The following is a 117,357-nucleotide window of genomic DNA, read 5'->3' as shown; positions in this document are numbered from 1 at the left end:
CTGTAATCCTGTTACCTGCCACTCAGACTGAGAGGCATGCTGTAAAAAAGGGAAAAATAAAGAGACATCGCCGAAGGGAGGGAATCGATGCAGTCCCTCATAGTCTTTGTGAGGTCACTAAAGGACACAAGACTCAACACAGGATCTCCAAAAGCTCCTCTGTAAGTCAAACATGGGTCCTGTGAAGGCTCACAGCCCAACTTTCCAACCCCTTGGCTGGCTGCCCTTGCCACTTTGTGGTCTCTACTGCTTCGTCTTCCATCATTTTTTCTTGTGACAGAGGTGACCTTAGCCAAAGATTCTGGGACTGATTCTCAGCTCATGTAAATGAGTGTAGCTCCACTGATTTCAGTGAAGAGATACAGATTTACATCAGCTCACAATCTGGCTCTCTGTCTCCATGCAAATATTCTTTGCCATAAAGAGTGACAACAACAAAATGGAGAAAATACAGGGCACATAAAAATAAAACTCTGCACATCTCTAGTGCCTGATGTACAGGGCTCTCAGAATGCTGAATTTAAGCATCACAACACCCTATCGGAAAGACAACTATTATCCCCATTTTACAGATGGGGAAACTGAGATACAAAAAGGCAAAGTTTCAGAGTAGCAGCCATGTTAGTCTGTATCCGCAAAAAGAAAAGGAGTACTTGTGGCACCTTAGAGACTAACAAATTTATCTGACATAAGCTTTCGTGAGCTACAGCTCACAAAAGCTTATGCTCAAATAAATTTGTTAGTCTCTAAGGTGCCACAAGTACTCCTTTTTTTAAAAAGGGGAAGTGACTTTCCATGTGGTCAGACAGCGAGTCAGAAGACTGGGGAAAAGCTACGAGTCCTGATTGCCAATTCCCTGCATTAAGCACTAGATAAACCATCCCTCTAAAGGAGCTGGATATCCCAGCCTCTCACCTAATCTCTTCTATCCTATTCTCAGCTAAGTCAACACTTACTGCAGTGCCACTGACCTGCCCCAATCAAGAAGAATGGGCTGGGTACAAGTAGAATCCTAAGTACACACAGGTCTCTGAACATCACTGTGGCAGCAACACATGCTTTTCAGATAATGCAGCTGCCCGTTTTAATACAGTTGCCAGTTTGCAAAGAACTCCAGGGAACTACAGCCCACAAAGGTGGCATGCTCTTAACTTCACACTGGGCAGCATGACAAAACACAAAGAACTGAATCCTTCTCTCGTTTACGATGGTGCAACCTCCCATGATTAGGGTGACCAGACAGCAAATGTGAAAAATCGGGACAGGGGTGGGGTGTAATAGGAGCCTATGTAAGAAAAAGACCCAAAAATCAGGACTGTCCCTATAAAATCGGGACATCTGGTCACCCTACCCATGATGCCAATGGGGTTGGGCCAACCTAAGGAAGAGGAGCATTTGGCCTGAGAGGAGGAAGTGCTCAGGACAGAGTCCTCACTCTGACCACTGGGCAGCAGGCAGAGGTAGCTGGCAGTCAACAGTGGCGGGTCAAGCCCCAAGAGGCACATTAATATCTCTTTTTAATTATCAAGATGGGCTGGCAGCAGGATCCTGATGGGCTATCGGGGAGGCACAAGACTCAGCACGGGGAGCTCTATGTTAGGGGAAAGATGTAGATCGAAAAAACCGGTGCCCTAAACACATGTAAAGACCAGCTCTGAACAGACTGGTCTTTTGCAGTTTGGCCTCTCTGGCCACTGAAAACTCAATCTCAAACCCCCAAGGGGCATGCTCATCTCTGTCCCAAGACTGCAAGGTTCCTACATCCTCCTGTAGTTATGCAGAACAACCTCAGAGATTAAAGACACTGGGTGAGCAAAATAGTCATTGCCCAGAGAGGAAATGTAGCCCTCAAGGAGCAGCTGGAGCAATGGGGCTGCAGCCATCAGAAAGGCCTGGGCTCTCAGGTCTCCAGGTGAGAAATCAGCAATGGAAGAGACCTATTGGCATGACTGTTCTTTATGGGACTGACACTTGTGGGACACCTTCTAGCTCCCTCCCCACCTCTGGCAAGGCACTTCTTTCCCACCCCTTCCAGATATCCATGTCGTCTCCTCCTTGTGATGAACACTCAGGACATGGTGACCCCTCCCTTATCTACCCATGGGTCACCACAGTCTCTGGTGACTTCCCCTATGGCCAGAAAACCAAGAAGTGGAGGAATACAATTAAAGAATTAATTCTCCAGCGTCAGAGTGGACTACAGTTGGGCAATGGCACGCTGGCTTGCAGATCAGGGGTGGGGGGCAGAGATGACCTACTGCAGTCCCTGGAACACTATGGCTCTACAAGACCACAAAAACTGCCTGCCTTTAGACTACTTAGTCCATACTCTGGAAGCTAGTGCAGCATTGTGTCCTTACACCAGATTTCTAGTGCTGTATACAACATTGTTTCAAATGCCCCAGTGTGGATTCCTGTAGAGGGCACATCGACCCTTTCAGATCACATATTTTCTCAGTTCTGCCTCAATGTGACTAGACCTGCTGTGATCATTCCATGCACATGGTTTAGGAATAGAAAGATAGCCAGACTTCCTTGGCAGGCTCTGTCATAGAATCATAGAAGATTAGGGTTGGAAGAGACCTCAGGAGGTCATCTAGTCCAACCCCCCCCTGCTCAAAGCAGGACCAACACCAACTAAATCATCCCAGGCAGTGCTTGTCAAGCCGGGCCTTAAAAACCTTTAAGGATGGAGATTCCACCCCCTCTCTAGGTAACCCACTCCAGTGCTTCACCACCCTCCTAGTGAAATAGTGTTTCCTAATATCTAACCTAGACCTCCCCCACTGCAACTTGAGACCATCTGCCATCTGCCACCACTGAGAACAACTGAGCTCCATCCTCTTTGGAACCCTCCTTCAGGTAGTTGAAGGCTGCTATCAAATCCCCCCTTACTCTTCTCTTCTGCAGACTAAACAAGCCCAGTTCCCTCAGCCTCTCCTTGTAAGTCATGTGCCCCAGCCCCCTGATCATTTTTGTTGCCCTCCGCTGGACTCTCTCCAATTTGTCCACATCCCTTCTGTAGTGGGGGGACCAAAACGGGATGCTGTATCCAGATGTTGCCTCACCAATGCCTAATAGAGAGGAATAATCACTTCCCTCAATCTGCTGGCAATGCTCCTACTAATGCAGCCCAATATGCCAGCAACAAGGGCACACTGCTGACTCATATCCAGCTTCTCATCCATCCAGGTCCTTTTCTGAAGAACTGCTGCTTAGCCAATCGGTCCCCAGCCTGTAGGAGTGCATAGGATTTTTCCGTCCTAAGTGCAGGAATCTGCACTTGTCCTTGTTAAATCTCATCAGATTTCTTTTGGCCCAATCCTCCAATTTGTCTAGGTCACTCCAGACCCTAATCCCTACCCTCCAGTGTATCTACCTCTCCCCCCAGTTTAGTATCATCCGCAAACTTGCTGAGGGTGCAATCTATCCCATCATCCAAATCATTAATAAAGATGTTGAACAAAACTGGCCCAGGACCGACCCCTGGGGCACGCCACTCGATACCGGCTGCCAATTAGACATAGAGCTGTTGATCACTACTCACTGAGCCCAACAATCTAGCTAGCTTTCTATCTACGTTATAGTCCATTCATCCAATGCATACTTTTTTAACTTGCTGGCAAGAATACTGTGGGACACCGTATCAAAAGCTTTGCTAAAGTCAAGATATATCACGACCACTGCTTTCCTCATATCCACAGAGCCAGTTATCTCATCACAGAAGGCAACCAGGTTGGTCAGGCATGACTTGCCCTTGGTGAATTCATGTTAACTGTTCCTGATCTCCTTCCTCTCCTCTAAGTGCTTCAGAACGGTTTCCTTGAGGACCATTTTTTCCAGGGACTGAGGTGAGGCTGACTGGTCTGTAGTTCCAGTTGTGTTTTGGCCTTCCTGATTACACCCCTGCATGTTTTTATACTCTTTTCTAGTCATCTGACCAAATTTCCACTTCTTGTAAGCATCTTTTTTGTGTTTAAGTTCACTGTTAAGCCAAGCTGGTCGCCTGCCGTAGTTGCTATTCTTTCTGTACATCAGGATTGTTTGTTCCTGTGCCCTCAGTAAGGCTTCTTTAAAATAGAGCCAGCTTTCCTGGACTCCTTTCCCCTTCATATTAGCCTCCCAGGGGATCCTGCCCATCAGTTCCCTAAGGGAGTCAAAGTCTGCTTTTCTGAAGTCCAAGGTCTGTATTTTGCTATTCTCCTTTCTTGCTTTTGTGAGGATCTTGAACTCAACCATCTCATGGTCACTTTGTAGCAGATACAGTCTCATCTCATGGAATGGTCATGAGAGGGGTTTTGGAACAAATTGATAAATTAAACAGTAATAAGTCACCAGGACCAGATGGTATTCCCCCAAGAATACCAGGAACTCAAATGTGAAATTGAAGAACTACTAAGTGTGGTATGTAATCTATCATTCAAATCAGCTTCTGTACCAGATGACTGAAGGATAGCTAATGTGACATCTATTTTTTTAAAAGGCTCCAGAGGCAATCCTGGTGGTTACAGGCTGGTAAGCCTAATTTCAGTACCCAGAAAACTGGTTGACATTATAATAAAGAATAGAATTACTAGACACATAGATGAACACGATTTGTTGGGGAAGAGTCATCATGTTTTTTGTAAAGGGAAATCATGCCTCACCTGTCTACTAGAATTTTTTGAGAGGGTCAATAAGCATGTAGACAAGGGTGATCTAGTGGATATAGTGTACTTAGATTTTCAGAAAGCCTTTGACAAGGTCCCTCACCAAAGGCTCTTAAGCACAGTAAACTGTCATGGGATAAGAGGGAAGGTCCTCTCATAAATCAGTAATTGGTTAAAAGGAAACATAGGATAGGAATAAATGGTCAGTTTTCAGAATGGAGAGAGGTAAATAATGGGGTCCCTCAGGGGTTTGTACCAGGACCAGTGCTGTTCAACATATTCATAAATGATCTGGAAAAAGGGGTAAACAGTGAGGCGGCAAAATTTGCAGATGATACAAAATTACTCAGGCTAGTTAAGTCCAAAGCAGACTGTGAAGAATTACAAAGTGATCTCAGAAAACTGAGTGACTGGGCAACAAAACGGCAGATGAAATTCAGCGGTGATAAATGCAAAGTCATGCACATTGGAAAACATAATCCCAACTATACATATAAAATGATTGGGTCTAAATTAGCTGTTACCACTCAAGAAAGAGATCTTGGAGTCATTGTGGATAGTTCTCTGAAAACATCCACTCAATGTGCAGCGGCAGTCAAAAAAGCGAACAGAATGTTGGGAATCATTAAGGAAGGGATAGATAATAAGACAGAAAATATCATATTGCTTCTGTAGAAATTCATGGTACACCCACCTCTGGAATACTGCGTGCAGATGTGGTCTCCCCATCTCAAAAAAGATACATTGGAATTGGAAAAGGTTCAGAAAAGGGCAACAAAAATTATTAGGTGTATGGAAGAGCTTCCACATTGAGAAGAGATTTATAAGACTGGGACTTTTCAGCTTGGAAAAGAGACGACTAAGGAGGTATAAGATAGAGGTCCATAAAATCATGATTGGTGTGGAGAAAGTGAATAAGGAAGTATTACTTACTCCTCATAATACAAGAACTAGGGGGTCACCAAATGAAATTAATAGGCAACAGATTTAAAACACACAAAAAGAAGTATTTCTTCACACAACGCACAGTCAACCTATGGAACTCTTTGCCAGAGGATGTTGTGAAGGCCAAGCCTATAACAGGGTTCAAAAAAGAACTAGATACATTCATGGAGGATAGGTCCATCAATGGCTATTAGCCAGTTCTTATATCAGCACCTGAAATGGTCACTTTAAAATGATGCTATACAGCTGATTATATTATAGGGTCTGTGAGGAAATGTTTTGACTGTAAATTCTGTGGGGAGGGGGACCTGTATGGAAAGAACCAAGCCCATTATGGAAATAACACAAAAATGGAGTTTGCTGGGCTCAGATGGTAAGCATGTAGGAGTTACACTGCTTAGCTCACTCTCTCATTCGCTCTTCTTCCTGCATCCTTCACTCCCTTCCACACCTCCTCTTTCTAATCCCTGCTCTGTTCCCTCACCTCTCCCAGCTGCCCATTCTACTGTACAGAGCACTGATGCACAGATTGTGCAATGACATTTTTAAAAATCGCCCTGTTGTTTGTTTGGATCATATGCAAAGCAAGTACATTTGAACAAAAGATAAACCCTCCAGATGGAGCCAAGAAGTCAAACCCAGTTGGCCAGCAGCTGGTGCCCCAATGGCATTTCCAGTGGCTTGGACATGCTGTACAGGAGTAGCAATTACTGGGGAATAGGCATTCAGAGGGAGAGAGTGCAGTCGTGCTCTGTACTCCCCACCTAATTCTGGGCTGATTTACAACAAACATGGGGCCCAAACACCGGTACCTGCTGCTGTTGGTGCCTGACAGAAAAATTTTATTCCCTATATGCTGTCCAGTGCCATTTTAACTTGTTTTAGGGCCTAGATCTATTTAGGAAGATTTGTAAGGAACTAGTTTTTCCCCTCTGCATGGGGAATCCCCGGGGCAGGGAACAGTGTGTGCAGTTGCTTAGTATTTTCATCCTCCTATTGCAGTCTCACACCAGTCAGTCACCATGATCAGCTCCAGTTGAGTAGAGATGTCTCAAATAAGCTGCAAAAAGGTAAAGCCATCTCAACTACACCTTGGACAGTACTGACCTGCTGCTCATCAGGCTCAGCCACTAAACTTAAGGTGATCACCTGCTCAGCCAGTCCCTCTCTGTTGTAGAACCTATGCACCCTTCTGATATTGAAGAAAAGGAAAGCAGCCACCACAACAGTGAGAGAGCCAGCTCTCGTGAAGTTTGACTGCTCTGCAGGGTTCTTTTAACAGATTCTCTCAATTGCTGTTTTAATACTGCTCTGCCTTTCACTGATTTTTCTGCATGGCATGACAAATATATCTAGCCCTGCTGTTGAAGCTAGTCCACTTCAGCCAGGCCTTAGGGAGCCATTGAACCATGGACTGGAGTGAACAGCCACTGTGCCCCAGGAAGAAAGGGGTGCTCAAATAGTAGCTGGAAAAAAAAATCCGTTCCTTTTTTTCCTTGGAAATTTCCTGCTTGTTTCTTTCTCTCAGTTGGGCATTTTCTTTCTGGGCAGTGGGGTGCTGTGGGGTAGGGGTAGCTATTTTATATAAGTCTAATGCTTTAAGTTGAAATCCGGCCCATAGCTGGATCTCCAAATCCTGAAGCCCTGGAAGAAAGTGAACAGGAGATGAGAGCATCCCTGAGGGAGCAAGATTTCCCCAGAGGAGCTGCTGCAGCAGCAAAGCTATTAATAAATGTTTGCAATCATTTAATTGCTCTGCTAAATTGCCATCATGCTCCTGCAGTCTCATAGTGTCAGTGCAGCTGCCTCCCGCCACCCAACCTCCCCGTGTTCATGCATGTGAGTGAGGGGGCACATCAGGAAGATGCTAATCTCTGAGGGCTGCTGCAGAGTTAGAGGGAAACCAATTCTGACAGGTGACTTTCAAAATCTCTCCTATTCAGAAGTAATCAACCTATTAGTTACATCCATTAACCATACTTTCTCCTGGCTCTCATTTACCAGTAGGTACTGCTTCTTCAAACCCAGTCACATAGCCTCTTCCAGGAGAAATATCTGCAAGTCTCTCACATCTGATCTAAGTTACAATTTTGGAGCTGGATACCTGAGCAGCCATTTCTCTTGCCAAGCAATAGCAGTGCAGCTGCAATCAGATGGAACACGCCAACTGGCAGTCACCCTAATTTAAATGTGGAAACATGAGGGAGTTCTCAACACTGGAACAATTTCCCCTGCTTTATCCAACAGAGTCCTGATCTGATGGCCTTCAGGGCACATCATGAGGCCTATGTATCTTCTCAGGCTTCTTCTAATGGGGTGAACTAATTGAGGTATAAATGGGCTAGAGAGGTATAAGTGGGTAATGTTATTTATGATGGTCAACATTGCTTCATCAAAACAAACAGAATTAATAATTTAATTATCTACTTCCTCCTTACACATCAGATTGCATCCCTGACAGGTATCACATACAGAGCAACCCACTCACATCATGGTGGGGTTCCGCTTAAAGCTTCATCCACTCCCTCCCTCAGCCCAACTCTTCATCTTTGTCCTAATTATAAGAGCATTTGATATGATCATGCTTTTTAGAAAAGATGCTACCACTTATATAATGTTCTTATTGCTTATTAATGATTTCAGCAAGGAGAGCGAGTTGCCTTGCATTGTGGGAATTATGCAAACTAAGGATGAGCCATAGATTGCTGGGCTCCACTGATTCCTTACATGGAAGCCGGATGCATGAGGATTACCATGTAATAACAGATGTAAAGGCTTTTAGTGAATGACAGGTCTGCCTCACCTACTTGAGCAAGAAGACATGACAGGCATCACATTTTGTGGTGATTAGTCTCGGGCGCTTGTCACAGACAGAGGACTTGAGGTGGAGCAACTTTAAACACCCAGCAAGAGTGATAATCCCCAGAACATCACAGCCTGAAGAGTCTGATTGCTGTTAAAAGAAAAGGAGGACTTGTGGCACCTTAGAGACTAACAAATTTATTTGAGCATAAGCTTTTGTGAGCTACAGCTCACTTCATCGGATGCATTCAGTGGAAAATACAGTGGGGAGATTTATATACACACACAGAGAACATGAAACAACATTGCCACAAGGTGCCACAAGTACTCCTTTTCTTTTTGCGAATACAGACTAACACGGCTGCTACTTTGAAACATGATTGCTGTTAGGAAAGGAATTATTATTAATTATTATTATTATTATTTAATTATTTATTATTTATTATATAAACATGATTGCTGTTAGGAAAGGAATTGTTATTATTTATTATTAATTATTTATTATTATTATTATTATCATTATGCATAATAATAAAGGAAACATCAGGCTGGATATTAGAGACATGGTATCAAGCACTGACAGCCAGAAAGTGAGCCCCATTTACATCCAGAGCCTTAAGTCCATTGTTTAATCCAAAATTACGTGTGCTCTAGCCTCTAAACACATTCACCTGTAGAAGAACAGATTATGATAAGACCATTACTAAAAAACTGATTTTGAACTTTAAAATATCCTTCGACTGGAGGATATTTTACACGTAGGACACTGTGGTACCTGTGTGGAAAGGTATAATATTCACTATCTGGAGAGTAATGTGATATTCAGTCTTGCCAGCTCTTGTGAGTTTATTGCTAGTCATGCAAAATTGGTTTTTCTTTTCCTTGAAGCCCCAGGTCCCGTCATAATGTGATTTCATGAGTTTCTTGACTTTCATTTAAAAGAAAAAGTAAGCCTTTAACCCTTATGTTTGTGGAGAAATGCTTGAAGTTGTGCCCTATATGCACCCTAAAGTTTCAGAAACCAGAAGACAAATAAAGAAACCCCCAAATTTTAAAAGTCTCATGATTTTTAAGCCAATCACATTCATTTTTATTCCCTAATTCATGAATTGTTAATGCTTGGGGCTGGCAATACTGAGTATCTTTATATAATAAAGTATAGGTGCTCACCCAGGGATCAGGGTTTTATACAGAGTAATGTGACAGCTTTTTTCAAACAAGTTAAGGGACTGTTGAGCTTGACAGTGTTTCAGTGGAGGCCAGCTAATGCTCAAAACCATCATATTATACTTTCCTACCAAAAATCCTACACTTCAAAAAAACATTAAAAATGGCACCTAGTGTAGCTACTCCAACTTCTGCCATGAGCAACACACAACTGAGGGAGTTTTGTGTTGGGATGGGGAGTGAGTTGGAGGGAACAATCAATCTGCATCTGGAGGTAAGTCTCTAGTGTAGAAAAACTCAATGTCAGCATGTCTGGAAATAATCAGTTATTTGAGCCAACCAATTCCTCACTCCCATATAAACCTTCAACATTCATTACCACCCTGCCAAAATAGGGTCACCCCTATGTGTTTTAGAAGAGGTTTGGCATTTGGTACTGGGAAGCTGAGGTATTGGGGACCATATAAGTAGACAGAATGAGATGGACAAGTCTTTTGCTAACCCTGTTATTGCACCAGCAAGTGCCTACTGTATAATTCACCCTGCCAAATTCTCAAGAGACTGAGATAACAGTGTAAGAGGAGCCACACTGTGTGTACTGCCAGCTCCTGTGGCAGTGCTGGGTGGAAACTTTGCCACCTGGGTGATTCACAGACAGAGAAAAACCTTCATTGGCTCTGGGTTAGATTCTTGACCCACCTGTGTATACTGGGTTTGAAATGAATCTGATCCACAAAATAGACTCTTGATTTGGATTTCCCATCTTAACTGTAGAGTCTGGGTTGTACTGTGAGCACGGAGTCCCTTGCAGAAGATGGTTCTCTTTGGTTGCTTGAATTTAGACACAGCCAGCCACTAGTGCTGATGTACAAAAAGCACATGCTGAAACGTGGAAAAGTGAGCTCTGCCAGGACATTTGGAAAGTAAAATCAGATTGCCCCTGTGGTGTAAGAGAGAAGAAACTGGATCTGAGGCGTAAGTTGACTTAATGGAAACTGGTTATGTCTGGAGATATTAGAGGCAAATTCATCTCTGGTGAAGGCATTGGATTTATACCAAGGATGAATATGGCCCTTCAAGCAACACAAGTGTGGGGACGGGGTTGGAACTCCTCAATCACGTAGCACCAACTATTGGGTTTCACAAGATACTCTGGAGGCTCCAGCTTAGGTGGCATGGGATAGATGACTTGGATCTATCACCCCCCAATTACTTCTCTGTGGGAGAGGGCATCTAGCTCTCCAAGGAGGCTGCTGTGTCCATCATTGGAGACCCTGGTGTAGGACCAGCCAGCAGCAGCAGGAGTCATCCCAAGTGCCATTCAAACTTCATCCCCTTGGGGCGGCTGGTTGAATCAGTCAAGCAAAGGCAACAAGACTTTTTTAGTTTGTTCCTATCCTTGTGAAGTGCAAAGCTAGAAAAGCGACAGCTATTTCCAACCCCTTTGACTCAAGTGTACACATCTTGAAAAAACTGATAATATTAAACACACAAAAAACCCACAAGCCCTCAAAAATGGGTCAGATGTCTCTGGAGCTCTCTGTCTCCAAGCTAATTACAGCAGATGCCCCCAGAAAATTGTTTCCTCTGTACTGGACCCATTGGGTTCTGGCATGTGTCCCCATGAGCTACCCAATCAGCTCAGCAGTAAGGAAAAATATGTGCTGATGTCCTCTCTTGAAGCTTCATTCACATACTGCACCTCACTCTCCTTCCCAGCGGCTCTCATTTGTTGTGGTCAGTGGGATGTTGCAACTAGAATTTGATCAAAGCTGAAACAGACAGATGGGCAGCTCTCTGTCGGAGAGGGTCAGCCATGAAATTCAGATCTGTGCACCCCAACTAGTCAGTGAATGGCATACTCTTGGCACCAACCTGACACCAGCACAAGCTGAGACCCTCCAGCTGCCAATCAGAGTCCCATCCCTACACAGCCAATCCACTGCAGCTCCCCTCCTCCCCGTCAAAGGCTGCTGCTGCTGCTGCCCTGTCAAATCCCATGTAGCAAGCACAGATTATATAAAGTCATCCCCGGATGCCTGTCCTTGTGCCATCACTCCCTGAGCTGCCTGAATGACGGATGCACAGGCAAATGGTTTTCATTGCCTTCCTCATTAGGGAAAGAAGCACTGTTGTGTGGAAGATATCACTGACTCTGGGTTGCAGAGGCTTGACAAAGAGCTGCTAAGAGAGGATTGCCCAGCTTTCAGTGATACCAGCGGAACCATTCTGCAATACGTTAGGACCCCTTACTAATACCCATATGGGAGTTTGTGGGGGGAAAGCAGAGGGCAAGAATCTGTGCATTCCCTGCTACAGAAGACTGAGCCCCTTAACTCCAACCCAAACGTGATGGGGAAGGGACAGGGCAATCTATCTATATATGTTAGGTACTTAATTATATGGGCCACATTAGCACAATACCCAAGCACCTCACAATCTGAGTATTTTTTATTTACCCTCACAACATCCTGTGAGGTATGGAAGTGCTATTATCCCCATTTTACATATGGGGAACTGAGGCAGAGACACTAAGGGCAACACCTAACTTCTAGGTGCCCTGCCACCCAGTGGAATTCACAGCCCTGAGTTAGGCAGCCAGGCTCCCTGTGCTTTGTATGGGAAGAGGTAGGAGCTTAAGAAAGGCAGTCTCAGAAGCCAACAAGCTGAGCAGGGAGCCACCTAAGCTAGCCTGGAGTGAAATGCAGAGGAAAGGGGTACAACATAGAGTCCAGATCCACAAGGTATTTAGACACCTAACTCATCTTGATCTGGGCCTTTGGTGCCTGACAGGCTGGAGGGAGCTGTCTATCTCCATTTGGAATTCTCTCCCACGAATCCTCTCCTGAAGTAGTGGTTCTCTGAATATCAGTGCCATCGAAATATTGGATTTAGTTGCCTAAAGAGGCAGTTAGGCACCGAAGACCCTTTTTGAATCTAGCCTTAAGTGATTTGCCCAGGGTCACACAGAAAGTCTGTGGTAAAGCAGGGAACTGAATCCCAGGCTCCCAGGCTAGCTCCCAAACACCATCCTTCCTTTCTAGGTTGGGTGCCTTCCCAAAAATAATCAGTAACTTAAAAATTGCCCTTGATTCAAGAAATTCAACCCGTTACCATGGCTGATATCTCTGTTTTCTGTCCTGAACCAATGGGTGATACATTGATACCAAGGAGTTCTACATCAGGGGACCTCGTACAAAAGCGGTCTTCCTGGACAGGCAGCCAGAGCGTCTTTGGAATTTATCCCCATGAGTTGTCCTTTGAAGTAAAGCCTGGAGGCTCCTTTGTTGGACACTTAATCAACGTTAGCAATTGCATCTGGACTGCCCTGGTATCCACTTGGCACTGACTAAGGTCTCAGGGTCCTGTCCCACCAGCAGGCATTGAGCCCAGTGCTATCTGAGGAGCTTGTTCTAAAAGGGAATTTGTAAGGACATTACAGCATATTGGGTATGTGGGAGTTCTCCCCATAGCATCACTGAAGTGCTCTACTCCAGCCTTACAGATGGCAAGTGGTTAAAGGGCTGCCTATTGCTGATGGGGGCTGTGTGAAGAGGAACAATTTTGGAATTCCACATAATTAATTAATAACTTGCATTTATCTTCAGAGCCATGAACAAAGATCAACTAACTAGCCCTTCTAACACCCCTCTGAGGCAGGTATTAAATATGTATTTTATACAGTGTATGTACATAGACTAAATTTGGATCAGATAAGTTGCAAAGGTCCCATACTGGGAACCGTGAACAATCCTACACTACGGCAACTAGTATCCTATCCTTCTCCCTAAGTGAATTAACTAGTTTGGAATCAGCTATGCAGAAGAGCAGCTTGAGGGCTGCTAATGAGAAGTGTGCTGCCCCTCCATTCCTGCTTAAACCTCTCACTCTGAAACAGCTTTTCTATGTTTAATAGAAGTTAAGGCTATCCAAGAGGGTGCTTTATATGGTTACCCCTTCGATATATACCAGTGAGTAAAGTATTACTATTATTCCTATTTTACATACAGACAAACATGGGACTCAACAGTTTAGGCTCAAATCATCAAGGTGGTCTCTAATTTTAGATGTCTCAATTATTGAAAGCCTAGCTTTAAACACCTTGAACCTGATTTTCAGACATGCTGAGCCTACCTCCCATTCACTTGAACTGGCATTTAGGATGCTCAGCCCTGTGAAAACATTTTTGCCAAAGTGATGAGCCCAAGACCACGTTTTCAGTCAGCGAAACAGAGCCCAGGAGTCCTGACTCCCAGCCCCCTGCTCTAACCACTAGACCATGGCCTCTCAAACAAACTTTCCACATGGCAGGATAAAAAGGAAAGGCTTTGAAGATGCTCTGAGCAACGTCTCTGGCAGTTCCAGCAGATAACCCAACAAGTACAGGCCCTCAGCAGCCTAGGCAGATACTCTCTCAGCTCTGCCACTATAACAGAAAGGGGACAAAGGAAAAATGGGTGTTGTGCCCGTTTTAAAAAAAGAAATCATAAGACATCACATCCTCTTTCACTTGAAGAAGCTTCCTGTTAATTAGTGACTAGCTTGAAAGGCTAATGAGCAGCAGTGACATGTGAGCTACTAAGCAGGATCTGCTTTTATTCTGAAGTGTAAAGGTCAGGACAGACTTGTTATTGATCTGAGGGCCCTGAGCTCAAGGGGAAAGGGTGGGAGGGGAGAGATGGGGAATGAGGAATGAAAGAAAGGGACCAGAAGCTTCAGAGTAGCCGCCGTGTTAGTCTGTATTTGCAAAAAGAAAAGGAGTATTTGTGGCATCCGATGAAGTGAGCTGTAGCTTATGCTCAAATAAATTTGTTAGTCTCTAAGGTGCCACAAGTACTCCTTTTCTTTTTGGACCAGAAGCTGAGAGTGGACTTCCCAGCCCTTAAAATGAAAGTCTGTGCAGAAGCCAATGTGCCTGAAGAATGTGCTCTTCTGTCTCAGTGACCTTGCAAAATGAGAAACAGAACAAAAAGCTTCAGGCAACAGCAGACGGAGGCTTTAAAAGGCAGTTTTAATTTTAGACAGATTGTTTTGTATGTTCAATCATGGGGTTATTTTGGGATAAAATGTACTTACACTGGAACAAGATTAAAGAGTTATTTTTAGCCCCCCAATATACCTGGGACTTAAAATAATAACAAGGCCTCTAAATCCAAACCAATTCTTCCCACCCTGGAAGCACACCCTCAGCCCACCGAGGTGACTATGCACAAGAAAAAAATTCCATTCTCCACCTTCTGCTCTCTCAGTGTTAATACTACTAGTGCACTGCACTCAGAGCACACCCTTGATTCAAGGATCTCAAAGCCCTTGACAATCTTTAATTAAGTCTCACAACACCCCAGTGAGGCGGACAAGTATTCTTAGCTCTGCATGGAAAATGGAGACACAAAGCTGTGTGTACCAGAAAGACAGTGGTAGAGTGAGGAGCAGAACTTAGATCGCCAGTTCCTAGTCCTGAGCGGTAACCACTACACTTGCTAGCAGTACCCTTTTCAGCCTTAACTTGCAGTTATGAGGAAGACATTTGCATTATGTCATATCACACTGCAGTCCTTCTGGGATTCCTCTCTCCTTGAGCTGCCAGCCCATCAGATGCTGATGAGTGCTCCCTCTGATCTTTTTGGGCTGGTCTGCTCAAAAGGATCCAGGTATCAGATGCCAAGGACACCACCCAGTTGTGGAATCTGGTATCTGATCCCCAAGCTGATCTTCCCACACACACACACAATGATCAGAAGCAATTGACTGGAGATAGAGAGGGATGGATGCACAGCAGGATGGGCAAACTGATTGGAAGGACAGATGGATTAGAAACACCAATCTAAAAATCCCAGACAGAGCCTTACTGCTATTTTCAACAGCTGTCCTGGGCCAGTCAGTTACCTGACACTGGTCTGGTCTACACTATAGAGCAGGGATTGGCAACCTTTGGCATGCGGCCTGTCAGGGTAAGCCCCTGGCGGGCTGGGCTGGTTTGCTACATGCCGTGTCCGCAGGTTCAGCCAATCGTGGCTCCCACTGGCCGTGGTTCGCTGTCGCAGGCCAATGGAGGCTGTGGGAAGGGCAGCCAGCACATCCCTCAGCCTGCGCCACTTCCCACAGCCCCCATTGGCCTGGGACAGCAAACCACGGCCAGTAGGAGCCGCAATCGGCCAAATTGGCCCGTCCCGTCAGGGACTTACCCTGATGGGCCATGTGCCAAAGGTTGCCGATCCCTGCTCTAGAGTCAGGTCTACACTAAAATGTCGTTCCCACTGATGTAACTCGCCCACTACACCCACTGAATAACTCCACCTGCACAACGGGGTATAATCAATGTCGATATAGTGAGGTCGACACAGTGTCAGTAGACACTGCGTTCCTTACATCGACTGTTGCTGCCTTTCAGAAGCCGTCCCATAATGCCTCACACTGACAGTTAAATCTTGTTCCTGGTGAGGACATGCACTGCTGACACAAGGAGTGTAGTGTGGACATGCAAAAGTGATTTAATTACTGCAGTGGCTGTATGTCGAAGTAACTTAGCTTGACATAATTTTTACTGTAGGCATACCCTTACACTTTGTCTACACTAGAACTTCCTTCGGTATAACCTACATCACTCAAGGGTGTGAATAATCCAGAGAAGCTCTCCCACCAACATAGCTACCACCTCTTGTGGGAGGTGGAATAATTAAGCCGATGGGAGATCTCTCTCCTGTCAGCTTGGACCATATTCACCAGAAGTACTACAGAAACACAGCAGCGCTTTTGGTGTAGATGTAGCCTTAATCTAGAGCCAAACTGGCTATATCAGGAGATCATGTTTTAACATCATTAGATCTTACATTATGACCAAATAGTGTTATATGCATGTTACAGACTCATATTAAAAAACAAAGCTCTAATATGGCTTGGTGACATGGTTATTACCTGGTTTAGTTGTAGCTATACAGGAAAGATCAAACTGCATTATAACAAGGATAGAGCACTATTATATTACAATCTGACTCTTAAACCCATTACTTTAGCTGCATTGATTGGGGCCAGGAGGTATTATGAGGGATGCACAGAACAGATATTCCCATCACAAAGTTGCTCCAGTTCTGCCTTCTTCCTCTCACTGGGTTCCATCTGCTATATTCCCAGCTCTGTCACTAACTCACTGAGAGCAAGTCACTTAACCTCTTTGTGCCTTTGACCCTTTCTGGGACTTGAACAAGTCACTTAGTGTCTATGTATCTCAGTTTCTCCTTCTGTAAATGAGGATAAGAATAATAGAGATAAGCCAATAATGAGGAAAACATTCACAAATATTCATTCAAACTTGAAAGTTAATTTTGATTTAACCATGTTCACATCCCTTTACATTCACTGCCCATGAATACTTAACTGCCACAAATCCTCATGAAAAATTAATTTTAATAGTATATTCACTTGTAAATATCACATTTTGCACTGGTTTGGTTAGTTACATAAGTCATCCAGTCTGGGAATAGAAACAATACCACACTACTTATAGAAACAGACCACACAGCATAAATTGCAAATTTTGAATGGAAAGTATTTCACAATTCACAAACTACCCTCAGACCAGGAATTTTTCCAATGAAGACATTTGTCAGTAATTTCAAATAGCAAATACATTTGCTAATTCTGAGATATGTTTGCAGATAGAGAACAACAACATTATGTAAATTGTTCATTGCAGTTTATTCACCCAGCTCTTCCTGATACAAATCCAATCCAACCCCTTACCTCCTAAACAAGGAGGAGTAATTAGGTACTATTTATAAAGCCTCTTGAAGATGAAAAGTGATTTATATACCAGGGATCAGGTTCTAGATTTTGAAGTCAGCTATGAAAGGTTAGACCATGAATGGAACTGGTAACACCACACTCAGAACCAGTTGGGGCTGTTTGGAGATGAGCTTTTCTTGAGACCCCCCCTGGAATGAAGTTGGTGAGATAAGAGAGACTTCAGCTTCCCCTATTCACTTTTCCAACATCCAGGCTAATGCCATAAAGACTCATTTTTAATGTCCCTAAATGCTGGCAGATATGGAATTGAGTCAGAGGAAGGTCAGAGCCAGTTTGTGTCAACCCATCCTCCTGAGGCCCTGAGCAGACACAGTGGAAAGGTGAAGCACATTATGTCAGGTCCTGCAGGCCTGGCTGAGGGCTTAGGCTGCTGAGCAACAGTGTTCTGGCCAGTTGTCTCTGAAGTGGAACTGCTTAAAGGTCAAGGATGACAGAGGATGCTAGAGCTCCATCTCACAAGCAGACTCTTCCTCTGCCTGCTTCCATCCCCATGCTGCATTTTAGGAAGTTTTAGAATAAGGTACGTCTACAGTATGAAATTATTTCAAAATTATTCTATTTGAATTTTCAGAAGCTATTTTATACATTCGGTCTTCTGTGTCCCCACTAAAGCACATGAATTCGGCGAAGTGTGTCCACAGTACCAAAGCTAGCATCGAATGTTGGAGCGGTGCACTGTGGGTAGCTATTCCACAGTTCCTGCAGTCCCCACCGCCCATTGAAATTCTGGGTTAAGCTCCAAGTGCATGATGGGGCAAAAACATTCTCTCGTGTGTTTCTGGGTACATGTCATCCGTCACTCCTCCCTTCATGAAAGCTACAGCAGACAATCGTTTCGCACCTTTTTGGCATGCAGACGCCATACTGCTTTCAGCAGACAGTGCACCGCTGCTCTCCTGCTACTATGAATCCACCTCTCATTTCCTCTCATCTTCCTATGTAATCTCTACTATCTACTCTTTCTCTTCCTCATCGAATGCTTCCGCTGCCAACTCTGCTCAGCCATCATGAACCAAGCAGCACAGCTTGGCCATAGCATCCTGCCTGCTCTCATCGTGCACGTCCCTCCTCTCTTCGTATTCATGTAACACTTTACACGATTCCGCAATTGTTTGCCTCCACGCATTCAACTGGGCCCTATTAGTGCGGGAGGACTGCATGAGCTCGGCAAACATGTCGTCCCAAATTCGTTTTTTCCGCCTTCTAATCTGGACCAGCCTCTGGGATGGAATAGATAGGGGCCACATTGAAACATTTGCATCTGCTGCGGGAGGAGAAAAAGGGAGGGTAGTATTTTAAAAGATACATTTTAGAGAACAAAGAGGACACTCTTTCTCAGTGAAACAGGCAATTCATAGTACACAGCACATGTTCTTTCTGTACAAGGTCTCATTTTGCCTCTTATACTGAAGTGCCTGCCACTTTGGTGTGAGTAAGCCATCACGTGCAGCCAGGCAACAGAATTCAGCTTGCAGGCAGCCATGGTAAGCCCTAGGGGCACGCGGGGTCCTGCTTCTTTCGCATTCATATCAATGCTTTCAAACTGCCAGGCCCCCTTTCCCATAGCAAGCAATGCCTTGTGAGTTTGCCATATAAAAGGAGGGCCTGCGGGATCTCTGGGATGATCGCTTCACACAGCACCCCCACAAATCGCGTGGCTCCGATGAGGCTCTGAGTAGGGATGAGCCCTTTAAACTAAACGCGAACATCCCAGTGCGGCTGGGTTTCCCCCCCACCCCCCGGCTCCAATCAAGCTCTCACTCACCAGAAGTGCCCTCTCCAGGGTCATGGTCCGGGAGCATGCCTTGGGAGTGGGGGGAAGCTATTCGCGCCAGCGTTAAGAATTGTTCCTGGCTAGGAGGGAAAACAGATTCCCCACTTACTGCCTGGGCACTATCCTCCTCCTCCTCTTTGTCCTCCAAAAACTCATCCTCCTCGCTCCGTGCTACTCCCCCTTTGCAGGTGTCCATGGACAGTGGTGGGGTACTGGTGGCGTCACCCCCCATAATTGCATGCAGCTCACGGTAGAAGCAGCATGTATGGGCTGTGACCCAGAGAGCCTGTTTGCCTCCCTGGCTTTTTGGTACGCTTGCCTGAGCTCCTTGATTTTTGTATGACACTGCTCTGTGTCCCTGGAGTAGCCTCTTTCCGTCACGGCCCTGGAGACTTTAACATACGTATTTGCGTTTCTTTTTTTGGAACGTAGTTCTGCCATAACAGATTCATCTCCCCAAAATGCAATGAGATCCAGTACCTCCCGTTCGGACCATGCTGGAGCTCGTCTGCAAATCCGGGACTGCATGGTCTCTTGTAATGATGGACTCTGCATGGTCGCCTGTGATGGTGGACTGTGCTGATGGTCACCTGTGCTGATGGTGACCAAACAGGAAATTCAAAAGTTCCCGGGGCTTTTACTGCCTACTTGGCTAGTGCATCAGAATTCAGAGTGTTGCCCAGAGTAGTCACAAGGGAGCATTCTGGGACAGCTCCCGGAGGCCAATATCGTCGAATTGCGTCCACAGTACGTATAACCCGGAACTGAGATCACAATTTTAGCACTACTCCACTTGCCGAGGTGGAGTACAGAAATCGGATTAAAGAGCCCTTTAAATTGAAAAAACTGGTTTGGTCGTGTGGACAGAATCAGTTTTATTTCGAAGTAACTAATTCCGAAACAACCGTGTACGGCAGACCAGGCCTAAGAAAGAGAAGGCCAATGAGGTCAAGGATACTTTGAGATGTTTCCAATAGACTTAGACATTCTGGGGGAAGATCATTGGGCGTTAGCTAGAATATATCTAACTGCAGTCCTGGTAGAAGCCTGACACTCACTTATGGGTAACAGCTCTGGACCTGCTATGGCAACTCTGAAACACAGTTTCTTCAACTCCTCAGAGCATGTGGATTTATATCAGCCACTTCTTGCACACTCTGTATTATTGATGAGATGGAATCAATATATAGATTACAACTGAAGACATGCAGCCTGGTGACCTTTCCCAATTAACCAGTTTATTCTCTAACAGTCCAAGATAAAGATTTATGTTTATAGACTGTCTTTAATCCAAAGTTCTCAAAGTGTTTTACAAACTATTTACAATGTGCTTAATATGCAGTACAGAGAGGGGATACTGTCACCCCCCACCCTCCTTAACACTGGGTGACTCCATTTTGAGAAGACACCCGAATCAAGAACAGCTTGTCTCCTAAATCATCTGTTAAAGTCTCCCGCAGCAAGGCAACCCCTACCCACTGACACAGAAACTCTCTCAATTTAGTCTTTATCCTGAATCGCTCACCTGCTGAACTTCTCTATCTTTAACACACACACCCCCACCCTTTCTCAGCAGACACCTCTCTCTCCTCATGGCTGTTTAGCCCATCCTTCATCTGTGTCCACACTGGTGCATGAATTCAGGCTTTAACAGTTAGTGAAGTGGGTTTGTTGAACTCAGCTTTGAAAAGCAAACAGTGGTGACCAACACTATCTTCAGGGTCAACATGCCCAGTTATACTGGGTCCTGGATCTAGAAGCCATACAGAAAACATAGCAAATGTAAATGTTCCTGAGAAGAAAGGGAGCAGATGTTGTCATAGCACAGATATACCAAGTCCAGGAGGATCCATCTTAGTCCTGTCAGCAGGTTCAGTGAAGATTTGCAGCTCAGCAGAGATCAGATGCTTTGGACATCTTCACACACACACAAAGAGGAATCATCACATCAAGGCCTACAAGGAGCATTCTCTCATGGTTAGAAGTGAACTGGAAGTTAGGACTTCTTTCTTCTATTTCTGGCTATCTTACAGGCTTGTATGCAAGTTATTTAGTTTTTCTCTGACTCAGTTTCCCTCCCCGCAAAATGGCGATCACACCTACCTCACAAAGATGTTAAGAGGCTTCCTAATTCATTACTTCTTGTAAAGTGCTTTGAGAGTCTCACATAAATGACACTATAGGAGGACATTTCATTACCAGAAAAAGTTTGATACTCAAAAAATTTTTCTACTCAAAGCTGTAGGGTGAAAGGGTGTAAACCGGATTAATAAAGGAAGCCTGGTTACAACCTAAACTATGAAGAGATTATCAGTCTCTTCATAATCATTACAAGGTGATGAAGAAATCACCAGAACAGAGCCCAGTGCAGCTAGGCCAGGGTTGTCCTGCCAGTTACTTTTTCTTGGATCATCGATGCTGTCACAATGTTATGTTGATGAGGGTGCTGTGCAGTGAATATACCGAGTTCCTCTTTTCCAAGCAAGATAAGTGCCCTGTCGAGCCTGGTCAGAATCAGGAAGCATGTTCTAACATGGGCATTAATTGCAGATGGAACAGGGATGGCTCAGGGCTGCTCTGCATCTCTACCACGTCAGCAACAGTGAAGCACAAGTGACATTCTGCAGGAAATGAAGCAGGACAGGACTCTCTCTAAACACTGTTTCCCCCTTGCTTTCTGTGTCTCTCCTAATCAGCCTCCTGGACTGAAAACAGAAGCATTCGCTGTGCACAGGGCCAAGCCCTGAGCATGCACAGTGCACATGTCCTATTGGATTACAGGGCAGAGCACACTCACATGGCCCAGTTTGTCAGAGACTCAGCTGTGTCTCTGCAGAAAGTAAAAGGAATGAGGGGGGTATATGTGAAAACAACCTGCGTCTGCATATTACAGTCAGAAGGCTGGAAACAAGGTTCCACCTGGGGCTGTATAAGCAAGCAGATGTAACTTGAGACTTTCTGCATGGGGGAGGGGCACCTCAGGGTGATAACTCAGGACCCCAGCCTACAGTCAGAAAACTTGGTGTATCTAAAACAGGAGACCTAAAAGTGGAGAGGACAGATCAATATCACTTGGGGGCTCACTGCATCTATAAGTGGGATGAGTTGCAGACATCGTGAATTTCCCTGAGAGCCCAGGGGATGGGAAGACAAGGTGAAATCATCTGGATACTGAAACACAAGGTAATGCAGTAGAGACCTGCTCAACACATTCCATCACATGGATGATTTAGTTGGTGTTGGTCCTACTTTGAGAGGGGATTGGACTAGATAACCCCCTGAGGTCTCTTCCAATCCCAATATTCTATGATTCTATTATTCAAGAGGGAAGCAGGCTTGATCCATGATATTGTCAGGGCAAGATGATACCCTCTTATCATCAGTCCCATCACCTGTAGAGGGCAAAGGTGAAGGGCTCTCAACAAACCCATTTTGGACTCCATGCTCCTTTCACAGCTATTCACATCACAATCTATAACTGCCATAAAAGCTTGGCAGAAAAACATGTGATCCCAGTGGAGGGGAGAGGAGTGAAGAAAGAAAAACCTGATCAAGGGAGTTGGAATCCATTTCAGAGGGCAGGAGTTTATCATCCAGGACAGTATTTCCATTTTATCGCTGTTCTCTCTGTCTAGAATTCAGGTCATGAACGGAGATGTTTCCACACTGAATTAACAATGAGCTTCCATTTTCCTCTAAATCCTTCCTTTATAGCATGCCAATCATGCCACATGATTTCATTCCAAGGACCACTCTGTGAGAGGGAGTCCATCCCATGAATCACATGCCAGACCAATCAGCTCCTCCTCCTCCCCACTACAATGCTCTACCCTCCCAATCTCTCATACCTAAATACTCTACCGGGTCTCCCATTTCACACCTTCTCTTTCAGCCTCCCCAAGGATGACCAGATGTTCCGATTTTACAGGGACAATCCCAATTTTTGGGTCTTTTTCTTATATAGACTCCTATTACCCCCCACCCCCATCCCGATTTTTCACATTTGCTGTCTGGTCACCTTAGCATCTCCATACCTCTCCCAATACCAAGGCTTCACAACCTCCCAAGCAACATTTTCTGCTTTCTCAGGTGGTCTATCAGGACCAGAGTCAGACTGAAAACCACTACATTAGTGCAGTAGGAAAGAGGAGCTCTGCCACTTGGATTTCTGTGGCTATTTTTACCTGGTTGGACAAAGAGAGATACAAACACAGTCCCAAAATTCACAGGCTTCTATGCCTTCTCTAAGGAGAATCTCCAATAGCTACTAGTAATATGTTTTTTATCCTGGGGGCTACCAGAGGAACCCACATTCTAACATTCCATCCAGCAGGGGCAGTGCTGAGCACACACACCAGTCAGTACAAGACTACAGGCATGTTCCACAAGGCGTGTTGGAGACAACATTGATACTCTGTGTCACTGGCTCTGGATCTCCCCACATTACAGCTAGCACTGGGCTGGAAGTGGAAAGATCCAATCATGGATGTAGTGGTATCAAAATCCCCTTCTAGTTATAACAAAATGTTCTCCACAGCATCTGGCCCTGTGGAGGACTTTCTCAGGCAACGGTCTGTGACCAACAGAGGCAGGCCCTGTGAGAAGGTATGACATTACTGACATAACCTGTAACCATACAGATCATTGTTGCAACCTCTGTTATATATTTGCAGAAAATATTGTACAAAAGTTGTCGTGTAAGGTGTCTATGGAAGGTTATGATTTGCTGATTATGATTATGCTATCTGTATATGTGTATCATTTTTGTAGTTGAAGTTAGGAATATTGGCTATGTACTTGTATATCAATGTGTTTTGATTCTAAGTAGCCTCAGTGAAGCATTTGGTCAGCTTCTTGAGAAGAGACTATTCTCAGTAAGTGCCCAGTCAAGAAACACTTAGCTGACAACGAATTTTGGGAAACGCCAATCCACATCTGAGCTTTTCTGGGAACGTTCAAACTAACATGTAAACAATGGCATTGGCCTGTAAAGTACTGAGTCATGCATGGATATGTGGCTTCCCCGTGTAACTCCAGGCTCCATCTTGCTGCTGTGATTGTCCACAGGGCAGAGGATATAAAAGGCTGCTGCATCTCCTCCATTTTGTCTTCAATACTGCTTCTCACTTCTGGAGGAACATTGCTACAAACTGAAGCTCTGAACAAAGGACTGAATGACCCATCCCAGCTGTGGATGTGCTCCAGAGACTTAATTTGAATCTGTAGTTTATTGCATCACAGCTACAAGCCTGAACCAAGAACTTTGCCATTACTGTATGTAATTGATTCCATTTAACCAATTCTACCTCTCATCTATATCTTTTCCCTTTTATGAATAAACCTTTAGATTTTAGATTCTAAAGGATTAGCAACAGCATGATTTGTGGGTAAGATCTAACTTATATATTGACCAGTGTCTGGGGCTTGGTCCTTTGGGAATCAAGAGAAGCTTTTTTCTTTTACTGGGGTATTGGTTTTCATAACCATTCATCCCCATAATGAATGGCACTGGTGGTGATACTGGGAAACTGGAGTGTCTAAGGAAATTGCTTGTGTGACTTATGGTTAGCCAGGGGGGTAAAACCGAAGTTTCTCTGTTTGGCAGGTTTGGTTTGCCTTGATGTGCAAAAGAACCCCAGCCTTGGGCTGTAACTGCCGTGCTTTAAGCAATTTGTCCTGAATTGGTACTCTGAGCTGGGTCCCACCAAAGCCAGCATTGTTACAGAAGGCCAAAGTACATCAGCCCTACCAGAGTCTCCATGTGTGAGATGGATGACAACCTGGTAAGCAAAAGATGCTGATTATTGTTTTTATGATTGGTTCTCTCTTAAATTCTTTTGTTCTGAATAAACAGTACTTTGCTTCTCGAGAGCTGGTTGGTCACTAAATAAACCCTGTTATTGTCCCTGAAAGAGCAAAACTGCAGGTGCTGAGCTGAAGTCAGATTGGCTGAGGTGATCACTGTGAATTACAGGAGTTTGAAGCCTAAGTCCCTCGTCTGGAGGAAGATGATTGCAAAATCCCACCTGGAGAAAGAAAAGGAGTACTTGTGGCACCTTAGAGACTAACAAATTTATTAGAGCATAAGCTTTCGTGAGCTACAGCTCACTTCATCGGATGCATCCGATCCGAGTCTCTAAGGTGCCACCAGTACTCCTTTTCTTTTTGCGAATACAGACTAACACGGCTACTACTCTGAAACCTGGAGAAAGGTGACAGCTGGAGGCCTGAGGCCTAAGTTCTGTGCCCTCAAGAAGGCCATGATGGGGTCAGAGGCAGAGTTAACATCGGAAATATGACACACTCCCATTAGCTTTAATAGGTGACAAGATAAAGCTTGCAGGATCCATCATTCACTGCCTACAGTACCTGCTCAAACTAGTTATGTTTGTATTAATCATTAAGAGAGGAGTGTTTGATGGTAGCAGCAAAAGGACAGAGGCCCAAAGGCTGCATACAGGGGAGGGCAATGGATACGGGTGACTCATGTGCAATGTCCTGTGGAGCCATCCCACTCCTCGGTCTTTTATGAAACTTCCAGGCTTTGTGCAGCCCAATCTGGCCTTAGTGAAGAGGGGGTGAATGGCAGAGTATCATCTTTTTGTGACTGCAGATCAGTAGCACAAGCACAGACAAGCAGATTTTGAAGTGTAAATAAGGTTCCCCACAGGCTGAGGCAGGCAGGGAAATAGAAGCCACAGGACACTGCCTTCCTTCCACTCTACTTGCGCAGCCAATTGTCTCTCTCAGGAGGAAGCAGTAAGCTTCTCTTGTATGAACCCACCAGGATGCACAGCAGGCAGCCTAGGGAGCAGAGGAAACAGGAGAGAAATGGGAATTATTTTGCTGTATTACCAGATGTGCTGCCCTGCTGCCATTGACTGTCAAACTGAAGACTGAAATCTAGGGCTGAAAAGTCTTGTGTATCTGAGTTCCAAAGACTAGTCACAGAGTTTAAGGGGAGAAGGGACCACCAAATCATTGAGGCCAGTGGTTCTCAACCCAGCGTACGTGTACCCCTGGGGGTATGCAGAGGTCTCCCAGGGGCTACATCAACTCATCTAGATGATATCTGCCTAGTTTTAATACAGGCTACATAAAAAGCACTAGCAAAGTCAATACAAACTAAAATTGACAATTACTTGTTTATACTGCTCTACATACTATACACTGAAGTGTAGGTATAATATTTATATTTCAATTGATTTATTTTATAATTATATGGTAAAAATGAGAAAGCAAGCAATTAGTCAGTAATAGCGTGCTGTGTCTTTTGTATTTTATGTCTGATTTTGTAAGCAAGTAGTTTTTAAGTCAGGTGAGACTTGGAGGTGTGGAAGATAAATCAGACTCCTGAAAGGGGTACAGTAATTGGGAAAGGTTGAAAGCCACTGATCTAGGCCAACCGCCTGTATATACCACAGGCTACAAACACCACCCAGCCACACCCACACCAAGTCCAACAATCAGAATTAAACCAAAGTATTACAGCTCTCAGAAGACAAACTACTATGTGCCACAGGCAGAGAACACAAGGGACCAAGGTGTTGGCAGCATTTGGAAATGGAATTGGTTGGAGATGGAACCTGAAAATGGAGTGGGGCTGGATGTAGTTTATGAATAAAGGACCCTCTTGCTCACTGTGCTAACTTGAGAGTCTTGTTGTTACTGTATGTTCTTGTTCCCATTCCGTTAAATTCAAAGGACAATTGGATTGTGGGAAGCGTAACAGGTAGGATCTTGAGTTGGAGCTTGGCAGCTCTACAGGCACAAACCAGTATAAGCTGGGGAGCTGGCTGGGATCCCTTCAAAGCCAAACCCTCCCCATCACCGCAACAGGAATTGCAACCAGAAGGCACATGTCTGTTCATTTCTTTATCAGTATAACTTGCAGTGACTATGTCTCCTCCTCTGCACCAGCAAATTGCTGACAGTGCCAGAGCAACGCCTGGCTCCTGCAGTAAAAGCATGGTACCCCTCAATCTCCTTTGAATAATGAAACCTTTAGTGGGTTTAATACAAAACAGTGCAAAACAAAGGAAAGCCACAGAGAAGCCAGCCACACTTCACCCATCAATAGAGCCATGGAATTCCCTGTCCAATACCATCCACATCCACCCACTGCTCAATGCCATGGAGTGCCCCATTCAGTGATTATCACTTAGGACTGTAGAACACTCCACTCAGTGCCATTCACACTACAGCTTTCCCGGAGCCACAGAGCAACCTGTCCAATGCAATCCATGCCCAGTGCCCATCACTCAGGGTCACAGAGCTCCCTATCCAACACCATTTATACCCAGTGCCTATTGCTTGGGGCCACTGACCTCCTTACCCTATGCCACCCATACATGCCTGTGACTTGGAACTACCAAGCTTCCTGCCCAGTACCACCCATACTGCATTGGTTGCCACAGTGCTCACTGCCTGGCCCCATCCACTTCACACATCACAGTAGAGCTGACACTAAGGCTTTCCCTGACAGTGGGTTCAGTTTCAATGCCTTGGACATGTCTTCATTTGAGACCCCTTTGGCTTTTCACTATCTTCATTCCAAACTGGTATCAGCACTATGGCTGAAAGGGGAATGAGGTTCCCATCATACAGTGACACAGCAGAAGCTTCTTCACTCCCTCAAATCCAAACTGCTCTACATCCCAGGCTTCTACTCTTTCAGAAATCCTTTCAGTAACCACCCACCATGCATTTGGAACTTTACTTACATATTGGACAAACTGGGATTAGGAAACTTGATTTACATAAATCCCTGTAGTTTCCCAGAGTGAGGGCACAAAGTCCTAAAGTTCCAAGGACCAGTTCTTACTGGGAGACCATGTGTTTGTGACCCCCCACTGGCTGCCCAAACTCCATTACCAAGAAAAGAGCTGAGGGCTGCCTTAACTTTATCAGAAAGTAAGTGGATAGGGTGAGAAATCCATGCCAATCCAAGGGTGGGATCAGATCTAAGGAAGTGGGGGCCAACCCTTCCCCATCCAAAACCAGAAACATTTTCAGCTTTTATTTTTTGCACTAGAACCAGACAAGCCACCATGAAATCACTTATCGAAAATAAAACTAACTTCTCTAGAGGAAAGAACTTACTTGCTAAGGGCTTGCTCATTCTTTCCTTCCTGCTTCTCAATTTTTCCTTCATTTATCCTGATGCTTTTCTTCGAGCTTTTCCCAGCCAAGTGTTTCCTCTACACGCACCCTTCTTTCCATTTTCATGTCTTTTTCTTCAGAACATTTTTCCTTCCAGATTTGTCCTCTCTCCCTACCTTTTTTCCCCTTCAGTCTTTCCTTCTCCCCTCTCTGCCCCAGCCCCCCATCAGCATCGTTCACACCCCTGTGCTCCTACCCCTTTGCTCCTCTCTACTTCATTTTTCAATCAAGGTCCTCTCGCCCACACCAGGCTGGGCGGGGGAGGGGGTGCACTCACCCCCCCCCCACACATGGGAATGGCACGAGTCTTTCGGAAGGTGAATGGGTCACAGTGGCTGGGTATCAGAATAGCAGCCGTGTTAGTCTGTATTCCCAAAAAGAAAAGGAGGACTTGTGGCACCTTAGAGACTAACAAATTTATTAGAGCATAAGCTTTCGTGAGCTACAGCTCACTTCATCGGATGCATCAGTGAGCTGTAGCTCACGAAAGCTTATGCTCTAATAAATTTGTTAGTCTCTAAGGTGCCACAAGTCCTCCTTTTCTAGTGGCTGGGTAGGGTTCCATGGGCGAGCGGAGAGCGCTATATCCCTGGAGGGGACCTAGTGCAGATCCAAGCCTCTCACCGTGGAGGAGGGCCTGTGACTGGGTGGAGGGGGGGGGCAGAGCTCGGAGGGCCCCGCCCCGGCGTGGCAGGGGTCATTGCTTGGCAAAGCGCCTCCACAAAGAAGATGGGAGAGAAAGAGGGTCAGGGGCTGGGGGGGGCAGATGAGGACAGAGGGGCCAAGGGCGGGGCGGGGCCAGGGACCTTAGTCAAGCCAGCCAACCAGCCCGCCTTGCCCCGGCTCGCACCGGCCGGAGGAGGCGGGGCAGATGCGGGGACGCGGGAGGCGCTGAGCGATGCTCTGCTGCCACCGCGTGGGGCTAACGCCGGGGGTGGGGCCTGGGGCGGGAGCGGGAAGGGAGGCGCCGCGCCGCGCCGCGCCGCGAGGCGCTGCCCGGGCTGCCGCAGGGACCCCGCCGTGAAGGGGGGAGGGGCGGTTATCCGCGGGCTAGTGCCCCTGCGCTACCAGCCAGCCGCGTGCCGCCAGCGGTCTGGCGCCGCGCACGCGCCGCTCAAAGCCTTGCGCCCGAGGACGTGATGCGCGCGCGCGCGACGCTCCCTCGCGGTGTTTCCTGCCCCTCCGGCTCCGCCCCTGCTGAATGTCGATTGGCTGTAGCGCCCAGAGACGACACTCCCATTGGCTGAGCTGAGTGTCTGTCTGGTTCGGCCTTTCGGGGAGGCCGGCGCGCGGCCGGAGGACAAGGAGATGGTGCGCTTCAAGCACAGGTGGGGCTGAGGTCTCTGCTTCGCTCGGCGCGGTCCCTCTCCGCCCCCCACTAACGCGGTGCCTTGCGCTGTAGGTACCTGCTGTGTGAGATCGTCTCCGAAGACCCCCGCTGCCGGCAGTGCATCGACGAGCGGGCGGTGAGCGCTGCGGCGAAGGATGCGGTTGCCCGGACCCACGGGGACTACGGGCTCGCCTGCTGCTCCATCTCCTTCACAGGTCTCCGGCTGCCCCTGCTCTCGGACCCCCTTTCTCGGGGTCCTGCGCGCACCCCAGAGATGGGGTCGGGGGTTGCCCAGCCATCACTGGACGTAGAGCGCGGGGTGTTTGTTTCAGTGTCGCAAGGGGTGGGTGAGTCTTGAAAAATCACCAACAAATGCGTGTCATTTCTGTGCTAAGCGGAGTCTCCGACCGATCCGGAATGGGCCTTTCGCCCCCACTTCCCAAAGCACTGCCCGGGGCTAAAAGGAGATTAAAGTGCAGTCCCTTGGCTCGTGGCAATTTTTCTGTTTTAGCAGCCCTTGATGAAAGGGCAGTGCGTTGTCGTACCCATCCTCCTGACTGGAGGCGAGTGGCTGCCAGGTAATGAGGCTTGGGAAAAATCAGCATAGGCCCTTGCTGTGTCTAGTCTCCTACCGCCTTTCATGCTGTGGCTGCACAGCCAGCAAATATGTAGAATTAGTTCTGGAAAGCATGTGGGTCTTTGCTTCAGTATAAGCTACTTGGAACCTCAGGTTCTGTAAATAAACCAGAATTTCTGAAATAGGATATAATGTTCAAGTGAGTAATGAAAGATCAATTGTTCTAATCAGCTGTTTTGTGTGCCCAGTGAAATATCTCAATGCCTATACAGGCATAGTTCTCTTACGTTGCCGAAAGGACTTCTACAGGCTCCTGTGGTCAGCTCTTCCCTTTGTCACTTACTTAGAGAACAGGAATCAGCGTTATTCCTGTTTCTTCAACACACTACATGTTGGAGGTAAGACTTTCAATAGGTTTTCTTTGGTGACCTGTCTTACTAATTCCTCCTAGTGCAGCAAGATCTCAGAACTTTGAGATCTTGAGTTTCTTATTACTCTTGTAATGATTAGGAGGGAAAGAGCCCTCAGTTATTTAATGTTTTTCCAGTTATATGACAGATGAAGCCCATGTAATGCCTCACTGAGGCTAGCATAAACTCACTTTTAATAGGTCATCCAAAAGCAAAGACATTCTTCATTCTGTTATGGACTCTAGAAGCTCTGCTGTTTTTTTCATTATGCTGAGTTATTCACTTATCTGTTCTCCATTACTGTTACTGCTTTCAAAACAAAGGCCCTCCTACTTTGCAGATGTGACTTTATTCTCTCAACTTCTCTATTTACAGCAAAAAGCTAGCTACCCCGATCACATTTTGGTAATCTGCCACCAGGGAGCTGTTTTGATCAACTCTCAAGTGGAGCAAAGTGGTAACTGAGTTCCTGTCAAGAAGTTTCAAAACAGGGAAGGAAGGCTGGAGGGATAATAAGAGTTCTTTCATTATGTAGCACTATTTCTGTAGTGGATTAATATTATAGCCTGTGCTGTTCTTGCTGTTTGATCCACTGCAGTCTTTCTTCCAGCATGGGCAGGGAGACTACATTGTAGCAGCATTTAAATGGACTCTTGTGCTACTTTGTGGCATTTAATTTGCTTCAGCCCTCTGCTAACATACAGAACTTTTTCCCTTGTTTCCTCTAACAGGGACAATAAGAACATGTCAGAAGTTCCTCATTCAGTACAATAGGAAACAACTGCTGCTACTATTGCACAACTGCACCAGTGAAGGTAAGCAGCTGCTCCATTCATACATTCTAAAAGGGGCCTTGTTACACATGGACTTTGTTGTATGATGCATTTGTTATTTCGCTCCTGTCAGTCTCGTTATTTGGTAGAGCTGGGCTCCTCAATTGGTCAGTGTAACTATTTGAACTTCTTGTACTTCCCTCTATATGAAGACATGTTAAATAGTGACATTTTTCATTGTGTACCTCACCCTCATTGTTGCAGAGGAAAGACAGTCCATCCAGAAGTCAGTGTTAAGCTGTTGCCTTAAGGAAGTGGAGGAGGAGCATTCTCAAAGTGGGGACGAAGATGACTGTGCAGAGACAGACTGAACATAAACCTAAAACTAGTGCAGTGCCTTCTGTGAGACAATCTGATAACTTCCAGTTAAAAGATGTCCTGAGCTTTCTGCCCTATACTGAGCTGATAAGGATTAAGGCATCTCTTACCCAACTTTTTTTAAACATTTGATTTTTTGGAAATAAAGCAAAGGGTAAAATAGGTTGCTTTCTTGTGAAATCACTGTGTAGCAGCCTTAAAACAACTACAGCACGCTTTAGGTTAAATTATTTAAGCAAGAGTTTGAATCTTTTCAAGCCATGAGGGGGAAAATAGAGTGGTGGCTTTCCCCAGGTTATATAGCAGAGGAATGGTAGTAGGTTGGCTGTTTTTTTAATGGCATGGGAGATGTAAGCAAGCTATTATCCATAGGATTTATTTGAAGAATGGAGCAGTGTTTGTTTTTTTAAAGAAGTCTAAGGACTTTTAAGTTAACCTCCAATTACACCTATCTTTGGGAATCTTAGTACTGGATCAGGCTTGCTTTTTATCGTAGAGATTAAACTGACTTAGTATCCTATAGAGGATATTTCTTTGAGTATGGTTAAATATATTGCCTGCTTTTGTAGTCTATGGTTAACCTGTTTCTAATTGTCAAAGAATAAATTTGAGCAACTGCTCTACTACCTTAAATAAAACACTAATAGTTACCTGTGGTTTTTGATTGAAGGGAGCTTATAGTGTATGTATTCACACTGCTGAGGAAAGGTGCACCATTGCTACTAGGAGAAGGTGAGGCCACCCCAAAAAATGTTTTTTCCAGGATCTGTGGAATCCTAACATTAGTAAGATTTAGACTGCAAAACACCTAGGGTAGAGGGCATCACAAATCAAGGTTAAGATATTCATAGCACTCAGGGAAGAACAGGAGTTGAAGTGTAAAAGGAAAGTTCCCATCACTGAACTAATTCAGCTTACGTAGAAGAGCTAGTATAGACAAGGCTTCAATAAGCTGCCAGCACCGTCTCTAGGCCAAAACTATTCCATGCAACCTGGCTGTTGAAGTTTCTCTAGTGCAAGAGCAAGTAGTGGGATGTTTTCAGTTGAGTCCTAGTGTAAACAAAGCAGTTTGCTCTGTCAGAGACAGAGTTAATGTTATATAAAATGGTTTGCAAAGGAATGGGTATGTTGGACGTTGGCTACTTTATGAAGGCTGAAAGGTTAAGTTTACTTTTAGCCCCATCTAAAAAAAAATTGGAATGGGTTCAGAAAATGGAACAGCTTCCATATGAAGAGAGATTAACATGGGGACTTTTCAGCTTGGGAAAGAGACAAAATAGGCAACATATGACAGGCCTATAAAATCATGACTTGGAGAAAGTAATAAGTGTTATTTATGCTCTCTAACATAAGAGCTACAGGGCCACTAAATGAAAATAGGCAGCAGGTTTAAAAAAAAAAACACAGCAAGTATTGCTGCACACAACACCTAGTCAACCTATGGAACTCTTTGACAGAGAATGTTGTGAAGGCCAAACCTATAACAGGGTTCAAAAAAAAAAAAAAAAAAAAAAAAAAAGAGGATGGTGTCTATCAATGGCTCTTAGGCAGGATGGGCAGGCATGATAGCCCTAGCTTCTGTTTGCCAGAAGCTGGGAATGGGCAACAGGGGATGGATCACTTGATTACCTGTTCTGTTCATTCCCTCTGAGGGCATGTGGCATTAGCTACTGTTAGAAGACAGAATAGTGGGCTAAAGGGGCTTTTGGTCTGACCCTGAATGGCCATTCTTATGTTTAGAAAAACAAGTCTGGCAGAGAGCTATTGGTGATACCAAGGAAGAACTAAAGGGGGACAAGGTGTAGTTCTTATTCAGACTGTTTGATAAATGTGCCAGAACTTCTCTCTAGTATATTAAGAATCTATCGTCATCTCCTTTTCTTAGGATGAGAGCTTAGTGCATAGTAAGTCTGTCAGCATATCCAAATGAAAGATGATGACTTGACATGTTATAGTTAAGGAACTTAAAGGTGCTGTTTTATAAGGAAGGCCTGCAAGCTAAAGGGCACAATCACATTCTTCCCTTTTACCAACTGGCTATAAAGGAAGTCTTTCAGGTAGTGGCTGCTCAGCCTAACTTCATTTCCAAATCAAGTCTCAACAAATGGGGTAGAGTACTGCAGAGGAAGGACTCCTGCTCCCCACAGCACTAGAATTCTAATTGTGCATATGATTTATTGCAACTGTTTGCTTTTGCTGGTACATTACACCTACTGTTCCTTTTATTTAATGAAAATCCACACCATTTAATGCATTAGCTTCAAATTAAACCACAGGCAGTGCAGAATGAGACTGCTCCAAGAAAAAAAAAAAAAAACGTGGGAAGAGGGGGGAAAAGGAGAAAAAGGTTTGTTTATAGTAAGATGAGCCTAGTACAATCCAACTTGTATCCCTGCACAAAGCACAATGAGGCCCATGCCCCCTCTGGACAGGACAGCCCTGCTCCCTGCTGTAGGGTTAATAATTCTGCAGATTTTAGACATCATATTCCTCTGATTCAAATGCAGCTGATCTCAAAAAAACACCCCACCTAGCCTAGTTATCAAGAGACTCTAGGGTGGAATGTTTGCTCCAGATCATGGAGGCAAAGAAATTCTTTGTAACCTACATCTTACCACATTCATGTTAACACAGTAACATACAACACTAAGTCATTCCCTGACATTCATTCTGAAATGTAGAGTCCAGTATGTATTGTAACTTGAGCTTGGTAACAAGGATCTACTTTATTCCCACCCTAGATTTAATCCTTAGGCACCAGAAGTAGTTAGTCTTTAAAATGACAGGAACAGCAATTACTAAGAACCCTCCTTCCTACTATGATCTAGAAACAGGAACCTCTTCAATATTGCCTCTTTCCAGGGGAAGGCAAACTGCACTTGCTAAGAAAAAGGATTCTGCTTTACAGCAAACTGCACCTACTGCCAGATATTGGGTACTGTTTCCTCTCTATACATACACTGATAGGGAGAGTAGAGGTTCTCTGCCTTTTGAGTGACACCACATTGCAACAAACTGGCAGTGCAACAGAAAGCAGTAAAACACATTCAAACTGCTGATGGGCCAAAAGAGCTGACTTGGCACAGACTGGAAACCTTGGCTAAAGGTTTCCAGGTTCAGTTTCTCTTAATACTTTGATTTTGTATAAACCAATTGAAGATGCTAGAATAAAAAAAGTGGATATCTATGCGCACGCCCCCCTGGCCTAGAAACATGGATTTAGTCTGTTCAAGCTTAAATACTTAAACTATAGCAGCAAAACAAAAAGCAAATGAAAACCAGGAGACAGAACTTTCTTGGACAGCAGCATCACTTTGTGTGGACAACTGAGGTGCTAAATAGCAGCTTCTGCTTCTGTTTCCTTCTTTTCTTGCCTGCCTTTTCCTCTGTAAAAAAAAAAGTATACATTTATTTATTTATTTTTGGCTTAGACGAAGCCATATTTCTTCCCAGCTACAGTGATCTTCCCGGTTAATAGGTTGGGGAGGAGGGTTAGTTTCAATGTAGGTACCTAGGACCTTGTCGTCTACTGCTGTGGAATTTTTGCCACACAATGCTATAGAATTTTAGGACTTGTTTTAAAACTACATTACCATCCTTTATGGTGGCTACAGAAGAAGCGGTCCAAAGGTGAAACGTTAAATCTGATGGGGTTTTTCTTGAGTCTTTAGAATTTGAAATAGTCAAGCAGTATGAACTGTTCTTATTGCTGTCATTTTAGTAGCTCTGAACTAGGCATGCTTACCCATCACATGGCTGGATGCAGGCAAATACTGAGTAGCAAGTCACAGTAGCTCACCTCCAAAGAGGAGGTCACTTCAATCCCATTCATAAAGGTTAGAAATAAAAAAATGCATCTCCTTCCCACTGCCAAAAACAGTTCAACAATTATGGATCATCAATATTGAGTCTGCAATACACTGCAAACTTTTGTGGCAGCATGAAACTGAGCAGAAGAACAAGGACTAGTGTATCAATTGATGCCCGATTCATTTAAATGGAAGTCTAGATATAAAATTAGTTTGAAACTTATATGGCTGCAGAATTCCTCACTGGAGTGCCAGAGGCACAAAAAACTTTGGTGTGAGCTAGGCCCACCTTACCACAGAACACCAATCCTTGCACAGAAGGTGGCACATGATGAATACCCAAGATATATTTGTGTGCTGTGCTTCTGAGGTCCTACTTGGGTGCAGTCCAGGGAGAGAGGGGGCAAAGGTGGGATTTAAGCCACCTCTGTGCCTATATGATTCTGGGCTTGTTGGAGGCTGGTGCAACTCCCACTGTAACTTAGAGCAGTTCCCTCTTAAGGCTGCCTCTGAGCAGCTCCACAACTTGGGAACTGTTCAGAATGGTTCTCATATTGTACGTTACAGTTCCATCCCCAGCATACCACCACTGCTACACCTGGACTGGGGCAGGACCCCATAAGCAGTGGTGAGCTGGAGCGGGTTCCACACAAACTGGTTGTTAAATTTTGTAGCAGTTTTAGAACCTGTTGTTAACCCACTTCCCTGCAGGGGGCACTGAGGCTTTGATGGACTCTGGCCAAGAAGCAACGTAATTCCTCCTCTGGCTGCCAGGGGTGCTGCGCTGCATGAGCCATGCAGGCTGCCACCTGGCCCTGGGCATGAGCCCTAGTGCTGCTGCTGCTCCCCTGACCCCAGGGCTCCCACTGCTGCCTGGTGGGTCCCTGGCAGCTCTGCTGGGCCTGGGCTGTGTCCTGCTACTCTGGCTGCTCTCCCCACGAGTACTCACCACCCTGCCCGCAGCCAGCCTGTCTCCAGCCACACCCCCTGCCCTGCCCGCAGCCAACTCCTGCCGCACACCCCCTGCCCTGCCCCGCACACCGCCAGCCCCTGCCGCATGCACCCCCTGTCCAAAGCTAGCCAGCCCCTGCCACCCCCATCTCCAGCCAACCCCTGCTGCACCCCACTGCAGCCCTGCTTGAAGCCAGCCAACCCTGCACCCTCCTGCCCTGCCCGCAGCCAGCCCCTCACCCCCTGCCTCCAGCTAGCCCTGCCCCACGCCCCTGTCTGCAGCTGGCCCTATGTCCACTGGTGCCCTGCAGTTCCCATGGCAGTAACCCTGCACACCTGCTTCAATGAGGGGGGCAGGGAGCAGCTGGGACCCACACATGTGCACACCCTAGGGTGACCAGACAGCATGTGGGGGGGGGGGTAAACAGAAGCCTATATAAGAAAGACACCAAAATCAGGACATCTGGTCACCCTATCAGACCCCCAGGGAGTGGCGGGGACCCACACATGTGAAACAGAGCTCATTTCTAGTTCAGGCCCATTTAAAAAAAAAAAAAAAAAAAAGACAAAAACCACACACCACGAACTTTAGGCAGGGTTAACATACGTCTATATTTTCCCAAACATGTCATACTTTTTGGTTCTTAAATTGCCGTCTGGGAGGAATTTTTAAATTAAAAATTTCTCCCGGGAAAATATGGACATATGGTAACCCTACTGGTACAAAAAAAAAAAACCATACTGTGGCACATCCCTTAAATCAGAACTTTTTATAGGGAACCAGTTAAGATTTTGGCAGCTCATCACTGCCCAAAAGCCTTATGCAGTGCCAGCACTGGGGGAAACTTGCCCAGCCAGCCAGTGATGGGGCTTATGGCCCCTGTACACTGGGAGGCAGGACTCCCAGTGTCAGGGAGCTGGGCATGTTAGACTTTTTAGGTGACAAACTGCTTTGTTCTTACCAGAGAGGGGGTCAGATGTGGACGGCTTATCCAACTTCAGGAAGGCTGCTTCAATAGCTTGGCTAAAGGAATTCTGGAAGCTGGGCACAGGCATACGGTCAGAGTTGTCACTCTCTCCATCACTATCCACTGGAACAGGAGGTGCCAGGGTATTCTGATCTGGAAGAAAGGAGATTTCTAGAAAGGCCACAGATGATGGAAGAGTTGTGTTGCTGAGCTTGTACAAGAGTGCTTTCATTCAGTAGCCATTACACCTGAAATTATGCAAGATAATCACTGGAGGTAAGGTTTCCTTACCTCTTGTGTTTGAGGCAGCTTTGGGCCACATTTCTGGCTTTGCTTTTCCAACTCTCAACATCTAACAAGGGAGGAGGAAAAAAAAGCATGCATAAGAAAGCAGACTAAGTCTTGTCTGTCAGCATCCCCTCCCATACCTCCAGGAAGTTGTAAGGAAATCCAGGTAGTTTGTACAATACAACTTTCAAGCCAGAAAACAGGACTTTGCCTAGTATTATGGGTCTTTTGCCAAACATTAGCACTGATCAACTGAAGAGTGGAGGGACCATCCCATCTTTGCAGCCACTAGGACTGTGCTTGGAGGTCTTAAAATTCAGACCAGTGAGGAAACAGCAAGTAGGATAGTCAGCTGGGTGTTCTGTTGCATATGCAACTTTAAGGGAAGAGGATTTACCTGGGCAAAGGAGGGTAAGGGAGACTCTTCTTCCAGGCTCCCAATACAGAGTGATGGGCTAGCCAGGCTGGCAGCAGTTGACAATGGAGTTGAGACAGACTCTGCAGAGACAAGATTCAGTCAAACAGGAAAGCTAAATTACATTAGCAAAATCCCATATTTGTGCAATGGAGGAGAAAGAAGCTGGTGCCAGCCAAGTCAAACAAACAATGTGTTATAGCCCATAATTTCCAGCTTTCATCTCAAAGCATCTTGTTGATACTTCAGTTTCCCCCTCTGCTATTTAGCCTCTTATACAGATTGTCCCAACATGTTTTTATACAGGGACACTTTTACTAGAGAGCAAGTGACCAAGAACCGTCTCAGAATGCTGGAAAGGAAACCCAAGGTGAGATACAATTAAGGTGGAGTTACTGAACTTGATCCTTCTCAGGACTAACCCAGGAAAAAACATATCCTATATTCAGTGCTAAGTTTAGCATGTTTCAGGTTACATTACACAAGAAAAATAAACGGTGGTTCACCCAAGGCAGAACTGTAGAGTTACTTACAAACTCTCCCAGCTCCCCTTGGGAGTAGGGGTCCATTTCTTGGAAGTAGCTATTCCTTTTCCTACAATACAAGGCTTCTTGTAAGTGGTGGCTGCAGTGCAATGCTCAGACCCAGGATATAGACAAGACGTAGTGGAAGGTAGGCAACACTTATGGAGATATACTTTAGTCCTCTATTTCTGGGTGCTGAACTTTTGGATTTTGTCACCAATACAAAAGGGTTCTGTGGTCAGCAGTGAAAGTCTAGCTTGGTGTTCTGAGTCAGAAAGCCCAAGGGAGGGACTGCATCAATCCATCTGTGCATTCTTCCAGCTGCTCACCTGTGAGAGAGACAGAGCTTCTGCCAAGAAGGGACAAAGAGGAGCTCTGGTCATCACTGCTGATGAGTTCTCCTGAACAGGCGCTGAAAGCAGGAAACTGCTGCAGGTTCTCTAAAGCAATGTGGACCTCGGGATCTAGAGAGAAAGCCAGAAAAGTTTTTAATAAGAACATTGCTTAATATTGGTAATGGGTCACTGGTGTGCAAGTGTCAAGTTGTTTCAGGGGCTTTGGGAGTGGTCTCTTCCTTGAAGGAAAAGCAACAATACTGCTACTGTCACCTTCAGAAAAAAAAACCTAAATAGAAGATGTTTGTTCCTCCTCCACCTTTCCAGCTGAAGGGATTAATTTGGATTGAGAGAGAGAATCCGGGGAGAGTTACATGAATACAGTATATCCTTTCCATGGCAGCCCCCACACCACATTCTTAAGCTTCAATGTGTTGGGCATGGTAAAGTAGTATGTTAGTTGTGCAGTTTCTGTTAAATGCTTCTTTGATCCAACTAATGCAACTCATGATCTCACCATATAAGGAAAGGGTGCTAGAGTTCTAGAGCAAGCCCAATTTATGGCAAGGTTAATAGGTACCTGTATCATGGCAGGCCCCCAACCTTATCCCTAATGTATTAACCCCTAATCCTCAAACCTTCCCAGCATTTGAAGAGAAGCAGAAACCCACCAGTTGTGGTTAAGTGAGACTTACACTTGCCCTGCTTCTTATTCTCCTCCATCTCAATTCTGCGTTCCCGACGCCGCTCATCACGAGCTTTCTTCTGCCGCAGGCGTTTCCTCTTTTCAATGTCATCTAAGTGTCACACAAATCATAGGAGACCAGGTAAAAGCTAATACTTGGTAAAACTTTTCAGTTTTGGAGACACTTACTAGTGGATTATTAATTTATGCATAAGCAAGCTAGTGCAGTGTCCACATTCTTCTGGAGATTGATCCTTCCCAACCTTGTCCATAGTCTTCTCTCAAACATTTGTCTAATCCACACGAATAAAACAGTCACCTGTTTCAGACAAATCAGAGGAGTTCCTTAACCTGAACAAGGCAATCCCTAATTCTAGCTAGGATCATCATGAACTAGTGTGACTGAGGAGCAAGCCAGCCTTTTACATTCTTGTTATCCATTTGTCCTCCCAGCCACAGGAACAAACATCCCTTCCTCCAAAAACTCTATGGTTACAGGGCATCATCCCTACTGGGAAAAGGAACAAAAGCACTAACCAGAAAATGTCTCTAGGGTCTCTTTTGATATGACAGGTGGCTTCAGAGCCAGTTCACAGATGCTGAACTCGCAGGTGAGAGGCAAGTGACATAGGTAACGATGGCGCTGTCGCATATCCTGAAAGGAGAAGTTATCAGATCTCCAAGTCTCTCCCTTTGCAACCATGTACATCACCGGCTTTTTAGGAGGTGACATTACTCTCACCCACTAAAACATTTGAAATTCTAGGAACCTGTCTTGGAAACACAGTTATGCCAAGTACTCCCCATTAATCTATTCTCAGGAAGAGGAAACAGAAGGAACCCCAACGAAGCCAGTCAATTCATGTGAATTACAGGCATTGCTGCTTCCAAAGATGCCTTAAGTGGATCCCAACCCTACTCCCAGCCTGGAAAAAAGTGCTTCAGTGAGTATTGGAAAATGCTCGACAACCACTGTAAGTTACCATTTCTTTGTAGTATCATACCCACCATCAGCTCTCAACTGCCCTCCTTAAGAAAAAGGCCATGATTGATAAACACAAGAGAAAGCTACAGCAATTACCTCAGTCATAGAGTAGCCAGTTATCTCCACCACAGCTGCAGTGAGCTTCTCTGGACTGTTTTCCAGGCTGCCATACTCACGAACAAGACAACGAACATTCACAGGGTGAAGGTACATACACTGTCCATCCTCCGCTACAAGGGAAGAAATTCATTTGTCACTTCTGTACTTCCCACCTCATCCTTAACTCCCCTGTAACTACCGATTTCTCAAAGCCATACCCCCCCACCCGACTGTCAAACATTAATGGCAAGAAGTGTTAGACTTTCTTCTCTGAAGTTCTGTTTCATAGTGGTTAATTAACAAGCTCATGAATCCACCATTCTACAAATGCTTCCCCTGATGCACTTTTTGGTGAACATTTACCTCTCCCTCCACAAACAGACCCCATTCCACTAACCTTGATAGAAATAGTAAAAAGGAGAGTTGTTGCACAAACGTTCACTGTTGGCTGTGACTTTAGATTCCTGGTAGTTACTTTCTGATGGACTAGTTTCTTTTGTAGCATTCACAGCTGGTACCTCCTCAGTGTCCACCTCAAGTACCTCCTTCTCTTCTGCTTCCAGGGGAAGAGGAAAGGAGCTTCCAGAATCAGAGTGGGCTTCCACCATCTCTTCATCAAATGCAGAAAGATATTCCAGAACACTTTGCTACAGAAAAAACAAAAACACCACAACCCAAACACACAGTGTAGAGTCAGTATCCAGCTCACATCATCCCATTCAGAAGAACTATAATCTCTGGTACACAAATGCTCTGAGAAGGGTAGATATCCTCAGTACCTGCTCACCTTACACTAGAGTGAGGAGGTGGAGTTAGATCCTAACTGTGCTTGTCCTGGGGGAAGAAAGGGAGACCAAAAAACCCACCTTTTTCTCCTGGGAAGCTGCAGGCACCCTGGCCATAGAGGGCTCCATTAGGGCCAATTCTTCTACAGCTGCTGTGATATCGCTGTCACTACTCTGGTCCAATGAAGCTAGAGCCTTCTCTCGATACTACAGGCCACCCCAAAGAGAACACATTTCAGTTTTGTATTTATTCCAGGAGACTGACATTATAAACATCAGTATTCCCTCCCCTTGTGTCTCACACCTGTCACAGATCAAGATTCTCCCTCACCCAGTGGCCACTTCTGAAATAGGAGACACCAGCTTACTTAGAAATGACCTCTGCAGGCCATCTTCCACATACTGGCTTTGAAACAAGCAATAACCTACAGGTTTGGTTAAAGAGGTTTTATAGACAAAAGAATCATTATCCCAAGAATTAGCTATTCCTGACACAAGGAGAGCCTGGCTTCACCAACAGCAAGCTTCTGCAACTACCTCTGCAGTTAAGACACTATTCAGAGGCTGGTGGCATTCAGGTGACAGTTCTGTCACTGATGATGATTGGGGTGCATATAGTTCTTATTCCCTTTCAGTATTTATATTGCTGCTTTTGATCAGGTGTTACCAAAAGCAAGCTACCTTGCTAGTATTCTGTGCCCCAAAAGGAAGAATATTTGAGATTTTAACTATTTCTTTTGTTACTACTGCAGATACTGAATCACACATTTCCAAAAATAATCTCTATATTGAGACTTCTCATCTCGCTCCCCCACCCCCAAACCAAAAAACCAAACCTGCTGTGGATACTTAGCTTCCATTAAAAACAAAGTAAGCATCAAGTACCATTAACATCCACCACAACTGGGGATCCTCACCTTCAGTTCCTGGATAGCTGCCTCAATAAAGCAAGCCTCAGGGGTGTGCCTTTCCTCCTCGTACTGTTGTAGCAATGCTGTTTTCTCTTCCAAAATCACCCACTGCAGCACCTGCTTCCTTGATGCCAGCAACAGCTTAGAGAATTGGCTGTGCTGCTCATCTGGCCAGGAAAAGAGTATCAGTAAGATATCCAATGTGCAGCAAGGTCCAAATTCCACTCGGCCATTCCTATTAAAATCTCATCTACTCTCTTTGTGGGCAAGTCTTCTAGGAAGACTAAATATGTGCATAAGCAATGTTGTTGGCAAGAAGTTACTATGATAGATCAGTTTATTGTAAATCCCAATAGCAAGCTATGAAATGAAGTCTCCATAAACATTCAGCAAGAATTTCTGCACTAGATATGCATTTTAGTGACTTGGTCACATCAAACATTTGTAAGGTGGGATTCTGCACATTTAGAGAACCCATAAAGGGCTTTAAAAAAAAAAAATGGGCTTTGGTCTCTATGAAATAAGCAGTGCCTGGAAGGTATTTCCTGCCTTAACCCCCTAACAGCATCAGGAATGGCAAGTCTGGTCTTCCCTCATTTTGATGGCGGGCCTCAGAGGATGCTGGCTCTCACTCCGAGGGTGGGGAACTCTATCTCAGTTTGGTATTAAACCCAAAGTTTAAACAGTGACAAAAATATTCCTTTTCCTCTCTGCCCCCAAATTAATAAGAGCAATTTCAGTGTTTGAAATCCCAGGATTAGACATCTTCATTCCTCCAAATCCAACCCTCAACTCAATTTCATAGTGTCACTACAGGACAAAAATTAAGGAGAGGAGGAGGTTGAGAGAATCTTGTTTGTGCATTTTGCATCTCTTACCATATTTGGATTTCTTTTAAGTGCAAGCTTAATGCTGAAATTTTCTGGGTTTGCAGTTATCTGGATCCCAAGTCTTACAATATCCCTGTAGTGCTGTATGTTTTGTTTCTTAACCAAAAAGAAACTGATGTATACTCAATCTTAACTTTTAAATATCCAAGGCAAACATCTGAAATGAGTTCTATGCTCCAGGATCCTATATTGGGAGACTGTGACCTTTATAGCTAAATTTAAACTATTTCCTCCCTCATAGGATTGGTTGAAAGACCACAGGTGAAAATAACCCATAAAGCAGCAGTGATAAGAACATTGACATGAATTTTATCATTATCTTATTTGTTAGTGCTTTAAATGTATGACACTGTATAAATAACTGTATGAAGCTCGGTGGCACCTTAGAGACTAACAAATTTATTAGAGCATAAGCTTTCGTGAGCTACAGCTCACTTGTAGCTCACGAAAGCTTATGCTCTAATAAATTTGTTAGTCTCTAAGGTGCCACAAGTACTCCTTTTCTTTTTGCGAATACAGACTAACACGGCTGCTACTCTGAAACTAATAGTTATGAAATACTGAATGTAGGCTTGTTGTGTAAATTATTCTGGGATGGCAGGACCTTGCAGCACAGAAACTAGAAAAGAATACAATGCATGATGCAAGCTTATGGAAGGGAGTTATGGGGTAGGAGACTGCAGGTCAATCATTTAAGAGGTGATAGTTAACTTGATCAGTATTTAAAAGCAACGTTTTGTAATCTGCCATATATAAATCCACCTAGAGTGAGAGAAGTGAGGTTTCCCCATAGCAATCAGCTTCCACATCTAAGTTTTAGTCATACATGCAGCCAACATTCCAGGAGAGTGTTCACAAGTACTCACCTCCAAGGTAAATGGGCTGCTCTACATTCATCCACTTGGATTTGGGCAATGCTACCAAAACACTTTTCTCCCTTCTCATTAGCTGCATTGTAATGGTGTCACCAATTGCATACTGGCGTGTTTCCATAGCAACAACACTGCAATACAGGAATAGACTAAGTAGCAAGAATTAACTTTACAGAAAGATGAAGGTATTTGAATTCCCTGCAAGTCTTACCTCTTGAGATCCTTCTTATGAATAGACCCATAACAGATGGGACATTTGCTCCAGGTTTTCTCACTCAGGGAGAGATAGTGCAGAATGCATGCCCAGCAGAAGATATGCCCACAACGGGTAATCTTGGCTGCAGTAGGTGGATACAGGCATATTGGGCAGGAGGGCACTTCATGGCTACAAATTCGCTGGATGGCCATAAGAGAAGCATAATAAAGAAATTACTAAAGCTAGAGATTATAAATTGAGATATCTGTTTGGGAATTTATTGCAAAGTTGTCACTTTCTCTAGAGGGTGGAAATATCTGGCCCAAGACAGACTGGAACCTTTCCAAGAAAGCAAGGAGAGTATATTCCTTCAGTCACCAAGAAATTGATCATATGGTTTAGCAGGACCAATGTTTTTAAAATGCACATAGGGAAGTCTGTAAAACCATCTACAGGGTATTGTCGACAGACTCTTCAATGTACAAGGGGGCTTGGTGTCATAGTCACATTAGTTTCCCTTTTCATGTGTTCACTGACCCTAATCTCCAGGATTACTAGCAGTCATCTGAAAGCAACTAATCTTGCAGACAGCAGTGGACTTCTTGGTGTCACCTTGACTTCACAACATAATTACACAACTAAACTTCTCTGCATCTCCCTGATTAGAAATTTAGGGCACATTGATTTCTTTAAACATACATATTAGAAGTTTAGACAGATGCTTCTTAAATAACGTACATGTAATCGGTTTAAGACTACTGGGGGAAGTGTGCACATGCATCAGCTCCCAATGAAGCATCAAGCTCAGGATAACAGCAAACACACTCCCTCTCAAATGCATGCTCTGCATCATAGACTAAGTATTGAGAGAGAGACAGACACACACAGACAAACACGCTATTTTCTAGATCTGGTTGGAATCCTGGCGTGCTTCAAGTAGTTACAGGTTTTTGTTGTGAGGCAAAAGAGGCTTCCCCATGCACAGAATAAGAGTCTGTAAAAGCAAAACCCGGACCCTGTCTTACAGTATACTTCCATCAACTCCATCCCTGTGACCTTGTCAGAAGGCTGACATTTCTCCATATACTATGGGGAAAAAAGTGCATCAGAAACACTTATTCCTATAAAATGTCCATCTATAAAGCAAGGAGAAAGATCTTTTTCCTCATAAGAGTGTTTGGCAGTCTTAAGCTCCTATCATGTACGGAATCTTTCAAAAGTAATTCCCTATCAGATTCTCCTCTGTCACTCATGCAATACTAGGAGGAAAGAGACTTGATGGCAACTGAAGATACATTATGTCAAAACCAACTAGAGCAACAGGTAGGCCCTTTTTTTTTTTTTTTTTTAATATTAGATAGGTAGATAGAGAAATAAGTTTTAAACACCCATCCCATCACTACTGACCACTTGCTCCACAAAGTCCCAGTTGACCAAAGTATCTGGGTCAGCAAAGTTCACTGTGTAGTCCTGCTCCTCAGACACCACAAACTGGCAGCTGGACAGAAGACATAAAGGCATCATAGTTGATCAGTCACCTATTTCAACTGTGTCCAGGTAACAGCAGAAGCGGTCTTTGGATTAAGATCCTCAAGAGACCAAGTCAGTCCTGTCCTTAAAGACAGTACCCAAGAATGCCTAGCACAGCCATACGCTGGGTACGTGAAAAGACTTGGCATCTAGGCTGACCATGGCCAGCAGTTACCATCAGTGAACCTAACAGGGCTAAGTTCAGAGCCAGCACATCTTTGGACATGGTTCTTCTCCCTGCACTTTGGCTATCCTGCCTGGAGTTCTTGTCCGAATACAGACTAAATAAAAGGGAATTTATGCAGAGGAAACAGCTTTCCATAAAGGAAACTACTGAACTAGGTAGAACACAAGGCAGGAAACCACATACTATTCAGACAAGGGCTGTAATAAGTCTCTATACAAATAAAGTATATTCACATTTTACCATAGTATACAAAAATGTAAATGACCACAATTTTAGCAGTACTTTTCATGGTCTTAAAGATGGTGATCAGATACAGAAAAATGTTCAACCTGCCACATATGAGAGAAAGCCATTCGTATATTAGCTTAAAAAAAAAAAAGGAGTTCATCTGCTAAACTGACTAACTACATTGATTACTGATGCATTCAGTACATTTCTAAGCACAAGTTAAAATTATTCAAGTCATCTTTAAAGATACAGATGAGTAACTATTACAATGTTAATGTTTAAAAACAAAGACCTATGCACATGAGGACTTAAAAATTGAGTCTTGCTTTGATCCCAAAAGAAGCACCTTTTAACATCTCATTGTACTAAAATGGATTGAGGTTTTTTGTTTACACCACATTACTTAAGTTAGAAAGGAAATGTGAACTACTTAAGTGGGAAAGGGACCACAGGTCTTCCCAGACCCAAACAGGGTACATTAAATTTTACAGGTGGTGCTCGAGTATTTGGGCAGAAGGTGTTACCCTTTCTATCCTTCACAGTAAGTCCCTTTAACTGCATTTCCTTTGTTTTCTCTCAGATACAAATATCTCCTTTTATAATCAGGAAAAGAACAGTTCACCCTTCTGTGTACACACATGGTAACCCTTGCACCAAACACTGAGGCAGAACCAGTGGGGCAGAACAAACAAACAAAACACCACTCACTACAAACATTCGGTATAATTAAACACATAATTCCCTGACTCAGTCACCTACAAAGTGACTACATATTCCCTTAGAGCTCATTTGTATGAATGTCTAGGAGCCCTGCTGATCTTCCACTCACTTGGCCTGTAGGAAGAGCTCTTTGTTGAAGGGTTTGTGTCCCCATTTGTTCCTTTTTCCCCAGTTGCTGTGTCCATTCCCATCAAAATGACTTGCTTGGCCCCGGGGTTCAAAGGTGAAGTTCAATAAGTGGTTCAGACTAATCTTCTTTGGACCAGAGAACTGGGCAGGGCTAAACTCTGCCCGTTGAACCTCTGCTACCTAAAAAACACAAAAAGCCAGTTCTGGTTAGAATTTACTGGAAGCTGGTACACTGCAACCTATTAGCACAAGCACAGATCCATTCCCTTCAATGATATACAGGGAAATGCACTACCCTTGCCTACTCACCTTCTCCCACTCCAGGTCTGAAGATCAAACACTGCAGCATTAGAAATGCAAAGGAACTTAAAAGTTAAGATTGAGTAATCTTTTTCCATTGTATAAATGGAAGTGTAAAGCAACCTTTGTAGTGAAAAGTGAAAGCTTTTTTAATTTTTAAAAACTAGTTGTTTACGATTAGAGACATGGGTAACAAGCTATTTTTAAAATGACAATATCCCTTTAAAGAGCCAGTATTGCAAGCTTTAGGATCATTCCAGGGATCTCATGATTTTAGATTAGTTTCCATATAGTTGAAATGGACAGAATTAGGACTCAGAAAATATAGTAAGTGAATACGTGATACCTGTAGACTAAATTGCTAATTTAAAAAAAATGGGTGCAACATGGTTATAAATGCCAAGTGGGGGGAGGCAGACCACACATAGTATACATCAGCATGAAAGGATTCCTGGTCTGCCTTTATTCCTCACTAGATCACATCAAGACTAGTCAGATTACTTTGCTAAATATTCCATAATGTGGGATTCAGAATACACAAGTGGTTGGACATAAATGTGTCACAGATTTAAGAACTGAAAGCTGTATTACTAAGAGATCATTTTCATAAAGGACCTGTGTTTCACAGTATGTATGTGGCCTGTCTATACACCCATTCCTCAGACTGTACTTCTGTTAGTTTCACTGGTCTTGTTATTGAAGAAATCTCAGACCAAAGAGCATCCTCTTCTCAGATGTTGCAAAGTTGTTCTGAACTCACACAATCTGGCATCTCAGCGATGTTACCACCTCAGGGTTCTTGCCCTTCCTAGCCCAGAAAGGGAACACAGGAGACCTAATTGCAGGTCAGAGTGATCCTCTCGTCCCACAAAAAGAGGCCTTGCAGACATAGCATTACAATTCTCACCTCATCTCGTCTTCCACCATTACAAGAGTTAAAAAGTTTGCCACTGCCCCCAGTGCCCCCTCTCTGAGGGGGCATCTTGTTAAAAGCTTTGCTTTTCTGTGAATTGGAGCGACGGGACTGGCTGGAAAAGTTCTCATTTTTTGAATATGAAGTTTCTCTTTTACGATTGTAACGTTGTTTGGATCCACTTGCATTCTTACCATCTGGGGGGGAAAAAAAAAAAAAATATCAGACTCAAGCTCAGCAAGGTACTTCCACTGCTTTTCTAGTGGCTGACAAGTAATTTATGCTTTTAAGACAGGACCGCATTTGGCCTGGATCATTTTTATACTTGTCTACAGCAAGACAATACTGACTCTTATCCAGAGCTCCAAGGCTTCTCCAACTACACCACCAAACTCACAGCAAAGTACTTTTCAGGCACATTAGTATCCAGGAACCTATGCATCCAACAAAGACAGATGTCTTAGCTGCCTTGAAATAAGGTGCATCTAAGTTAGCTTCTATTGTCCAGGTTCTTCCTACCATGGATAGTTTCTATGCAGAATCAGCTCCGTAATCAGCATTTACTGAAACGTACACCAAAATCCACCACTACTTAGAGCTTATACCAAGCAAAGGACTGGAGACGTAAAGCAGGTGTTTAGCTGAACTGAAGACAGTATTACACTACACTGGATTCATTCACAAACTAGTTTAATGCTAGAACCAGGAACAGCCACTAGCAGGGTGTGTTTAATTAGAACACTTTGACACCAAGTAATCAAGATTGAATTTTCTAGCTTCTGGTGTTTTTCCAAAAACACTCACTAGCCATCAGTTAGTTTTTTATTCTGGAAACACATAGGCCTGGTCTATGCTACAGAGTTAGGTCAATGCAAGGCAGCTTACATAGACCTAAACATGCAAGTGTCTACACTAAAATTTTGCTCCTGCCAACGTGACTGCCCCGCTATGCTGACTTAACTCCACCTCCATGAGAGGCATAGAGTCAATATAATTAGGTCAACGCAGCATCAGCTTAGACACTGATGCTTACATCAACTGTTATTGAATTTCAGAAGCCATCGCACAATGCCCTGCACTGATAGTACAAGGGCTCCTGGTGAGGACTTGCACTGTGAACACAAGAAGCATAGTGTGGACACACAAAGCGATTTAATTACTGCAGCAGCTGTATGCGGACGTAACTTCAGTTGACAATTTTGTATTGTAGACATGCCCTTAGTTGATTACATGAGTTTTCAGGTCTAGAATGTGTAAAGATACCATCCTGCCTGCATTTGTCTGTCTCTAGATCTCCCACATTGCTCTATTATGTGGACTTCTCTTTTTAATCACTATTCTGTTTACTTCCTTTTCTCCTTTGTGCCTTCTTTCATCCTAGGCCCTATGCTTAGGGCAGTACAATGCATCAGGCTCTTAAAAACCACACTTCTTCCACAATACCCACAAAATGTCAGTCCACCTCAACACAGCACCACCACCTTTGGTCTCCCAGTGCAGTTATCTAATCTGTGTTTTAATGAGTAAATCCCCAAATCCTGGATGCAGGGATTGTTTGCCTGGTGAGAGTGCTGAGCACACTGTTGGCATTTTAACACAGAAAGCACTAGCAGCAAGCACAAAGTGGTGGCTTTAATTCAAAGGCTCACAAGAATGGAAGAGCAGTCAGACATTAGTTGGGTATTCTAAATGTGTACAAGAGTTGCTAATGCCTCCTAGACTACTGCAGAGGATCTTTCCATAACATTAGAAAGCACTTCCCCCTAAAGTTCCAGTAAGTTCTTAAATGTAAAGTCAGGTTGAGTCCAAACATGGTAATCCATTTCCCTGTGTATCTAGTGGCATTACCAGGTTAATACATTTGTTTCCTGAAACAGTAGAATCAAATTAGAGCTTAATTTTCAGTGTCATCAGCCCACAGATATGCCAATATACCCTTCCCTCCCAGAAATGTTAATTAACATTGCATCAGGTCTATTGTGACATATCAAATCTAATGCCTCACAATAGCAGCACCAGAATACGAGGTGCATCTAGACCCACATACTGGGAAGTAGCAGGCTTCTGCCCCTTTTTCATCACCCAGGATTCTGCACAAGTCTTTTGCAGCTAACAGCTTCCCTATTTTAAGATCATATTAATTACTGTTCCACTAACCTTGGTAACTATCTTCCACTATTACTCCCGAGCTACAGGCATCAGGAGCAACCAACTGCACATTTATAGCGACCAAATGATCTCATTCATGTCTATTCTCCATGCTTTTCACTGCAAAAGTTTCATTTCTCCCTCCTGAACCTCCCCCCCCCTCAAAAAAAAGTGTGTTTAGGGAGCCGTAAGGGCTGTGCATACCTCTACATGACTGAGCATCCAAATGCTTTTAAAATACAACACATTAAAAAAAAAAAGTGTATCTTATGACCAATTAAAGCTTTCACTTCTTAGTAGAAAGGAAATGCACAGGGATGGAAAGGTGTGGCCACCACATTTTAGAGTTGTGGGGGAACACCAGTTCAAGAGGCCTACTGCACCAGTTTTCACAGTTCAGCTTCCAATGGAGTCACAGCTAAAACCCTACACAATTCGGAATATTACTTGTCAGATGTGCCTGTGATTTCCAAAGAGTGATAATCTTGCAGTAGAAGATCTTCAAAATTAAGATGAAAGCCAAACAAACTTTCAGATTACATAGAGAAAGAAGGGCAGTAATTTATTAATCATTAGTTAAAAAGTGACAGGGAAGCTTTTAAGAGGCATTATGCAACCACTCTGCCACTCTACTGACAAAACTAGTGATGTACATGGCCTAATGGCAGAGCCAAATTCAGAATTGAGAACTCAAACAGTTCCTGCTATTGTATCACAGCATGTATCTTTGAGTTGTGCAGCAGTTACAGTGCACATGGGAGAGACTGTAAGTCAGCCTGACACCTTAGGTGCAGAGTGTTATCTGGAGAAGCACACCAGTTGCAGCTAAATATTCAGGGTGTAACCAGGCCTGTACTATGATGATTTAGACAGACTTTTCTGAGTGTAGCGAAGCTGTAATTTACACCACTGAGCGTATGATATTGTCTCTGGTAGAATTAAAATTCATTCCAAAAACAAGGAATGGCTATTGGATTAGGATTAGCTATTTTCATAAATTAACTAAGAATGTCTATATGGAAAAGCCAACAGAGCTGAAGTTCATCATTGAACAGCCTTCTTACATCTACAATCACAGTGCATATTCTATACCGGCCACAGCAACTTTGAACTTTCTCAATCCACGAGCACAAGGGGACAGAAAAATGTATCTGCAAGCAAGGGGTCAAGGTAACTTTATTGCCTCAATTTCTTTAAATTGGGTCAGATTACTTCTTGTCAGGTGTAGCAATAATCTTCCCCTGCAGTTGACAGCAAGGAAATTTCCCACCTTAGTATAGCTAACACAAAATTACAGCCATTATGAACATTAATTTGTCAGTCAACTCTTACCAGAACATTCCTATCACATTACATCCTTTCAACCCAACTCCATGGCTTTTAGGAGTTTCCCTTTCATCATTATGACTACTTTACTGCATCACACTTTATGGTCAAGGAATCCCTAGTCTGTGCCTTTTGATCAAGAATCCAGAGTGGTATAGACTCCAGACATCTTTTCTTCACAACTTTACTGGCTGAAGGCAGTATCCCCTCTTCAGGATGGTCTGCATGAAAATTCCCAAGAATTTTAAGAACCACCACGGTTGTAGTAAAACAAGATTGAAAGGAGAGAAGAGTCAGATGTAAAGCCAGAGAAACCATATGAATGTCTGGTCTTGCTGCAAAAGCTCATCTTACATAGGATTGCCTATTTCCCTACAACTACAGGAAAAGGGCTTTCCTTCCTTTTGATTGTTTTGGCAGGCAGCATGTCAGAAAAAAGCTTCTACTGTCCACTGTCATCTTTCTTCCCTGATATGCCTCAGTTATAGATTTCAGGTTACTATGAACTGCCTCCAGTGACCTCTCCTACCAAAAGGTACTTATCCAGCTGTCTTCTGTATTTAGCCCAATGTAATTCAGAATTTTATTCCTTGGCCTAGAAAAAGCTTTCAGTTCCTGTCCCTACCTGCATTTCCCAAAAAATCATTTTAATGGACTTTGTATGTACATGCTTTAAAAAAAAAAAAAAAAACACATTTCCAAATAGACTTTCGCTACTGGTTGCCAACAAACAAACACACTCACTTCAGAGGCCCTGCAGTTTGTTCCAATCTAATGATGAATACTTTTGAAAGCATTAATCTTCTCTAGAAGCGTTAATCCAGAAACAGCTCATTTTAATGAAGCAGGGCTCATTTCTAATAGTTATTTCAACTATATGAACTCTAGGTAGAACACATCACATTTCTTATCTTTAATTGTGAGAGGAGGGAGCCCCTCAGACCCGGGAGCATTGTGTTTAAATTTTCAAAGTTTGAATTCACATTTAGACCATTGTAGTTCTATAAACTGTTTCAAGACGCACCCTAAGTGGGAGCACAAGGTGCCTTATCCACAAGTCAGAAGCTGTGATAAAGTACTCTTTCACCAGTCTCTATTCCAGTTTCTCAACTGTTCACACCAAGTGACATTCAGAAGTGCCTAGATGACTTAAGAGCTTAATTTCCACTGAAAGTCAATGGGATCTAAGATTCTAAATCACTTCATTTTCAAATGCACCTACTCGGCATCCCTCCTCTTTCAGAGGGAATCTCAGAGCTATTTGCTGCTATATACAAAAGCAAGCGAGCAAGTTGATCATTACTCTATTGTATCAATACCTTTGAGGCACTAGAATAGTACCTGAGTGGATATACATTCAGAAGTCATACAAGATTAAGAAGTTAACATTTTGAATAAATAAATACTAAGTCTCAAGTCAGGCATTAACACAATTTTTAAAACAATCCAATTAAAACAGCTCAGTTTACAGCTTTTTGCTATATAATTGACATTAGCTCTCCAATCTGAGTATTCCAGTCTACGCCTGAATTACAAGAATTAAAAAAAAGTTAATTTTAATGAAGAATCCTTTCAGGCAACCTTTATACCTCAAAAAAACATATTAAAAACCCAATTTTTTCCACTGGGCAGTTCTATAGGAAACAGCTTAGAAAACCAAGCGTGAAACATTTAAACATGAAAACAGCCCATGTCCTAGATTTCATACTTTTGATATGAAGTAGGAATCTTTGAGGCTCTGTTGCCTCCTTACTGCTTCTTGTAAAAGATAGGTCTCTGACTTGTAATTCTTCACTCAGTCATCTCCAGAATCAAGATTTAACATATGATCTGCATTTCAGTTACATTAGCCTCCCTCTTCTGTAGCACTGCCAAGTTGGTGGATGTTCTGCTGGGGGATGGGAAAAACTTTCACTTCAGCTTCCATGACCACTGCACCTTTCTCTAGGGTAAAGGGTATCAAAAAACCACGAGTTACCACCCATGGCTGTTTATATTTCTCTGGACTGACATTGAGCAAAGCACCATATCCCTACCACAGGAAGCAGGCAAACATCACCACTGTGCCCCATTTTACAAATAGAAAGTTTTACAAGAGTATTTTTGGCAGAACTAGAATGGAATCTAGTTCTTCAATGACAGACCCACATTTAATCCGTTCAGCCACAGTGCCTTTCAGAATAAATGTACTATACTTGCTATTCTATGTAATAAACCACCCTGTTCCCCTTCCATGGCTAGAATCCCAGAACTGTTCAGTATCCTCCTCTTCCTCCCTTCTAGTAGCTGGCCCACTGAGGATAACATTTATTCCTTTATCTCAAGTGGAAGAGATCTGTGTGGGGAGTCTAAAGGGCCCAGCTTCAAATCCAGCTATTGACTCATAAAGGGGATCTTTGTAGAACTTAGTTTCAGTTTTGTTTTGTTTTTTTTATTAAAAGAACCCATGTATTTGACTCACAATGACAAAACATCTTTAAAAACAGGTTTGAAGTTTAAATTAAAAACATCAGTTATGGTGCAGCCTAAAAAGACATTGGTGTTCCACATTCAAATAATCTGTCACACACTCCAGTTGCTTAAAGTATATCATGTATTTCCAGCCCTTCAATTTGACATATGCAGTGAAGTCTTGGGGAGAAGTTAACACCTTAAGAGTTAGAGCCACATATTTCATCAGTCTATAGTTACTCTTTGAAGCTTATTTCATTTCACTGGTAGACTCGCCAAGGTATACATTGTCATTATGCCAATATTTTTTATAATACAATTGAGACATCAAAACACCCAAGAGGAAGGAAATGGAGTACAAGCCATCCCAGCACCATTCCAATTAGACTGTATTGTGAATAGTTCTGTGTCAAAGGGTCCAGCAATATCAAGTATTATTGCAAATTTCAATACTAAGAAACAGGATCGAACTGTCAAGAGCGTCAAGCTCCAGGAACTCCAACTACCTCAGGATGGAACTGCTACTGCTCAGCACTTCTGACAATCAGACCCTTAGCTTAAAATATCGTAGTGCAACTGTACAAGTGATACACAAGATGGTTTATAAACCATCGGTGAGAAGCTATGTGCAATAATAATCTAAACTGAAATGTTATAGTTAACTACTATAGGTTCATACAAGATCCCTTTAATACTAGAGTGCAAGGGTATCAAACATACAGCCTGCAAGATGGATCCAGCCTCCCTGATGTATCTTTATGGCCTGCATGACAAATTATGCAGAAAATATTCATGTTAAGAGTTTTTAGTACTCACAGTTGCAAAGAAAGCCTTCAAAATGTGATCCAAGTGTAAACTAATATGGGTGGTCTTCCCAAAGTCTGCAGGCAGCCTGAAACAACAGCTCTAGAAGTATGGATGTTCCACCTCCTATCTCAAAGACAGTTAACTCTAAAGCTCAGTTAGAAGGTTACTTCACTTGCTAAAAAAGATGAGCAGTAAAATGGGAAAAGGAATGGAAATGTTCCCCTTGGAAGAGAGAACTAGGCATTGCTGCAGCTGAGGGAAAGAACACACACAGGGACGAGGGAGAAAAAAAAAAACACACAGAAGAATGGAGAAAAACAAAAGGCTAGAAATAATGGTCCTAATGATAAGCATGTTCTCCCTCTAAGTGGTACTGAATAAGTAATAGTGATAACCAGATGTTCAATTGCCACTTCTAATTTTGATCCTAGTATAAGCCTCCTGCCAAAAGTAAGCAGTCTGGTGTGGACTGAGTAATGTGTGTAATTCTAGATTTATAATCTGTCCCATTGTACATATGAGTAGAATTCAGCCCTCTCCACCAAGCAAGTTTAACATCACTTACCTTGTAATTAGACCAAGGGATAAGGATTTTTTATTCCTGGATTTTGGAAGAGCTAGGAACAAAGCTTTCTAATATTTAACTTTGTGCAAGTCCCAGCCTTTCCATCTGTAGTTAAGATATTGCCCCTACCTCAAGGGGGAAGGGGGTGTCAAGCTGTAACTTGCTTAGACATCCTAGGCAGGAAACCACCATTCAAGAGACAAAGTACTACTTCAGGTCACATCATCTTGGCATATACCACACTTCTATTAACACCAGAAAGGAACCATACTCAGGAGGTAATATTGCTGCTGAAAGCTCAAGCTGACCAAGATATAGGAAGACCAGAAACTGATAGCATGTTTGTTTATCAATAGCGAGCTTACTGCTTACAAGCGGCTCAAATGACAGCATGGGCAAAGTGACTGTCCATTCATATACTGCATAAATGGACGTGAGCAAGAAAGTTTCCTTACACATCATCTCCTCTCCCTCAAGTGTGTCTCAGCGCTGACCTAAAGAACACCTACAAGGAAGAGATGATCAAGTTTCCAAGCTCCATTCAGTGATAATACAGTGGCAATGCATGCCAGGCATACAATTATTGGCCTCTCCAAAACTACCAGACACGCCCAGTATGTTAAGGGCTGGAAACTTGCAAGTTCACCAACTCGTTTCACAGTATCCCTGTATCCTGCCAGAGGATAACAACAGTGGATCTATACCACCTGGGCTGCGGACCAGCCTCATTTCCCAGAAGCATGGAGCCCTCCGACTGTTACACAGCCTGACGGCCCATCCCACCCCTGCCCCTCTTAGTGCAACACACTTGCCAGCACCTCGTCTGGAAGCTACGCTACCGCCTCAGCGCCCCTTCCCCCCGGGGCCGGCTCTTACCGCCTTTGGGCTTAGATTCCCCCGCGGCCGGCCCGGCCGAGGCGGAGCGGGTCTGCTGCCCTTTGCTGCCGGCCGAGGAGCCGGGGATCCCGGAGCCGCAGGGGCTGCTCTTGTCCATGTCGGAGGCTGAGGAGGGGGCCGCGCTGGGCGAGCTCTGCGGCATCAACGGGCGCCCCGACGGCGCTGAGGAGCGGACGGCAGCGGCTCTGAGCTGGGGGGCAGGACGGGCACTGGGGGAGGCGATGGGGGCCCAGGCTCATGGCCCGCGAAGGGGACCGACAGGGGCGGCGCAGCGCTGACTCGGCCTCCTTCATGGCGACATCTTCTCGCTGCTCCGCTTAAACAGGGAGAGAGCCGGGAGGAGGCCGGGCCGGGCCTGCGGGGCTCCGGGGGGGAGGGGGTGGCAACAGGACGGGGAGCCCCGCGGGGCCCGGCACTGGCTGCGGTGGGGGTGGTCGGCGCCGCCCAGGCAGCGCAGGCCCCTCAGCGCCGCTTCTACAGCTACCGCCTACTGTAGCTGTTCCCCTGTAATGGCGACGAGTCGCCAACAGCAAGGCAAGAACCCGGATAGAACTCATTATATAGGAGCCGGCTGTCCCAATGTATGCTGGGAGTTGTAGTTCTCCGATGGGTCTGGGTGGACTTGGTTTGCATTCACTATCGTAAGGCCTTATGGGAGGTGTCGTTCTTAGTGTTTCCTGCTATTAGTTCTCTGCGTTGTTTTGTATTATCCGGAGCAGAGCATTGTGGGAGTTGTCATTCTTTTCACATCTGAGTTGGTTTTGAGACTACTTCATAGAATCACCTAAATCTGCAACCCCAGAATATTGTAAAGCAATTTTATGGTCCTTCACGTATAGATGAGACCAACCTATGTTATGTGCATGTTAAAGAATCATAACATCATAGAAAAATACTAGAGAGACAAGGTGGATGACTAAGATAATATCTTTTATTGTACCAACTTTGGTTGGTGAAGGAGACAGGCTTTCCAGCTACACAGAGCTCTTATATCTTTTATTAGACTAACTTCTATTGTGAAGCAAGACAAGCTTTTGAGCTTACATAGAGTTCTTCCTCAGGTGGCCTGAGCTCTGTGTAAGCTCAAAAGCTTGTTTTCCTCATCAACAAAAGTTAGTCTTTTATGATACCTTTATCACAGGCCTCTTGCTTTCTCTCAAAAGTAAACTATACCAATCTTTTCAATCTCTTGTCATAAAAGAGTTTTTCCATCCCCCAATCATGATCATCACTTGTTTCTACACTCCCTCTAATTCTACAATATCTTTTTTGAGATGGAATGAATATTGAGTACTGTGAGCAGTACTGAACATTGTATTCCAGGTGTGGGTGAAGCACTAGTTTATACAATGACATAATACTTTCTGTATCATTCCCCATCCCATTCCTTATACATTCTACATTTTGTTTGCATTTTTTAACCACAGCTGTACATTGACCAGAGATCTCTGTTGAACTTCCCACACCAATACCCAGATCCTTTTCCTGACCTCATCCATTTAATTTAAACCCTTTTAAGGTGTATGGGTAGTTCCAATTTTTCCCTCCAATGTACATTATTTTATATTTATCAACATGAATTTCATCTGTCATCATGTTGCCCTTTCACTTAGCTCATTAAGGTCTTTCTACCATTCCTCATAGTCCTCATTGGACACCATACAATAATTTTGTGCCATCTAAAAATTTTGCCACCTCACTGTTCACCCCCTTTTCCAATTTATGTGCCTGTACTAGTATTTTAAAACCGGGTGGAAAATCAAGGTATAAAGCAAAATATCAATACAGGCTGTAGTTGTTTCCATCTTGCTAATGGGTTACATATGCAGAAGGATTGCAGGTCATGACAGAGACTCAATAAAATGCTGCCTCCCTTGAAGGATCCAGTATCTCATAAATCTGAGGCAACATGCCCCATAATAACCCTGAGGGTTGGGGAGTGTCAGCTACTGTCCCACATTTCTTGGAATCTAGAAGAACTTCTGCTTCATTTTAGCATTTTCTGCCCAAAAAAAAGTATGAAAAGTTTTGTATGAGTCAACAAATTCTCTAGACAGTCTGTTGACCAAGAGGTGGATACCTAAATACTAAGGTGATGAATCCATCAGAAATGTACCACTAGCTATCTAGATGCTTAGAAAGATAAAACAAACTTAGTACATTACCCTTATTTAGTAGATTAATGTGTCTGCTCAAGGACCACGAGGTCCAGAGGAAGAAGTACATTTGTACTTTAGGTTTCAGAGTAGCAGCCGTGTTAGTCTGTATTCGCAAAAAGAAAAGGAGTACTTGTGGCACCTTAGAGACTAACAAATTTATTAGAGCATAAGCTTTTGTGAGCTACAGCTCACTTCATCGGATGCATTTGGTGGAAAAAAGAGGGGAGATTGATATACACACATGGAGAACATGAAACAATGGGGTTTATCATACACACTGTAAGGAGAGTGATCACTTAAGATAAGCCATCACCAGCAGCGGGGGGGGGGGGAAAGGAGGAAAACCTTTCATGGTGACAAGCAAGGTAGGCTATTTCCAGCAGTTAACAAGAATATCTGAGGAACAGTGTAAGTAAAAGTAAAACTATTTCCCCATGTTATTTCTCCCCCCACCCCCCACTGTTCCTCAGATATTCTTGTTAACTGCTGGAAATAGCCTACCTTGCTTGTCACCATGAAAGGTTTTCCTCCTTCCCCCCCCCTGCTGCTGGTGATGGCTCATCTTAAGTGATCATTCTCCTTACAGTGTGTATGATAAACCCATTGTTTCATGTTCTCCGTGTGTGTATATCAATCTCCCCTCTGTTTTTTCCACCAAATGCATCCAATGAAGTGAGCTGTAGCTCACGAAAGCTTATGCTCTAATAAATTTGTTAGTCTCTAAGGTGCCACAAGAACTCCTTTTCTATTTGTACTTTAGTATCTCCTTATCTTCATATTTATGAAGATACCAGTTTTAACCTTCATATCTACATATCTGCTTCTCCCTCAAGTCTCTTCACTTTCTTCCTCATTGCCCCGTATACATGGAATGCCCTCCCCATGCTCGTCCAGTCCATCTAGCCCAGTATCCTGTCTTCCAACAGTGGCCAATGCCAGCTTCCCCAGAGGGAATGAACAGAACAGGTAATCATCAACCATCAACCACAGGTTGACTGTGCAAAAAACTGTGTGAAAAAATACTTCCTTTTGTTTGTTTTAAACCTGCTGCCTATTAATTTCATACGGTGGCCCCTAGTTCTTATGTTATGAGAAGACCCATTACTTCTGCATAGCCATGTAAACTTAGCTAAATCATCAAGTTATTTATTTCATGAGTGAACTACTCATTTAAGAGAAGGGGTTGATAAGGAGTAAACTAATCAGTTGTGAACATGACTCACTAGGGCCCTAAGCCTACAATTTTCTGCATGGGCAGAGCAATTTGCTCTCATGGAGCCCCAGTGAAGTTAAAGGGGCTCCAAAATCAAAAAGGAAGGGCTACGCAAAATTAATTGCAGGATTGGCGCTTAGACAAAGGGATACAGCTTATAAGACTATCTTTTTCGGTTGTGATCCTGCAAGTTGTTCTACACGAGTGGATCCCTGAGTCAAACTGTGTCTTTCTCTTGTTTGGGGAAGCGTGTAACACATTATTTTGGGTGCTACCACAATCTAAATAATAATGTACAAAGCTTTGGGTATTTGATATGTTCTGTTCTAAGCTACACACACTTGAGTACCTACAAAAAAAATCAATAAACAGATCAGACCACAATGGAGTTATAACATGTACATGAAATTTGTAATAGCATATTTAAATTTTAAATGCAGTAATGGGGAATGGCTAGCTCTATGTTTCTGCTTAGCCAGGGCTTTCAGTCACGTTCAAACATGTTTTAAAAGCAGGTGTGGTTAAACTGGTTTATAAAGTTGTTTGACTTACATGTGAACATGACTATGGGCCAGATCCTCAAATGTATTTAGGTGCATAACTTCCATTGAAATCAATAGGAGTTAGGTTCCTAAATGCATTCATGGATTTGGGCCTTTATAACCATGCATATTATGGTGTCTATACATTGATACAAATGCCCATATTTGAGAAAAAAATCAGTCCTAAATGAGGACAACTAAACTTAACTAAGACTTGTCACCTGCTAGAGGTTCTTAGCTGAAGAGTGGTATGTGAGTTATTGGAAAGCAGTACCCTAAGTGCTGCTTTGCCTATATTTATTGTGCAGCTCTTACTCACATGCTTGGTTCACTGATGTGGCAACTGAATGAGGGTTGTGGGCTCAGATGTTACATTAGAAATGAACGCCTGAGAGAATGGCGTTGATTTCAGGATTTCCTCAGAGCACAGGACCAGGGATGCGGGGGATGGAGGTCGCAGTGCAGGGTCAAGGCGAAGGGCGGTGGGATAGGGGTCATGGTGCATGCAGGGCCACTAGGGTGACCAGATGTCCCAATTTTATAGGGACAGTCCCGCTATTAAGGGCTTTCTCTTATGTAAAGGCTTATTACCCCCCACTCCGTCCTGATTTTTCACACTTGCTACTGTGTGATGACCCTAGGAGCCGCAGGGAGAGACACGAAAGGCAGTGGAGGTTGGGGGTCGCGGTGTGGGGTGCCAGGGCAGATGCGAGGGTGGTAGATCCGGGGTCGCGGTATTAAGCCAGGGGGAGAGATGCGAAAGGCAGTGAGGATTGGGGGTCGCGGTGCGGGGTCCTGGGGCAGACGCGAGTGGTGGTAGATACGGGGTTTCAGCGCGGAGCTGTGGGGGAAACAGAGATGTGAAAGGTGGTGGGTTGGGGGTCAGGGTGCGGGGTCCCAGGGCAGACGCGAGAGGCGGTACATCCGGGGTCGCGCTGCAGAGCTGGCGGGAGAGACGCGAAAGGCGGGGAGGTTGGGGGTCACCGTGCAGGGTCCCGGGGCAGATGTGAGGGGCAGTAGGTCCGGGGTCACGGGGCAGAGCCGGTGGGAGAGATGCGAGAGGCGGGGTCGCGGTGCGGGATCCCGGGGCAGACGCGAGGGCCGATAGGTCCGGGGTCAGGGGACGGAGCCGGGGGGCGGCGGGGGAGACGCGAGAGGCGGTGGGGGGGGTCGCGGGGCGGGGTCCCGGGGCAGACGCGAGGGCCGGTAGGTCCGGGGTGGGGGGGCGGAGCCGGGGGGCGGCGGGGGAGACGCGAGAGGCGGTGGGGGGGGGGTCGCGGGGCGGGTTCCCGGGGCAGACGCGAGGGCCGGTAGGTCCGGGGTCGGGGGGCGGAGCCGGGGGGCGGCGGGGGAGACGCGAGAGGCGGTGGGGGGGGGTCGCGGGGCGGGGTCCCGGGGCAGACGCGAGGGCTGGTAGGTCGGGGGGCGGAGCCGGGGGGCGGCGGGGGAGACGCGAGAGGCGGTGGGGGGGTCGCGGGGCGGGGTCCCGGGGCAGACGCGAGGGCCGGTAGGTCCGGGGTCGCGGGGCGGAGCCGGGGGGCGGCGGGGGAGACGCGAGAGGCGGTGGGGGGGTCGCGGGGCGGGTTCCCGGGGCAGACGCGAGGGCCGGTAGGTCCGGGGTCGGGGGGCGGAGCCGGGGGGCGGCGGGGGAGACGCGAGAGGCGGTGGGGGGGGGGGTCGCGGGGCGGGGTCCCGGGGCAGACGCGAGGGCTGGTAGGTCGGGGGGCGGAGCCGGGGGGCGGCGGGGGAGACGCGAGAGGCGGTGGGGGGGTCGCGGGGCGGGGTCCCGGGGCAGACGCGAGGGCCGGTAGGTCCGGGGTCGCGGGGCGGAGCCGGGGGGCGGCGGGGGAGACGCGAGAGGCGGTGGGGGGGTCGCGGGGCGGGGTCCCGGGGCAGACGCGAGGGCCGGTAGGTCCGGGGTCGCGGGGCGGAGCCCATTTCTCTGGGGGGGGAGGCGAACATGCCCCAGCACCAGAGATCCGAGGTTCCTGTTTCCTCGGGAATCGCTCGCCCCTCCCCTCAGCAGCACGTTCCTTGGTCCCAGCTTCAGGTTGGCTGTTACCTAATAAAACCCGCCCTCCCTACCGTATGGCCAGTGAGAATCATGCGCTTTATTTACTCCTCTCCAGACGGGCTTCCTATTGGCGGGGAAGGAAGTGTCACGTGACTCGGAGCCGCGTTATGCCAGTGCAAAGTTCACGCCGCTACCAAAGATGGCGGCTTCTATTAGAGCGGCGGCCGGTCGGGCTCTGCACAGCCGCTGCCATGAGAAGTTGCTGTCTATAGGTCGGGGGCTCTTCAGTGGGGCGCGGTGCCTTGTCGCGGAGGGGGAGACGAACTTCGGATTCCAGACTGTGCCGGAGGCGGAGAAAGGGGAGAAAGGTGAGGGGGGCAGGAGCAAGGCGGGGCGACTGGGACGGGGATCTAGCGGGCGAACTGGGAGACTCTGGGGAGGGAGGAGGACGAGATGGGAAGAGATTGCTGGACTGTCCAATACCCAAGTGACTGGTGTACTGTACGAGGTAGTGTGGTCCAGTTATTGTGAAACAAAATGGACCGAGGAGACCTGGGTTCTGTTTTCAGCTGTGTCGCTGATCTCATGGTGAGGAACGCCCCCCCCCCACCCCGGCAAGTGACTTGCTCTCTCCATATAAAAAGAAAAGGAGTACTTGTGGCATCTTAGAGACTAACAAATTTATTAGAGCATAAGCTTTCGTGAGCTACAGCTCACTTCATCGGATGCTGTAGCTCACGAAAGCTTATGCTCTAATAAATTTGTTAGTCTCTAAGGTGCCACAAGTACTCCTTTTCTTTTTGTGAATACAGACTAACACGGCTGCTACTCTGAAATCTCTCCATATATTCTTTCTTCTCCCTGTGTCTCGTCATATTGAGAGCTCTTTGTGCTATGAAGTGTTTTTTGCTTTGTATCTGAACAGTGCCTTGCACAACGGATCTCTGATCTTGGTGGGAACTTGTTAGAGCTACCCTAATATGAATATTTAAACCTTTTCAACAGGTGTGTTGTGTAGCTCAAGGATTAGCTGTCTGAGGGATGAGAATGTTCTAGCAAGTTGATGCTTATTTGAATGCTGTCATAATTATAAAGGGAAGGGTAAACATCTTTAAAATCCCTGCTGGCCAGAGGAAAAACCCTTTCACCTGTAAAGGGTTAAGAAGCTAGGATAACCTCACTGGCACCTGATCACAATGACCAATGAGGAGACAAGATACTTTCAAAGCTGGAGTGGGGGAGAAACAAAGGGTCTGAGTCTGTCTGTGTGATGCTTTTGCCGGGAACAGAACAAGAATGGAGTCTTAGAACGTAGTAAGTAATCTAACTAGATATGCGTTAGATTATGATTTCTTTAAATGGCTGAGAAAATAAACTGTGTTGAATGGAATGGATATTCCTGTCTTTGTGTCTTTTTGTAACTTAAGGTTTTGCCTAGAGGGATTCTCTGTGTTTTGAATCTAATTACCCTGTAAGGTATTTACCATCCTGATTTTACAGAGGTGATTTTTTTTACTTCTATTAAAATCTTTCTTGTAAGAAACTGAATGTTTTTTTCATCGTTCTTAAGATCCAAGGGTTTGGGTCTGTGGTCACCTATGCAAATTGGTGAGGATTTTTATCAAACCTTCCCCAGGAAGGGGAGTGCTAGATTTTGGTGAGGATTTTGGGGGGAAAGACGTTTCCAAACGATTCTTTCCCAATAATAAACCCAGTTAGACATTTGGTGGTGGTGGCAGCGAAAGTCCAATGGCAAAAGGTAAACTAGTTTGTACCTTGCGGAAGTTTTAACCTAAGCTGGTAAAAGTAAGCTTAGGAGGTTTTCATGCAGGTCTCCACATCTGTACCCTAGAGTTCAGAGTGGGGAAGGAACCTTGACAAATGCTTTCACGTAATCCAAATGTAAATAACTTTTCAAACAAATTGCACTTCGTTCACATGGAGTTTTCTAGATTGGGACTGTGGTGAAACATAGGAATGTGTTGAAAGTAAATGCATGTAACAAAATATAAATTTTGTGAAGTATGATAATCTATCTAATGAGATTAAAAAAATAGGATTCTTGCCTGAGACTTTATGTGGCCATGTGTTAGTATAGACTAGGAAGAGGACAGTGAATACATAGAAATGAACTTGGGTAACATGCTTCGCCCTGCTACCTCAAAGTGATATATATTGCATTATAATGTAATTTTATTTCAGTTTACCGTGTATTTGAAAGTGTAGCCAAGAAGTATGATATAATGAATGATTCAATGAGTCTGGGGATTCATCGGCTCTGGAAGGATATCCTGCTGCATCAAATGAACCCTTACCCAGGAACTCAGCTGTTAGATGTTGCTGGAGGGACAGGTACACTCCATTTTATTTCTCGTACTTTTAAGGAATACTATTTGCTGGAGTACTGATTCCTTAATGGAGAGCAGAAATTAATCTACCTATGTATGAAAATGGAAAATAAGTACCGTATAGACAATAGAAATCATAGCTGCACTTATTACAACATTTACATGACTTTATAGAGAATGCTGTGTAGTGCAGTAGTCTCCAAACTGTGGGGCCTGCCCCCTAGGGAGGCATGGAGGAACGTTCAGGGGAACCCTCAGAGAGGGAGTGCCACCCAGCCCTGCTCTGCCCTGGCCCCAGTCCCAACCTTGGCTTCAGTCCCTGGGCTCCATGGGGTGTGACCAGATTACATTCCGGGGTAAGTGGGGACACAACATAAAAAGTTTGGGGACAACTGGTCTGGTGGTTAAATAATGGGCCTGAAGTCAGGAATACTGGGTTGTATTATTTGCTCTGTCACACACACTATGACCTTAAGCAAGTAATTAACTGCTCTGTCCCTCAGTTTCCCTCTCTGGAGAATGAGGATAACTTCTACTCTTCAAGGGGAAGGGTTAAATCTTAGGCCTTGTCTACACTGCCACTTTACAGCGCTGAAACTTTCCTGCTCAGGGGTGTGAAAAAACACACCCCTGAGCAATGCAAGTTTCAGTGCTGTAAAGTGGTGGCGTAGACAGTATGCTAGCACTGGGAGCAACTCCCCTCATGGGGGTGGGGTTTTTTTTTTTTTTTATAGCGCTGGGAGAGCTCAGCCAGCAGCGCCTTAATGTTGGTAGCGAAGACATACCCTTAGTTTTCTAATGTTTTGAAGCACTTGAGATCCTTGGATAAAGCTGCTCTAGAAGTGCAAAGTTTTTCCCTCAGTGGTATCCATAAGGACTGGCCCTGGAGCCCCCAGGAGTGGCATGCGTATTCACCAATATAAGGGTGCCACTGGCCCCCTCCCTCAGTTCCTTCTTGCCACCAGTGACAGTGCTGGAAACGTTTTCTTTACCCAGTGTTTTTTTTCACTATCACATTGTGTAAATAGTTCTAGATAAGTAGTTTCTTTTGGGGGGAGGGATAGCTCAGTGGTTTGAGCATGGGCCTGCTAAACCCAGGGTTGTGAGTTCAACCTTGAGGTTGTGGCCTTGAGGGGGCCATTTAGGGAATCTGGGGCAAAAATTGGGGATTGGCCCTGCTTTGAGCAGGGGGTTGGACTAGGTGACCTCCTGAGGTCCCTTCTAACCCTGATATTCTATGATTCTCTTAATGACTAGCAAATTGTATTGTTAAGTTAGTCACCTCTAGGACTTAGCCCAGGGAGGAGGCATGCTCTGTCCCTGGGCTTCTAGTCTTGTGATCGCTGTAAAAAGCCCATGTGGATCAACGACCTGACCTGTATCAAAGTTGCCTGAAGTGTTTGGGAGAAGCCCTCATTAATGCTAAGTGTCCCAGCATCTGTAAGAGCTTCCAGCCAAGAACTAAAAAGGAGCAGGACATAAGTGCTCCTCATGGAGTCGGCCCTCGTGCCAGTCTTTGAGCTGCCGAGATCAGACTCTGCAGCGAGCGCAGCGGCATGGGTGCAAAGTGCGCCACCGCCACTTGTCTCCCGGCACCGGTCCCAATCCCTGGTACCTGCTAAGAAGCAGGGGAAGCACACCGGGAGAGGGCATTCTCCAACATCCTGTACGGGAAAGGGAAAGTCCAGAGAGGAGCAGGGCAGCAAGACTCCAGAGCCCGGCCAGGCACCTGCATCGCCAGCTAAACTATCTAGTCCTTCTAGGGATCCACCAGCCGCCTCTTACACTTACAGAAACTCTGTTTCAACTAACAATAATGGGGGAAACAGACTTGTTAATGTTTAATCTAAAAAAATAAAGCTAGGGAGCATGTTTGTTCCAGTTTACCTAAATATTAAAAGTCCTAACTTCCTGATGAATATTTAATTTTTATAATATCAGAAAATATTCCACATTTTGCATCTTCCTTTCAAAACTAATACAGGTGACATCGCCTTTCGGTTTATCAATTATGTTCGTTCCCAGTGGGAGCACCAGATGAGACAGAAACTGAAATCCCATCAGAATTTATCATGGCAGGAAATCTCCAAGAGTTACCAGGAAGAGGAACTTAAATTGGCAGGAGGGTCCCAAGTGGTGGTCTGTGACATTAACAAGGAAATGCTAAAGGTTGGAAAGCAGAAAGCACAACATCTTGGCTACTCTGAAGGTAAGTCCTGCATTATATTGCTTCTGTAGTAGGTCTCTGAGTGATAGAAACTTAGATTTCAAAAATCCTTATGTAACGGTAGTCCAAAATTCTAGTCAAAATTGCTTATTTGCCTGGAGCAGTAACATTTCTGATGGGCAAATATCAGGTGTAGGATTTTTATCAACAGTATGGAAAGAGAAGGTAAGTAAGATGTACATGAGCTGTCCAATTGTCATGACAATTCAGCAACTAGGAGTTATGCGCTCTATAGAGGCACAGTGAGTCTCTTTAATACTTGTATCCCTTTGAAAATACAAATCTGAGGATTAATCGGCAGCCCAGTGTTTGATTCTCCTTCAGAATCAGCCAATGAGCAAAATACTGCTCTGTTACGCCAGTGCAATTCCCCTGAATTTAGTCAAGCTGAGTAGGTATGAAACAGGATAGTTTGGCCCCAAGAATCTGACTACACCACAGATCTCAGAAGCGATACTGTAAAAATCAAGGCTGCAAATTAAAAATGTCATGAGTCCAAAAAAAAAAAAAACCCCAAGAAACAAACATATAGAGATGATAATACCTGCCCCAGAGAATGGGTTATAGTGCTTTTGGAATCTGAATCATATTAAATATTTAGTTTGCAGGTCAATGGGGTAATCCATGTTGGTCCTTTCAATCAGGATTAATTTAAGAAGTAAGTAATAAATTGTGCTTAATACACAGTATTTGTAGAATAGTTGTTTGCCCTCTCCCACTTTAATTAGAGAAACATTCCTTAAATAAGATTTACTATATGTATTTAAATGTGGTATATTTTATGAAAGACTTTCAGTTTTAAATTGGCTTTAAAAACACTCAAAAAGAAAAGGAGTACTTGTGGCACCTTAGAGACTAGCAAATTTATTAGAGCATAAGCTTTCGTGAGCTACAGCTCACTTTATCGGATGCATTTGGTGGAAAAAACAGAGGAGAGATTTACACACACACACAAAAACATGAAACAATGGGTTTATCATACACACTGTAAGGACTCTCCTTACAGTGTGTATGATAAACCCATTGTTTCATGTTGTCTGTGTGTGTGTATATAAATCTCTCCTCTGTTTTTTCCACCAAATGCATCCGATGAAGTGAGCTGTAGCTCACGAAAGCTTATGCTCTAATAAATTTGTTAGTCTCTAAGGTGCCACAAGTACTCCTTTTCTTTTTGCGAATACAGACTAACACGGCTGCTACTCTGAAACCTTTAAAAACACTGTTTTTAATACCGGCCCTTGTTTCAAATTAAACTAAAGATTTATCAACAGTAACTGGAAGATACAGTCAATCTCAACATTTGAAGTACCCTTGAAACTTTTAAAACTTGACTGAAAACGTCAACAGAATTTCAACTCCCTCATTTCCTCTTGATGAACTTTTTGGGGAGCAGGTAAAATTTTTAGTGTTACATACCCCAAAACAATTACTACATCCCGCTCTGTCTGCATTCCTGATTACCTCATTGGTGCAAGTAGTGCATAGAGAAATAACTATTGGAGAAACAGATCAATGTTTCCCAATCAGAGAAAAAATTAGTGAGGTAAAAATCTTTTTTTTTTTCCACCAGGCTTAATCAAAAGAATTGCAAATGTTGGTAAGCACCTAAAGATAATTAATTCTTTCTCCTTTTTTAAGAAGTGGAGAAGAAAATGTGCTATACGTAGGCCAAATGACTTAAAGGAATCCTGTAGAGGGCTCATATTGTATTGTGTTGATGCAACACTGAATGACTTTAATAATGTCTGTGATTTCCTGCCCTCACCCCTGTCTTAGTAGTTGCTTAAGTAAGCTGATGATTTCTCGTAGAATTAACTTGGTCATCTAGGCTAGTGTGTGCAAGAGAAATACTTGGAAACTAGATAAGATCATTTTGCTTTCAAATGCCTATTCTCTCATTTCAGTTCCAGCTTCTTGATTTCTTCTCCTTTACCCCCTGACTTCATGCCTTCTTCCAGAAGGGGGAGCTCAAAGGTCAAACAGTGGGTTGTCTGGCCTCTTGAATTGTAGCCCATCTCTGTTACTATAATAATTTTTTGTTGCTCTCCAGTGCTGATAAATAGAGAAACGATAACTAGTGTGTTCAAACAAAGAAATATTGTTTTGGGGCAACTTTTTATGAAATGTCTGTATTTCATAAAATCCATATAAAGCTCAGGAACTCCCATCTGTGGATGGAACCCGACATTTGCTCCTACCAGTATTCATCTGTTTTTTTTTATTTTAAATGTATACGACTCCAAAATTATTTAATTCCACCCTATGATTCTTCCTTCTGTAGGTGAATAGGATCCATGGCCACAGTTTACCTTCTGTCATGAAGGTCATTCTGACATCAATACAGATGGGTACATTTTCAGTGTTTTGTGGGCTTTATACAACTCATTACAAAAACTATCTCCAAGAGTGATTGTAATAGTGAGAACGTTGCAGAAGGGAATCCTTACACTAAAACACAAGGGCAGCCAAATAGCTGTTGCTTTCTTCTGCCACGCAAAAGATATAGGTTCAGTATTATTCGCCCAATCTGGAGTACTGCGGGTACAGCGTGCCTAGCTCCAGTGGGGAGGAGGAAGTCTTTGATTTAGGAACAAGTTTTTTAGACTTCTTCCTTGTCTAATGAGGAATTGCCATGATGCAGGACCTTGAAAGGTAGCAGGTATAAACTTGAGGTGTCCTCCCCCACTAAAAAGAAGAATCACAGTATGATTTAAAAATTATATATTAGGGCAGCTGATTAATTGCAGTTAACTCAGGTGATTAACTCAAAAAAATTAATCGCAGTTTTAATCACACTGTCAAACAATAGAATAGAATAGAATAGTTTTCTGGGATGAGCAACACCTAGTATCTGTGTACATTTTTTTGTTGTTTTTTTTAAGGCTTGTCCTGGGTGGTTGGGAATGCTGAAGAGCTGCCCTTCAATGACAACAAGTTTGATGTTTACACAATTGCCTTTGGAATACGGAATGTAACTCATATTGACCAGGTAAGCAGGGGCAACATGTCCTGGGATATATAGTTCTCCTGGGCTTTCTGGGCGCCAAGAAAAGAAGACTCACTCCTGTATGAGGAAACCTCTGTTTCAACTTCTTACATGTAAAAGAAAGTGGGATGTAGCCCTACAGTTTGCTTGAATGAAAAGAAATTGAGGTTAATAAATATCCTGCCCTTCTAGGAGCATCATAGGGTTCAGATTTTTATCATGGAGATAAGCATGGTATAAATAAATACATTTTTCTGGAAAGCTCTGAGTTGTCCTTTATTAAAAATTAGAAAATATTTCTAAACACTTTAGGAAGTAATGTCACCTGTTCTAATTGGGACCTGGTATTTTGAGATTGATTGGTTATAACTGTTCTGCCTGAAAGGATATCTTTGATCACTTTTTTTTTTTTTTTAGGGGGGAATCTCTTCACAAACTGGTAACTGCATGTAATGTTTCATGCTCTGAGATGTGCTTTGACTCCCTTAAAGTGTCATTACTTGTTTACACAACTGATGAAAGTCTTTCTGCTTGTCAGTTTCTTTTTGCTTTTGGTTTTATAGCGTTATTTCCCCATCTTCAGGAAGAAGATGGATGTAGCTTGAAATCTTATTATGAATCTTTGGATACTTAATGTTTAATACCATCCTAAAGCAGGCCAATCTCTTCCCAAAAGCAGATATAATTTAAAAATATAATAATGTGCAGCCATATTGAGCCTCTCTGACCTGAGTGGGTTGAGTTTAGCCTGACAGAAAGGGACTTGAGTGAAAATGTTACCTAATTTAAAGCATACTTACCGTTTTAGGCCCACAATAGATAGATGGGTGGTATTATTGTCCAAGTGTAAATATTTAAAGTTTCCAGGACACTTGGGTGACTTTAACCAGAACAATCTTTCTTCTGCTCGGACTGTGCCCAACCGAAGGAGGTGGAGCATCCATGTTTCACATCCTCATGAGATGTTAATAGGGAGGGTGCTTTCCTTCAGTATGTTCATCCACTTTTGATCTCTCTCAGGCACTTCAGGAGGCGTATCGTGTGCTGAAACCAGGAGGGAGATTTCTGTGTCTGGAATTTAGTCAAGTCAACAACCCCCTTATTTCCAGGTTAGAATATGACCATTTTTTTCTTTATTTTTATCCCACACATGAGAGGTTTTTCTTGAGCTGGGACAAAAACACATGAAAAAGTCCTAATCCCTTGAAACACAATCACACACTTAAATCCAAACTGTCAAAGTCTACAGCAAAGGTGATATACAGAGACTAATTCCTCTTTAGGAAAAAGTTAATCCTAGTAGGTTTTATTTTGGTGTCTGCATGTTAATCTGCGCTTCTTGTCTCTTTGGGCAGGTTCTATGACTTGTACAGTTTCCAGGTTATCCCTGTTCTGGGCGAGATTATTGCTGGAGATTGGAAGTCCTACCAGTACCTTGTGGAAAGCATTCGACGCTTTCCAGCCCAGGTAACAAGGTGCTCTGCTTGAATATTTAGCATACAGATTGTCACCATGGGGGCAGCTGGGTTAGGGGTAAGGAGACTAGGCCTTTAAGAAGACATATGCTAGTTTACTTCTGCTAATTGCACAATTACCCCTCCCCACATGAGATGACTAAAGGGGATATGAGAGAGGTCTACAAAATCATGAATAGCGTGGAGAAAGTAAATCAGGAAGTGTTGTTTGTCCCTTCACGTAACTCAAGAACCAGGGGTCACTCAACAGAATTAATAAGCAGCAGGTTTAAAACAAATGTAAGAAAGTACTTCACACAACACAGTCAACCTTTGGAACTCATTGCCAGGGATGTTAAGACAAAAATAAGTGGGTTCAAAAAATTAAGTTTATGGAGGATATGTCCAGTAACGACCATTAGGTATGCAACCCTATACTCTCAGTGTCCCTGCTAGAAGCTGGGACTGGAAGTTCTGTTCATTCCTTCCGAAGCACCTGGCCCTAGCCGCTGTCAGAGGACAAGATACTGGGCTAGATGGAGCATTGGTCTGACCTAGTATAGCTATTATATTCTTTATTATTATATTTCAGGAGGTGTTTAAGGCAATGATTGAAGATGCAGGTTTTCTGAAGGTGGAATATCGGAATCTAACAGCAGGCATTGTAGCCATTCACTCAGGTTTCAAACTGTGACCTTCCTACTTTGCAAAGCTCTTGAAGAATAAAGGGTATTTCCCCTGAAGAAGCTAAAAGCTATGCAACTCCAAAAACTTCACTGCTAAGATAGTCTGAGGGGATGGGAAGACTTGATCCGTCTGCAAAATCTGAAACTTCAGATTTTGGGTTTCTGAAAAGTTGAAATTATGTTCTTACAACCAAGTCAGGACCTAGAATCCCTCTAGCACTTAGGTATTTATGCAAGTATGGGTCAGGTGATTCCTTGATGCCTAGCATGTGCTCACTCAACCAATTACCACTTTCCTAGAATCTCAGACTTTTTTATTGGACAACTTGTTTAGTACATATAATTCTCAAGTACAGTCTGGATATTGCAAAAATTACACTTAAGAATTATCTAAGCAGGACAACATGTACTCCATACACCAGTACTAATAGAACTCGTTGAAGGTGGACATGGACCAACTAGCCTTCAAACAGGAGATCTCCCTATATTGTATTGAAGTAATGACTCAAGTTCAGTGTGGGTATGGGAAAGTGTGTGACATGTAGTATTTGTGTATTTATTTTAAAGATATTAAATTTTATGCATCAATCTTTCACTTTTTTATGGTAAATGTCTCTGTCTGAAGACTTGTCTGCAGAAGTAGTAAGTTACCGTTGATGTATTTCCTCAGTGATGGGAATAAAGTTCTGAAAGCATCTGTTCAGTCCTTTAACTATATTGTGATGAAACAATGCTATAATGGTGGTTCTACCTCAGAAAAAAGTGAAATACCCTACCCATCACCTTATACCATATCTTTGAAGAAATCTTCCACTTGTTTACTTCTGTATCCCTTTAAGACTGACAAATTAGTGCCGAAGTTTCCTTGGATCTGGGTAAGGAATGTAGAAAAACTAGAAATCTTTATTAATTTTATCCTTTGTCTTTACTTACCCCTTATTTGAGCTGCATTGTGGTAGTTTGTTTAAAGTTTTAAAGTTTGTTTAAAGTTTAGAGTGGGTAGTTTCAAAAAGAAGAGTACCTGTGGCACCTTAGAGACTAACAAATTTATTAGAGCATAAGCTTTCGTGAGCTACAGCTCACTTCATCAGATGCATGATGTAGCTCACGAAAGCTTATGCTCAAATAAATGCTAGTCTCTAAGGTGCCGTAAGTACTCTTCTTTTTGCGAATACAGACTAACACAGCTGCTACTCTGAAACCAATGGGTAGTTTAATTCAGTTATCACTAAACCTCCAAGTAACTAGTCTATAATTTGTGCTTCTATACCAGAATGAGAATGCAGGACTGAAGTGTGATAAGTACCCTAATAAATTATTGTAACCTACCGGTAGCTTGCTAAAACAGTATACAATATCTGTTAAAGGAGCTTGGTTGCACTGACTTCATATGCCTTAGATGGATCATGTTAATCAGCTCTTAGTGCATCTATTCTAGGACTATTACAATTCACTACCTTAAGTGGTTCATGCTACAGTAGGACATTTAATCTAACCATTTGACAATGTCCTGAGTTCTAAACTACCTCAACTGGACTCTAGATCAGAGCCACACAGAACAAGTAGAGAGATATTTTACTCTTCCACCTCCAAAAAAAGTAAAGGCAAGGTTTTCAAACAAGTATTAAGTGATTCATTATTCTAGTTATGCATATTGCTTAAGTGTTAAACAAGGAAGCATAAGGTAATTGAACATTACTTCTATACTAATTCAGAAAGCCTCAGTTGTGCTAATATCCTCCACAGTACAATTGTTGCAGTGCTACCTCAAATGGGGAGGTAGCAACTCCCTGCTGTATCAAGGCTTTTAAACCAAATCAGAGATATTAGCTGCTGAAAGCACTACCTTGTCTCCCCCTTTAGGTACTAAGGCAGGAAAAGGTAAGGTAATGAGGTTGGCATACCTTTTCCAAAAGCTGCTGTAACTTTCAAGTGTAGTAAGGAGTGTAGAGCAGCAGAGACAAGATGGCTGAGGAGTCTTTGTACTGAACCTGGTGAACCTCCATAAGTTTTGCAAGCTGGGGCTTTACACTAGGCATTTGAAGGATATAGTTCCCAGTTCAAAGTTATTGCAGCCATGGGGAACTGCTTAATCAAGAAACTACTTGTCCTCCTCACTAACATCCATAGAACTGGTCCTGCTTACTGGGACTATAGCAGCTTCTGCCAGCCCAACCCTCAAGAATCTATGTAGTATCTAGCATAATGGAAGCTCTATCATAGTAACTTTTTGTACATGAAATAGAAATGGATTAATATGTTCTATAAAATAGAGAAGGCAAGTGTACAGCCACTCTCATCCTTGGACCAGAACTACACAGTGATATTACCTGTTGACAAAGGCTTTAGGTGAGTGAATAAGAAAAGCAACATACATCAGATGGATAAAAGTGTAGGCTAAACTCACAGGAATTACAGCTCCAACCTAACTGTAGTAATGGCAGTTGTACCTGTCTATGCCAGCAGTGAATTTTTCTAAAAGCTTTAGATAAAGTTTTGGGTTAGAGAAAATATGCTCACTTTCCATGGAAACAAGCGAGAAGGATTTCATAAAGACCATAGTACAAGAATCAATATAGGGATAAGTGGGATAGATGGCTATAAAACTATTAGAATAAACTCAAAGGTTGAGTATATCCAACAGTTTTATTAAAAAGGAAAGCAGACTTTTAGAAAGAAAATAAATACAAGAATGAATTTTTTGCTATTTTTTATAGCCACAATGAAAACAAACTGGTACAGAGGAGTCCCTGACCATTACCACCACAACAAAAGGCTTGAAGAGCAACGTGTGTTCCCTGGGGAAGGCTTAAGATTTCAGTCTCTATTTAGAGTTAGTGTGCAGTCCTGGAACCGGATGCAAGTTTGGATAGCACAGACTGTGCTCTAACCAGATTTGAAGAGGAGAATAGCAACTTGGCCTAGGTAGAAATAGATGAAGTGCTTAGTCTCATGAGTCACATAGCTGCCAAAGTTCCTTCCGACAATGCAGTGCCAAGTGGGGTTGTACTTCTTGTCAAACTCCTGGAAGAAAAAAAAAAAATGCACATTACTACTACAGCAGAACGGCCTTTCTTAGACAAAAAAGTTGCAGATTTTTTTTAACTGCCGTATTCTCACCTACAGCTTTATATTAAGTGTTCAAACATTGGGGGGGGGGGGTAAGAACATCATATCCTTTTCTCTGCATTAAGACCACAGCTTTGATAATAGAGAGGTGGAATTGCTGTCTTGCCTTTATTGCCCAATTGCTGGTTATTACATCATGAGACACCAGAAGTCATTTTCTTACTAAGCAGCTGCAGGAGTACAGGTAGGGTTTTACTGCCATGATAGTCTATACCCTTATATTCACCCCTTTTGCAAGGCTGTAAAATTTTGTACACAGGATACTATGTACATAGGATACTAAAATCTCATGATTTCCTGATTATTATTGTCCTGGTCAAAGGTGTGGCAAGACTGTAAAAGAAAACTCCACCATAATGATATTGCCATGGACATGTTGGAACAGTCACAAACAAGTTCCCCAGAGATAATAGGCTAGCCAATGCCTCAGCCAGGTGTCACCTAGCTCAAATGGACTACACACCTGATTAAGTGGCCACTCTTTGGGGGGGGGGGGGGGGGAAATCAACATTTTGACAAAGTAGTAGTATAAGGTTTCTCGCCACATATCAGCTGGACATGAGAAAGGGCTGTAAGAAGACAGACATCCCAAATCATCTCTCTTACTCTCTACCCACAGCATCAAGCCCTGAAGAACAAAGGAAGCAGCACTGGACTGGGGGCTGGAAATCCTGATAAAGAGGGTCAGCCAGGAAGACTGCTACTACTTGTGGTGAGAGAAACCTTTGCTTTGTATTCACTTAGCTCGTTAAGTTAGGTGTAGTTGGTTACAAGGAAATAAAAGGTAAAACACAATCCTGACAAACTTGTAGTCACTTAATCTATTTTTCTAAAGTTAATAGATTTTTTTGTTTTATCTAAACCAGTGTGTTTGGACTGAAGTATTTGGGAAACTCCATTTGGGATAACAAGACTTGTGCATATCATTTTCTATTAATAAATGACAGACTTGATACAAGTTTGTATTGTCCAGGAGGGTGCTGGGCAGTACAACGCACATTTCTGGGGGAAGTCGAACTGGGAGTTTGCTGGTGTTGTCCTGCAGTGTAACTCATGAGTGGCTGCCTATAGCACTCATACAGTATGGCTGGGAGTGATTTACATGCTGGAGGCTGAGAGAGAGCAGATCAGGAGTGGTTGCTCTCACAGTGAAACAGGGTTTATAAAAGACACCCCCAGGTTAGAGAATTGAGGGAACAGCTGTTCATCAGTCCAGATTGTACTCTGGTTAATGTCAACTGCCCACCTGCCAAGTCTTGCATGACTCAAGCCAGTTTACTAGGTGTAAGTATTCTCCCCTTCCATCCAAGAATCTAGCCCATCCTCCTAGTAGATCCTTAGCATAATAGCTTTCAAGCTATGGATCTCAACCAGCAATAGAGCAACGCTCCTTGCTAGTGATCTGCAAAAGAATTTTAAAAGTCAAGCAGTAGAGGAATTGGGTATGGAGGAGGGGTGACAGGATCTCAAACCGGCACACACAGTGAAAGTGCAGAGTACTTAAGAGGCATTCCAGTGAGTCCATTATGCTAGTTTGCATTATCCTAGTTCATAAGAACATAAGTGAAGATAGTGAGTTGATCCACAGAGGGAAAGATCAGAGCATAACAAGCCCTAATACTCTATTCTTACTAAAAGAAAAGCCCTCACTTCATTTAATAGACCAAATTTATTCACAAATTAGTACTGTTTTACAGTTAGACACTCTGGCTAGCAAAACTTGACTCAGGCTAATGTGATGACCAGAAAGTCAGACTTGTTAAGTGCTTTATACAAATATCCATGCCCAACAGTCCTGAAATTTAGAGCTTTGGGCCAAGCAAAGGTATCCAGCTGTTTTGTATTTGATTATTATACTATGCCTCTTGGCCAATTTCTATTTCCATCACATTTGTATTTGTCATCACATCCCCTCCCTGTCCACTGCCATTGGGAAGTTATACTGAAGTTTGACAAAAATATAGAATTGTTTTGTAGTAAATTAAACCGATGTTTCTGCTTCAGTTATTTAAGTGGTACATTCACCATAGGGAAGAAAATCTATACTTGTTTCTTTATCTCAAGCAGGAGTGGGTTTTTTAAATAAAAGCTTGCTATTCTTGGAAATTGCTAGCAATAAGTTGAACCAACTCAAGACAATTTAAGGAGAGCACTTGACTGACATTAGGTTTTATATGTTGTCAATGATTGCTGCTTATGTCTGTTCCACTCAGCGTAGTCTCAATTCAATTCAACCTTCCCACTCTTATGGCAGGCCAGCATCTTCCATTAGCACTGCCAATTCAGCAAACTGCAGAAGTATGAAAAATGGTAAACTATAGTTTCCTCTCCCAACTTTGCTCAGTGGGCAACATCCATGTGCAGCTTCTCCCAACAGCTCCCCTGCTGTTAGAAAAAGCATATGGCTAAGAAAAGAAAAAAAATAACTAAAGGAAAGAAAAAAAGTTACCAAACCCAAGAACAGTTGTTATGCATGACATAGATCTTCACAAGAGTTGTATAACAAAGTTACTTTGCAAATGAAAGCCTTTGTATACAAAGTCAGATGAGCTGAGCACCTAGTAAGGCTTCATCTTTTCCTCTAGAATTCCCTTCTGGCAGTACTCCCTTTATACTAGATCAGGGGTCTCAAACTCCCAGCCCACAGGCCATTTGCAGCCTGTGAGCCTCCCCAATGTGGCCCACAGGGCTCCAGCAGTTTTGGGGCCAGGTCTCTCCCTTGGCCCCACCTGCCGCCCCCAGGCACTGCCCCCCACAGGGGCCCCAGCAGCACAGCAGAGCTGAGCAGCATCTGCCTGCTCACTCCAGTGGCTGCTGGCCCCTCCCTGCGGCCACAGAGCAGGGTTGTGCCTCCACACACTGCCCCCGCCCCAAACTCCCCTGCAGCCAAGAAGAAGCTGTGGGGGTGGTGCCTGGGGGAGTAGCAGCATGCAGAGGCCCCCCCCCCGGCCTGCCCCACTTCAGAGCCTGCACCCCACCCTATTCCCAAACACCCCTTCCTGCCCCCAAACTCCCTCCCAGAGCCTACACCCCAATCCCCTACCCCAGATATCCTCCCCCACCCAAACTCCCTCTCAGAGCCTTAGGCAGGGAGCAGAGCTCTTTGGGGGGGGCGGGGGGAGGGAGTTCTGGGCAGCATTAGTGACATTGGCCCACTGGGAGGATTTGAGGACTGGCACTGGCCCCAAGGTAAATTGCATTTGAGACCCCTGTACTAGAGTCTAAAACATGCATATCCATCAATACAGGGAAAAGGCTATTACAACAGGCATTTACCTTCTTTATATGAGCTGCAATATCCTTCTCAATGTTATATTTCTCCAGGGCCTGAGTGGCACACTCCACTGAATCTTGCTGCATCTCTTCAGACATATCCGCATTCTTGATCACAGCCTTTCGATCACACATGGTTACCTAGGGAGCACGCACACAAAATAATTTGACAGCAGTAGGAGCATCCACCATCCAAAACTCCCACAGACAATCTGTTTAATAGGCTTGGTCTTGTACAATGCATGATTTATGGTCACTATCTTCTAGCTTAAGAACATTGGCCCAGTCTTAATGCAAAACACATCTCCTGAGTAAGTCAGCTTTACAGCCAGTGACAGAAGTTATACAGACAGTGAAATAAACAGGATGTAAAAAGAAAAGGAGTACTTGTGGCACCTTAGAGACTAATTTATTAGAGCATAAGCTTTCGTGAGCTACAGCTCACTTCATCGGATGAAGTGAGCTGTAGCTCACGAAAGCTTATGCTCTAATAAATTTGTTAGTCTCTAAGGTGCCACAAGTACTCCTTTTCTTTTTGCGAATACAGACTAACACGGCTGCTACTCTGAAACAGGATGTAGTTTTTCAGCTGTAGTACTTTCAGACCAGTTACTTCAGCTGAAACAGAGAGAGGAAATCATAGCTGGGAGCATTTTCAATTTCTCTAATCATGATCTCTTTCCCAAGAGACAGGTCTCAGAGTAGCAGCCGTGTTAGTCTGTATTCGCAAAAAGAAAAGGAGGACTTGTGGCACCTTAGAGACTAACACATTTATTTGAGCATAACTCACGAAAGCTTATGCTCTAATAAATTTGTTAGTCTCCAAGGTGCCACAAGTCCTCCTTTTCTTTTTCCCAAGAGAGAATCTGTAGAATCGCTTTTTGGCTTTTCAGCTAACCTAAAGCTTATCAGTCTGTATAGCCCAATGGTTCTCAAACTTTTATACTGGCCTCCCCTTTCACATCGCACTCATAGGTTTGCAACTACCCTTATACATTAAAAACGCTTATATATTTAACACCATTTTAAATGCTGGAGGCAAAGCAGGGCTTGTGGTGGAGGCTGACAACTCGTGATCCCCCCACGTAATAACCTCACGACCTCTTGAGGGGTGCCAACCCCCTGTTTGAGAACCCCTGGTATAGCCAGTACCGTGAGGGGATGGACTCCACCTAGTAGCCCTTCATCATAGTTTGAGTGCAAATAGAGACCCTGAGTAGTTTAAAATACTATACGTTTTCAGGACATGAAAGTCAAAGCTGGAATAGTTTTAGTGGAGATAGAGATGCTAGAAAATTCCGTGTAATTTCCCTGGCCCAGATAAGCTACGGAGTAGCGCTCCCAGATATGCTGGCTCTTGGGGAGCGTCCACTGACAGTCCTGCCATGCGTCCTCAGTCTCATTTTGCCAGACAAATCTTCATGTTTGGGTTTTTTTTTTTTAAAAGCACCGAAAAAGCCAGAATACCAACCTCGGCACCCCCCCCCGCCCAATCGGTGGCCTCCTCTCGTCCCGTCACCTTCCCCGCCCAATCGGTGGTTGCCCCCCCCGCCCCGACCACCCCGGGTACCCTCGCCCAATCGGTACTTCCACCACTCACCCCCTTCTACACACAGAATCACAGCACCTCCCCCATGCCCAATGGCTGCCCCCGGGGCGCCCTCCTCTAATCCGCGCCGGCTGCCTCCACCGGCGGGATGACGAGAGGCCTCTGCCTTCTCCCTCCGCGCGGCCCCACCTCTCCCAGCGCCCTCGGCCAGGCTCTCGGGTCCTGCCCCGCTCGGGAACTCACCGTGTGCTGGGCGGCTCCGAGCGCGGAGGGAAGGGATGGGGCGGGCTGGCAGCTTCTCAACCCGCGCTCGCTCGGCCAGCGCTCCGCTGTGACTGAAACCGCGCGGCGCCGCCCCCTTAGACCTAATGCTAGCAGCCACGCCCCCCTCCGCCTCAGACAGGCCCGCGTGCACCAATCATTGGCCTCTGCAACAATCTCTGGCGCACGTCATTGGCCAACATCTACCGCTTACCGCAGCTTCTTACTGTTGCGTTTTGTTTCAGCCCGGCATGCATCGCGCTGGCGTCCGTTACCATAGCGACACGATGCACGCTGCCGGGGCCCGAGCTCGAGGCCTGCGCCCGGGAGTGAGGAGCCTGCGGAGCTACCAGGGTTCAAGGATCCCTCCCGTAGCGTCTCATCCCATAACAGGAATTGGGGGATCCCACGGACGGGGCTATGGAGACCGTGGCTGAGGACAGGATTTCCCTATCCCTCCCCGTTCTCAGAGGCTTGGAGAGGGCTAGGCTCAAATCCCCTCAGTGATACAAGGGCCCAGGAATACAGAGGCCTCCCGGAGACTGGCATATGATGCTCCATCTCCCCAGGAACAGGCGTCCAGGGTTGTGGCCCCTTCCTTGGAAAAAAAAGGTGCCCCTGATTACGCATGGTATTTATATTTAGGAGCACCTAGAGACCCCCTCTGAAATTGTGCACATGCACAGTGAGAAAGAGCTCCTGGCCCAAAGAGCTGAGAGTCTCAGTAGACAAGATAAACAAAGAGTGAGAATGGAAACAGATGCTGCAGGGACTCTGTGCCTTGGATCATCATCTGGTGCAACTATGGTGGGAATCAGAGCTGTCTCTTTTGGACAGATCCAATAGCGTAACAGTGTTCGGGGACCAGTTCCCTTCCTTCAGACGTCACTAGAGAATGAGAACTGAATTTGCAGCAGGGATAAAGCTCAATAGGTAGTAGACAGGAATAGACCATGGAATGCTTTTAAGCTTTACCTCATTCTCTGATCTGAAGGTGGTTAATGTCATCTGCTGAAATCCCTATGGAAGCTTAAAGAAGATACCCAGACCAAATGTGAGGAATTTCTGTAATATTGTTATGAAAAAAATATGTGACTCGTGTCTCAACTCACTTTGTATTGTTACCCACTGGATATGAGGTGATTATTTCTTGGAACAGGAATCTTGGTAAGATTAATGTACAGTTGGCATGTCTGGGTTGGTATGAATTAATTAGCATACCACATATGTATTAAGTTGCCTTGGAGATACAATGGAAGACCAAGGACCAGATATTAATTTCTAATAACTGTCAGACAAGGTGACTCAGAACATATGAAAACAGCGTGACTGCAGCTTGAAACAAATACAGGAGATAAGAACAGAAAGAGGCATTATGATAATTTAGTCTGACCTTGTCTCAGGCATAATATAGGTCAAAGAAACTCATCCAGTAATCTCTGCATCAAGACCATAACATCTGTTTGAACTATAGCATATCTTTTTAGAAAGATATCCAGTCCTGATGTAAAGACTTCAAGCTATGGAGAATCCACCATATCCCTTGGTAAGTTGTTCCAATGGTTAATTACCCCCAGTGCTACCTATTTGCACCTTATTTCTAGTCTCAATTTTCAGTTTCCAACCATTGCATCTCATGCTTTTTTTTTATAAAGAACCATCTACTATCAGAAATATTTTCCCCAAGTAGGTATTTGTAGCCTGTGACCAAGGCCTGTTCTACACTGGGGGGGGGGGGGAATCGATCTAAGATGCGCAACTTCAGCTGCGAGAATAGCATAGCTGAAGTCAACGTATCTTAGATTGACTTAGAATCACTTACTTCGCATCCTCGCGGGACGGGATCAATGGCCGCTGCTCCCCCGTTGACTCCGCTTCCGCCTCTCGCTGTGGTGGAGTTCCAGAGTCAACAGCAGAGCGATTGGGGATCGATTTATCACGTCTACGCTAGACACGATAAATCGATCCCCGATAGATTGATCACTACCCGCCGATCCAGCAGGTAGTGTATACGTGGCCCAAGTCACCTCTTAACCTGCTCTTTGGTAAACAAAATAGATCAAGCTTAAGTCTATCACTGTAAAGCATGTTTTCCAGACCTCAAATAATTGCAGCTCTTTTCTCTACCCTTCCAATTTTTCAACACATTTTTTTACATGTGGGCACCAGACTTGGAATCAGAGAATATCAGGGTTGGAAGGGACCTCAGGAGGTCATCTAATCCAACCCCCTGCTCAGAGCAGGACCAATCCCCAACTAAATCATCCCAGCCAGGGCTTTGTCAAGCCTGACCTTAAAAACTTCAAAGGAAGGAGATTCCACCACCTCCCTAGGTAACGCATTCCAGTCTTTCACCACCCTCCTAGTGAAAAAGTTTTTCCTAATATCCAACCTAAACCTCCCACACTGCAACTTGAGACCATTACTCCTTGTTCTGTCATCTGCTACCACTGAGAACAGTCTAGATCCTCTTTGGAATCCCCTTTCAGGTAGTTGAAAGCAGCTATGAAATCCCCCGTCATTCTTCTCTTCTGCTGACTAAGCAATTCCAGTTCCCTCAGCCTCTCCTCATAAGTCATGTGTTCCAGTCCCCTAATCATTTTTGTTGCCCTCCGCTGGACGTTTTCCAATTTTTCCACATCCTTCTTGTAGTGTGGGGCCCAAAACTGGACACAGTACTCCAGATAAGGCCTCACCAATGTCAAATAGAGGGGAATGATCACGTCCCTCGGTCTGCTGGCAATGCCCCTACTTATACATCCCAAAATGCCATTGGCCTTCTTGGCAACAACAGCACACTGTTGACTCATATCCAGCTTCTCGTCCACTGTAACCCCTAGTTCCTTTTCTGCAGAACTGCTGCCGAGCCATTCGGTCCCTAGTCTGTAGCAGTGCATGGGATTCTTCCGTCCTAAGTGCAGGACTCTGCACTTGTCCTTGTTGAACCTCATCAGATTTCTTTTGGCCCAATGCTCTAATTTGTCTAGGTCCCTTTGTACCCTATCCCTACCCTCCAGCGTATCTACCTCTCCTCCCAGTTTAGTGTCATCTGCAAACTTGCTGAGGGGGCAATCCACACCATCCTCAAGATCATTTATGAAGATATTGAACAAAACCAGCCCGAGGACCGACCCTTGGGGCACTCCAGTTGATACTGGCTGCCAGCTAGACATGGAGCCATTGATCACTACCCATTGAGCCCGACAATCTAGCCAACTTTCTATCCACCTTATAGTCCAGTATTATATATTATATATAGTCCAGGACTCAGTATTCCAGTAATGGTCTCACTAAAGCTGTTACCAATATAATACTACCTTCCTCGTTCTTCTTGATCTTCTCTTGACTATACATTCAAAGGTACCATTCGCTCTCTGAGCCGCAACGTCGCACTGGGAGCTCATGTTCAGTTGATTATCTACCATGACTCCTAAATCCTTTCCATTGTCAATGTATTCTAGGATACAGTTCTCCATTTTGCATTTATGACCTACATTTTTTGTTCCTAGATGTATGACCTTGTATTAGATTTTATTAAAATGCATGTTGTTCAAATGAACTCACCTTACCAAGAAATTTAAATCAACCTATATAAGTGACCTGTCCCTATCATTATTTACCACTCCACCAATTTGTGTGTCATCCTCAAATTTCACCAGGAATGATTTTATGTATTCTTGTAGATTATTGATAAAGACATTGAATATCTTTGGACAGAGAACAAATTACTTGCGGACCCCACTAGAAATACTCACACTGGATTACAATTCTTCATTTACAATTGCTTTTTTGCAATCTTCATATTAATCAATTTTAACCCTTTTAATATGGACTACCTTGATTTTGTATAGTGCTATTTTTTTATTAGAATGTCATACAGGACTAAGTCAAAGGCCTTACAGAAGTCATATTATGTGAACAGTTATTTTTATCAACTGAATTTGTAATCTAAATTAAAATCATAACAAGTTTGTTTGACAAAGGACTATTTTTGATAAAAACGCTATGTCCTTTAATTCTTTACTGATTCGGTCCCAAATCATCCTTTCCATGATTTTGCCTGGGATTGATGTCAGGCTAACCAGCCTATTACCTTGGTCAATGTGTTAGCCCCTTTTAAATACTGAGATTACTTTAGCTTTTTTTTTCTAGTCCTCTGGAACTTCAGTGTCTCAAGATTTGTTAAAAATCAACAACAGTGTTTCAGAATGCTCCTCAGTCAATTCTTTCAATACTCTTGAGTGCAAGTTATCTGGTCAAGCATACAAAATAATATTTAACTGTAATAGTTGGTGTTTAACATCCTCCCTAGTTACTGATGGAATAGAAAGTATTTCATTATCATTGGAAGATATTAATACATCATCTTGCTTTTTTTCTAAATACAGAACAGAAATATTTATTGAAAACTCATGTCTTTTCTACATCACAATTGACACTTTTACCATGCTTATCTAATATTGAATATATGCCATTATTAGGATTTAATTTGTTCCTGATATTTAAATAATTTCTTCTTATTGTCCTTAATCTTAGTGGCCATTCGTTTTTTATGTACACCTTTAGTCTGCCTTATTAATTGTCCACATTTCCTAACTGTTAATTTGTTGTCCTTACCATCAGCTTTCACATTTTTCCATTTTTTGTATCTTGATTTTTTAAAATTATTGCTGCTTGTGACAATCAGGCTCCAGACACTCCCAGCAGAGAACAGTGGGTCTGAATCCCAAAGAATAAGCAATTGAATCAACTGGTTGTACACAATGTTATTGAGTAGAAATAGATGCCAAGTAAAGTCTTTTATGAAAGCTTGAATTGTTCTGAACTTGATGATCATTAGGAGGAGATATGTATAGAGGTTATGGTTATGAATGGATGCATGTATATAAGTGCAGAACATTGTAATTGTAACTAGGATGCAACCGTGGCATCACCTCACAACAGGCTGTGAAATAATCAGTCAGGGAAGGTCACCTCCCAAGAGAATTGTTTATATAAAACTAACTGCAAGCTCCAGACATTGTACAATGTAGGGAAAGACAATGGTGGACCATTAAATTTTATGGCATTGAAATTGAAAAGAAAACCAAGAAAAGAAAACTTAAAATGCTACAGTGGCACAGCTGCGCTGCTGCAATGTAGACACTATCCTACACTGACGGGAGGGGTTCTCCCATCGGCATAGGTAATCCACCTCTTCAAGAAGAGGTAGCTAGGTCAACAGAATCTGCCAACCTAATGCTGACTACACTGGGGGTTAGGTTGGCTTAACTATGCTGCTCGGGGGGTGTGGATTTTTCACACCCTGGAGTAAAGTAATTAAGATGACTTAATTTTCTACTGTGACCAGGCCCCAATCTTGGAAAACTAAGGCTTGGTCTACACTAGAACATTGTCAGCTTAACTGCATCACTCAGGGGTGTGAAAAATCATACCCCCCAAGAGGCATAGTTAAGACGGCCTAACCCTCAGTGTAGACAGCACTAGGTTGATCAAAGAAGTCTTTCATTGACCTCACTATCCCCCTCTCAGGGAGGTGAATTAACTACAGCGACAGGAGAACCCCTCCCATCAGCACAGGTAATGTCTACACTGAAACACTATAGCAGCACAGAAGTGGGAGAAGGGGTTAATTTTTCAAAATGCTTTTTATTCAGGTCATCCATTCAGCTGGTCAGCTGCAGATTAGAACAGGGTTAATTCACACTAACAGCAAAGAAATTCACTGAAAATTACTGAATGTTGTGAATTAGCAGGTAAGTACATAAACAAAATAAAGGATGATATATCACAAAATGTGCTTAGTTCTTTTATTTTGACAATGGCAGTTTGGTTTTAATTATGTACATCATACTGCTCTAGTAAATGTTCTGTTGTGTTGTTTGTAAAATGAATTAAATCTTAGTAATGTGACAGCTCATGACATCCTCTGCATTTAAATCTTTCCTGAGAGGTGGAGAGCTGGACAGTTTTTTTGGCAATTCAGCAAAGTGCAGATTAGTGAGATTCAACCATTGTTACATTTGTTATCTTTTGAATTGGCTGATACATGTGCATTTGGGAAAGAGCTACTGAATTGAACACAGGGAATGATTGTTGGTTGGAATGTTATCAGTTTACAACAAACACATCACAAGATTTAACAATGTCTTTCCTCCTGGAATCAGAAGTGCTGGGAGTCAGTGAGTTTTCCAGTCCATATTTGCAGACTCAATGGTCCTGATTCGCCATTCACACTGTTTGTAGCTTTCTACACACACTTTGCGCACGTTGTGCCAGATCCACACCTGGAGTAGTATGGAGCTACACTACGTTTGGATTTGTCCCAGTGAGTGCAAAGTGGATATTAAAATGTTATCACTGGGATGGGTGGAGAGTTCTGATTTGGTAGCATTTTACCCCTCTTTGCACACATGTAAATGACTATACAAGATCCAAGGTAGTGTATAGTTAGGCACAAAAGGTTCATGTAGTCAATATAGAATATGGTTCCAGATAAGCCTCTTCACATTTGGAAACTTATCTGACACAGGCCTGAAGTTCACCTATTCATAATGGGAGTTCATGCAAAGCTGCATAGGGGCTTCTCCTTCCTGTCTGATCTCTTGGCATATGTCTAGTTCAATCTTTGCTGTTGCAACATGAAGGAAGTATCTCTGCCAGGCCCAAGACTTTCTGCTTTATCTTGTTTCACTCTCCCTGGGGCACTCTCTGCTTAAGCGCCCAACAACAGCTAGTGTTGCTCGTGAGAGTCCCATGGTTAGGAATCTCTTTGTTTCCAGATCTGAGCCCTGCCCTACCCTGGCTCCCCTGTGTCTAACCAAAAATAGCAAATAGCATAGGGGGCAGCATGTGAGAGAGCTCTTTGAAAAGTTGTTTGATGGGAAGTTCTCTGCAGAAATGAAAAGCTACGTAAAGAGTTTCAAGAGTATTCATCCACCTCATTCTGAAATACAAATATTTTTTCATGCTTATAAAATCCAGATATAGGCTCAGTGTCACCCATAAGCAACACAACTGCGTACAACTCCATGCTCTTGTGAAGGGTGAAGGTAACCTCAGCAAAGCATGGCTATTCTCATGACAGAAAAAGGGAAAATTATTGCAGAGGTTACTTTAGAATCTCTCAAAAACAACTTACAGCTTGATCTCCCTTCACTTCCACAAGCAGTTTGGGGCTCCGCAAACCATAAGGTCAACTAAGGAATCCTGCCTAACAAACAATGTGATGTAATGCAACAGTTAAAGGGTCAAGAAAGACCTTGTGTTGCTTGTAACTGGAAAAAGCAAAATATGCTTCCCTGACCCACAACAAAACCATTGAAACAGGAACTGGTTCTCTCTCTCTTCACTATTGCCCCATCCAGGGAGAGAGAGGGGTGAGGGTGGTATAGTCGATGAGGAATCTTGCCTGGGTCCTGTCTGCTCTGGATCAGTTTTGAACCATGGCATGAATTCCTCAATGTATCATCACAATTATTGGGCTACTGGAGATTGCTTTGGCCCTCAATGCCAGTTAGGGCAGCTCTGAGGCGCCATGACCCTATGGATATTGAAGCAGTGGGGAATAGCAAAGGCATAGGGGATGCCTTGCCACATCCCCTAGCTCTGGGCTCTCATGGCAAGCAGGGGTTCTGTACGTACCAGGAAGCACCTCTCTTTACTACGGATAGTCTTGGGGTGGGCATTGGATAGGTGTGGCATCTGCAGTGCAATCAGTGCCTCTTCCAACAGTAGACAGAGTGCTAGAATTGTAGAAATAAACCATTCAGCATCCTGCAGTTTGATCAGCACATACTGTAATCTTTAGAAATGCCCATAAATAAGAGTTGGCAGGGAGAGGTTGAGCTTGCTGGCTACAGCAAATATCTAAGCATTCCTTAAACAATGGTGAGCTGGAAAAAAAGGCTTTGATGATGACTGTGGGAAACACCAATGTATATGAGATACAATGGCTTTAAACAAAAACATGAAAGCATTGCTTGTTAATCAACAACATAAATATACACCTCACCCTCAGCAGAGAGCTGCAGGGAAAGGTGAAGATAATAGTTAGAGTAAGGTAGGTATCATAAAAGAAAATTGTGTAGTGAGGTGTCATGGGATTCAAACCATAAATGGAATTTATTTAGATTGTAAGATCTTTGGGACAAAGGCCGATTTTTGCTATATGTATATACTGTGCCACGCACAATGGGGCCTCATCTGTGCTGGGTCCTTGAGGTGCTACTATTCATAGATTATAAGGCTGGAAGGGACCATGGTGATCTACTCCAGTGGTTCTCAACATTTTGGCCTCAGGGCACATTTATAAATGTTTATGGCCTGTTGCAACCCATAAATAGTCTGTGGGTGGAGGCCCTGGACTGGTTTCAGTCAGATCCTGCCCCACTGGGGGATTGGGTCATGTCTGGCACTCACCCCACAGTAATGGCTCCTGCAGCTTCTATGCTGTGGGCCTGGCTGGGCTTGGCTCTCCTCTCTGGGTGTTGCAGCCTCTGGGGTTGCATTTCCACCTGCCCCCCTGACTGGACCAAATTTGCAAGAGTGGAGTTGTGACCACTCATGGGGTTGCAGTGCCACTCACTCAAATTTGGCCTACCTTGGACTCCCGTCATCATCTGGGCCAAACCTGAGTGGTGCTGGGACCCCAGAGGTTGCAGTGCCTGGAGCAGGAAGGCAAGCCCAGCCAGCCCCATGGGACAGGAGCCTCAGGAGCTGCCAATAGCCACACAACCCTTTGAATCATTCTGGCAATCCAATTTTGGGTCCTGACTCCTGACCCATGTGTTGAGAAACCCTGATTTCATCTGACCTCCTGTTTATCAAAGGCCATAGAACTTCTGCAGAATAATTAATAGAACATATCTTTTAAAAAATCCAATTTTGATTTAAAAATTGTCAGTGATGGAGAAACCACCCCAAGCCTTAGGAAATTGTTCCAGTGATTAATTACTCTCACCATTAAAAATGTATGCCTTATTTCCAGTCTGAATTTGTCTAGCTTCAAATTCCAGCCATTGAATTGTCTTATATCTTTCTCTGCTAGATTGAAGAGTGCATGGTTAAATAATTGTTCCCTATGTAGTTACTTATAGATTGTAATCAAGTCACCCTTTAGCTTTCTCTTTGTTAAACTAAATAAATTGAGCTCCTTGAGTCTGTAACTGTAAGGCATGTTTTCTAATCATTTAATCATTCTCATGACTCTTTTCTGAACCCTCTCCAATTTATCAACATGCTTCTTGAATTATTGGCACCAGAACTAGACACAGTATTCCAGCAGTTATTAATATAATATATAATAATATATATAATTATATTATAATATACTAATGATTAATACTAATAGTAAAGAATTATTATATAGAATTTAATGATCCTTTTTGAGAATTTATAGGAAATCCAGGACATACACATTACAACTTCTAGTAAAATTTTGTGAGCCTATAACTTTTCTGCACAATTTGGGGAGATTCTCTGCTTGTTTAAATCAGCATAGTTCCACTGACTTCTGTATAACTATGTCAATATATATCAGCTGAGAATATGACCCGTAATCTTTAACTAACACGCCAACAAGCGTATTTTGCTTTTTTGTTGTGAGTGCTCACTACTGAAGAAAAGACCTTGCTTACTGTAACCATGTTTTTCTTCTGCTTAGTCATTCCACCAGCAAATACCATGTTTGCTCTGATGAGCTTGACAAGAGTAAAAAAGTAGTAGAAAACATTTTTGTCACTAAAGTAAGTAGATATGACTCTGAACATACACAAGGTTGAGATCTGTGGAAAAAGACGGTACCATTTTACATAGTTTTTTTACAGAGTAGAACTTATCCATCTGTCTAAGTTTTTATACTGTGCTTATCACTAGTATCTGAACACTTTAAGAGTCAAGGAGGACTTGTGGCACCTTAGAGACTAACAGATTTATTTGAGCATCAGCTTTCGTGAGCTACAGCTCACTTCATCGGATGCACGAAAGCTGATGCTCAAATAAATTTGTTAATCTCTAAGGTGCCACAAGTCCTTCTTTTCTTTTTGCGGGTACAGACTAACACGGCTGCTACTCTAAAACCTGACTTTAAGAGTCTGATATTCAAGAGATTAGCACCCAACATTTCCCATTTAGACTCCTAGATGAAGTATCAAAATTTTAACAGGAACTGCTATGTGCTGCTGTGCACTTTTGAAAACGTTGCCACTTCAAACATGGGAATTGAGCTTTTATTAAGCTCTGGTCCCGGTTGTTGCTTCTGAGTATTTTTCCAAATCTGTTCTGGAGAATGAGAAGGTACTCTACCTCTGCTACCCTTTTTGAACCAATCAGTTAGCCAAAAATTCAGGGTCTTGTGGGTTCTTCCAATTAGGAGGAAAAATTGGTTATGGAGTCAGGTGTTTCTTTGAGGAAGGTATTTATTTATAAAGAATGTATGAAGTCCCTGAACACAGCAGGAATCAAGCAAGAGACAGTGTCTGCTCACAGTTCCAACCTCTTTTCCAGTCAGCAGTTAGTCTAAAAGCTCTCTTTCTTGGCTTTTCTCAGGGCTATGATCCCAATCTTGGTCTGACTATGTGTGCTTGGCTTTTTTGCCCCTGCTCTCTGGCATTTTCTCCTGCTTCTCTCAAAAACACAGACACACACAGCTCCATCAATCAATGCCCAAGCTCCTCCTGTGTTTGCTATATCATTCTCTGAATCCCCAGAAATCCCCTCAGCCTACATGGCACAGATTCTGCTCAGCCTTGCCATGGAGATCGGGGGGGAGGGGTGTTCTTTTTTTATTATTAAACAAAGGGGAATTTAACTGCTCCCTCATTTAGTCTGATAGGAGGGGCAGATTATGCTCACCAGTTTCAATGGGGGTTTAAACCAATCCATAACAATACAATGAAGTTGAGTAAATAGAGTGAAGATGGTATTGTATAGAAAGATGTATTTAGATCACGGAGCATATCATACAGTTAAAGTGGGAACTGTGGCTAGGCCAGGGCACTAGCTAGGGAATAAAGGAAACTTGGTTTCTGTTCCCAGCTCTGTCACTAACCGGCAGTGTAATGACAGGCAAGCTACTTCATCTGTCTGGTCCTCACTATAAAATGGAGGTAATTTTGAGATCTCTGGATAAAGAGATTTATATAAGTACTATATATCGTTACAAGGAGATGAGGTAGCTAGAGTAGAAATTATGTCATGGAGAAGGGTAATATGGAAAGAGATTGAAAAGACTGGGACTGTTAGGGAGACAACTAAGAAGGGATATGACAGAGGTATACAAAATAATGAATAGTATAATAAAGGCAAATTGGATTCTCCTTTCTGCTCATGTTCATAATATTAAAAACTAGCAAACTTCTTCATAATTCCCCCGTCAATCTGCCGCAACCCTGCCCTGGAGGGACTGCACATATGTGAGAGGTGAACTTGTAATGGTGATGTTGTAGAGGGCTGAAAGTTACAAGACAGTGATCTGAGAATTAATCCATTGCAGGGAAGCATACGGAGGAATTAGTTAATTAGGTATTGGGTGAAGGTAAACAAGAAAAAGAGGTTGGTTTCCTATAACAGGAAAGAAAACTGCAAATGATGAGCCCTGTAACAAAGACCTGTTAAGCTTTATTTCTCTAACTTGCAGTCTCTCTTTGTGTAATTCAGTCTCAGGCTATATCTACACTACCACTTATGTGGGTATAACATATGTAACTCAGGGGTGTGAATAAGCCATTCCCCTGAGCGACATAAGTCACACCGAGCGAAGCACTGTGTGAACAGCGCTGTCAGCTGGAGAGCTTTTCCTGCCAACATAGCTGCTTCTGCTCATTGAGAAGGGAACAGGTGGACGCTCTCCTGTCAGGTTAGAGCAGCTCCATTAGAGAGCTTACAGCGGAGCAGCTGCATCAGTGTAGCTGCGCCACTGTAAGCTCTCTAGTGTAGCTGAAGCCTCAATGTCCAGTCAGTGCCATGCCTCATCTGATACTGCAAACAACCCTATAGGATACTGTAGCTTTTCTTTAGAAGGGAAATGGCCAACTGTGATAATGTTTTTAGTGTTGCTGTCATCTCTGAACTGTATAGTGGGCTGAAATCACCACCTTATTTAACATAAGGTCACTGACTAGCTGTCACGGGGCATGACATTAAGGCCATGTCTACACTACAAACTTATGTTGACTCAAGTTCTGTTGGCATACAGCCGCTGCAGTTACTACATCGCTTGTGTGTATGCATACTTGGCACCTTGTGTTGGCAGTGTATATACTCAACAGGAGTGCTTGTATTGATGCAGAGTGCACCATGGTGAGCTGCGCACCACTGTGCAGCTCACCACCATCCAGAAAACTGTCTTTTGGAAGTTTTGGAAATGCACGGTAGTGCCAGAATGAATTGCGCAGGAGTGACTGGGAGCATGGGGTCAATTTTCCAGTTTGCAACTGTCTCCATCCTATAATGTTATCTGTAGCCCATAATTTTCATTCCTTTTAAAAAAATCTCATAAACCCATGTGGCCCTCCTTGCTGTCCTCCCTCTCTGACAGAAGGGAGCCTGCACAGCTTAGCACTATTTTTATGAGCATTGGAAGCACAGAGTGCACAATCTTGGAAGTATTTGCAGAGCCACAAGAAGAACCAAATGAGTGGGGAACCATATGATGCCTTGGAGGACACATTATTGTGGGACAAAGCAAACCCAATTCAAGGTTGTTGGTGGCGTTCACGGAACAGTTGCCGATAGTGGAACACTGCTTCTGGGCCCAAGAAATAAGCCTTGACTGGTGAGCTTGCATCATAATGCAGGTTTGGGATGATAAGCAGTGGTTGCAGAACTTGCAGATGTATAAAGACACATTCTTCAATCTGTGAGCTGAGTTTACCCAGCTGTCCAGTGCAGGGACACCAAATGAGAGCTGCACTGACAGTGAAGAAGCGAGTGTCGATCACACTGTGGAAACTTGCAAAGCCAGATTGCTACCTGTCAGTCAGGAATCAATTTGGAGTCAGGAAACCCACTGTGGGGGCCATTAATTGCCTCCTGCTGCGCAGGACTGTGACTTTCAGTAATGTGCAGGACATAATGGATAGATTTGGGATTTCCTGAACAGTGGTGGAGGAACAGATGGCATGCATATCCCTATTTTGGCACCAGACCACATTGCCACCAGGCACGTCAACAGAACAGGCTACTTTTCTATGGTTATGCAAGCACTAGTGGATCACTGGGGATACTTCAACATCAGTGTGGGCTGGTCAGGGAAGGTGGATGACACATCTTTAAGAACACAGGACTGTTCAGAAAGCTAAAAGCAGAGACTTTCTTTCTCAACTGGTAGATTACCATTGGGAATGTTGAAATACTAGTAGTGATCCTGGGGGACCAAGCCTACCCCTTCTTCCCCTGGCTTATGAAGCTGTACATTGGCCACCTCAACAGCACCAAAGTATGATTGAACTCTTGTCTCAGCTGGTGCAGAATGATAGTTGAATATGCTTTTGGTAATTTGAAGGGGCGCTGGTGTTGTTTGCTCACAAGATTGCACTTCCGTGAGAAAAATCTCCCAATGGTTATAGCTGCCTGCTGTGTCCTACATAACCTATGTGAAGCAAAGAGCAAAAGTTTCTGCCATGTTGGAGGGCAGAGGTGGAGTGGCTGACTGATAAATTTAGAGCTATTAGAAGAGTTCAGTATGGAGCTAAATGGTTCAGGGAGGCTTTGAAAGACCATTTTTACAGTGAATCAAGTAGTGTTTGTTGTTATATTGTGCTATAGCTGGCCCTGCTCTTTTGTGGCCTGGTATTGTGCAGTGACACAGTTATACTTACCTAACTCCCAGTATATACAGGGGTATGCTGACTGGAGGGCTTCTCCCGTCAACATAGCCACTGCCTTTCAGGGAGGTGAATTACCTACGCTGACTGGAGAAGCCCTCCCATGAGCATAAGTAGTGTCTTCACTCTGCTGCAGCCTTTCAAGTGTAGATAAACCCTGAGTATGCAGTAGAACTGGGAGTTGGAAAAGAATTCAGGAGCACAGACTAGACCAAGTCGCTTCTCACACTGTGAATTATAATTTTTGCAAAACTAATAGTTTTAAAATCACTTTTCTGTCTGATATTTGTTAAAATTGAAAGGTAACATATTTTAAACTAAAAAAAGGGAAATATTTGTTTTCACATAATGCACAAGACCTAGACATGAATAAAAAAAGAAAAAAGATAGGACATTTATGTAGATAATGAGACTATCCAAAGTCCCAATCATAGGATTTTATTCAAAAAGTTTGGAATGGATGTAAACCCTAATTTTTTAGGACAAACACCAGCCTCTATGTGATGGTATTAGGAAGAAATTTTCCTTGTGCAAAGGTTATTTAATAACTAACTATACTAAGGTTTCTTGCACCTTGCATCTCTAAAGCATATGGAACTGGCCACTGCCGGAGACAGGGTACTAGTCTGGATGGATCAATGATCTGATTCACTATGGCACTTTCTGTGTTTGTAAGTAACACCAAGTATCAGTAAGGCCACAATCTCAATAGGATTTACATACATACAGTAGAACCTTAGAGTTACGAACACTTTGGGAACAGAGGTTGTTCATAACTCTGAAATATTCGTCACTCTGAACAGAACATTATGGTTGTTATTTCAAAAGTTTACAACTGAACATTGACTTAATACAGTTTTGAAACTTTACTATGCAGAAGAAAAATACTGCTTTCCCTTTATGTTTTTAGTAGTTTACATTTAACACAATACTATACTGTATTTGCTTCTCTCTCTCTCTCTCTCTGCTGCTGCCTGATTGTGTACTTCCGGTTCCAAATGAGGTGTGTGCTTGACTGGTTAGTTCATAACTCTGGTGTTCGTAATTCTGAGGTTCTACTGTAAAATGTTATAAGCACATAAATGCAGGATCAGGGCCTGGGATTATGGGAAAAGTGTATTTCTATTTTTGTTTGTCTGCTCCCTTCATTTGTTTGTCAGTATTTTGTGTTGAGTCCGTTTCCCTGTAGTCTTTCCCTTTTGTGTCTTTCAGAGAACTGCTGGTGATGGCTCATCTTAAGTGATCACTCTCCTTACAGTGTGTCTGATAAAACCCATTGTTTCATGTTCTCTGTGTGTGTACATAAATCTCCGCTCTGTATTTTCCACCAAATGCATCCGATGAAGTGAGCTGTAGCTCACGGAAGCTTATGCTCAAATAAATGTGTTAGTCTCTAAGGTGCCACAAGTCCTCCTTTTCTTTTTGTGAATACAGACTAATGCGGCTGCTACTCTGAAACCTTTCATAGAACAGTAAGGGAGAGAAAATATTTGTACATGGTATAGGAAAAATCACAAACATTTAAATTGTTTCTGTCACTTTAAGCAAAGAGGGCACTGAAAGGAGAAGGTTGCATATGTGCACGAGGAACGCCTACAACAATCACAGCCCAGGGTGACTGAAACTCGCGTCTCCACCCTCAGGACGAGCGGCTCTGCCCGCCAGGACTGGAAGCTTGCGCAATCGCAGTAAGATACGTGTGAGAGCTACGCGCCCGGGCGACCTGCGAGCATGCGCAACAGTGGGGCGCAGAGCACAACGCATGCGTAACGAAAGTTGTGTGCGGTTGCCGGCGCCGCCTCCCCTTTAAGCGGGTTGCTTAGTGTCCTCCGTCAGGAGGCGGCGACGCGGTCTTTGGTGCTGGGTGTGTGGCTCGCCTCGCTCGCTCCTACCGGGTGTGTGCGCGCGCGGCGCGGATGTCGGGCTGGGAGCGGGAGATGGGCTTCGGGCCCGGGGGCTCGGGGCGGGGCGGTGCGGGGGACGGGCGGATCTACGTGGGGAACCTGCCGGCGGACGTGCGGGAGAAGGACCTGGAGGAGCTTTTCTACAAGTACGGCCGCATCCGAGACATCGAGCTCAAGAGCAAGCGCGGCCTGGTGCCCTTCGCCTTCGTGCGCTTCGAGGACCCGCGGTGAGCGGGACGGGGGAGAGGGCCCCCGGGAGAGCCAGCTCGGCCTGAGGCGGGTGGAATCCCTGCCCCGGGTCACGGAGCCTGGAGACGTCCCGCCCGGGCAGCTACATCCGCTTCCCGCCCCGGCCCCTCGACGGGAAACTCCTCGGCACCAGAGCCTGGGCACGCACCCCCGATCCCCGGCCTGGCCGGACGCCCCTCCCCCGGAGAAGGAGCCTACCGGCCTGTTGTCTCCTAGCGGGCACAGCCCTCCTCCCCCAAGTCCTCAGGCACCCTTCCTGCCCCATGCATCGCTCCGGGCCGCTGTGCGCGCCCCACTCCCGGACATTCTCCATCTGTATCCAGGCAATCGCCCACTTCCCCCGCCCAGCAGTCTTCCCTAGGAATCAATGACAGGAATCAAAGCACAGCAATCTGTGGCTGGGGACCTGCTCTGCCCCCTCCGAGCTGACGGAACTCTGCCTAAGTGACACCGTTACATCATCTCTTAAAAGCACACCCAGAAACGGCCCCATCAGTCTGTTCTGGTACTTCCCAAGTCATTTAGTTTCCCCTTTGTATTAATTAAAATTTGTAGATTTTCCACTTCAGATCCAAGATGCCACAGTCCAGTGTGTAATGTCACAATTTTATCTGCATGGAAGTAATTGTAATATTACAGACACCAAGGTTTGAGCTTGCAGGAGAAGTGAATTGATTCACTTTGGCCATGTAAATTATTGTGTCTGTGAGAGCACAGATGGATTGGGTTTGAAAACTTTAAACCCAGTATGGCTGTAGTCCTCAGCCAGGAATAATGCTTTGCACAACACAGTTAATAAACAAATAATGGACAAGTGTGAGGGAGGAATACATACTCATTATTGTCCTCTTTAATTATTTAAGTTGATTGCAACTGTCTAGATAAGGAGAATTCAAAGGACAGTTATCTTACCTTTTTCAGGTAGCATCAAAGGGGCTTTGGCAAGCCTGGGGAATGTTTTCACTGGGTTCTAGTACTAGCAGTTACAAACAGTTTGTAATGTACACATAGTCCCAGACTCAGAATTTCTGTTCATCTGACTATACACATAAAGGTGTTATCATCTTCTTTGTCTCTTCCCTTTTAAAAAAAGAAGTCATTCTAGTTGATGCTTAAGCACAATTCCGAAACTCAAACAGATGCTTTCCTGCAGCAATTATAACTATTCACCTCCACCGCTATTTACCATGCAGGTATATGATTTTGTCTCTAATATGTGTATACTGTGGCTAAGCACAGTTATTACTGGTGAAATGCATCTGAATTTCCTAATATTGTGTTTAAAATATCACCATGAAAGTGAATAACATGTCTGCATTCATTATTTTTGAATCAGGGGTTTATGGATATATTGTAGGTGCCTCCTCAGACATTAGAGACACTGTCTCTTGTAACCATTTTTGGTTTAGCAGAGACACTACATCACAGATTGCCAGTGACCGGGAAAGCAACATCCCTTTGGCAGTTACAACACTTATTTTCAGGGAAAAGAAAACATTTAACTGAGAAAACAATGTGGTTTTTTTTGGTTCTTTTAATGTAGATTAACAGTTTGGCAGGGGGGTGCATAAGAGTCAGAACTATGTGACCAGCCATTTCTCCATGGACCATGAGCTACTGTGTTATGGACCACTGGTGGATCAGACCCAGTTTGGGAACCACACTTCTAAAATAAGCCCATGCAACACTCAGGCAATCTAAGAGGAAGGGGTGTTCTTTAACTAGGTTATTGGGTAGATTGTTTTGTTTATAGATATTTTGTTGATGATTCACAGGAGTTTAAATCTGTAGTCCCTCCTGCCTTTTTTTTTTTTAAACATATAAAAATAACCCTCTCTCCCATCCCCTGTGACAATCTAAAGAGAAAGTCACACCTTGATAAAAGTGACCACGAGGTCCTGTTCCATGACTAGAGCTCCTAGGTACTATGGTAGTACAAATAGCAACTAATAACAATAGATGCTAAACTTCTCAGGATTGGGAAGCTCTGCTAATGCACTCTCTGTTCTGACTATCTTCCAGTGTTATTTCGACCTTACGCAGTGCTTTTTGAAATTCATTTTAGAGAGGGTTTGCACACTTGTAAAGTTCAGCTTGCAGGGTCTGAATTTTGAAAATATTTATGTTTAAACAAACAGTTATTTTGTGATTGTATATAACTTTGCAACTAATTTCAAGGTTTAGTTTTCAGTTCATGCTCTTCTGCATGCATTAACGTAGATTTGCTGGGATGGAAAGTGGATTAGGTCTAGGCTTTAATACAACATCAGAACTCTCTCAGGAGAACAAATATCCCTTGTATATAATTATGCAAGCCAAAGCACCATAATGAGGCAGTTTCTAATAAGAGGCTTATTAGTGAAGGTAAAGTATTTGCCCTCACTGCCTGCCAGATTATGAAAGAGCTTTGTTCTATGCGGATCAGAGTTCAATCAGAATGCAGCCTTTCTGAGAAATTAAGTGGAAAATGGCCTCTGCTTCTAAGCATAGTGGATAGGCTGAACCTGTTGGTAAATGCAAGATAGATAATGTGACTCTCCTGTGTTCTTTCCAGTGAACATGGCTGTACCTTGAAATACATGGTGCACAGGAACGTAAGAGCTTGAAAAAAACTTTTAACAATTTACAGATATGATAGTGGGACCAGCCACTGTTGGGTGATGAACCCATTTCAAACTCCATCCAAAATATCCTCAAATATTTTTGCAGCTACTTTAAAACTGCAAAATTTTCTAACCCGCTTGATGGCCCACTGAGATGTTGGGAACCACTGACTGAGCATCATTAATCACTGATTCATGTTATTTGTTTGCAGAGATGCAGAAGATGCAGTTTATGGGAGAAATGGTTATGATTATGGTCAATGCCGACTGCGTGTTGAGTTTCCCAGATCCTCCCGAGGTCGGGGTGGAGGTTTTGGTGGGGGGCTACGTGGTAGGAATGGCCCTCCGTCACGACGTTCTGAATTTCGAGTCCTTGTTTCAGGTATGTTACCTTCCACACTTCAATCTGGCTAGGACTCATCCTAATGCTGTGCCTCATTGTATTGTGTCCTTGTCTTGGGAAAAAGGAGCTTCTCATATCACTGGAATAGTTTAAGGTTTCTCCTGTAACATGAAACCTCTTCTTGTAAAGGAGTATCCCGGTGTAGTTCCCTTTCCAGTTTGACTTGAGGAAGAGACTTGTTGCTTTTTGGAGCGCATCTTGATGAATGGTGAGCAGAAATTTCTTCATAAGGGGCCAGATGTGAACTCAGTCCTGGATTCTGAAATGTACCAGCGTTGTGTGAGTGGACAGGTGGGTAGAAGGAGGGAGAACTTGGGCACCATTCTTGCACGATGAAAACAGTTGGTCTCTAAATGGAATGGTACCTAACATTTCATCATAATTAGAAAGGATTTGTTAGAGATATCCTGTGATGTAATGTGCTCTGATAGGTGTTGACATTTTGTTCATAAAAATAAATAAATAAAGTGTGGTCTGTACCTCAGCACCTCCACATGATCTACTCACTATGGGAAAGAATGACTAAGGCACCATGGAAGGGAGCCCCCTCAATCAACCAAAGGATTCCTAAGGGACTTCATACAAAAAAAACAAACAAACAAACTGAAAAGGCCATTCAAGTAGTGAGTTGACATTAGGAAATAGGAGTGGAGGGGGCCCTTTGTGGGAGAGAAATGAAAGTATGTTTGGAAGTTCTGCAATGCATATGAAATCCCAGGAGGAAATTCAGTACTCCCTGACAGCGGATGCTTGGAATAGTCCTTAAAATCCCATACCTATATGTCTCTCCCGAAAACATGTTTATCTCCATGCATCACCTTAAAATACCCACATCTCCATTTCTCTGCATGCTTCTGTGACTTTATGGCTAAAAAAATAAAATGTTCCCTGTAAGGAAGCCACTCTACTGTAGCAATAAAATATCTTCAGCATTGCAGCAGGATCTGAACGCTATCCATTGAAACCAGGAGTACATCTCCTCTTCAGGAGCCTGGGAGGGCTGGGGGAGAATAACTGAAAATCGTCTGATTTTTGACATGAGTACGAAAACCTGCATTGGTAAAGGGTATTGTGAAGCCTTCTTGGAAATTGCCAGGACCAGCAGTACATTAGTCTCCAGCGTGCTGCGGGGCAGGGAAACTCAACCCTTTGCCTTTCTTTAGGTAAACGTGCTGATAATTACAAGCTAAACGCATGTGGTTTTGCTCACTACCAGAGGATGAACTGCTGGAATCTCAAATTAATACAACTGATATGAATGGGACAAGCCAATCTTGGATGGGGAGCTGAGCTTGAGGAACCTTAAGGAAAAAAAAAAGTCCTGCTTTGAGAGCAAAATCTTCATTACAGACGTACAGGGTTTGAGGGGTGGTTCTGGATTACTTTGCAACAGCACAAATAGCAGATTCCTCTGAAATCTCAGCACTTTGAATTCCAGAGAGACCCAGGGACTATCTTACTGACAGGAGGCCCAAATTTTGTACCTTCCATGGAGGGCTCAGCTGCTGGTTTTCTGGAATGGAACTTAGTGCTATTTTTTTGGATCTCTCCGTTCTTATTGCAGTTCTGATCCTATGGAAAAGTCACAAAGCACATGGAAGTAATGGAGCCCTTGGCATGGCAGAGTCAGCATCCCTGGGACAGCCTGAATAGATGGCCTTTTTGTTTATATGGTGTCTTATGTTTTGTGTTCTCCATGCTCAGGGCTTCCTCCATCAGGCAGCTGGCAGGACCTGAAGGATCATATGCGTGAAGCTGGTGATGTTTGTTATGCAGATGTACAGAAAGATGGAATGGGTGTAGTTGAGTTTCTCCGCAAGGAAGATATGGAATACGCACTGCGTAAACTGGATGACACCAAATTCCGCTCTCATGAGGTGGGTTCGTGCCTTCAGGGGAAGAGCATGTGTGTGTACAGTCATGGAGGAACATACACATTTTTTTTCCTTGTCATGCTGCTCTCAGGAGGCATAAGAACAGAACCTAGTGATAACATTGGAGTTGGTGGTTAATAGTGACCTGTTACAATAATATAAAGGGTCGTTCCTACCTTTTGTGACACATACCCCACTGTGGCTTGGCATGTTAAGGTCTTGGCTCAGTGAGTGAAGTAACTAATATTGGATTTTTTAAAAATATAACATTTGGAAGGGGCAGGGCTCAGACAAGCCATTTATCATAGCTGAGAGCTGTACTGTTGGCTGCACCCTTCATTACCTGGAAGCCAAGAATTTGGACTTCTTGCCTCTGACTTCTACAGGGCAAGCTAGCTTGCTGTGGCATTCTCCCTTTGGCCACAGTGGCTCACAGCCTTCTCTTTTCAACTAAGCCAATTCATGTTGCCTCTGCCAGCTGGGGGCTTTGTCAGCAAACTACAGCACTCTCCCAAAGAACAAGCTGGTGAGCAGCTGTGTTGGTTGCTATAGTTGTTTTTCCCATGCCCCAGCATGGAGCCTCTTCTTCTGGTGGTCTCCTGGTGTCTGAGCCAGTAAACCCCAGCTTTTTCATTCTTGGAGCTGTGCTACTTCATTGCAACCACCTTCCCATGGCTGAACTGTTCTGCTCCAACCATCCCCTCAGCTGAAGGCTGAGTGTGCTTGCTGTGGAGATATCCTTACAGAACTTGAGGTGCTGATACATGATCGAGACCTGAGAGTTCGGCCTCTCCTTCCTGTGCTGAAGGACCGTACTAGTATCTCTAGCTATTTCCCTCCAGCAGTTAAGGATGGAGTCAGACCATTGGGACCTTCACCCTCTGGTTGTACTGGTTGCCACAGCCTCTTCCTATGTGGTTGGATGTGGGAGGCACTTGTCCATGGTCCTCTTCTGGCTGCTGAGCCTCTGCCCTTGCAGATGATGATGGCTAGCAAGGTATTTCTCACTAGTACATGCACAATATTGTTTTGTAACGTACCTCTTCGAGGCATCAAGTGCCAGCGCAGAGTTTGACCCAAGCAGCAGCAGATGGATTTATACTGCCCTCTTTGTGGAAACTCCAGTCTTTGGTTATTTATGCTTTGATCTTAAGCTCCATTTGGTGTTATTCATACTAGTGGAGGACTGTTAATCAGGATGCAATGTAAATGTTTGGGTTTTCTTCTTTGTTTAAATTTCAGGGTGAAACTTCCTATATCAGAGTCTGTCCCGAAAGAAGTACCAGCTATGGCTACTCGCGGTCCCGTTCTGGTTCAAGGGGTCGCGATTCTCCATACCAAAGCAGGGGATCACCACGCTACTCATCCCCCTTCAGGCCATACTGATTTCATCCAACAGGGACTTTTTAAAAATGTGAATTGAGCCTCTTTTTTGCTCGGAATTTACATTCCAAAACTGATGGATATAGTCTTTCGTAGGAGCTCTTTGTTTTTCCTTTTTATTCAATAAAAATCTTTTTTTTAATGACTTAGTTTTTACTAGGGAAAAGTTGGTAATGAAATATTTTGAACCTCTGCAGTTCAGTTTTGTTTTTGGTTTGGAAAATGTCAAGTGTACTTTTTTCCCCTCCTGAGGAAAAATAAGCTTGAGAATTAGTGCAGTAACTATTGGTGGCTTGTCTGCAGGATGGTGATAAAAAGCAATGGAGTGACTGTATGACTCAGCCTATTGTGTAGAAATATATTTAAATGTTTTAGTAACTCACAAGCGGTGGTTGTCTTTTGTACAATTAGAGGAAGATCATTGCATTAAGAGGAGGTTGGAGCAGGTGCAAGCAACTCTGAGGTTGTGGACTGCTAGGTGCCTAAATATGTACTGAGAGAGCGATGCTCCCTTGCAGCATCAGAACAGTGCATTCTAGAATGGCAGGTGGAGGAGGGCTGAACTGCCTGAAGACATTTTCACACAGGGGATGGTATTAATCTTAATGAGCTGGCTTTCTCCCCTTTACAAAAGGGAAAATAAAATTGTGCTATAGCATCTTTTTCAGTTAGAGATCTCAAAGTGCTTTATGCATTTATCAAGCATCTCTACACTTATGCAAAAATACTGCTTGTTTTACAAATGCCTAAAATTACAATGCAGCTAGAGTGATTTATATGAAGTCACAAAGTCAACGATAGGACAAATAATAAAGTCCAGGAGCCATGGCTGTTCTACTAAAATTTCTCTAAATAATAATACTTAGAGCACTTTTCATCCATAGATCTGAAAGTGCTTTACATAGGAGGCTGGTATCATTATCACCATTTTACAGATAGCATATGTGAGGCACAAAGGTGAAGTGACTTGCCAAGGGTCATCCAGGAGGGTAGTAGTAGAGCGGGGAATAGAACCCAGATCTAAGGAATCCCGGTCCATGGCTCTAACCACTAGCACAGTGCTTCTAGGGGAGGCTTCTCTTGGAGCTCGTGGCTCACAGGGTCTACCTAGACTACAGAAGCTTGATAGATTGCTTAATTTTCTAAAATCTGCTCTCCTGTGACACCAGAAACATTATTGTGCATCTTTATTTCACACCTGACTGCACATGATGTCTAGCTTCCATGTAGTGGAGCTATTAAAAAAAGACAGTTCTGCTGCCTCATCCTGTGATGGGAAGGCTTAGCTATGCTAGAGAATTTCAGCAGTGCAAGCAATTGCAATGCCTAACACCTTTTGTATCCCATAGAAGTGCTTTTAGTGGTGGACTGACACTGGCAGCATTACTGCAATTACAGTCGCTCTGAGCAAAACCCACAATGGTTGCATCCTGCATCAGCTCACCACGTTATCAATGTGGACTGAAAGCAGTGGGACTTCATTTGTAGCAGGGCAACTGGTCTTCTGAATACACTTTCATAATGGCCCTAGAATCTTTCCAATTATCTGCCTGAGCAAGGATCTCCACCCTAAAGCCATTATTTCACTTAAGAAACAAGTACGTTTCCTATACAACCTAAAAACAAATTTAGGTACCTAATTTATAAGCACCAAACTGGACGAAGTACTGGATAGAGTGCAGTGTATATAGATGTGGAACAAGATAGTGTTGACGTGGAGGTACTTGGTAGAAGCAAAAGAGTTCTTCAAGATTGCAGCAGCTAATAAATCAAGTGCTTTCTTAGTTTGTAGAGAAAAGTGATTTCTTGTCCTTACTGTACTTAGTAGGGGCAAAAAGCAGTTTTATGTAGCATTCTCCGATGTGGGACTTTGAGTAAGTATCAGATCACTAAATGACAAGATGGGAGAAGCTCCAAATGAATATAAGTACTGCAACATTCTACTCACTCTGCTTCGGTAATTTGACAGGAAAAGTAAAATACCACCAGTTTCCCTCCCGCAATCGGCAGGGTTGATGTAGGGAACTGTTGTGTTGAGAGTGCTAACTGTGCATGATGTTTTCAAGGTTGATATTCAGTAAGCTTCACCAAATACAGACTAACCAAAGGCACCGAGGCCAAACTTCTAGACTTGTAAATGGCCTATAGCCTTCCACCTTTGTGTATACTGGAAAAAATACACCAAACCTTTAATTTCAAAGTAATCTTACAGAAGAAAGGAATGAAGAAAAATCAAATAATTATGTGAGGGTGTTATTCTTGGGATTAGACACTTGCATCAAGATACTCCACAGCCATGATTGCATATATGCCAATTCTCACAGCTGACTTAAAAGCTGAAGCGGCATTCCAGACCTTGACTTTCACTCGGAGACTTGCAGAAAAGTATCTCGCTCCTCTAGCTTTGGTAAAGGGATGTTACCTAATAGAAAACAAAAACAAACGATAGCATGAGACAAACTGTTCATTATTTAGTCATTCGTACTACTCAACATACACTTGCCCATGTGGCTCACTTTAAAAAACTTACAATTGACTAGCTTTTCCCCTGCAAACAAACTCCACTTTAATTTAGGGACAGTTATCTCTTAGAAAAAGTCAAATGTGTTCAATAACATTAGGGTAGGATAAAACCCTTTACTTGCTACACAATTACTGGCCAAGTAATAAAAAGCTAGACACTAGTGTTTCTCCATGGGTGGCCAAAGCTATCATTGCCCTATTCCAGTATCCTTCCGCTACTGGCCAGTGCATTCAACTGTGGCAGGTTACATCTCTCAAGCCATCTACCTGAGCTTAATCAAGTCCAAATGAGTTGTATATAAAAAGGTGGTACCTGGTGGGGCTATGAAATATTCCTCAACTGTTTCTCTGGCATTTCGCAGAAGCTCCTCAGTGCAATTGCCTTCTGTGACGTTATCTTCTCTGAGATACAGACATCTGAGGAGCACAGGAGACTACTAGCAATTTCTGAGACTACCTTCTTTGCCAACTAAGAACAGGAGCATCTGGTACTGGATATAAAGTCATGCCCCTAGAGCCAGGGGGAGATTGCCTGGCTCTAAAACAGTTAACATTTATCTTCCAACCTTGTTCCAGTTCAAAATGCTATTAGCATATCTTACATAGTTCTTGTTTAGAGCCACTGGCAGGTAGTTGAGCAACCTCAACTTCCCTCCTGCCTGTCAGGCTCCACATACAACCATACAAATGATCTATTGTAAACTACAGTGAAACCTTGGGAAATTTCCTAATGTCCTCAAATCAGCAGGACCTTCAGCACTGAGCTGTACATGGACATAAGCACAGAAGTGCTGCGTTGGACTTACTGCTCAAGATTGTTGGCACTACTTTGTAAAAAGCTGAGTGAGACAAACCCTATATGGAAGTGTACAGTCAAGCTGACTTCTTGACCAACTAAAGCTGCAGAAGATGTGACAGCAATACAAAATTGCCTGTGTAACAAGCAGCAGGGATAAGCACATTTTGAAGTGCCTGAGGATCTTTTTCCTGGGCATTTGTGGGACAGCATGTTGTGACATTAAGAATCTGCGCAAGATACATTAAGGAATTGGAGTACATCTTTGTCATGCTTCTGTGCCTAGTTCAGGGACACTACACAGATGCTTTTCCTCATAGAACCACATTGACGTAGAACACTAAATAAAGCTTTTTGTGGAAAAAGAACCAGTTTAATAGCTGGGATGATTAGTGAAAACCGTGTTTCTGTTGAGACTATAGATATAAACGTCTTGGTAAGTTAACAGATAAGCAGGTCACTAGCCATGATTTATTACCTGTCCTCTAGTACTGAATCCATTGGTTCTACCCCTTCTGTGTTAACAGCATGAAGTTGATCAGCAAATTGGATTGCTTTCTCCAGCCGTTGTACACCCTCCCAGTCGCGGAAGTCAACTAGTGCCAGACGCTCCAGGTGATCAAGCACCTCCACAGTTACTTTTTTCTGCAGAAAGAAGGAAACAAAAAAGTCACAGATCTAGGTCCTAGGAGGAGACTGCCACATAGTGATGAGTTGGTGTGGGCAGAGATGAGTAAATTATAAATATTGCTGCTAAAATTCTTTAGCATAAAAGTATTTCTTGTTCAAGAAATAACTATATTATATTTAAGCATCTTGATTTCTTTTGCTGTATTTTATATTTCCTCATCTTTTTAGTGAAGCCAGATTAGAAGCTCCTGAAAAGCACACTACCGAATGGATACAGCAATGTAGCATGAGTGCCCAGCTGTTTGTATGAACCAGCATTCACACTATCTTTCCCCTCCTCATTTGATGTCTAGCAAAGGTAAGTCAAAAGAAGTGTTACTCTTTTAACCAATACACAGAACTCCACAAGGTAGCTGGCTAGAGCAGTGGCTCCCAACCTTTCCATACTGTACCCCTTTCAGGAGTCTAATTTGTCTTGAGTACCCCCAAGATTCACCTCACTTTAAAAACTACTTGTCTACAAAATCAGACGTAAAACTACAAGTGTCACACCACACTATTAATGAAAAATTGCTTACTTTCTCATGTTTACCTTTATCATTCAATTGGAATATAAATATTGTACTTACATTTTAGTGTATAGCATATAGAGCAGCATAAACAAGTAATTGTGTGAAATTTTAGTTTGTACTGACTTTGGCAGTACTTTTTACATAGCCTGTTGTAAAACTAGGCAAATATCTAGATGAGTTGATATACCCCCTGGAAGACTTCTACGTGCCCCTAATTGAGAACCACTGGGCTAGAGGAGCCATAGAATGCATTACCGCAGCCATTGATCTTCTCTCCATAGACCTAGCAATGTGGGGCAGATCCTCAACTTGAGTAAATTGTCATTGTTCTGTTGACTTTAGTTGACCCTGACAATTTATAGCAGCTGAGATCTGTCTCTGTAAGTTTGATCTGTGAACTATCATGCTATCACAAGAACACTTGATTTAAACAAGTGCTGCCCCAGAACACCATCGGGTTAGTTTAATTATTTAGGTTGTCATTAATTTTCAAATTAAACTGATTTTGTGTAGCTCTGTCTTCCAAGTTCCAATCTGCACTAACATGGCAGCACTGTTGGGTATAGAGTTTAGAGCAGGGGTCTCAACCTCAATTTACCTTAGGGCCAGTGCCAGTCCTCAAATCCTCCCAGCGGGCTAATAACGTCACTGAAGATGGTGTTCAGAAAAGAAAATGTTTATATTGTATTTTTTATTTCAAATTTCTTAGAAATAATAAAATTGTCATAACATTTTATACAATTCTTCGCCTGCTGGGGAGTTTTTAGTGTTTGTCAGACATCTGGTAATGCTTCAGTTCTGTCAGTTTGTTGATGTTTGGCCTCCGTGACTGAGCAGTTGAAAACTTCAGGATTGCAGCAAGGTGTGCATCAGATAGTTGTGTTCGCTATTTTGACTTGTTTATATTCATTGTGGGTAAAAAAGTGACACCGCCTCCATGGCTGACTCTGCCCAGCGACTAGTGATGGTATTTCTGTCCCTCTCCCCTAGCCTGGGAGCTGCGGAGGGCGGTGCCTGCAGCAGACATTGCCAGCAGTACGTCCACATGCGTCTCTCCTCTGCGGGCCGTAGTGGGGAGCTTCTTGAGCTGCAGTTGGCCCGCGGGCTGGGACTTTGAGACCCCTGGTTTAGAGAAACTGTCCTGAGTTTTGATTTGGGGGGGATGTCATTAATTTTACCATTATTTCCTCTCAAATTTGCAATTACTAGCTAACAGAAGAAAGTTACATTGGCCAGGTCTACGTTTAAATGTTTTGCTGAACTCACCATACCTGAGGGAGTGGTCTCTGTTCCACATGCTGCCATGTTGGATTCTGGTAGACCTAAAGTGGAAGAGATGGGCAGTGATAAATATGTAACAGCAGTTTGAATATTTAGCATGAATAATCTCAGATCATAGACACATTGTCTTAAATACTTGTAAATGGATTCTATTTTGTAGGGGAAATTAGTCCTAGAGAGGAGAATGAAACTAAACCCACATGTACCAAGAAATAAAGTTGAAAGATTAGCTGTAGTGATGAATCAGAAGACACAAACCAAAATATGCTTTGCACTTTTGCAGCGCAGGGCATCTCAAAATGCTTTAAGGACAGGGAAGCCAACTGAAATTGTGACTTGCCAAAGGAACAAATAAGGTTGTGGTTCAGAACCCAGGAGTCTAACTCCCAGTCGTATGCTTTAAACAATATTTGCTGTCTGAAACATGATTTAATACTTGTTCTTATTAGTTTGACATAAAAAGTGGTTTATATTTTGTAATCTATTGTTTTACAGCTTTTAATTTGACTAATAAAAGTTTTGAAAATTAGTTGCATTAGAAATTCTGTCTTCTAGCTATAGTCTCCTTGCTGTATTTGTATGTGACAATACCCTAAGTGTAGCCCCTTGAATGGATCCTGATCCCTGTACATAGCTTTGGGATTCACTCCGGGCCGCAGAGTGGAGACTGACCTATCCAGTGTTATGTATTCTGCAGCCATAATGCGAGGCTCCCGCTTATAACGGTCACCCTTTCACCACCACTCCTACAAGGCGTCTTTATACTACTGCCACCGCTTGTATGGGGGCAGTCGATTAAACAGCCCATTCATGACAGCATCCCCGATTCTCCTTCCCTCCTGGGGCGGGCGGCGGATGTCCCCACGTGTCTTGCTATGCAGGCCATTGCAATGTATGAAGACCCTGGATGCGCGACACCACTGGGATATCTCGGGCGCGGACCCAGCCCCTCCTGTGTAGCTCCGGGGTCTCACCAGGCCTCTCTGCCGTGGGTCCCCCGCCACTTCCTGCCGGCTGTCGCTCCCTCCCGAAGCAGCCCGCGTGAAGCGGCTTCCTAAGGAAAGGCCGGCCCGGTGCGAGCCTGCTCCCAGGGGAGCACCCCTGCTGTAGCGGCCGAACCGGAAGGCCCACATTCCCCTCCGGACTTCCGCCTCCGGGGACTCAGTCTTAGGCAGCTGAGCGGATGTGCGTCATCGCGCTGTGCTCACGAGCGTCCTCGGTGGACGGGAAATACGTCACTTGGGAACGCCGCCCTTCTTAGCAGCGGCTGGGGCAAGGGCGGCGTGAGGCTCGGTCGCTGCCCTGGCCCGCGGCTCCGTCATGAACAGCGTGGGGGAGGCGTGCACGGAGCTGAAGCGCGAGTACGACCAGTGCTTCAACCGCTGGTTCGCCGAGAAGTTCCTCAAGGGGGACAACGCGGGGGACCCCTGCGTGCAGCTTTTCAAGCGCTACCAGCTCTGCGTGCAGGTGCGGGGTAGTGGGCCCGGCGCGGAGGAAGGGGAGCGAGCCGCCATTGGGCGGGGCGAGTGACCGTGGGGAAGGACCCTCGAAGGGAAGAGGGAGGCTGGGGGTGTCCTCGGCCTCCCCCGCACAAACCCTGCCTAGCCAAGCGCTGCGTTGGGCAAGCTGGTGTCTCAGCTGGCGGCGCTCCGGCCCCGCCTGCCCTTGAGCAGGGCTGCGAAGGCATGGTTATGTTTGGGCTCATTGGGGCAGAGTGACTGGTGAGTACAATAGATGGAAGAGGAAGGTTTTGCTGCGTGACCCTGTGAAATCACTTGGCAAAACCAGGGCTCTCAAAAACTATCTGTGAAATGTTTCGGGGATAGCTGCGTTAGTCTGTACCAGCAAAAACAACGGGGAGTCCTTGTGGCAGATCATCTGATGAAGTGGTTTCTAGCCCACGAAAGCTTATGCCCAAATAAATGTGTTGCTCTCTATGGTGCCACAAGGACTCGTTGTGTGTGTGTGGTGGTTTTTTTGTTTTTGTTTTTTTTTAAATTCTGAAATGGGGATAAACTTGGTGGTGGTGTGAAGATTAAATTCTGTAGTATTTTGACACCCAGGTATTACAGTAGGTTTCACTATTATTAAATATCATTTTGAAGATGAAGAAATCACTTGTGATGAGACATTTAAAATCTTATTAAAATGTTCATAATTTGCAAGACTTCTTGGGAGAGGAGTCAGTCAGATTTGACTCATTCTCTTCAAAACTTCTCTTCATTTGAGACCTACGTTAATCTGAGAGACTTGATCTTATAGAGACTCGTCATGATTTCCATGGTGTGTGTATCCTGTTTTGTTACTGTCTGTACTGATAGACTATTTCACTCACTCATACATCATTAAATTCTCAAACATTAGTGATGACTTCTCTTTCCTCCCTCTTTAATTGCCTCTTATGCAGGGGGAATTTAACTTTCAGTCATAAGAACGGCTATACTGGGTCCATCTAGCCTAGTATCCTGTCTCCTGACAATGGCCAATGCCGGGTGCACCAGAGGGAATGAACAGGAGGGGTATTCATCAAGTGGTCTATCCTTTGTTGCCCATTTCCAGCTTCTGGCAAACAGAGGGTAGGGACGCTATCCTTGTCCATTCTGGCTAATAGCCATTGATGGATCTGTACTCCATGAATTTATCTAGTTCGTGTTTTTTTTTTTTTTTTTTTTTTTTTTTTTGTTTTTTTTTTTTGAACCCTGTTACAGTCTTGCCAGAGGATGTTGTGAAGGCCAAGGAGTTGCACAGGTTGACTGTATGTTGTGTGAGGAAATACTTCCTTTTGTTTGTTTTTAAACCTGCTGCCTATTAATTTCATTTGGTGACCCCTACTTCTTGTGTTATGAGAAGGAGTAAATAACACTTCCTTATTCACTTTCTCCACACTGTCATGATTTTATAGACTTCTATCATATCCCCCCTTAGTCATATTTTTTCCAAGCTGAAAGTCCCAGTCTTATTAATCTCTCCTCCTACAGCAGCTGTTCCATGCCCATAATCATTTTTGTTGCCCTTTTCTGAACCTTTTCCAATTTCAATGTATCTTTTTTTGAGATGGGGCGACCACAACTACATGTAGTATTCAAGATGTGGGCATACCATGGATTTATATAGAGACAATATGATATTTTCTGTCTTATTAGCTATCCCTTTCTTAATGATTCCCAACATTCTGTTTTCTTTTTTGACAGCTGCTGCACATTGAGTGGATGTTTTAAGAGAAATAGCCTCAATGACTCCAAGATCTCTTTCTTGAGTGGTAACAGCTAATTTAGACCCCTCATTGTATATGTATAATTGGGATTATGTTTTCCAATGTGCATTACTTTGCATTTATCAACACTGAATTTCATCTGCCATTTTGTTGCCCAGTCACCCAGTTTTGAGAGATCCTTTTGTAGCTCTTCACAGTCTGCCTAGGATTGAACTATCTTGAATAGTTTTGTATCATCCGCAAATTTTGCCACCTCACTGTTTACCCCTTTTTTTCTGGATCATTTATGAATATGTTGAATAGGAGTAGACCCAGTACAGACCCTTGGGGCACACCACTATTTACCTCTCTCCATTCTGAAAACTGACCTTTTATTCCTATCCTTTATTTCCTATCTTTTTAACCAGTTGCCAATCCATGAGAGGACTTTCCCTCTTATCCCATGACCGCTTACTTTGCTTAATAGCCTTTAGTGAGGGACCTTGTCAAAGGCTTTCTGAAAATCTAAATACACTATATCCACTTGATCCCCCTTGTCCATATGCTTGTTGACCCCCTCAAAAAAATTCTAGTAGATTGGTGAGGCATGGTTTCCCTTTACAAAAACCATGTTGACTCCTCCCCAACAAAATTGTGTTCACCTATGTTTAATAATTTTTGTTCTTTACTATAGTTTCAAGCAGTTTGCCTGGTACTGAAGTCTGGCTTACTGACCTGTAATGGCCAGGGTCACTTCTGGAGCCTTTTTAGAGGTCCCTTAGTATGCCATATTCTGTAGTCTCTGCATCATTTACTTGTCTTTCTCTGTATGTTCTCCGGTGTTTTGTTTTTCATTAACAAGAAGAGGAAACATCCTCATGATATTGGGCTTTCTATAAAGAACAGCTCACTGAAATGAAAATATCTTTATTGGAAATGCAGTGATATTGAAAACCTGATACAATTTGAGTGCCCTATGTAACTCAGTATAGTAGATTATTTTGAGTACTTGATATGTCTAGGATTGTGTGGGGTTTTGAATGGGTGAAATTTCATAAAACAATGGACTTACAACGGCTGTCCAAAGAGGCATTATTACTTTATTTTTTCTTGCATTGCTCATCTCGCTATTGGCTCATGTACAGGGCCCAGGTCCTACATGCTGCTGCAAGTGGGTGAATCCCTGTGCTATGAGCCTCATTAACTTCATTGGGGCTCCATGCAGGCATAGAGGTCTGACCACATGATCAGGGCCTAATTTGTTGCCCCCTAGAGCCTCTGCATTCTTGAAATTGAAGTCTAATTGGTTGATATATTTCTGGGTCTCCTTTGTTTAAAAACTGTGATAATAATATTTGGCTTTTTTGTTCAATTGCAAATTATTCCATCTGTATTCCAAATAATCAAAAATTACAACTGGTGATACTTCCTTCTGTTCATTAAAAATCTTTGGATGCCCTCTTCAGGCCTTTTTGTTTTGAGACATTTACTATTACCAAACACATTGATTCCAGTTGAGTTTTTTGCTTTGCTGTCCTCCTCTTACATTTGCTCATAATATGCATTCTCTTCTTCCTTGTGGTTCAACACTTTATTGGTTGCTTTATATTTAATACTATTTTTCATCCTAACTCTTAATCATTCTTCATGATTGTGGACAAGTATGTGGACAAGTATCTTGTGTTCTTTTACTCTCCTGGTTAGCACAATCTTATGCTCTTTTTTTATCATCTTAAGGTGTGTATCTTAATTTGACTCATTCCTTTATTTTCTTCTCTAAACTCATTTAATTTGTGGTCCCTTGCCTTGCTTTTACATCTGTTAGCCTTTGACTGTGTATTGAGAGGAAAGGATATCTCACCTTGTTGCATTCACAATGTTCTGAAATAAATGATCCTGAACAAAGTTGGGGGGGGGGGGGACAAAACTCTTCTATTCTAAAATTGATTGTGTGTGTTTCACCAATAGGTATAGCACTTGAGTAGCTAAAATTGCTGACTGGCTACTTTCTTGATGCTCTTCTCATTAAGAAATGCTTTTTGTACTTTTATTGACTTACAGTATATGTATTAAACATGCATGTGTTCTGAAGTCTAAAAGAAAATGGGAGGCAGGCCATGAGAATCTCTGGGTAAAGAAAAAAGGCGTTTTTAAAAAAAAGACATGGTAAAAGTCTACTATAGACTTCCAAATCAGGAAGAGAAGGTGGATAAGACATTTATAAATGAAGCAAACATCTCCATATCCAAAAGACCTGGTAGTATCATGGGACTTTAACTACCTGGACATCTGTTGGAAAAGTAATATGGCAAAATACAAAACTTCCAATTAGTTACTGGAAAGTATTGGCGAGAACTCTCTTTTTCCCAGAAAGTAGAGGAAGTAACCAGGAGGACAGCTATTTTAGATTTTATTTTGATTTAACAGGGAGGAATTGGTAGTGAATCTGAAAATGGAATGCAATTTGGATGAAAGTGATCAGGAAATGATAGATTTCATGATCCTAAGGCAAGGAAGGAGTGAGAGCAGCAGAATAAGGAAAAAACTGTTGAAATCTGCTTTTTTAAAAAACTCAAAGAACTGGTAGGTAAGGTCCCATGGGAAGAAAATCTAAAGTGGTGTGGGGTGGGGGGAGTAGTTCAGGAGTGCTGGCAGTTTCTCCAGGAGACAAACTATCTCTATGTGATGGAAAGATAAGAATACTAAGAGGCCAATATGGCTTTATCAGGAGCTCATTAATGACCTGCAAATCAAAAAGGAATCCTGCAAAAAGTGGAAACCTGGACAAATTGCTAAGGAAGAGTACAGAAGAAACGCACAAGCATGTAGGAACAGAATCAGGAAGGCTAAGGCAAAAAGAGTTACACAGAGCAAGGGACATAGAAGGCAATAAGAAGTCCTTTAAATACATTAGGAACTAGAGAAAGATGAAGGCAAGTATAGGTCCTCTACTTAGCTGGGGAAAAGAGCAAATAACTAGTGACATCAATAAAGCTCAGGTTTCTGACACTTATTTTGGCTTCAGTCTTCACTAAAAAAAGGTTAATGGTGACCAAATACTCAACACAATATTAACAACAAGGGGGAAGAAATGCAAGCCAACATAGGGAAAGATCAGGTCAAAGACTATTTAGATAAGTTAGGTGTATTCAAGTCAGCAGGGCCTGATGAAATTCATCCTAGAATACTTAAGGAACTAGCTGCAGCAAACACTGAACCATTAGTAATTGTCTGAGAACTTCTGGAGGATGAGTGAGATCCCAGAAGACTGGAGAAGGGCCAACAATAGATATGGCCCTAGTGAAAAGCAGAACAAAGAGGACCCAGGGAATTATAGACCAGTCAGCCTTTTGATACATTGAAAGATACTGGCACAAATGTTTAAAAATCAATTTATAAGCACCTGGAGGTTAATAGAGCCATAAGGAATAGCCAGCATGGATTTGTCAAGAACAAATCCTGCCAAACCGACTTCATTTTCTTCTTTGACAGGGTTACTGGCCTAGTGGATAGGGGTAAAGCAGTAGATATATCTTGATTTCCTGTGTTTTTGACACAGTCCCATATGATGATCTCATAAGAAAACTATGGAAATATGGTCTAAATTAAATGACAGTAAGTTGAGTGCACAACTGGTTGAAAGAATGTACTCTGAGTTCTTTATCAATGCTTCACTGTCAAACTGGGAGGGCATCTCAAGTGGGGTCCCGCAGGGATCAGTCCTGAGTCCCCTACTAGTAAATATTCTCATTTATGACTTGGCTAATGGAGTGGAGAGTGCTTATAAAATGTGCAGATGACACCAGGCTGGGACAGGTTGCAAGCACTCTGGAGGACAAGATTAGAATTGAAAAGGACTGTGACAAATTAGAGAATTGATCTAAATTAAACAAGATGAAATTCAATAAAGTGCAAAGTACTTCATTTAGGAAGGCAAAAATGCACAGCTACAAAATAGTATATAACTGACTAGGAGGTAGTACTGCTGAGAAGGATCTGGGGCTTAGGAGAGATATCAACAATGTGATTTAAATTCACAATTGGAAAAACAGCCAATATCATTCTGGGGTGTATTAACAGGAGTGTCGTATATAAAGACATGGGAGGTAATTGTCCTACTCTCCTTGGCACTGATGGGACCTCAGCTGGAGTCCTGTCCAGTTCTGGGTGCCACACTTTAGGAAAGATGTGGACAAATTGGAGAAAGTCCAGAGGAGTGTAACAAAAATGATAAAATATTGAGAAAATCTGACCTATGAAGAAAGATTTTTAAAAAAAGTGTCACCTTGAGAGAAGGCTGAGAGGGGAGAGGTGGCCTGATAAAACTTTCAGATATGTTAAGGGCTCTTATAAAAAGGATGGTGATGAATTGTTCTCTGTCCACTGAAGATAGGGCACAGTGTGGACTTCGACATCTCAAAGTTCCTTCCAATCCTACATTTCTATGATGTACAAACTTAAGTTTTATCTTCCTTAATCTCTCCTATAAAGCTTAATTGCAGTCACCTTTACTTATGGTTTTTACTCCATATATATACATTTAACATGTATTAGTTCTTTCCTCCGTTTCTTCTATAACCCTCCTACATGAAGCTTTACAGACTATTATTGACATTCCAGTTGGAAGAACGGGCAGTGAGTGCTTTTGTAACAGTCATCCTGTCAATTTCTTTCATGATACAGGTTTCAGAGTAGCAGCCGTGTTAGTCTGTATTCGCAAAAAGAAAAGGAGGACTTGTGGCATCTTAGAGACTAACAAATTTATTAGAGCATAAGCTTTCGTGAGCTACAGCTCACTTCATGAAGATTTCATCTGTTGCCTTGGTTCTTCTGCTCACAGCACTGAGACATCCTCTTCAGGTCCCTCTAGCTGCTTTCACTCACCGCACCAGGTGTAATTCCTCCAACATATGGATGAGAAATGTTGGTCTAGGGCTTGGATAAATTTATCTGATAGTCTTGGCTACAATTCATACTATGTTCACGGTATCTCTTTGAGCGTGTCTGATGGTATGGTTTGATGGAAACCTTAATAGCAACCTTGATTGGTCTTAAATTATATCAGGCAGGGAACATGTCTTCATGTAGAATCACAAAACATTATTTAAAACATTTGCTTTTTTTCTTTCCCCTCTTCCCCCCAGAAAGCTATTAAGGAGAAAGACATACCCATCGAAGGGCTGGAATTCATGGGTCCCAATAAAGGAAAAGCTGAAAACTCCTCCTGATCTTGTTTGGACATCTTGTGCCATTACAATGACCTTATGGACTTGGAAAAAGAACCTCACAAAGACTAAATGATTGCCTTGGATTAGCTGTTGTTTCTTCCTGGCTTTTTAAGAAGCAAGAAGTCTTTTCTGCAGTTCCTTTCAGCTAGGTTGTGTGGCAATTACTGTTTCATTTTAAATGAATGTTGGTGGTGGTCTGGCATCATGCAGTGCGTGAATAGCCTTTTTATCAATTTATGATAAGTGAATGTACTCTGATGGGAATATTTATTGAAATGGGTTTAGATATTAGCTGATCTATGATCAGTTGCTTTTTTATTTATATAACTTTAAGACTATTTTAAATACTGAAATTAATGTGAAAGGG

General features: G+C 43.6%; 8 protein-coding genes across 11 annotated transcripts in view; 4 read left to right on the top strand and 4 right to left on the bottom strand.

The window, feature by feature from the left end:
• Positions 1 to 29,471: 29,471 nt before the first annotated feature.
• POP5 (POP5 homolog, ribonuclease P/MRP subunit) lies at positions 29,472 to 31,931 on the top strand. 2 transcript variants are annotated; one of them, XM_038372818.2, is made up of 5 exons: positions 29,472 to 29,630; positions 29,705 to 29,847; positions 30,458 to 30,607; positions 31,351 to 31,434; positions 31,657 to 31,931. In XM_038372818.2, the coding sequence occupies exons 1-5, from the start codon at positions 29,611 to 29,613 to the stop codon at positions 31,761 to 31,763; spliced, it is 504 nt and encodes a 167-aa protein (XP_038228746.1). In that variant the 5' UTR covers positions 29,472 to 29,610; the 3' UTR covers positions 31,764 to 31,931. The 2 variants fall into 2 exon arrangements, with proteins under 2 accessions (XP_038228746.1, XP_038228745.1); XM_038372817.2 differs by having other exon boundaries at positions 29,705 to 29,979.
• A 2,039-nt stretch (positions 31,932 to 33,970) lies between these two features.
• RNF10 (ring finger protein 10) lies at positions 33,971 to 57,232 on the bottom strand. 3 transcript variants are annotated; one of them, XM_038372816.2, is made up of 17 exons: positions 56,664 to 57,232; positions 48,485 to 48,687; positions 47,258 to 47,457; positions 45,891 to 45,981; positions 44,499 to 44,683; positions 44,282 to 44,418; positions 42,532 to 42,692; positions 41,696 to 41,821; positions 41,227 to 41,476; positions 40,827 to 40,960; positions 40,283 to 40,400; positions 39,756 to 39,857; positions 39,055 to 39,189; positions 38,184 to 38,284; positions 37,790 to 37,850; positions 37,493 to 37,651; positions 33,971 to 35,156 (listed from the first exon to the last, which is right to left on the bottom strand). In XM_038372816.2, exons 1-17 carry the CDS (start codon positions 56,824 to 56,826, stop codon positions 35,080 to 35,082), a joined length of 2,403 nt encoding a protein of 800 aa, XP_038228744.1. In that variant the 5' UTR covers positions 56,827 to 57,232; the 3' UTR covers positions 33,971 to 35,079. The 3 variants fall into 3 exon arrangements, with proteins under 3 accessions (XP_038228744.1, XP_043353933.1, XP_043353932.1); XM_043497998.1 differs by having other exon boundaries at positions 37,493 to 37,669; positions 41,227 to 41,473; positions 56,664 to 57,021; XM_043497997.1 differs by having other exon boundaries at positions 37,493 to 37,669; positions 56,664 to 57,014.
• Positions 57,233 to 61,714: 4,482 nt separating this feature from the next.
• LOC119843825 (extensin-like) lies at positions 61,715 to 62,536 on the bottom strand. The gene has a single exon (XM_038373715.1). It carries the CDS (start codon positions 62,534 to 62,536, stop codon positions 61,715 to 61,717), a length of 822 nt encoding a protein of 273 aa, XP_038229643.1.
• A 210-nt stretch (positions 62,537 to 62,746) lies between these two features.
• COQ5 (coenzyme Q5, methyltransferase) lies at positions 62,747 to 72,908 on the top strand. The gene is made up of 7 exons (XM_038373410.2): positions 62,747 to 62,980; positions 64,815 to 64,964; positions 66,945 to 67,169; positions 70,070 to 70,176; positions 71,194 to 71,282; positions 71,529 to 71,640; positions 72,220 to 72,908. The coding sequence occupies exons 1-7, from the start codon at positions 62,812 to 62,814 to the stop codon at positions 72,319 to 72,321; spliced, it is 954 nt and encodes a 317-aa protein (XP_038229338.1). The 5' UTR covers positions 62,747 to 62,811; the 3' UTR covers positions 72,322 to 72,908.
• A 2,098-nt stretch (positions 72,909 to 75,006) lies between these two features.
• On the bottom strand, positions 75,007 to 80,647 carry DYNLL1 (dynein light chain LC8-type 1). The gene is made up of 3 exons (XM_038373411.2): positions 80,508 to 80,647; positions 78,719 to 78,856; positions 75,007 to 75,337 (listed from the first exon to the last, which is right to left on the bottom strand). Exons 2-3 carry the CDS (start codon positions 78,848 to 78,850, stop codon positions 75,200 to 75,202), a joined length of 270 nt encoding a protein of 89 aa, XP_038229339.1. The 5' UTR covers positions 78,851 to 78,856; positions 80,508 to 80,647; the 3' UTR covers positions 75,007 to 75,199.
• Positions 80,648 to 96,150: 15,503 nt separating this feature from the next.
• On the top strand, positions 96,151 to 102,909 carry SRSF9 (serine and arginine rich splicing factor 9). Its single transcript, XM_038373928.2, has 4 exons — positions 96,151 to 96,482; positions 99,320 to 99,489; positions 101,215 to 101,387; positions 102,627 to 102,909. Exons 1-4 carry the CDS (start codon positions 96,268 to 96,270, stop codon positions 102,768 to 102,770), a joined length of 702 nt encoding a protein of 233 aa, XP_038229856.1. The 5' UTR covers positions 96,151 to 96,267; the 3' UTR covers positions 102,771 to 102,909.
• Positions 102,910 to 104,930: 2,021 nt separating this feature from the next.
• GATC (glutamyl-tRNA amidotransferase subunit C) lies at positions 104,931 to 109,770 on the bottom strand. Its single transcript, XM_038373929.1, has 5 exons — positions 109,544 to 109,770; positions 108,560 to 108,610; positions 106,565 to 106,731; positions 105,604 to 105,707; positions 104,931 to 105,189 (listed from the first exon to the last, which is right to left on the bottom strand). The coding sequence occupies exons 1-5, from the start codon at positions 109,700 to 109,702 to the stop codon at positions 105,131 to 105,133; spliced, it is 540 nt and encodes a 179-aa protein (XP_038229857.1). The 5' UTR covers positions 109,703 to 109,770; the 3' UTR covers positions 104,931 to 105,130.
• The window catches only part of TRIAP1 (TP53 regulated inhibitor of apoptosis 1), a 10,940-nt gene continuing 3,349 nt past the window's right edge, over positions 109,767 to 117,357 (top strand). Inside the window, exons 1-2 of the mRNA XM_038373932.2 lie at positions 109,767 to 110,036; positions 116,907 to 117,357. The exon at positions 116,907 to 117,357 is cut by the window's right edge and continues 3,349 nt beyond it. Coding sequence (XP_038229860.1) covers positions 109,890 to 110,036; positions 116,907 to 116,990 — 231 coding nt within the window. The 5' untranslated portion in view covers positions 109,767 to 109,889 and the 3' untranslated portion in view covers positions 116,991 to 117,357. The remainder of the gene's footprint in view (positions 110,037 to 116,906) is intronic.

Source organism: Dermochelys coriacea, chromosome 15 (assembly GCF_009764565.3).
Source record: "Dermochelys coriacea isolate rDerCor1 chromosome 15, rDerCor1.pri.v4, whole genome shotgun sequence".
Classification (NCBI taxonomy): Eukaryota; Metazoa; Chordata; order Testudines; family Dermochelyidae; genus Dermochelys; species Dermochelys coriacea.
The sequence above is the reverse complement of the archived record's forward strand: the minus strand, read 5'-3'. Positions and strand labels throughout refer to the sequence as shown.

Coding starts and splice junctions, on each gene's coding strand:
- RNF10 (XM_043497997.1), bottom strand. CDS start 56,826: ATGCCGCAGAGCTCGCCCAGCGCGGCCCCCTCCTCAGCCTCCGACATG. Junction 39,858..40,282: donor GACCCTAGAGACATTTTCTG/GTTAGTGCTTTT, acceptor TGTGACACTTAG/ATGACATTGAAAAGAGGAAA. Junction 37,670..37,789: donor AGCTGCCTCAAACACAAGAG/GTAAGGAAACCT, acceptor TGGCCTTTCTAG/AAATCTCCTTTCTTCCAGAT.
- COQ5 (XM_038373410.2), top strand. CDS start 62,812: ATGGCGGCTTCTATTAGAGCGGCGGCCGGTCGGGCTCTGCACAGCCGC. Junction 62,981..64,814: donor GGCGGAGAAAGGGGAGAAAG/GTGAGGGGGGCA, acceptor ATTTTATTTCAG/TTTACCGTGTATTTGAAAGT. Junction 70,177..71,193: donor ATGTAACTCATATTGACCAG/GTAAGCAGGGGC, acceptor GATCTCTCTCAG/GCACTTCAGGAGGCGTATCG.
- GATC (XM_038373929.1), bottom strand. CDS start 109,702: ATGTGGGCCTTCCGGTTCGGCCGCTACAGCAGGGGTGCTCCCCTGGGA. Junction 108,611..109,543: donor ACCCACGGCAGAGAGGCCTG/GTGAGACCCCGG, acceptor CTTCCACTTTAG/GTCTACCAGAATCCAACATG. Junction 105,708..106,564: donor GATTCAGTACTAGAGGACAG/GTAATAAATCAT, acceptor TGTGCTCCTCAG/ATGTCTGTATCTCAGAGAAG.
- SRSF9 (XM_038373928.2), top strand. CDS start 96,268: ATGTCGGGCTGGGAGCGGGAGATGGGCTTCGGGCCCGGGGGCTCGGGG. Junction 96,483..99,319: donor GTGCGCTTCGAGGACCCGCG/GTGAGCGGGACG, acceptor ATTTGTTTGCAG/AGATGCAGAAGATGCAGTTT. Junction 101,388..102,626: donor CCAAATTCCGCTCTCATGAG/GTGGGTTCGTGC, acceptor TTTAAATTTCAG/GGTGAAACTTCCTATATCAG.
- LOC119843825 (XM_038373715.1), bottom strand. CDS start 62,536: ATGGGCTCCGCCCCGCGACCCCGGACCTACCGGCCCTCGCGTCTGCCC.
- DYNLL1 (XM_038373411.2), bottom strand. CDS start 78,850: ATGTGTGATCGAAAGGCTGTGATCAAGAATGCGGATATGTCTGAAGAG. Junction 75,338..78,718: donor TTGCAGCTCATATAAAGAAG/GTAAATGCCTGT, acceptor TTTTTCTTCCAG/GAGTTTGACAAGAAGTACAA.
- POP5 (XM_038372817.2), top strand. CDS start 29,611: ATGGTGCGCTTCAAGCACAG. Junction 30,608..31,350: donor CAACACACTACATGTTGGAG/GTAAGACTTTCA, acceptor TTCCTCTAACAG/GGACAATAAGAACATGTCAG. Junction 31,435..31,656: donor GCACAACTGCACCAGTGAAG/GTAAGCAGCTGC, acceptor TCATTGTTGCAG/AGGAAAGACAGTCCATCCAG.